Here is a 144,179-nt window from a genome sequence, read left to right as displayed (position 1 = left end):
TCATTCCAAAGAGCACATTTCCTTGTGATGCTGCCACAGGGCCTTTCCTGGTATCCTTAAGGTCTGGATCCCTGTTTTAAATAAGGCCTTCAGACCCCAGAGTTGTACCTTCCACCTGCCCACACCATGCTGACTTCCAGCCCTTAATCTCTCATTATTGCTGACAGATGGGGCTACAAAGGAGCAAGCTGAGGCAGTGGATGACCACCAAGTACCAGAAGAAAACACACTGAGATAATATGTGTTGGAATGAAGGAATTGCTGGGATTTATGGTTAGCATGTTGGGGACTGAGCCCTTCTAAACCAAGGAAAGAAAAACAGCTCCAAGGCCAAGTAGTCAATGCTGGATACAGTGTGATATGGGGCCTGCCAATGGTTCAGCTTATCCTCTAGCATGTGATGGTGTGTTTTCACAAAAATGTCCAGAATTACCTCCTCCACGGCCACCTCCTTGATGCATCTGAGAGACAAGCCTATGCATTAACAAGTAACAACTTTACCAAGTGGGTCAAACAAAACCAGGAGTTTGGAAATTTTCTTTAGGAATAAATTGCCCTCCATCTAGAGTCAGATTGGGCCAAAATAGAAGTAAAATCTGAGTTAGAAGTCAGTGGGCCCATTAGTTGCCCATTTTGTCTGTCAGACAACTCATCTCTAAGTTTTAAGTCTTTACTTCATGCCTTAGTTTCATCTATAGATGGAAATGTGTAAATTGCTGCAGAACATGCAAAACCATGGAAGTATTTTTTTTTAAGTCTGATCATTAGACAAATGAAATAGAAAAGTTGGTGGAATGGGACCTAATTACTAATGTCTATCATACATGGGAGAATTTAAATGAAAAAATAAATTGCTGAAATAAAAAATAAAGCAAACCTTTGTTCAGTATTAGAAATAGGCAGCTGGGACCCAATTATACGATGTGACTTCTGAGTAAGCGAATCCTGCAGGAATAAATGTTGTGCAAAAATAAATCTGCTGCATGGAAAGTAATATATGAGTTAGAACATAAAGGAGCTGGACTTCTAACAAAAAAGGTATTTAGAGACTAATACCAATGTTGGCTGTCATTCAAAGCCTACTCATTGAAAAGAAAATAATAGATTAACAACATGAAGCATTACTGAGCAGATGATGCCAGTAGGATTGGGAACAAGGAAATGTCACAGGTCTCGTCTCCTGCAGGAGGCCTCTGATGCCCTTATGAGCTGCCAGAGTTCAGATTCCACATGAGGCTGGGGTCTGAAATGCCCTCCTTATCCCATCTGTGTTGGGAGCTGAGGTGAGACAGTGCCAGGCTGTGCAATGGAGGAGCAGCTGGTACCTCCAGTACAGTACCTGGCTTCAGGGAGCTGAGGCTGGAGCTGCCCAGACCTGGCTGTGCTTTCCAGCACTCACCCCAGGTCCAGTACAGGGCACAGCAGTTCCTGCCCAGCTGGAACTTCCTTCTTCCTCTCCTGGAAACCAAAGTCTGGGAGTGGGAGACACTGGCAGACACTGGAATCTTAGACAGCATTGAGTCTCTGACATGCTTTCTGCATGGGGAAAATGCATGGAGGACTCCCTAGTGGTCTTTCATAGGCTTAAATCTAGTCTTGTATTATTTCCATGCCTGGAAAAAGAAAAAGAGAGAAAGAGAGAGAGAAAGAGAGAGAGAAAGAGAGAGAGAAAGAGAGAGAAAGAGAGAGAGACAGGAAAGAAAGAGAAAGAAAGAAAGAAAGAAAGAAAGAAAGAAAGAAAGAAAGAAAGAAAGAAAGAAAGAAAGAAAGAAAGAAAGAAAGAAAGAAAGAAAGAAAGAAAGAAAGAAAGAAAGAAAGAAAGAAAGAAAGAAAGAAAGAAAGAAAGAAAGAAAGAAAGAAAGAAAGAAAGAAAGAAAGAAAGAAAGAAAGAAAGAAAGAAAGAAAGAAAGAAAGAAAGAAAGAAAAGAGGGGTATCTTTTGTTAGTTTGTTCCCAGGCTCTTAAGTCATGGGGTTAGGGCTGCAGTACTAGGCAGCCGACATTTCTGCAGCAGCAAAGATGAAAGTCAGACAAAATAATCCAAAGTGCTTAACTGTGACTATTAAGTCCCAAAGGATTTATCAGAGTTTACTTTCCTCTGACTTCTAGGAGAGACTTCAACTGAAGTCCATTAAGCAAATTAAAAAGCAGAAGGAAAATAAACACAGATTAATGGAGGTAGGAATTTTATGAAGAAAAGGAAAGAGACAGACCTTGTGACAAAGCTCCTGGCCTGCTATTCAGGTTTTAAGGCCCCCAGACCTTATAAATGGAGGAGATTATTCCCTTCACGTTGCCCTGCTGGTAGTCATAAAAGAGAGTTAATAGAATTTTTTTTCCCCCACTGAGAAGTCCTGTAGAAACTCAAGTAATAATATAATCCATAATGTTTCAGTTCAGTGCGTGACATGCAGCTATTTGTTCCTTTGTTTCCAGGCAGGGAATCAGGCTGTAAATCTTGTAGTGACACAGATACTGTACTGGCTCTGTGTCATTTTATCTCCTGCTGAAACTAAAGCCCATCTGAGCAGCTTCCCACACAATTAGGGATTTGCCTGTCTGAATAACTAGGCAAGATTTCTGTATTTATTACTTCGATATAATGATTAATATTTAATCCGCAGGAGATATCACCAATATGTTTGAAACCTCATTTTGCTTGCTAAAAAGTACTTTGAGAATAAGAAGATGGGCAAATAATATCATCATGGAGCCTTGTTATTGTCTTTAGATAGTTTACATTAAAGCAAATGGTCCCATAAAGGGGAAGTTCCTTTTGCTGCTCCTCTTCTAAGTGATTTTCTAATTCTCATTAAATTTGTTAGTATTCATGGCTGAAAACAAAGAGATAGAGGAATGGTAAAACAAGAGTAAATTAACTTCCACCATGGCGTGTGGACAGGCCCTCATTTGGCTGTGTGGTGGTACCAGCCCTTGGGGAAAGTGTGGCTTTCATTGGCTCAGCTGGAGACATGACACATCAGGAGTAAGCCCTGACCACTCTGGGATGTACAGGGAACCTCTCTGGAGTCTCACCACAAACCTGAGAAAAATGGGCATGTTCCTACTTCTTTTTATTCCCCATACCTTCTTGCTAATTGTCTTTGCAACATCTAACCCAGTACCAATGAGTAATTAATCTCTTGTCTCTGCTCATCAGCTTGTCTGTGTGATAGTTCTTGGTTTGGCACTTATTCACAGGCAACTCCTTGTAGAAAATAAAACATTTTGCACACAAATTTACTTGAGTTTTGTTCATGGGAGGCATCGGAAACTGTTCTGATATTATTCTAAGTGAGAAAGGGATTTTTGCTTCTGTAAATTCTAGAATATGACCATAAAATATAAAATATACCCCTATTTTAGCTGTTTGTTAAGGTGCTGATTTGAAGCCTTCTCTCAGACAAACCTCCTGGACACGTGGGATGTGACTCACAGTGTGTGCAGGTGATTGTGTAAAAGGCAAAGGCTGCACGCACACCAGGGCCAAGGGTTAGTGAGTTTAGGTGTGGCTTCCCAACAGCAGTGGGCTCAGTGCACGTCACAGCTTCTGCTCAAAGGCTGCCTGGCACCAGGGGAAGAGGTTGAGATGTCTGAGCAGCTAAAGCATGTAGCCCTTCCCTTAGTGGGTCACATTTGTCAGCTCTCCAGTTCCCATGGAACCCCTGACCTCTCACTAGTGATATCAGAAAGCTGCCAAATGGCAGTGCCTGAAGCTCTGTGCTTTCCATGTCTGCACTGATAAAACCTGTTTGTGTCCAGCACAGCCCCTGTGTGCGTGCGTGCCTCTGTGCACGCCCTGACAGACAGCAGGAGCATCCTGGGGTCACCTGAGCCAGCCCTGCCACTCCCTGCTGGGAGCTGGCCCTGGATGTCTGACTCTGCTTTGCTGCCTTCTTACACCTCGTTGTACCTTTTGCCCTGGGATCCCAGGGTGTTGGGAGCAGGAGCCCTGCAGGAATAGAGTGTCCCCTGCTGCTGCTGGCCAAAGGAGTTCAGTCAGTGTGAGCTGGCTCAGGTGTTCCAGGAGGAGAGGCTGGAAGGTACAGGGACCTGTCTGCCCACAGCCTCTCCTTATGGGCCAAAGCTGTCCCCATGGATGGCAGCTGTGGCACAGCCTGAGTGCCTTCTGCTCCCACCCAGCCTTTTAAGAGAGCACTGTCAGGGAGACAGCTCAGGGCATTGTGCAGTGCTGAGTATGGCATCTTCCAGCTCAGCAGCCATTTGTGCTGTGCTTGCCTGTGTGAGCACAGCCCTCAGGTAACTGCTGCAGGATGGCTTCAGGGCTACCACAGCACCTGACCCCCCCTTCCATGGGCCCCAGCAGCAGAGGGAGCAGCCAAGCCCTTCTGCTGTGCCTAACTTCACCTCCTGGCTGTGGGGGCATTCAGGGTCCAACTTGGGCAGCTCAGTGTCTGTGCCCACAAAAAGGTGGGGGTGATGGACGGCTGGGTTCACTTCCTCTTTCAGTCTGTGCAGGGTGAGGGTAGCCCCACTGACTCCTGAGGCTGGGGAGTGAGGCATCATGGCAGTGCCAGAGACACTTCTCCCAGGCACCATCACTGCCCACAAAGGTTCTCTAGAGTTTCACCTTGAACCTCTAGGCCAGCTGCTTTCCCTTGCCCCATATCCATCATTTCCTCTCCTGGGATACTAGTGAAACCAGGGCTTTCTGGGGGTTTCAAATGTGGGTGGAAGACAAGCACTCCTGATTTGGGTGGGTCGTGATGTGGGGCTGGATGAGATGAATGCATCCTGCTGGTTGTGGAATTAGTAGTTGGGAAAGCGATCACTAAAGGCTGTACTACTGCCAGGCACATCCAACTCTTGGCTTGGGGTCTGCCATCAGTGTGGAGCTCCCAGAAAGGCTTGGGAAGGGTTTTGTTGTGTCTGACCAGCAGACATCCTGCTGTAAAAGAAAACAGAATGTCTGGGGGGTGCTGCCAGTGGACCTCCCATTCATGTTCCGATTCTGTCTATCCTCCTTCTGGATAGACAAAAAAATCTCTTTATTTATGCCTTTTTTGTTTGGTTTTTTTTTTCCCCCCCACAACAGCAGGATGGGATTGAAATATCAAAAGCAGAAGTGGGTCTGCCTCCCATTTTCTCCCCTCCTTCTGTCTCTCATGTGTAATTACAGAGGCCAGGGCACCACCATTTACAGGAAAACATTCATCTATGGCTGTTGCTGGCCATGCAGAAGCAGATGAGGGTGCCTGCCTGGTAGCATTTAAGTCCAGGCAGCTGGAGTCTGCCTTGCAGTGGGGACAAAGAGCAGCATCCAGCCCCACAACAACGCCTGAGGCTGCTTGAGTGAATTCTGCTCCAGGCTGGTGTCATGCTCACGGGCTGTGCTTCTCTCCATGCACATCTGCTGCTGATAACACAGCTGAAGACATTCCCTGTGTCAAAAGAGTTGTGAGAAACCCACAAGGACTGAATGCCTGGTGAGAGGCATCAGGGATGGCTCCTTTGGCAGGGCTCACCTGTGTTCCTGAGGGGACATGGCTGCTCTTTGCTGCACGGTCCCACAAAGGCAGCACAGCCACTCTGGAGAGGAGGAACCACAACTGCAAGGCTGTGCAAATGTGGGGGAATGAGCAGAACGACTTTCACTGCTTCAATCTTTGCAAAACATCTCACAGGAGAGACTAGAGAGGAAGGTAGAGAGAAAAACTCTTACAGAAAGATATCTCAGGTGAAAAATAAATGTCCAGTAAACAGCACATTAGCTAGTAGGCTAGCTCTTGAAGATTTCTGTCTGTCTTAGGCTTTCAAAGTCCTTCAAAGAGTTCCTTTCCAAACTTTTTGCAATCTCTTATGTTACAAACACCTTGCATGGAAGCAATTCCTCCCAGAACCTCTGCAGCATTAACCAATGAAATACCCTGATGAATCTGCACAACAGAACGTGTTTGTTTCAGACCTGAGCCATGCCTGGGACTCTGGGCTGTGTAACCTAGGAAGACAGTGAAGGCACAGTGACCAACAAGCTGAGAAAATGGAAATGGGGTGAGAAGACAATTCCAATGATCATACAAACGTGGTTGTGTGAAGCCTCAATGCATTTTGTGCAAGAACAGTGGTGTTAGCCACTGAAACCTGAACACGGTCCAAGTTGAGGAACAAGATTCTGCCTTCAGATTCTCCCTCCCCACCATTGCAGTTGACTCATAACCAGGTTTGTGTCCTGTGGCAGGACTGCTGGGAGCCTGGCTCACGGTAAGAGCAGCCTTGTTGCTGTGCTGAGGTGAGGTAATTTGTCAGCTCAGGGCCCCATGGTGAGTCCTGCACAGACTCTGCACACTCAGCACACTGCTCAGTGCTGCTGTCCCAGCACCCCTGCAGTGGCAGGACCTGCCATTTCCATTCATTGCTCCTGGCCAGAGCTTAGAGACAGCCCAGGTGGTGTCAAGGGACACAACTGCTGCCACTGATGTCCAGGGAGTGTTGGAGGGTCTGCAAGTCCTTCTCCAGGACTAGGGACAGGAGATGCCTCATTGGGAGTGGGCCCCTATAAAAAACAGCCTGCTTGTAATGGGTATGAATGACATCAATCTAATACCTGAACAGTGTCTCTTTGCTTCTCCTGTCCCCAGGAAAGGCTGGACAGTGCACTGCAAGGGAGAAGGATTGACCTGGGAGAAATCCTGGCTCTGCTGTGCTGCCAGGAGCTGCCTCTGCTGCAAGGGGAGAGCTTCCCCCTCCCTGCACTGTGCTCCTCAGTCCATGTTTGCAAACCCAAAGCATTCCACAAGGTCTAAAATAACTTTAACAATATAGTTTGGGGTTTTTTTAATGAACTTGATTTTCCATTTTCACATGTGATTTAGGGTTCAGCTTCAAAAGATTTTCCCCAGGGTCTCTTTTGTGTGTGTTGGAATGGGGCAGGCGGGTGAGGGTCAGGAGCTGGGTAGACAGCAATGCCCTTGGACACAGACAATTTATCTGGAATTTTCAAAGACACTGGAAAAAGGAAAACCTCAAAAACTGATTAAAATCTGCAAGCTTTCCAATACCTCATATTTATGTATTTGTAATGAAAACACAACAAAACACAGCCCAGAATCTTGCCAGGTAAAACTTATATCTGCTCAGTAGTGTAAGCTGTCCCTGTGGGAGTTTAAGGTGCTGCACAAACACAAAGTTTTTTCTCCTCCATGGAAATGCCACAGTGCCATGGAAGAAGATGTCTGGTGTGGAAATGTCTGCAAGTCACAGCTGGGAGAATTCAAGGCAGGGACAGAGAGGGTTAAAGAGAGAAAGGGTGGTGGAAGTGGCTGTCACCACAGATGAGCATTAGCTCTGTCTGTTGTTTTCTTTGAATGCTTGGGAAAGTACAAAATTACAAAGGAGTATTTTTTGATTATGCTGTGGTGGCTGTTCTTATGTTTAAAAGGAGAAGAGATTAAAAAAAAAATCAGAGCAACATATTTGTTGCCAGTAGATGGGGGTTGAATCAAAATCTTACCTTCTAACACTGCTGACCTTTGAAATCCAAGACTGGGTGTAGAGATGTATGCCAAGAACAGACATTTTAAATCTTCACCAAAAACATTTCATTCAGATTAAAATGCCAGTTCCTAACATAAAATATACTTTAATCATTGGGACATTCTATTTGTTCCTGTTCTAAGGAAAGTCTGGGACAACTTCTGTACAATACCAGGAGTTAAGTCCAAAATTTTGATCTGTGACTTCATTGCAGATTTTGTGTGCATTATGGAGATGGTGGATATCTCAAGCAGTTGAATGGTAGCTGGAGTCCTGCAGCAGGCATGGAAACACAGGGGAACTGTGCTCACTTCTAGATGTGATTAGCCATGTCCCCTAAAATCTCTGGTAACTTCTTCAGCAAAATATGCAGCTGACTCACAGCAGAGCTCTGACTGCACAGGGCAGCTGCCTTGGGTCAGGTGTGACAGAGAGCCTGTCTCTCCCCTTTCACTTAGGGCAAAATCCTTGGTGTCCTGTTTAACTTTTATTTGGAAACAGAGTGAGGAACTTCCTTTCAACCGCATCCATCTGAAATCCCAAGGAAGGCATAAAGTAAGTTTCCTTTGTTTTCTTGACGAAAGCAGTTTTTCCATTTATTTCTATGTGGCAGTATTGCAGAGGAAATGTGATAATCCTTATGAAAAAGCACTCTATCCCAGCCTGCAGCCCCTCTGGCTACAGGACACTGCAGGTGATCTGTCACACTGTCACGTCTGAGTGCTGTGAGTGTCCAGGACCTTGCCAGCACTCAGGGGCAGCAGGGATCATGAGATCATCTATAGGCACATTCTAGAGGAACAAGAAATCTCCTCCCAAGATAGGTACAAATTAAATAGAGGGCCTGATCCTGTTTCCCCATGAATTTAAAGGAAGTGTTACCACTGATTTTAACAGCAAACAGGACTGACCTTGTAGTGTATGTCATCAAACAGCTCTGGACTGCTTGAGAAAATTTCAACACTTCCAGTATATGCCCAATCTTTCAAACTGGACATAAACATACACTTGGCAGAGATCTCAAGCTATAAGTAAATTAGGAGATTTGTTTTTAACATTTTTTCCAGTCACAAAGAAAAGAGAGAGAGAAAGAAAGGATTCTTCTAGGATGTTTTTAAGTTACTGCTGCTATGCAACAGCATTGATCATCTTTGCACTACTCCACCTTAAAAAATTAATTCATTCATTCTCAGAGGTAAAAACCCCACTAAAATAATTTAACTAATTAATGCTGCAATTACTATTTTTAGGTGCAAGGAAGGTAAGTGACACCAGGGTTTCAGCCAATGTGAAGAAACTGCTGCTAGAACAGGAATGGTCGCTTGGCTGATGTGTGGCTTGTGGTTCATGAGAGCTTGGGAGCAGGGGCTGTTTGTGCCCAGAGCTGCCAGCTGGTGCCAGGGCTGGGAGCAAGGTAGCTGGAGCTGCTGAGATCAGTGTTATGTACCACCCCAAAACCCAGCTGTGTGTCCAGCCAGCCATCCCTACAGTGTAGCTGTAATTTTCTGAAAAGCTGTTTGAGACCAAATTATCTGTATTTCTGCTACAGGGATTTAAGAGTGTTGGCATGACATCCATGAGGTGAGAGAGGAGAGCTGGTCCTCTGCTCCATGATTTCCAGCCCCACACTCCCAACTCCAGTGAACAAAGCTGGGATACCAGATCCATCTGCACAGTGAAAGCAGGAGATACCCTGGAGCACCGATACCTCCTTGCCAAAGGTACCACTGCAAAATCAGTTTCTCAGTTTATTTTGCTACTTGCAAAATGCCATTACCTTTTACCAACAAGAGTATGTTGCCAGATTTTTGGAATCTGCAGGTTATCTTTATTAGAAGAGGAAGCTGAAAAGGAATATAGTTATTTCCTTAGTGCAATCCCCTTTCTTTACAGCCTGACAGAGAGTGCACTGGGCACAGGATGGCTCATGCTACCAGGGACAATTATTATTTGCTCCCACTTCAAAATGAAATTTCTTATGGTGCCCTCCCAAATTGTTCCTTGTGTTGAAGTCACTCTGTGTGGTCTGGCATGCCAGCTGCCAGCCTGTTCCTTCTCTGCATCTGCTCCTGGGCTCCCTGCACCCCTCCTTTGCACACCCAGACACACACCCACCATCCCTGCTCCCCTGTGGCTGCAGGCCAGGGTCAGATACTTGCCATCAGCTGCAGAGCAGCTCCTCTCCAGGCTGTGCTCCCTGCCCACTGCAGTCCTGCTGTTACAGCTACTGATCCTGGAGCTTACATAAAGAAACACAATTGTTTATACACAGATCCCGAGGGAGAGACTGGCAGTTTCATTGTAATTTAATCTAAACCAGGATAAGACAGTAAATATTGTTGTGTTTTCATAAGGATGAAAAAGGGTGAATAAAGCAGAAGATGCTGAGGGAAGAAACACCTGTGTAATTCACAAGGAGAGGAAATACTGAAAAAGAACAAAGTTTTACAGTTTTACCATCTTCACTGGAAAAAAAATATTGTTACAGAGAGTGGGGCATCTGTTTAATTCTTTCAAAGAGTTTGATCTCCAAACCATCACCCATATTCATGACCTGTGCTCCTGTAACAGCAATGTTAAACCTGGTGCCATGCACTCAGCTGTGTTTGGAGCCAGTCTAGCACAAAATTAGCATTTCTGCTTAGCACTGCTATCTGTGAGACTGGGATATCTCTCTGGGACTGGGAGTTCAGCCTGGTGGCCTGATCAAAAAGAGCAAGAAATTATGTGATTACAAAGCATAAATACCATCATGTGCAGAAATTCTAGGCCCAGCAGAGCTCTTTATTGCAGGGGAGGAAAGCATAACAAGAACCAAAAGCTGAGGCTTAACTCCAGGCAAATTCAACTGAGAAACTTGTTATAAACTTCTAATCAGTGTCAGGAGATTAACAACCAGAATAAAAAATGGACACCTAACAGCTGAGTGATGAGGGAAGTCTCAAGGGCCCCATGGTTCAGTTTTTTAATCTGACTTGCATGGCAGTGGGAAGTATTCTTCATGTTTTAGATCCCAGACATTGTAATTGGATTTCCAAGGTTATTGGATAGTGGGTGGTGTGGGTTTACTGCAAAATCCATTGAACCTGCCCTTCTTTTCCTGGGTGTCAGTGCCTTGCTGAAAATGTAGGCTTTCTAATAGTAAAGGGTGTGCCACCATGTGGATCTTAAAAGGTATTTGAAAGCCACGTTTGGCCTTCAGTGAGGAAAAGATGATCTAATGGACTCTTCTTGGCCTGATGTCTATGAATCCTTTCACAGTTTCCCAGGACACTCTGTGTTTGCTCATGAGCTCCTGCAGCAGCAGTGGGGCAGGGGCTGTGGCTCCTGCAGGGATCTTCATCCCTTCTTGCAGCCCATGCCTCTCTCCTGCCCCAGGGGCTGATTCCCACTGGCTGGACCATGTCCTGGCTGCCTCCAGCTGAGACACCCCTGGGCTGCTGCAACTGGGCTTGCTGCAAGCCACATCATGATTTGTGCCAAATTCATTTCTCCCTCAAGGCCAGGGGACACATTTTATCCTGAACTCCTTCTTTCCACACACTGCTCTTTTTTAAGCTTTCCACACACTGCTCTTTTTTAAGCTGATGTCATCCATGCTGGTCTCAGCTAGAGGAGTAATCTTCATGGAAACTTTGAACAAAATCCCCTCAGCATATTTCAAATGGGGGAGTGGTAAAATAGGCTTTTATAATTGTTAAAATATAATCAGTTCTTTTGGCAATGCCACAAGAAAATACATGATGAAAAATTAGCAGTAACACAGCTTTTTTTTTTGGGGGGGGTGTGGGGGAGTTGTACTGTGCTTGGTTGAAGGAATTAAGAAAAATAACCACACGAGAACTATCATGTCCTGGGATCTGCTCTAACCCTTAAGACAAATAAATTCCACTCATAAGGAGCATTGCTGTATAGTTTTACTGGATTTCATACAAGACAGCAGCTCTGTGATGGCTGTTTTGATCATTTTCATGAAGGAGTTTGTAAATGAAATAATAATCAAACACACTTCTACAAGAATGTCCAAACCACAAAAAAATATTCAAAATCCTGAGCATCAACCTCATTGTCTGAATCAATTAATGTTAGGCCACAAGAAAACCAACATGGACAAGAGTAAACAGAATTTATGGGTGAGCTTGTGAGAAAACCTGGATGATTTTTTGCTCTCCTCTGTACAGTCTATGCTGGTACCACGTGCCAACCAGATCCCTTTATAAACATACTGACCTTGCAGTGCACACTGGTACTAGTTAAGTAACAGTCCCATGGAAGAAAAAACTAGCCTCATTCACAAAAATCACAGACAATTTTGTTCTTTAAAACAGCACAATATAATGTGGACAAAGAAGAAAAAAAAAGAATGCTTGTGCCATAATTGAAGTCCACAATTAAAATAACAAAGCAAAGGGCAAAATGTGGTGCAGTTGCAGCACATGTCCTAGCAGCAGTGGACATGGCACTTTCAGTTTTATTGTTGAATCCATAACAGCCAATTGTTTGTTGGAAGCACTACTGTATAGAGTTTAAAATGTTCTGATAATGCCTTCATATTAGTGTTTCCTGACTATTAGAAATTACATTGTGCTGCTCCATGTTGGCAATATTTTATATTTAAGTTCCACTACTATGAGTTTTGCTTGTGTTTTACTAAAGAACAGTATAACACAGACCCTCGGGGGGGAATTCCATTCCCCTTATTAAAAAATTGTGGCTATTTTATTTTCCTTATCTCTGCCACCCATTTCCTTTTGATTCTCAATGCATTGCTGCAAATCACTAAGACATTTCCTTGTCTGCTTTACTTTGGACCCTTTTAATGAAAGCTCCTACATAATCAAAGTCACGGGATTCATTTGATGAAGTGAACTGGTTTTGCTGAAGGGTCAGAGTTAGAGACTTAGCATTTCATAAAAGCAAAAGATCTAAAGGCAAGAGAAATGGACAACAGTTTTTACAAGATATCAGATAAACATCCAGTAAGAGAGAATGAAATTCAGCTCCTACAAAGCAGAACAGCTCAGTGTGATCCGTTTTAACTACAACCAGGTGATTGGAGCCAGCCTGCCTGCAGAAAAGTGAACCTCGCTTCCTTTGCCTCATTAGTCTGTTTTCTGTGGCGTGATGTCATGGCCAGGAGGTACTTTGTACTCACCAATGCAGGGCTGACAAGGAGTGATATAACATAAGAGAGAGAAAAACATGAGAGCAAAAGCATTCCCTTGTTCCCTTGCTTGTAGATACTCCTCAGGCTGCTGCTCAGCAGGCAGCAGTAGCTCAGACTCTGACCCTGAGAAATAATCATTGACTGTGTGCTTTCCTTCAGCTTGGATAGCCAAAGTTTCTCAATAAATAAAAAGTTCTGCTAAATATCTGTGTAAAGTACATTTTTCTGACATTGCCAATGCAAATTATTTCAATATTGTCAAAACAAAAGCCTGTGTTTGGTTTGTCCCCTTGTAATGTTGCTGTTGCTTTTTGGACCTACCATTCAGGTTCCTCATGTCCTCTGCCCTCATCTGAGGGCCAGACTCCTCACCAGGGTGCACATCAGCATGTGAGCCATGCCCAAACAGCCCCCAGAGAGCCCCCCCTTGGAGGGGCTACAACAGCATGGGAAGAGATCTTCAGGAAGTGGCTTCACCCACCTCAGCATCAAGCAGGCTCAAGGCACACATCCCACTACAGGTTCAACATGCTGAAAAGTCTTCTTATTGAGAAGAATGAAATGAAATGGTTTGGGTTATATCCCTCCCAAACTCAAAGTGCTCACAGAACCACCTTTTTGGCCCTAAGATCTCGGATGCTGTAAAGGGGCACAGTGCCTGCCTCTCAAAAAGAGGTAGCTCAGGGAGCAGGAGGCAAACAGTAATTTTAAAAAAAACAGTTAAGTGTAATTAACACTTTTTCATGTTAATTACAGTGTACTTTTAGGCAGAGTTAAACATTCACAGTGGGGTTCAGCTCACCTTAAGCAGATACCTCTTGTCTGTCAGCTGTAGGATGCACAGAGCTCCTTGTAATTAACTTAGTGCATAAACACAGGCACCAAGAGACAGTGGAGACCAGGAAGTTTCCTGATGTGGCTTCCCAGTGTGGTGTCCAGCTGCAGGTCTGTTTGCATGGCCTCCATAGATCCTGCATGGCGCCACCCAGGCAGTGCAGATACCTCAATACCCTCCATCATCTCTGATGGCACTAGCTGGTCACATTTAGGCAACTGACCCAAACCCTCTTGGCCACAGTGGCTGATTCTCCACTGCCTGTAATAAGAGTTTAGATATCTGATGTGCAGGCATCTACATTTAACTGCCTCCACGTTGGTGGCTAAATCCTGCACTGAATTCTAGGGTCACTCTAACAGGAAAAATACTGTCAGTAGCACAAATTTGCAAGAAGAATACTTGCAAATTCAAGAGTGAATGTCCTTACCCCCAGGCAAAGAGCTGCTCCTGGGTATTGCTTGGTTTTTTTGTCCCCCAAATGACCTCTTTGATTCTGCTGTGGGTTTTTCCTACAAGATATAGAGAAGAGGGTTTTAGTAAGGGTTTAAACCTCATGGTGCTCTGACGGGCTTAATCAGTTCCCTGTTCAGCATGCCATGTCCTTCAAAACAACCACGCAGGGTTGTGAGAGGCGTACATCTGGCATGAAATTAATTGAGTCTGAGGCCAAGTTCTCCAAAAGTAGGTAGTTCCCTTCAAGCATACCTTTGAGTCTTCATCATTCTTACCATAATTTCTGAAGCTTGGACTTCTCAAAATTTGCCATGATTAAATTACATTTACGCTAATAAGTGCATAAGTCAAGAAATTGCAATTTTCTCCTCCACGACAGAGGGAGGATGTAAAGCAGTGAATGAGCTGCTAACATCTCATTACATGCAATGATGTCATTATGTGGAAAAAAAGCACAACAGGAATGCCTGAAGCAAGATTTTTAGTCACTGAGATCCAAGGTCTCAACTATGGACTCGAAGTGAAATATTTAGGATGAAATTCAGTGCCTTAATACCAGCAACTCTGACACTACTATGCTGTATGGGCTTGTCATTCTCCTTGTTTCTTTAGTATACTTAAACCCTGTTGAGGTAATGGGAAGGGCATGGTTGGGAACTTCAGAGCTGTTTTAATCCAGTTGTAGCCTTGGCAAACTTTTACATTTTGACAGATCCTCCAGTAACATGCTCCAAAACCCCATAGGAGACTGCTCAACTTTGTAGTGCCTGCCTTAGATGAAACTATACTCAGAGAGGTTAATGGAATGGTTTGTTCTTGTTTGGAATCACACACACACTTTGGCACACACTGAAGTTCTTCCCTGATAAAGCTTCAATACTGTAAATTCTGCAAATCCTGGACAACCAGGAAGAAATCTGAGCTCACTTAGACACCATATAATCTCAGCTAGTGTGTGCTTGCTTCAACTGCATTGGGGGGAAGGAACAGGAGAGCAAGGATGTTAGATGGAGCCAAGGCTGTCTGCATTCTGAGTGACAGTGCAAGGATGAGCCCAGCTCCACACAGCAAACTGCCCTGGCTGCTGGAACATTTGTCTTCCTTCTTCTATTTTATCTGTGCTCTCTTGAGGCTTTATGTGAGGCAGAAGATGTGGATGTCTGGGTCTGTCGAGGGAGCTGCTGGGGCAGCTCAGGTGAATAAAGTCCCTAAACCAGTTAATATCCCACAGGGTGAAACAGGAGGGTGAAACAATCCTCTCGTGCTCTAAGCTACTCTATCCTTAGCCTGTCCCACTTTCTCCCAGGAGGAAGAGCTACTGTAGTCCTTGGGACTGAGGCCAGCACTCTCAAGTCCTTCCAGCAGAGAGAGAGAGAAAAACGGAGCCACTGCCTAAGCACAATAAAACACAGCACCAAGGGAACAGGAACAGATTTGCTGCAATATAATCCCTTTGCTGGGAAAGCTTTGGATGCTGCCTCCATGGTAGCAGGGGTCTTCATAGCTGCAGGGATGGACTTCTGCTTTTTCTCAGGGAAGCTTTTTCTCAGGGTGTGTGTTCCTGGTCCTGAAGGGTGGCAGCCCCTGTGCGGACAGCAAGGACTGCCACCACGTCCAGCACATCCTGGCTCCTTTGCAATTGGGCAGAAGAGAAATATTTACTGCTCCTTGTCACAAAGGATTCAGGCACAGGGTGACATGGAGAATGTACAGGCCCTCTGTGCTTGTCCCCGACTCCTGTTTGGGCAGGAGAGGACCTATGGATGGGATATGAGTGCTGTTTATGGAGAGACTTGCAGACACAAGGCACTCTGATTTTGGGAGGGACTGCCTTTCCCTTGCAGTCATGCATGGCCAGGAGTTCTGGGCACTTTGCTTACACAGGAGTCAAAATCTGGGAAGGGATATGGAGGTGTGTGTCCCAGGCCACCAAGCCTTGTCCTGCAAGAGAGCCCTGCGGCTGGGGTGGTACTGCCACAGCAGTGACAGCTGCTTCCCTCATCTCACTACACACTATTCACACAACTACAAAAGCCCAGAAATGGCTAAAATAGAGAAACATTTCTCTCCAGTACAACATATTTTTGAGAACAGGAAACAGGCAAATAACAGGCAGATCTTCAGCTCTTTCCCCCTTTACCTTTCCTTCACACATATGCAAGATTTATTGTTATGGAGGGAGAAATCACAGAGATCTCTCTCTGCCACAGAAAGACCATATATGAATTCAAGTCTAAATTCACAGAGTCATCAGAATTACTTTTCAGAGCAGTATCTTGTTACTGGCTAAAACAAACAGTAGTTGCCACCAGGGGAACTGACAGATCCTAGGAGAGCAGATCATAAAAAATTAAATAGTTCTCTGTGGGGACAAAAAAAAAAAAAAAAAAAAAAAAAAAAATTGCCTCAGATGGAAATTAAAAGGAGTGAAGTGAGAGAACGTGGATTATGCTCCCAATTCAGCAAATAATGCCAGGAGAAGGGGAAGAAGATGTGAAGATGTGCTGAGCTGTCCATGGGCGCATTGATGGTGGCCGTGGGACGGGGGCTGTCCCTGTCCCTGTCCCTGTCCCTGTCCCAGGCAGCCTGCACTTTTGAACCGAGCGATTGAGCCAGGCCCTGCGGACCCACGGGGAGATGGGAACAGGATGACTGGAGCTTTGATGTTGCCAGGGTGTAATAGCAAGAGGAGACGAGAGAGCCTGCGCTCACAGTAACCCACTGTCTCTCATCAGCAGCAGCACATTAATTTGCCAAGTGAGGATCATGCGGCAGAAGCAGCGGAGCGGGCTGTCAGGAAAAAAGCAACAGGGAGGGAGCCCGGGGAGAGGAGGGGGCCGGGGGCCGGGGGAAAGGAGGGGTTGAAGGGGAGTTCGGAGAAAATTGCTGAAAATTACAGTATTCAGCTTTTGGTGACAGTATATCAAAGCCCAGCTTCTGCCTTTATGATATTTAAATCCCTGCCGCTTCCCCAGAAAAACAGCATCGGCACAATAGAAACATTATGTGCTGTGTGGGGAGGGGGAGCGCCGCTGAAACGGGAATCGCTTCGCGTTGGGATGCGGAGCGGGACCTGGAGGGCCCGATAGCTCCACAGCACGGATGAACAAAGTGTCCGTCTGCAGCGACAATGTCCCGAGGAGGCGCTTTGAATGCATCTCCTGTTACACGGTTCGGAGCACACACAAACACACCGGGCCACACTCACACACACTCACACAGACACACACACACTCACACAGACACACACACACACTCAGACACACACACACTCACACACGCGCGCACACACACTCACACTCACACTCACACTGAGCCCGCCCCCACACTCACACACACACTCACACGCACTCACTCACACACACACACCGAGCCCCCCCACACACTCACACACACACTCACACACACACTCACTCACACTCACACACACACTCTCACACACACTCACACACACACACTCACACACACTCACATGCACACACGCACTCACACACACACACTCACACATACTCACACACACACTCACACTCACACTCACACTCACACTCACACACACGCACGCCCCGAGCCACTCACACACTCACACACACACACTCACACACACACGCACACACACTCACACACACGCACACCCCGAGCTACTCACACACACTCACACACACTCACACACACTCACACACACTCACACTCACACTCACACACACACTCACACACTCACACACACACTCACACACACACACTCACACACTCACACTCACACACACTCACACACACTCACACTCACACACACACTCACACACTCACACACACACTCACACACTCACACTCACACACTCACACACACACGCACACACACTCACACACACGCACACCCCGAGCTACTCACACACACACTCACACACACACACTCACACACTCACACTCACACACACACTCACACACACTCTCACACACACACTCACACACACACACACACACCCACACACTCACACTCACACACACTCACACACACTCACACTCACACTCACACTCACACACACACTCACACACTCACACACACACTCACACACACACTCACACACTCACACTCACACACACTCACACACACACTCACACTCACACTCACACACACTCACACACTCACACACACACTCACACACACACACTCACACACACTCACACACACTCACACACACTCACACACACACACTCACACACTCACACTCACACACACACTCACACACACTCACACACACTCACACACTCACACTCACACACTCACACACACACACACACTCACACACTCACACTCACACACACACTCACACATACACACACACCGAGCCATACACACACACACTCACACGCTCCCCCCTTCCCTCCCGAGGGAAACAGCCCTGCCAGTGCACAGGGCAGGAGCACTGGAGATGCGGCCGCATGAAGCGACGCCTCAGGAAGAGGATTAAAGCTCCCCAAAGCCGGGGATTTATGTCTTCTCCTTGTTAGAAAAGGGAGGGCGGAGGTGGGGTGTGTGTAGAGATCCCCCCATGCCAGAAGGAGGTGAGCTGCGGGAGAGGGACAGGGAACTCCCTCCAGAGAGTGCCTGGGGGAGTGCAGAGCCCCGAGAAAGGCTTTGTGCCCCCGAAGGGAGCTGGCAGGGCAGCCCCGGGCAGGTCTCACACACAGCCCGTGTTCACAGCTGGGCACTGGCTGGCAGGGAAAAGCAGCGTCAGAGCTCCTGCTGGAATCAGGCCCCAGCCGAGTCCCACGGACAGCTGAGCCTGGTGGCTGGGCAGAGGGGAGCCCCTGAGCAGCAGAGCCGGGGGGAAGGCAGCTCCTCCTGGCACAGGTTTGACACCGGGCTGGAGCTGCCTGCGCTGCCCACACGTAATTCCACCCTCAGGGACGGAACAAGTTAGCAAATGTTCGCTGGTAAATAAGTTATCCTGAAAGAGCCACGCACACCTCTGCACAGCTCTGCAAGACCCTGGGAGGAGGCAGCTCCCTCCCCCTCTCTGGAAGGCTGGAAGAGGTTGGAGTGCTCTCATGGCTGCCCTCAGGAGAGCTTATCCACGCTGAGGAGATCTCTGCCAGGAGCACGGCTGGCTGGGCACTCAGCCCCCAGCCCAGGGCTCGGCCCATGCAGCCATCTATCATCTTAAAGGCACCATTTGCTGAGAAACAACATCAAAGGCCTTTGTGTTCATAAACCTAAACTGGCTCTTTATGAGAAGGACAACGACATTTGAGCCTTGTGCAGACAGACTTGCTGTGCCGCCTCCCTCCTGCCCCTGTGCTCCCAGGTTGGTGACACCTTTCTTTCCCAGGATATGTATGGGGGAGCAGGGGATATTAAGGAATTAGGCTGGAAGCCAAAAGCGCTGCCCACTCTGTGTGCAAATCCTGCAGCGGCCTCCTGGAGGAAATGAAAGTTTCTTTCATTAGGAAAGACACTGAGGTTACACCAGAGGTACATTTGGCACCAGGATCAAAGGCCAGGCATGTATTTTAACACTTCATTGTGTTTACAGGTACAGCTACAAGTCACAGAGACAGAGAAAGGTGTGCCTTGTCCCCTCTGAGATTCACGGCAGGTTAACCCCTCCTGTCACTTGAAAGGGGACAAGCACACCCGAGTTCTCCTGACACAAAAGTTGGAAGGAATCTCGACACCGAAAGTCCTGCTCAAGCATAACTTTGCAAAGCAGGCACAGCATAAATCCCTCAGTCCTTCAGCCAAAGAAATCCAAAAGGGGATAAAATGACAGAGAAGACTTCCAGTGGGAAGGGCAGTGCCCAAATGCTGGCTTGAGAAACTGTTAAGAAATACAAAAGTATCTTTTCCCCACTGCATTTCATCATCCCTGTATATTCAAGGGAAGCTGTATTTCTATGAATGTTTGCCTTGGAAAAATAACCTTTTTTTTTCTCTGGATTGTCTGTGAAAGCAGCAGAAGGCAATTTCTGGCTCCATTTCCAGTCACTTGAAGGGATGGTGAGTCCTCTTCAAGACTACCAAGAACGTATTTCCAGGAGAGGTTTGTGACAGCCCAGCTGATGATCCATGGCTGGCACACTGCCCTGTGAGGCTCACAGCCCAGGAAAGCTTCAGCCTGGGGGCCTTACTTGGATTATGTTTTGGAAAAAGCACTTCTCGAGCTGGAGATGCTCATTCAGGAGCAATAAGCTATCTGAAACATATAGAAGTTTTAGTTGGAGAAAGATTTGTGTCTAACAGCACTGCTTATTTTCTTAAAATCAATAAAACAACACAAGAAGAACAAATCTGATGCTTATGAGGAAAAGGTAGAGAAGGGGCATTTCTTCTGCACTGGCTCAGGGCAGCAGCCCATCTCCTGTGGTGAGATCTCTTCCCTGCTCTCCTGAAGAACCTGGTGCTCACAGAATGCCCAGGGATCAGGGTGAGCACAGAGCCAGCAAGGATGGATGGGCAGAGCCTCTGAACACTCCCCTGACATCCAGCAGTCCATAGCAAAGCTGCTTCTGACCATCACACACATTTTTTTACTGCCATGGCTATGTTTTTGTTCTCTTAATTTGCCTTTTGGAACCGATGCAATTTTAGCACCCAGAAGTCCTTTTGGCAAGGGATTTCAAAGTTTCACTGCACTTTATGATTTGCATGAGATGACACTGGTGCACAAATGTTAACATGACCTGATACTATCACCAGGACAAAGCCAAATCTATTTTGACTTTCCTAGAAGGTCCACCAAGGTTAGGATTCAAAAATCTAACACCACTTGCATTTAAAATTTGGCTTCCATATGGCAGGATTTCATTTTTTAAATTGTTATTGAGATTTTATAGATGAAATTTATGGGGAGAGAGCAGAAGGTAGAAGAGGTGTTAAGTTATGCAGCAATGGGGGGCATGGACAAGGCATTTGTGACAGCATTTGCCTTTGCACTTTTCATGTGCCAGAGGCTAGAGTAGTAAGCCTTGGCCTGCATATCTGCACATCCTGAATGCAGCTAGACAAGACATAGAAAACATTTTTCAAGCATTAATTCCTTTATTTTATCTTTACAGAGGAAGAGCTGATCTTCCACACAGCTGTCATGTCCAAGTGCATGTAAAAGCACACTGAGCACATGGGCTGGAATTGTTTTAGAAGCTCCAAGCTTCTGTTCTGTGGTTTCTTCTCTATCCAAGTACCTTTGTTTTACTGATTTCTGGCCAGAAACACAACTTGGAGTGACCAAGGACTGTGGCAAAGCTGGCTGTCATGACATTTCCAACCTATCCAGAAGTGCAGGAAATATCCCAAGAAAGCTTGTTTTTATAGGCTCCCAGAAGGCTTGCATATGTCAGATATGCTTATCCAGACCAAACCCAGCCTTTCTGAAATTCACCCCTCACTAACATTCATGCTTTTTTCCATGTCAACTTGAGTAGTGTGAGATTTTTGGCAATCAGGGAGTAGTAAAGATTTGTTTACTGCTGTTTTGGAATGGATGTTGGTTTGTTTATTGCAATTCATGCCAAAGGAATATTTCATAACAAGTAATATATTTCAGCCTATTTGTTCTTTTCATTATTTTCTCTTACTGTAGGGTTTTTGTTTTGAAAGCTTGTGTTGTTCAGCAGTGGCCAAATACATAAAGCAAAAGGAGGTGAGGAAAAAAACAAGGTGATTTTGTAAGATGCTAGCCCTTTCTTGATAATTTCAAAGGTAAAATCTCAGACCAGTGCACAGAAGTTCAAAAACAAGGGGGGGCTGTTGAACTGTCACATTTTCAAGTACCAAAGTTTTACAGAAATGGTGACTTAATCTAAAACATATTATTGATTCTATCACTTATCCTTATTTCTTGGCTCATCTACCTTGAGTGAATATTTTCAATCATGTTTCCAGTGCAAATATGCATGGCAAGAAAGCTGAAATGAGTTTTCCATTACCACTTAGCTCTCATCAAGCTGAAATTTTGCTTCTGTGAGCTTTGATTGTTCAAAACTGCACCAAAAATACCTTTAAAGCATTTTCAATGCCTGACATTAATTTCCTTAAATATGTAAATATTATACAAATATTTTTGTAGGGTTGTCTGTTTTTAGGCAGTAGGAGGTTGAATAAGTATTAAGCCCCCAGGTAAGATTCCTTGTCTAATGCAAAATAAATCCACATGGGCCCACTGTTAATACAGAAGGCATAATTTTTTAAAATAAGAGAAGTTTGTTATGCATTCCTTTTTACATGAAAACTTCTAAAGTCATCAAAGTTTGTGTCCTTGGTAAAATACCCAGAATTGGAAGATCTGCTGAGAGCTGCAGAACTCATCTCAGAAATGCAGCTCTCTGTGTCCCATTGTCATTATCTGATTTAGAATGTGAGATATATCCTGCATTGGAAGATACAATCTACATTTCCCAGTGTGTTAATAACTTGACCCCCTCCAAAGGTCCTGCTGTGTGTATTGAAGCTGTCTATTAATTCCCTTGTGGACTGCTGGTTTTGGTATTTAATCTCCAGGAAGAATTTAAGAAGGTCAAAGTCCCCTTCTTTGAGGAATGCCATACAAGTAATAAAACAAAGTACATTTGCCCCTCAAAGAGCTAGAAGTCTGGGAGCTGTGTTGACAAGAGACCTTTGGACTATTTATACTGCTATTAGAAAGAGGGGGAAGGGCAGGGAGATAGTTACTGTAGCTGAATAAGTATGGGAAGATGGTTAATACACATGGAGTTTCAGCCCCACTGTGACATTTGATTTATGTTAAATATAGTGAGGGGGTCAAGATCCCTTTTCACACCACTGCAATCCTATGGACCCCCTTGGTCTGTGCACGGTGGCTAGAATTTGGATGATGCTGGATTTCTTGGAGCAAAGAAGTTTAGGATGTAATAAAAATTCAGCAAATTTCCCACAGAGGGATCTGCTCACAGAGTTTCTGTGTAGGCAGGACATCAGCACAGAGTATCACTAAGCCCAAAGACCAAATAGAAAAAATTCTCTAAAAGTTATATTTGACAGCACTGGCTTGATCTTAAATCCCAGTTTCAAGCAGACTTGCAGAGGACTTCCAGGACAGCAGCATTAGGACATCCCCACTGCTGAGAGAAAAAAACCAAAACCCACACCAAAACATTCAAGGACTAGAATTTACCAGGTCATAATGCAGACACTCCTTGGTTGGAGACTCACTGGGCACTTCATGCCATTGTCTCAAAAGAGCCATGGAGATAGATCCAAATTTCCAAGGGTCATTTGAAAGCATGCTTCTGTTGCAGTGACTCTGGGCACATCTGAGGCTGCTGCAGTGTTCTGGGCTCATGCAATGCCCATGCACACTCACAGACTAGGGCCAAGAGGGTTCCTGATGTAATACATGGTATTACCCCAGATCTCTGAGTAGGTTGCTGGACTTTCTAGTTCTGCTTTCCAAGAAAAACAGTAAGTGCAATAGCACTTTTTGTTTGTGTGTTTATTGATCCATCTGTCCCTTCAAGCCTGGTGGTCAGTTCCTATTGGGTTTTGGCAGTGGAAGACACTTCAAGGCATCATATTCCTGCAAGCTGATTTAAATGCATGGGGCACAGAGAGCCTAGAAATGCCTCCACAAAATAAAAGCTGCTACATAACCTCAACCTATTCAACTCCAGGAAATGCACAAGGAAAGGACACCAAAACTAAGACTTTGGTTGGTTCAGTGGCATGTGAAGCTACTTTCCGTGAAGAAACACTGGAGGCCAGAGAGAGCAGTAGTGAGCAGCCTTGTGAAAGCCTGCAAATTATCCTAAAGAAAGCTGTAATGAAGTTTCCCTAAGAATCTGGGAAGAAAACACCTTTTCAGCCCAACTGTCACAGGGAGATGAAAGTTAAGGCTGCCAATACAAATTCTTTGCAATAGCTCCCACAGCAGTGCGTGGTGAGGAGCTGATGGCAGGGCTGTGCTCCCTGGGGCTGCAGGACAATGTCCCCTGCAGCTCAGCAGAGCAGCATCCTCCATCCTTCCCTCCCTCCCTCCCTCCCTCCCTCGGTCCCCCCTGCGAGCCCCAGACCCGCGGGGCGGGCGCTGTCTCTGCGCGGCACCTTCCCTTCGCAGCCCAGGTGTGGGCAGATAATGGCTCAGGCTTCCCTTTTACTGCCGCTCTTATTTTATCTGCCCTGAGATACCATCAGTGACAAGGCAAGTGTGGGGAGATTTCTTTGACAGTCCTCTCATGACATCTGATTACAAATGGCCTGGGCTTATCCAACGCCTGCCCTGGCTGATAACTTCAAAGGGACTGGCTCTCCCTTCTCTTGCTTCAGCTGCCCAAATAGCTCCTCTTCCAGGGCTCTGATTTTGGCCAGGCTTTTCATAAAATGCATCAGTGTCACTGTGTTCACAGGGCTGGATCTGAGGAGGAATCTGGGCTTCTAGCCTGACAAGACTAAACTTGGATGGGCAAATCTGCTGAAAATTGAGGTTTTATGAACTTTTCAAATTATTTTTGTGTGTTCATGGGGTTCAAAAACTCGATTGAGGTCATGAACCTTTCCTCTCCTCCTCCTGTCATTTGAAACTAGTTTTTTTTCCAAGAGTGATTAGTTCTATTAAAAGAGTATTTTCCAAACTGAATGGGAGTTCTGTGCTACTGCATGTCCAGACAGGAGATGTGATGAATCACGAGATGGAAGAAAACTTTGGAACGAAAAGCCCATCACCATGATTAGAAAATGTGGATAAAATCCTGGCCCAGCGAAGTTAGCAGCAAAATATTATTGCCCTCTGTAAGACCAGGTTTTCATCAGCTACTTTTTTGTTTCGTTGGAGTTTTTCTTCTCTCCTCCTCCTCTTGGGATCTGTGTTTGTTTTCCTTCAGCCCACTCAAAGGCTTTTTTTCCCCCCTTATTTTTGAATAGCTTTCATATTTCTTTTATCCACAACTGTTTCTTAGACTGCTTCCCTTTGATAGAATTCATTCTCAGTCTGCTTTGAGTTCAACTAAGATGTTTCAGGAGCCTAAGACAAAATAAATTTGCCTCTGGAAACTTCATTCTTTACACAATTTTCTGTGGCTTTCACCACCATGCCAGCAAAACCTAGATGCTTTACATGTATTTTAAAAGGAGCTTGGTTTGCAGGGTGAGTTTCCCACTGCCAGAAAGGGTAACTACAAAGCACAAGGCACATGGATGGCAGGAGGCAGTGTCAGGGATATTTTTTTCCCATTAGGCTGGCTTTGCATGGCAGTGAAAAGTGATGGCCACTGGAACCACCCAGAGCCAGTGTGGTCCCAAAGGCTGGCACCACTGTAACTGTCCCCAGGACCTAAAATTCTGTCAGGGCCAGAGTTGTGACACTCATGTAAACCAAGCATGGGATTTCTGCCTCCTTCCTATGATTCAGGAGCTGAATCTCTTATTTTTTGCCTGTTTATCTCAGTGGAACTGATACCCCCTTGTGATAGTGCATAGCTGCACTACCAAGGCCCACGAAAGCACAACCCATACCCCTGATAGTTTAACAACTTAGTTTAGCTGTTAATGTCTCCGTTTAACAGCTGAAAATTAACTTTGCCATGCTACCAGTTACATTTCCTACTGCCCACAGACAGAATTTATTGTTTGAAGCCACAGTTACACCTTTTGAGATGAAGACCAGCCTTCAAAAGAGTTCACTGTAAAAAAAATTGTAAAAAGAATAATTTTGCACACCAACTTTGTTTCCAAAATTATTTTATGTTAATGGCTGCTGCCCATAATTCCTTTTGAGTATTTAAACTTCAGAATGACAATGTTTTTTAGCTGATAGCCTGAGAAGTTCCTGGGGTGGCAAAGAGCCTGAAATCCTCTGTGCATCATGGATTAAGAAAACAATTCCAGCACCCCTCCAAATCCAAAGGACACCTCTAACTGTGTTCACCCCTCCATGTCCCCCTGAAGGTGGGGAGGCCCTCCAGGTCCTGCATGCTGGCTTCTGCAGTAGAGAGGGATGTTCTGAGAGCACAGCTCCACCAACCACTCTTGTCAGGTGATGGATGTGGTGTGCTCCAAGCTCCTCTCTGCTTGGGCCTGTTTCAAGTACCCAGGTTATCAGGGCTCTGCCATTATAAATGTAAACTGCAAATGGAACATCAAACAACAGCCCTGTCCTGCACAGCGTCACCGCCACGGCTTGGACAAGGAGGAGCTGCCTGATCATTTCCAGCTCTCACACTGCTGGGGAAGGGCTGGGGAGTGACCAGGATAAAGAGCAGCATTCACAACAGCCTCAAACTCCTTCTGCAGGAGGGCTAAGGTCACGCTTTACTCCTACTCCCAGCTTTGTTACATTAAGTATAATTCTCTTTACTTTATGAAAACAGGTTAAAAAGAAGAACTGGAGATATTTGGATTAATGTACAAGAACAGGGGGATTAAGAGGCCCTGTCAATTAAGGTGATCCCTTTAAGGCTCTGCCCTTTCACCCCTGGAACTTGGCTTTAATTCCTACTCAGACTGATGTGACTAAACCCCTTCTAATCTGACAGCTGATAGAGGTCAGAAGTTAAATGTGTCCAGGCAGCAAAAGACACCATTCTCAGGGTCTCTGTCCTCAGGAGTCACTCTGACACAGCAGTCCCAGGCAGCCCTCACAGCAATGAGTGGCTCTGTAACTTCTTTGGCACCTTGTGGTGCTCACTCTCCAAGTTTGGATTCTTGCAAATCTTATCCTTTGTGGTTTTGTCCCCCATGCCCTTCATAATGCTCCCCTTGAGGATACTTGCAGGGCAAGTAGCATCCTCACCACAGGGCTTACCTGGCCCCCAGAGTGATGTTTTGGTATTTTCCACATATGGCTATGGTGTGTTATGGCAGGCACCATTTGTAAGCAGTGACCCTGGTCCAACTGCAGCACTTGTTGTGGATGGAAAGGAACCAGGCTGTGCCAGGCAAGCAGGCTTGGGCATCATCCCAGCCTGGCCTGCAGTCAGAGGTGTAGCTGCCATGGGTCCTGCTACAGAGAAGATGAGCAGATTGCTTCAGAGATTGTCCACACACCTCATTTAGACACCTCTGTTGGAAGGGGTTGTGTGTAAGTGTCTGTCTCTCATGCTGGTGGTGGATGGGGCTGACACAGGGTTGCCTCACTCCCCTCTCCCTGCTGCTGACTAGCCCTGAGGCCAGTGAGATAGATCTGCTTCTTGTTACACAGGCTTGCAAAACCTAAACCAAACCAGAGCCTGTTGTTATCTAGAAGTGAATGCCATGTCCTAAGGAGGATGCTGAAGATGGTTTATGAGCTGTGAGATCTTCCAGCTTGCACAGTAAACCACCATCAAAATCCATGCCTCAGCAGTACTGAGATTAGTGATAGCCAGGGCTGTGTGCTGAGCAGACTAACTTGAATAAATGTCTTATTTCTCAGCTGCATGAACAAAGGAATTGTGACTCTCTGAGGCTGTGTTTTACCCTGCAAACAATCCCTCTGGGCTAGGCTTGGGACCTTTCTGGGATCTGTTTTCTCTCTAACATCTTGCACTTGTTCTGGTTCAGAAGAGGACTTTGAAACTCAGCAAGACTGAGCAAGCAGCTCTTTCAGGCCAAGCATCACTGATAAAATTCACAATGCTTATGCTGAAAAAGCAGAAGAGCCTTGTTCCATCTCAAGTAGTTAAAAGATATTTCTGGGTCAGAGCCATGCACTGGTTTCTTTCTGCTTCTTCTGTGGCCAGGCATAGCAGCAGCAGGGATGGGGAGAGTGGGGAGCTACAGGAACAAAAGCAGGAAGGAGCAGAAGCCCAGGCCCCACATTCCTCAGAAATCTTCTTCTACTGGTCTGTTCCTACTTTTCTGCTTGTGACTGCTTTTCCCTTTTTTCCTCCTCTTTTCTGCTTCCTGGGTTCTCACAGCCTTTGCAGTTAACAGCCAGACATTTGTCCCTTCCCTTCAGAGCCATGGAACTGGTGTGTGCCTACAACAAGCCCACCACAGGCTCCTTTTGCTGCAGCTGCAGGGGCCAAAGCCCTGCTTGCAGCCCTGCCTGGCAGGATTAATTTCAGCAATGCATCAAGTTACTTTTCCTGAGCACTGTCCACAGAAGCTGGATGATCCTGCATGACTGGCCTGGCTCAGGGGAAGTGCAGGGTTTGCCTTCCCCACCTTTTACCATAAATGCTGCAGCCCCAGAGAGAATTCCTTGTTGCCCTGGGGTACAGAGCTCAGTACATTGTGGGAGTGTCTGACCACGAAAAGAAAGCTTGGATCAGTGCTTCAATATTTAAAGAACAGGGAAAATAGGAAGACAGATGCCATTTCTCAGCCACCCAGATGTGGAGAGAGAAGTCACTGTAGTCAGGGTGGGTTTGCCTTACTCTACCTCCATGCTCAGCAGCTCCTCTCAGCACATGGTCTAGATTAAGCCCCATTCTCTTTTAAGCCATTAAATCATCATGAGCTCTCCAGTCCCCCAGTGGGCTCATCTTGGAAAATCTTGCAATAGCTCCAATTTCTGCCAAATCATTCAGATCTTAGCTTTCAACTTGTCTTTCACCCCAGGGCCTTGGCTTCCCCATTGGTAGAAGGATAAAGGTCTTGCACAAAAGCCTCGGGAGAGATGTGCGTGGGCTCACTGCTGCTGATCTGAAGCAAAGACAGAGCTTGTGTGGGGGTGTAAAACCTTATGTAAAACTCAGAGCTCCAGTTCACCTCAGGGCCACCCACAGACTCCAAGATTAATTATTTGCTTGCACATTTTCCCCACAATAGGATTCATTTGTGGGGAAGGGAACACTGACTTTGGGGGCAGTGAACTTTGCTGTTCAGACAGATGTTTAGTTGGTACTCAAACCTGGTCCAAACCCACTTTTGAATGGTTTCACAGAGGTGAGCTGATGATCTGGACATGACCTGATCTCTTAGCTCATCTGTGCTGTACAGAGAAAGTGGTCTTCTCAGGGATGTGATATGTATTCCCGACCCTGCCATCAGTTTTATGTTCTTAGATTAAGGAACTCTTGATGGCATTTTAGTCCTCCAGCAGGCCAGGTGCCAGGATTGCACGGTGTGGCTGTGACCAGCTCACTGAGGTACAAGTGATGAGTGTAGTGTCTGCCAGCCACCTTGGCAAGCAGCCCATGGGAGCCAATTAGCCCTGGGCTTGGTTGTGAGTGCTCACACCACAGGCTGACAGTTTTGTCACACTAGAGGAGCTCAGGGACCTACGACATGCAAGTGGAAGACTTAAAGCTCATGCACAGCCATTCCTGCCTTGTCCAGGGGAAGCACTGGGATCACACCATGGCTGGGACCTCTAGGCCCAGGTAGCTGTGCTAGGGGTACTCCCTATTATGCCTTTTCTCATGGTGATCCATCAGTCCTACATATTCCCTGCAAGGCTTGTTTTAGCGTCACAAAAGTGTTCTTAAATTCATTAGCAGATGTACCATATTTTTCAAACAGATCCCCTAAGACTAACTTAATTGTCCAGTAAGCTGTAGGTCCAGCTTTTCAAGTCCACATTAAACAAAGAGCTGCTGATCCTGACAGAAGCGAGTCAGAAATTAATAAAACCTTCCTGAGACTAAATGGTGAAATGCTGCATAGTGTGTATGTCATCTCATAAATACACCTGTTGAGTGAAGGGGTGGGCAAAGAGGAGAAGGGAAATGTTTCCTGAAACCTCCCTGGGGCTGGCTGCCAGCTGCTGTTTGAGCAGCACATGCAGCTGTGAGAGCTGTGCTTGTGGGGAAGGGAAGGGAAGGGAAGGGAAGGGAAGGGAAGGGAAGGGAAGGGAAGGGAAGGGAAGGGAAGGGAAGGGAAGGGAAGGGAAGGGAAGGGAAGGGAAGGGAAGGGAAGGGAAGGGAAGGGGGAGAGAGGCTTTTGCCACTCCAGCACACCCTGTGCTAGCCTAGGTCCTGCTCCAAGAGCCCAGGCTCTTAAACTCACCCAAACAGTCTGAGCACAGACTTTGCAGCCCCAGTTCCCTGGAGGCTGGCCAGGGATTAAGTCAGTAAATAAAAGCATTGCATTTTTTTAAGTTTTGGCAAAGAAGATGAAAACAAAGGCCCAGCATTTTGCATGCAAGGATGAGATTACTTTTTTTAAACTTCTGCTGTCACCATACCTTCACTGTGTCTGTAGAAATGAAGTCAGTGGATGAGGAGCTCTGCCACCCCAGTTTCATGGGGCTGAATGCCTCCAGAGCAAACAGCATTCTCACAAGCTACAGAGCAGCACTGCAGCCTGATGCCACAAAAGAGATAAGAATGCATAGACCATGTTGTGAAAAGAGGGGAAAAGTATTCTTGAATACTTTGAATCCCTGATGTTGATTAGGACACATTGTCAGGGTCTGTGAAAAGTTGAGGTGCCTCTCTAGAGAAACTTGCCATCACATACATGTCTCACTGGTCCTTTAACCTCATGCTAGATCCCTTCTTCCCAGCCCTTCTGCCATTGCAATGTCCCTAAATCTGAGTCCCTCACACAGCACATGCTAAGGAGAGGGTGTCCAGACCTGGCTGTTTGTACAATACTGCATAAGGAAGATTAAACTGTATTCCTTACACATGCACATTTTCCTGTAAAAGAATATTCCTAAAGTGCTTTGAGATCCATGGATGAAAAGATCTGCTAATAATAATAATTTATTACTGCAAAGTTATTGCTAAAGGTCTGTCAGCTTTTCCTTTGTGATTACATACATAGGAGCTTCCTGCAATGTTACAGAACATCTCCCCAGGCTGATACTTGGCAAACTGTGTCCCAATTCTGAGCCATTTAATTTTTTATTAGTTTTCTGAAAGCTTGTGTTAACCAGTTTTAACCTGAAAAGTGAAGAAACAGAACCAAAACAATAATACCTGGACTGTAAATCTGCACCCTGGTGATTTACAATGAAATGACTGTCTGGATTAGACCAACTATTGTTCTAGCTACACTCCACATCACCACTGAATGGGGCAGAAAAAAATAAATAGAAGGTTAGAAACGATATTTTCTTTTTTATGAGGGCATGGAAAATCATGGTAGCTTAGCACCCCTTCTCAACTACAACTTTTCCCCTGGAGCAAGTATGAGTCATGTGGACAGAAGCACAGATAAATCTTCCTGCAGACAAACTTGTGTCTGCAAGGTTTTCATTTAGTTTGCCTTTGCCAACCGGTCAGAGTGTGAAAATACAGTAGCTGTTCAGTGAGGTGAGGAATGATCACTTTTTTAACTACAAAAAATTAATTTGTAAAAATTGGTTTTAAAGAAAGAAATAGGGCTTTCTCTTTCCAGCAATACGACATGCTCTGCACAGGCAGTGTGATGGAGATGCTTCCTGTGTGCTGCTCTTCAGTGCACTCAGTGCATTACTCACATGTTCTTTTCCTGAGCAACTTGGCTTGGATGTGCAGTTTCTGCAAGGATGAGGACCAGGACTCTTAAATGCCTGTGACCCATCAGTGACCACAGCAGTTCATTGTTGCACTTTGCCTGTCCTGTAGGAAGCACATCAGACTGATCCAGCCACCCAGCCACCTTCCAGCAGCCCTGGCCTGACTTTGGAGCAGCACTTGGTAGGACATGGAAGATACTACTCCAGGCCCTAAGGCAACTAGAAGCAATTAAGTAGGATTAAACAGGGACAAAACAGGAATGGGAGAACTGTTTCTGTTGCTTTTACTAGCAGTGGAGTGGAATCTGATTGTAATTGTGTCCTGTTTACTGTCCTGATCAGATCAGAGATGAATGTCCAGATAAAATAAAGACACTTTTAATAAACTCTTTCTGATTAAAAATAGCAGTGGGGGATGAGGAGCAAGGCCTGAGTGCAGCACTGTGTGTAACTTGCTGATGAGTGCCTGGGCTTGCTCTGCAGAGTGTCCAACCTTAGCTCAGTGGCAGTGCCCTCATCCTCAGCCATGCAGGTACAGAGCAGCTGAGAACGGGTCCTCTGTGCCACCTCAACAGCTCACACAGAGTAGTAAAGAACATAATCACCCCTCCCTAAATTTCTCCTTAAATTTGTTTTCCACACTTGGAGTGCCCCTGCTCATGGCAGGAGGATAAAAACTAGATGATCTTTAAGGTCTCTTCCAACCCAAACCATTCTGTGATTCTGTGATCCTATGATTCCATGATTTTGCAAAACCTCCCCAATACTTAAATAATTTCTGAGAACACTCACCAGGGCCATATGACTGGACTCTTTCTGAAATTACATTTTCTCTGCAGTACATTTAAACAACTGGACCTTGGTGGTGGAGAAAAATCAGGAGACTTTCATGAGAGAGTTTTCAAAAAGCAACATAAAAATGGCATCTCCTTGTTAACCAGGAGATTCAGCGGGAGCATCAGTCAGACTGCAAGGTACAGGTAAAGAAATAACCCTCAGAGGTATTTTCTTCAATATGAAGAAAATCCAGGATAAGGACAATAAATATGAAATACAGTAACAAATGCATAGCATTACTGAAGCCTCAGTGCAGAATTTTAATAAAGAAAACCATTCTGCATTCATATTCAAACATAAGTCAGTTATTGTAACACACTATGATACTACCCTATGGGATGTTTGCCCAGATTTCATATCTGAAAGAGGAAAATGATTTAAACTTACTGTAGGGTTCAAAATGCTGCAAAATTCTCGACACCATTCTGGAAAGCCAGAGGTCAAAATTACACTGAACCAGAAAGTGGTTGCCACTTCAGCAGCCATCATTCAGAATAGTATCAGTACAGAGATGAAGAGAAGTCTAATTTCATTGCAATGTATTGTAGGACACAATATTTCTCCATACTGAGCATTCACAATATTCTTACAAGATAAGCTGCTCTGGGACTGTAATACTGGAGGAGTTAAAGGAATGACCTCATTATTTCTGTTTAAAATCAATAATTATTTAAGTTGTTGGTATGCTTGGAATAGTCCAACAAAAAATGGAGTAAATATATCAACAACAGCAAAGCTAATGACTGCAGGAGTCAGCAAAAGCAGAGAAGCCAAATGAGAGGGAAAACTGAAAATCCAGTATTTGAGAAAAGTGACCAAGAAGGTGACATGGTCAACATCAAGGCTCTGGGCTGACAAAGTCTGCTGAAACCAGGAGTCTGTAATTGCTCTGCCAACAAACTGCAGCCTCAGCAGTGATGGTGCCAGAAGGAAAACCTCTGGCACAATGGGTACAGCGTTTCTGTAAATGATGGAAATAACCCAAACAAACTGAGACTGGTTCTAGCTATAAAATTACAGTTAAATTTAAGGAAACACACTCATTCTACTAGACTCTGGGCAGCTGGCATGTTACAGTGACTCTTGGAGCACTCTGATTTCTACTAGAATAAGGACCAAAAATCCTAGTGTTTCAACTGAAGCAAGAGTGCTTTCAAAGACATTGACCTGACACTGAAGCTGCTAAAATGGCAATAAAAGTTCAACAGTATAAACAAACTAAGTATGTACAGAGCTTGATTAGGAACATCACCTTGAAACATCAAATATCTTTTCTCCTTTTCCTGAATCCTTCCTAGGAATGAAGAAAAATCTGGCAAAAACAACTGAGAAAAAGGGTGATGCACATTCTGTTTTACATGTATACCCAGACTACATTCTTCAGTAAAAAGGGAAGTTTTCTTCTAATCAAACCAAGTATGTCATTGGAAATGCCTCAGTCATAAAGTGAAAATAATCATGTTTTATACATATGTAAAATCAAAGCTGCTCACATTTTGCTATGAAATATCCGAAGATAATCTAGAACTTCCGAAGACTCATGAAATCTCACCAAAAAAATAAGACTGATCTGGACTTAGAAGCACTCCAGAAAAGATTAAACTAAGTCTTTGTTCATTTAGCAGATGAGCCGCATTTCAGTTAGAAACAAAACATAATTAAGCAACTGAGAATGTCCTAATATTATGCTTCAGCTGTATTAACTGGCAGAAATTGTACCTCCATTTCCAGTAAGCTATGTGAGTGCTGAAAGAATATTTTCAGGACTCAGATTTATCCCTTCACCACAGAGGTTCAATATTACAGAGCAAATATCAGAAAATGTTACTTCAGTTTCTAAAATAAATTTTAGGAGAAGCATATTTGTTTGACATTTGAGCATTAGCATACATTCTGCAAAATTACCATGCACAAATGAATGATCAAAAAGAGATTAAAATATCAAGCTCTTATTTATATTTCTATTAGGATTAAATCCAACCTGTTAGTACAAATTAATCCTAAATTTTTATTTTATTTTTCATACCAAAGCAAGAAAAGAAAACCAAAGGAAAGGCAGAATTAAATAAAACCTTGATGATTTCTGGATATATGTCCTCCCCAGACTTCCCAAATCCTGCAGTCCTGCACAGGGAGACCACAGACCTTTGCTGCATCTGTGATCATGATTCCCCACACTGGGAGGTTCCTGCAGACCAGCAGGGCTGAAGTTCAACTTTGCATGGATGAACCTGCTCACAAGCCAGGCACAGCAGCTAGAAAGGCCCTCTCTTACACTCCATCTGGAAAAATAAGGTCTACAGTTCATCTCAGTAATTCTTTTAGTACTCAACACAATTACATTACACTAGAAAGCATCCAGAGAAGGAATGATAAACTAATAAGGATATTCTTTAGCTGGGAACCACTTCACAGTAATGAATTCCTGGTCTGTGTTTGACCAGTGCTACTTTGTGCATAGACTGAAAGTTAAAAGAGTATTTGCATCAAAGCACACAGGTCCCTTAGCACGCAGACCCCACTAAGCTCATTTCCTATCCAAGTGCAGTGCTCAGTTTAAAGTTAATTCCTCCCCTACAGAGCTTATGGGCTACAGCAATATTCCCTCCTTTAACGAGGGGGAATACTGCTGTGCTGGGAGTATTTCCATGGCCAAATTAAGTTCTGGAAGTACTTACTCCCAGCCCAGAGCCCAGTTCTGCGACCTTTCCTTACCCCTCTTTATGGCCTGACCTCACCACAGCAGAGTGGAGCCCATGGCTGAGAACAAAGCCTGGGGCCCAGTGCTGCCCTCAGAGGTGCTTAAACAAATCTGCCTTCTTGAGCAGCCTGCTCAGGTACTGCTGAAGGTGTAGTTGGACCTCATTCTTTGCAGTCTACCAAAGGAGACTAAAAATTATGTATGTTAAGGGAGTCTTTTACCTCAGAGTCTCTCTTCTTCTTTTTTTAACCTTCCAAGCCCTCAAGGAAGCCTTTTCAGAGTAACATAAAAAAAATTAAAGGGAGAAGACAGAAAACCTTAGACATTTTTATTTGGATTGAATAAGTTTGACTATCCCTTCATGCTCACGATAAAATACTAAAAACTGATGATAAAAGAAAGTAAGGCTTTCTTAGCTGAGAGAAAGAATGCCAGTATATTTAGGAGAAGCAAGGGGTTCTATAAACAGATTAAATGATGTGCACTTTGTTTGAGAGCTTTCAACACAGTACACAAATTAAATATTTCCAGAAATTCTGTTGGGCCTACGTAACAGAGAAGTATTGTGGGCTCTTAAAATGACCTTTCAAATTTAGAAAAACAAAAAGGTCTGTATACATAATGGAAAATGTGCCTTGATAAACATAAGGTACTTTGTTGACTGTGGTTGAAAATTGACTATTGAAGGAATCTCACAGGGACACAAAATGCAGCCTTGTTTTACTTTTTTTTTTCCTTATTTTTTACTTCTCTTGCAAGGTCATGGGTTTACAGACATCTGATGTGGAAAATGGAAACTTGTACCTCATCACACGGGCAGCGGATGCAGCACAGCTCTCTGGCACACTCACTCATGGATGCATCTGCAGAGCAATGAGCATTCTCTTCCAAAGGCTTCATTCACAGCATTACAGGGTTTTGGACCCACCTCATGGAGACCCTGCAAAGAAGATGCAGCCCAGTCCACCTTCAGTTCTTGCAGCTCTTGGGCAGCCCAGTCCATCAGCCTACCTTGTCCAAGCCCCGGCATTCATCCCAGATAGGCTAAAGAAATGCTCAGATTTTTCAGTGTTCCAGCTTCTCCTCTAGAGGCAGAGACAGATTTCTGTATGCACAAAATATCCACTTCAGGGGACAGGTCTGGCCCTTAGCCACTTGAAAAGAGAGTAAGTCAGGAGTCACATAGATAGAGAAGGACACCTTGCATGACACCCCCAGTGCTGATCCATCCCCATTCTTTGAAACCCTTTTCATTTAGTCCTTGGCCTGGAAGGTAAATGTTTATCTTTCTCCACACAGTTCAGGGATGCTTCCTGATGGTTTCTCTGCTCAACCTTATGTTTTCCAAAATGCACAACATTTTGACTCATATTTCTTTCCTTGACTACAGCAGCCTTCCCCCTGCTCCTCTATGGCCCCAGTGTGCTGATGCCACTTTGACAAAAGAAGTGTAAGCACAGCTCCACCACCTTGTTCTGCTGTAACCCCACAATCCTGGCTCTGACTCACTGTCACACTCAGGTAATGTCTTCTCCCAAAGCACAGGAGAAACCCTCTTGGTCCACAGTACCTTGTAGTGCAGGGCCTTGTATAAGTTGGAAACACAATGAGTGCTTTATGAGTAGCTTGCCTTGTTGTGTCTCCATGTCACTGTCTTTGAATGACCACTTTCATAAAACATATTGTCTGCCCACGAAAAGGATTCCAGGTAAGGGAGGAAGAACCACTGTCAACTTTCCTGCAGTTCTGGGAGGAACAAGGACCTATCTGAAGTGGGTTTATATTCCAAGGTGGGGGTTGGTTTCCCTCTGTGGCAGCAAAAATGCATATTCAACAAGATCAACCGTCCAACTCATGGTTTTATTATTAAATTACAGACCCTGAAGTACTCAATATAAAAACTGATTAGATCAAAAACTACTTGCTTCATACATCACCATGGCAATTCCACTTTCTCCATCTAGTTATTTATGACGATGATGGCCTCTGCAATAAACCTTGAAATAGATACAAAGATACAACTGAGTCAAAATAAATTACAGAAAATGGACTTGCTGTCTTAACTGGCAGCAAGTCCATCATCCTCTGCCCCAGAATCTAGGTTCCAAGAAGATAAAAGATATGGCCTTGAGAACTAGCACATCGGCAGAATTCAAATGCATTCATAAATGCAATCTGCCAAATCCCCAGCCACTTGCTGTGTGGATACATAAGGATATTTTTGCTTTAAAGTTCTCCAGATACCCGAAGTCCACCCTAAACCATCAATGTTGGGAGCCAAAAAATCCCCACGATCTGATCCCAGAGGTGTTGCAAAGCAGTGCTACTCTAGGTAGTCTCTCTCCGTGAGCAGCTGTTACACGTACACCTTCCTTTGCAGAATTGTCCCTGGGTGACCACACCAGAGCTCCAGTCCACATTGAGTGGCAAGGTTTCCTGACCCAGTTCTCTTCTCTCTCTGATTCTCAGCCCCTGGCCAAGAGCAGCAGCCAGCCAAACATGGATGCTGACCTGCCTGACAAAGCACAAGCATCCTGGAAGGCAGCCTCCTCCTCTTTCAACTCAGTAGGGAGCAGGACAGCTATCCTTGTTTCAGATGAACTCCAATGGTAAATGTCTCTCTATGTCTCCCTTTTTTCAATGACTTTTAATGTTGGCATCTCAGCTTTACCCAGGGATGTAGGTACTAGGAAAGATCCATCCAAACAGACATCCCCGTGTGTGCAAAAAGGAAGCAGGTAGAACAAAGCCTTGAATTTTAGAACAAGCAATGTTATTTGGCACTGTAAACATGAGATCTGCTAGATCCCATCCAGAATATATATATATGGCAGGTTCTATGCCCTGAAACACCTCTTCCCCATGCTGTGCTCCATCACATTCCCAGAGCTTTCCCCAAAGCCCAGATTTCTGTGTGTTTGTACAGATGTACCCAGTTCCAGGCAGGGCTGCTCTCGGGACACATGCCCACATAGGCAGGCAAACAAGGATCTTCACTCTCAAAGAAAAGCATTCACAGTTTGTATGCCTTTATTTCACTGTTTATAAATACCCAGTTAGGAATTAGGGGAAGACCACTGTGTGGTTTAAGTAGCCAGTCTGCTACCACAAAAGATGAATAGTGAATAGCTGAAGCAAATGATTCCCAGAAAACTCATAGTCTGAAAATGGTTTGACTGTGTAATTCAGCAAATGCTTACAAATAAGGAACAAGAAGTAAGGACATGACCAGAGGCTAGATTAAACTAAACAGGATTTTTTCACATTTAAATATTCATCGTGTACTATATATAAAAAATACATATGCATATTGAGGGGAATTTACACACCTCACACTCTTGTACAAGCATGCAGAAGCCAGAGCACTGACAGCAGTGTATCATCCATCAGATGGTCATGAGCAAAGCTGATGGAGGTGCAGGAAATGACTGTCCATGGCTGCTGGAGTGCAACGCTCCTATGTCAACATTTTACTTTCTTGTTTCATCTTTCCCATATGCTACAAGCAGGTTATGAGCCTGACCAGTACTCATGCTGGAAACCTGATGGGTATGCATCAGCAAGGCACACAGGTGTGAAAATGGGCAAACCCTGACAAACTTCTTCACAGTGCTCCTTGTGATACTGATGATACCAGAATGGTATCAGGTGAGAGCTGAGACAGAGTCATTTTATGAGCACTGCCACTGAAATTTCCTGGTCAGAGACTGTCAGAGATGTTATCTACAAGGAATTCTGCCTCTCATCTTACAGATATTCTCCTCCTGATGCTGTGATTTATCAGCCCTCAAAGGTAATCTGGCAGGCATGGTCACCTTCGTAACATATGACAACAAATTATCATAACAATTTCTTCAGAGGTACCATGCAAATTACAGGACCCCTGTTTGCAAAACCCTTTTTAACAGCCCTTGGTGAGAAGCCATCACAGGGCCAAACACAAATAATACAAAAATATTTCTTTTATTAAGAAATAATAAAAGAATTAAGACATGTTTAATAGGTCACCAAACTCTGGCATAACTGGGTGAAAAGTAGCTTTTTTCTAACTGCTAACCAGAAAGAAGAATGTGGGGCTGATTTTTTTTTTATTTTTAAATATAGATTGGTTTCAAACCAAAAATATATCAATATGCATTCTAGACAGTCCCACCATTTTTAATCAAAATATCTTAGCAAGTTTGACATTATTTGATTAAATCATTCTAAAACTGCTGTGAATTTACATATTAACTAAATATATTTTCTGCTCAGCTCCATCCAAAACATGTATGACACTTGTAAGAACTGGTGGGGGAAACTGTGACTAGGATACAGAAATATTTGAACATCAAATAAAGTGTAAATGTAATGGACTCACTATTACAGAAATATCTTGGCATGCTTCCACCTGGAGCCAGCAAGATGATTAACTGGCCATATGCACTAATTATCTGAGGCTGATGTTTGCATCAGTGCTGTGTAAATTGGATGCTGTTCTGCTCACAAAAAAACCCCAAACCAACCCACACAGCTGAGGCCAGGAGGCTGGATCTTCTGTGCCTGATGAAGCTTGAGATAGGTACAACAACAAGAGCCTCTGGGATTTCCAAGCACAGGTTTGGGCAAGCCTAAGTAGCCAACAGCTCAGTAAGGGAAAGCCCTCGCTCTGCTGGCTTCAACAGCACCCAGGGAGCTTCTCTGGAGCAGGAATCACTTGCACACAGACTCCCACCATTCCTGTTCCCCTGAAAATGCCTCTAACAATCTCCTCACCAAATTCTGCTCCAGAACTAAGTGCCTAAAACGTCTACTAAAGCAACTTCAGCTTCAAGACCTCCAGTTCCTGGCCCTGCGACATAACCTAACCTTTGGTTAGAGCCCTGTACCATGAGGAGTACTGCTAAGCAAACAAGGACAGTTTTCTCCTACATATTCTTTTCTATGTATGCCTTCAGACAGAATCTGAATTTGAATCCCCCCTCAGATGATAAAAAAACCATGTTTGTTCTTTGCCCATATTTGGAGTAGTCTGAGCAGGATCAGGGCTGAGGTTTTGCTGAAAGGTGCTTGTTGGCCTGGTTCTTCCATGTATACTGAGCAAAAATGGTGTTAAAGCTTAGTTGAAAGTTCATTTGTCTTCAGTGCAACCTATGAACCCAGTTCCAGCTACAGGAGCACTCGGAGGCCCTAGGTACTCTCGCTGCTCACAGCATCTTTTCATATATTCCTGTCAGCTGTGGCCAAGCTTTGTCTGCTCTCTGTTTAGGATTTGTGCATTTTAAAACAAAGGGGGAAACAACCACCAAGAAAATCCTGACACATTTTTGGAGTGTGACAGCCATGTTATAAATAATAGAAAATCAATGGGGTATTTTTTATTATTTTAGTTTGGGTTTGGAGGTTTGGAGGATTGTGGGGTGGTTTGGGGTGGAGGGGGCTTGTTTATTTTTAATATCTATTTAGAGCTGGCTTTCCCACGTTTTTCAGGCAGCAAAATTAGACCAGGAGCAGCTTTATCAAACTTTTCTTTTTCCTTACAACATATTCACTTTCTTTCAGAGTCTGTCAAGTTCCTGTGAAGAGCTGAGATCTGGTGGTCCTCAGCAGCACTGTGCCTGCAAGGAGGTTCGTGTAATCTGCGCATCACTTTGCGAAACGATGCTGGTAACGATGAATGGGAAAAAAGCACAGAGATCAAATGCAGATTTTCATCGCTGTTTGTTTAAAAAAGGGGGAGAGCATTCTGCTGAGCTGGGCTGGGGCCTGGCTGCCCACGAGATGGTGCTAGAAAGCTGCGGATGTGGGATGTGCCCGGAGCGCCCCTCTGCGCTCTGGGGACAGCAGGACCCGTCGGGGAAGGCACCCTGCAGGTTGAGGACATCAAGCACTTCAATGATCTCTCTCGTATTTTAATAAAAACACTTCAGGTTCATTTTCACTTGAAAAGTTTGATCATTGTGAAGGCATGCGCTTAATACACAACAATTCTCACTTACATGTAGTTAAAACCCAGGGCACTGCTTTCTCATGGGTACACAAGGAGATGAGCTCCCATTTCTAAATGTTACTTACTTATTTCCAGCTTTCTTTTAAAATTGTTTTTTCCCTTGCACTGTTTTCAGTTGTTTGCAGAAATTAGTCACTCTTGCTATTGGACATAACATGCTGGATTCAGATCTAGATAATCCAGAATCTAGATTCAGATAATCCAGAATTACTTTTTCTAGTGAAAGACAGCTTCCCTGACAGTACATGATTGACAGTGAGATCAACTTTTGTCTCTGTTTTTTTCACAGTCACAGGAAAATGACAAGACAAACAGACAAGACATGCTATAAAGTGAGGAATCCAGCCCCTAAAGCTGCAATCTTGTCTAGCCTGGAGAAGCTTTCTGGGTAGAAAGCACCACCACAGGTCAGATAAATTTCTGTAGCAATCACACAAAGGCCAGCTGAGGTCAGGTCATCCATAATAAGCAGATATTTCCATGCTGGAGCACTGGGCCCTGACACAGTTCTGTTCCAAACACAGCCAATATTTGCTATTACAGATAATTTATTAAATCTTGGCCAATCATAATAGGAAATTTTATGCATGTGAAGAACTCTATATTTTGCCAAATGTAGTTCATGCATGAAAAATATTACATAAACTTTCTGAACATATATCAAAACAAATATTACAAACTACAGGAAATATGCTAATATGACTCCCATTGAAATTTCAGGATTTGTTTAGGATTACTCTGATGGTTATAAAAGTGTCTCCTCTCATATCCTTCAGCTGAAGGAACAGCTTTGCCTTGGTCATTTTCTCCTCTTAAAATCATGCCAGATTATTCTTACATCCAGCAGAACTCCTAAAGGCACAGCACAAAGTCTAGACACCTGCACATGTCCAGACCAAGTACACTGCTGAGCTGGATCCCCCCAGGTCAGAAAAACCTTCTGAGCCAATTTTCCAGTGCTGATTGATGCTGCTCCTGCATAACTATGCATAGCTGAGCCTTCCAGCCACCATCTGCAGCGGTCACCACGTGTCTGCAAGTCGTGCCAGCCCTTTAGAGGCAGGTGTCAACACTCTTCACTGAGCACGATGACAGCAGGGCTTGAACTTCCACTGTATGTGGCAAAGAGGGATGAAGTCACATATTTGCTTCCCTTGATGTCTGTCAAGCTGGCCTTGCTGTGTTTCTGACTGTACTCATTTCACAGCATGATAGTGACTCCAGTGTCATGGCATGCTCACAGGGTTTATGATCCTTCAAGGGTTGGAACCTGACAGAATGTTCTTTGACTTCAAGGGGTTTGGGATTTTGCCCCAAGATGGATGAAAATGTCATGATATCACAGATAGAAACATCATCTACTACAAATAGTCATGGTTCACTCAAAATCAACAAGAAAGTGTTTGAAAATGTTCTGAGTCTTAAGTTTACCCTGGCAAGAAAATTTGCACAGCTCCATCAATCTTTCACAAAAAGTGATACAGAGATAGTGAGAGCTGAAAGATGGGAAATGAAAATTATGACAGAGGTAAAAAAAAGAGCAATGGGCACCTCTGGAACTGCATAACTCAATGAAACAGAAAAGTTACACATTTAAGAATTTTGTTAAAATGAACAAAAGAGTTTTTGTAACACCTTATCTCTGGCATTTAATGCCTCATTATTGCATTGAAGTCCAGTATACATCAGCTTTCCAAGAGGGCTTAGATATGGATAAACAAGATCCATATTAAGGCACAAATCATTAGAATGAGGGAAGAATATTTTTTTTTTAATAATAAATTCTTACATGATTCAAAGTATTCTATAACTGTGTGTTGTTGGACTTCCTGTACTTCCTATAAACTACTAATTATTTGGCATGGAAACACTTTCCTGTTGCCCCCATGGCCATTCCATTTTCTTGGAAAGAGGGCAGGAGAAGTAAGAAGTGAAGAAGCCTGCCTCCAAGTGATGCGGAACTGGGTCAAGCTGACTTTGTGGGATCCATCCCAGCGAGACCCTGTGGAAAACAGCCTTGAGGAATCCCAGCTCAACACAGGCAAAAGCTCAGCTAGAACTGGCTGCTGCTGTGAAAGATAATAGAAGTGCTTTTATGTTTACATTAACACCAAAAGAAGGGCCAAGGAAAATCTCCATCCTTTATTGGAGTGATGAGGAACATTGTCACCAAGACTGCTTCCTTTCTCTCAGTCTTTAACAGAAAGATTCTTTATTCTCAGAGCAACAAGCCCCCTGAGCTGGTGGACAGAGACCAGGAGCAGAATAGATCCCCTGCAACCCAGGAGGAAACAATTTGTGTCCTGCTGAGCTGCTTAGACCCTCACAAGTCTATGAGGCTGGGTGGGACTCCCTTGAAGGGGCTGAAGGGGTTGGTCAAAGAGCAGAAGAGCTTGCCAAGCCACTCTCCATCATTTATCATGGGTCCTGGTTAACTGTGAAGGTTCCAAACAACTGGAGGTCACCCAGCATGATGTTCATGTACTAGAAGAGTTGGAAGGAGGATATGGGGAATTACAGGCCTGTCAGCCTGACCTCAGTGCCAGGCAAGGTTATGGAACAGGTTATCTTGAGTGCCATCACATGGCACATACAGGACAACCGGGTTTAGGAAAGGCAGATCCTGCTTGACTGTCCTGATCTCCTTTTATGACCAAGAGACCTGGTCATAAAAGGGCTAGTGGGCAGTGTCCGGTTTGGCTGTCTGTCTCTGCCCGGACACGGGTAGGGTGGTTCTTGGGTGGCACGCGTTTCAAAGGACGAGTCTGGACTCTTCAGCTTTTCGATCTTCAGATTGTTTATTATTTCTTATCTACAGAATTTTCTGTCTGCCCAACAGAGGTCTGACCTGCAAGGCAGCCAAAGGCACTCTGACCACCCACAGGGCGGTCGTGTCTTTTTATACTAAAATCTACGTATATCATATTTACCTTTATTTCCCAATACCTTTCACCTATATTAGCAAGTGCACCTTTACCCTGAACCAGTCCCCAAGTGCCAACATCACCACAGAAAATGGATGACAAGAAGAAAGAAGAAGGATGAGTCACGCCCTGATCTCTCCATCTTGTCTCCATAACCCCCCTGTACGAAAAACCCCAAAATCTATATTTCACCCTATAAATGTGTCTTTCTTGCACCCTTCACTCCCAAGTGATTCTCACGTCCTCAAACAGTTGTCACTTCCGTAGAAGGATCAAAATCAAGCCACCAAACACTCCTGGCAACATTCCAGCCTTTCCGAGCCCCCCAAGGGTTCTCTCAGTAACTCTGGACATCCGGAATGATGTGCTGAGTTCCCACAGGGCAGGGAAAAGGCTGTGGATCTACCTGGACTTCAGTAAAGCTTTCTATACTGTCTCCTACAGCATTCTCCTAGAGAAGCTGGCAGCCCTTGGCCTGGACAGTGCCCTTTGTGCTGGATTAGTGCCTTGCCTGGGTGGCAAGGCCCTGGGAGTGTTGGTGAATAGTGCCACATCCAGCTGGGCAGCTGATCACCAGTGATGTTCCCCAGGTCTTGGTGTTGGGGCAAGGGCAAGGAGGTCAAGGGCACCCTCAGCCAGTTTGTGAAGGATGATTAGTTGGGTGGGAGTGTTGATCTGCTGGAAGGCAGGAAGGCTCTGCAGAGGGATCTGGACAGGCTGGATCCATGGAGTGAGGCCAGTGCTATGAGGTTCAACAAGGCCAAGTGCTGGACCCTACACTTGGGTCACAACAACCCCTGCAGTGCTACAGGCTGGGGGAAGAGTGGCTGAAAATTGGCCAGTGGAAAAAGACCTGGGGGTGCTGGTTGACAGATGGCTGAATATGAGCTGCCAGTGTGTCCAGGTGGCCAGATGGCACCCTGGTTTGTGTTAGAAATACAGCATGGCCAGCAGGACTAGGAAAGTGATTGTCCTTCTGTGCTTGGCGCTGGTGAGATGCCCAAGTGCTGTGATCACTTCTGGGCCTCCCAGCTCCTCTGTCCCTGGAGGTGTTCAGAAAACAACTGGATGTGACACTCAATGCCATGGTCTGTTTGACAAGGTGGTGATCAAAGATTGGACCCAAGGATATTGGAGACCTTTTCCAACATTAGTGATTGTATGATTCTGGGATCCCATTGTCTGCAGTCTTTCATGGATGGGAGGTTACCACAGAAAATTCTAATGTGCACAAAGGACATAGCACAGAAAGCTTAAATATCTCCTCTAAGGTCACATATCAAATCAAGGAGAACCCCCTGGGCCCCAGGTGTATATTTTTGCCAGTGCTGCCTGTCTCCTGACATGGAAACACAGCTAAAAAAAACAAGGGTAGTGCCCTGTGGGGCTTTTTCTCCATCCATGCAATCAGATATGCCTTTTATCCCTCTCAGCCCGCTTCAGACAGCACGTTAAGCACCCTTCTGTCTGGTGTCTGTCCTGCCTCACCCCCAGGCCCAGCCTGGGAACCAGCAGAGAAAGGCTCCCCTGCCCTCAAAGCGCTGCTTGGAAAAGCGACGGGCAGAGGGAGGGAGGCAGTGCTGGGGCAGAACAGAGACACAGCAATGCTCAGAAATCCCCAGGCAGAATGCAAAGGGGAGGATGATCCCTGGTGGGTGTGGGGACAGCATGGTGACACTCACAAAACAGAGGAAGAGCAGAGCTGGGCCTGCAGAGCTGGGCCTGCAGAGCTGGGCCTGCAGAGCTGGGCCTGGTCAGGGCTGAGGTGCGGCCGTCCAGGAGCCAGGCCTGCCTCCCTGCAGTCCAGAGAACACCACGATTCCCAAGGCAGGCAGGGCACAGTGGGGCAGCTTTGCAGCCTTTGACAGCTCAAGGCACGCAAACTTCACAGCAGTGGTTGCATCTCACAGCCATCCGGACGAGACTGTTTTTAAATAAAAGCAAAATTTTCATAAGTATTTGCTGACTCCAGCAGTCATGAAGTGTAAAAACCCAAGCTATTGAAGAATTTGGGATAATTTGCAAGCTTTAGTGTTGCAAGAACATAAATAGAGAAGTGCTGTTATTTAAGGAGAAAGGAAAGTTGTATAAAATGTTTTAGAGGATGGTTTAAATGTCTTTAAATATGATAACTAATTTCACTGTCTGAGGATTTTCACTTTAGAGTCACACCAGACAGAAATTTTTTTTGCAGGTATGCATTGGATTATCAGATACTAAGGTTTCTTTTAGCACCAAAATAAATTATCTCATGTTAAAGATTTCTAAGCTTTCTAAGATTTTAATTTTTTAATGAAAACATTATCACACTTTAGTCTTGTAAATGCTTGTATATAGAAGAGGCACACAAGCATCCTTGCAAAACCATTTCCCAAACCCAGATTCCCTGGCTGGTGAGCTTGCCTATGCAGAAAATGTCAATAGGTATTCCCACAAGATCCAGCATGAAATCCACCAGAGAATCTCCCAATGCCCCAATGGCAGCTCTTCCCCACTTTAATCCCAAACAAAAATCTTAATGATAAATGTATTATTTTCACTTAGTCTTCAATAGAAATAGCAATTTGTGCTCAAACGATGGAAAAAAACTGACCACCTTCCCCCAGATCACAGGAAATACAGTGAAAAAGATTAATCAAGGTGAAGTTTGTGACAACTTTAATGGATTTAAGACCTGCCTCTAAAATCAGCTGCTAATAACAGACTTAGAGACGCCTAAAGCAAGTTACAAAAAATATTAATAGTGAAAAAAAAAATCAGAAAACTGCAAGTGACTGAGGACTCTTTGGTGGAAACCACTGAATGCTGAAGCTTTGCTAAGATGGCAGTGATAAGTGGTTTGTGCACAAGTTTTATCAAGATACATGGTCCAGGCTCGTAGAAGACAGGACCAATGCTTGGACCCCAAGGAAATGACGTTGTACATTGATGATTATTTTTATATGTCTTGTTGTTGCTATTGGAGCATGAAAGCACTTATCTTTATGTAGTTTCCTCTATCTGTATCGACTAGTTGTAAACTCTGTTTGATTTTCCAGATACTTTTAGAGTCAAATGTTATTTTAAAAGGACTGTGGAGTATAGACAGCAGAGCAGCCAAAGGGCAATTTTAAATTTGCAGGCTGAAAGAAGCTGCATCCTAGTCAGGCAGGGAGGAACTCACTGGCCAGTTTTTTATAAACTAATAAAAATTTTGAGAGAAGGCAGCTGATCTTCTAGTTGCTGTATGATTTCTCTTCACCTGAACAGGCATCCTTTGCCAAGAACAAAGCAAAGCTGTTTGCAGAAAACAGCTCTGCTTGGCCTTCCTGCTCCTGTCTGCAGAGGAAGGAGGGAGGCAGCAGGATATGTTGCATGTGTTCAAGTCCTTGCATTGTTGTCAAGGAAGTGATATGAACTTCTGGGAAATCCGTAGTTCCTCTTTAATATGTCAACAGGTTAACAGTGTTGTGCAGGCTGTATCTGGCTGTGCAAGCAAGATGACGTTTATATGGTTGGATAGTGATAACAACACCTGGATAAGTTCTGATGCCTTCTAGAAATATCATCTTTCCATGTGAGCATAGCACAGGTGTTGACTTAATTTATCCTTACTAGCATGCTTTTGTTACAGGGCACCAATTCATTCAGCAAATTCAAACTGTAAGAGTGGAATGTCTTCATCTTTGCCCAAAACCCAGTCCAGTACTTTTCCTGCTTAACACATTTTGAGCTTGAGAACAAGTGCTCTTTTTAAAATCCTGTCCTCAAAAAATGCTAGAGAAATCTTTGAAAGCTTAGAAGTCCTAAATGATGAAATATTTTTTCTCTCTTTCTCTACCTAGGAAGGGCCACTTGCCTGCAGCAGGATTTTGAGGTGGGCCTCCAGGGAGTGTCCCTGGGTGCTGCCCTCCCTCCCAGCACCCACACGTGGAGTGGGTGGCCCACGGTGAATGTCAAGGACCTGCTGCAGGGCAGGTGCAGGTCAGGGACTGTGTGGGCCACTAGTGAGAGAGGTCAGAATAACTTCTTGTGCTGATTTTTGTCCTTTCAGTCCTCTCCTAGGACATATGCTCTAAAAAGCCATTATATCACAGCACAAGAAAGTGCTGCCACCCTGTGAGATGCCAGCACAGCTCAGGCCTTCTTCAAGCAGAAGAATAATTAAATTATTTTTCATTGCCATGTGACAAGAGCCAGGGGCAGCCCAGTGGTCTTACCAACAAGAATTGAATCAATACTCAAGAAAGACTTGAAAAAATATTTTTTTCTAATTACAAAGTCTTCAGAAACAGCTGGAATTGACAAGGGAAAGGTATTTTCTCATATCTTGAGGTTATTTGCCAAATGTTGAAGGAGGCATCCTGTATAATATTCAGGCTGTAGGTTTTCTTCTGTGCCTTTCAGAATGAATACACCACACCGAAGGTTTCAATCCCTTTGGCCAAAACAGCAATAATCAACTTTGTGTTTGGAGACATTTCAGTGATAAATGAGTTGGGGTTGAGGGTTGAAGCTACATTTTACATTGCTCCTGCACTGCTGGCGTGGAATGCACAGGAAAACCTCTGCACCTGTTGGGCTTTTTTCTGGCCATGAACACATTTCCTAAGTACTATCTTGATGTGATGACACAAGCTAAGAATAATCCCAAAGTCCTTGTTTCATAGTTTAAACTAAGATTAAAGCATAAATCAATTAAACCCATCACTGTGAACTAGGAATGAACTTTTTTTACAATTCTGTAGCTCTCTGTAGCTCTCTGTAACTCTCCTTGTTTTCAAAAGTCACTTCCTTCAGTTTATTTATTTTTATGCCAGCTTTTGTGGCTTTGGCCCTTGCACTCCACTCTGAGTGATCTCACTAGAAATTCCAGGTATGTCTCAACATAAAATTTGCAAATTCTCCCAAGTCTCCAAAAAACCTTCTCCCTGCCCTACTTCCCCAATTTCCATTTGGTGATAAAATGTGGTTCTGTCAGTGTTCTTTCCAGTGCTGTCCCCAGGCAGCAGAAACATGCTGTGGCCAGTCTGATGTCAGCCTACAAGAGCAAATATCTGCTTCCTCCTGTGCTGTGCAGAGAGAACCAACTGGGGCTGAGTCACATCTGGTGAAACTCTGGGCGGTGTTATTATAGGGGAAAAGTCATTTGGAGGAAAGTGAGACCAAAAACTCAAAGGAGAAGTAAAATGCTGTGTATCAGCAGAGGTGCAGAGAGCAGAAAGTGCTGGTTGGATTTGCACAGCAGTGCAGTGAATCAGCATCAGGGCTGTGCCTGGAAACCTCTCAGTGCCACCCAGCCAGCAGCACCAGTGAGAGTTCAGAGATACACTTGGGTACCCCATGGGGAAGTAGATGAAGGAAGAGACTGGAATGCAAGAAGAGAGGTTTCAAAAGAAAATGGAATTGGGCTCTAGAATGGGATGGAAAGCAAGCCGCAGTTTTCAGGGTGTCCATCCACAGCCCATTGAGCCTGCAGGGCTGGGGTTGGAAGCTCAGCAGCAGTGCAGCAGAAAGCTCTGCAGTTCCCTATCCTTGCTGTTCACTCTCATATTCATTCAATTTTATTGTGATGGCATTTTAAAATCAGATCTAGTCCCAGGAAAGAGGGAGACACAGTCTGCATGAGGATGGGAAAAAGTGCCAGGAGCAGGGCCAAGAGTTCCTTGTTTGAGCTTTGCAGCAGGGATGTGCTCACACTCATTGTGTGAACTGCTCCAGGTGAGGTGGCATGGAAGGACATAGCAATGATGCTTTTATTGAAGGTTTTGTGTATTTTTTTCATCTTGTGAATCTAGATCCTCTTGCTCCTACTGCACAAATATCTTGGGTCATCTCTTAAGAGTTTTCTGTTTAATGAAGTTCAGTTGTAGTGGATTAAATTTACATCACTGGTAAGTTGAGAAGTGTTTACCATTTTCTAATTAACAGCTTAAAGAGTTCTTTTTTGCACAGAGGATATTTATATGCTTTGCAGCTCATCTTTCCTCTTTGAGTCACATTAATTCCTGCATCTGAAGTTTGTTCTCTATTTTGTGGCAGTAATGCACATAAAATGCTTGTAACACCAAATTGCCAGGATATTCATAGTCCTAATTTAATCCATGAAACACAAAGGAGACCATGCAGCGCTTGGGGTTTAAACCGAGCACTCGGTAGCCCTCGGCAGGGGAGCTGTGATTCGTGTCCCCGGGCTGCCGCAGCCGCAGCTCAGCCAGCAGAGCAAAGCACGACGGTGTCAGCTGCAGCTACGCCCTGGCAGCACCTGTGCTGTCCCTGTCACCTGTGCAGGCTCGGGCACAGTCTGGAGGCACAGTCTGCAGCATTCCCGGGGGGAAGCAGGCAGCTGGGCAGGGAGAAGCCTCCAAGCCCGCTTCCAGCTGCTCCCGGGGAAATCCCGGGCTCCGGGGCGGCGCTCCGGTCCCGACCGAGCGGCTCCCGCAAGGACATCACTAGATGGCGACAGAAGCTGGAAAACCGAGCCGGAGCCTCCTGAGGGCTCGCACAGGGCTGCGGGTCAGGCTTTAGCAGGACCCTAAAGGGGCTGGAGCTGCAGCCTGGGCTGCCGAGGGGTCTCCTCGGCTCTGGCCATCTCCCCTTTCCTTCCTAGGGAGCCAAAACGCCGCGTTATGCTGTGCCTTTGTTCCCAGGTGTAATATATGTTATGAAATGGTTCGTGCCTAAAGAGAGAATGTATTTTATAAGATTGTAAAATCCAAACGAGTCTCTGAGCACAAGCAGCCTAGAGGCAGATGTCTACTTCAGAATCTCGAGATTCCTGAAGGCGGCAGGAGAACAATACCCAGTTTACTCATGAATAGACGCCCAAGAACGATCATTGCCCATCTGATACCATCGATCGAGATAGCAGAAGTCGCCAGAAAGATACATCTGAATATGCGACTTCCCCTGATACGATCAACACCGGCCACCGCTCAGGAAACAGCGATTGTCCAGCTCTGCACAGTGAAAGAAACTTTCGTGCATATGCAAAGTTACAAAAGAAATCGGGACTCCTCTGCCAGATATAAAAAACTGTATAAAACAGCCTCGCTGGAAGCGGCACTCGTCAACAGAGGGAGGCCTGATGGGATCGAGGATTCAGGTTCACCCAGCGCTGATCCCGGGCTCGACGCTGTCTCTTTGGCTGTGGGTTTTTCAGGACCGTATTTTGGTCATAGAAAAAAATAAAATCTTTTCGCATTTTGATAATTTGGCTTTTCGATTGATCATTTATAACACAGGCAAGGATCCAGTACGCTGGGCTGGAGGTACAGAGGTACTGGAGGGCCTCTCATGAGCCAGCAAGGCAATGCAAGGTAATCACATCCCATTACAGCTGCTGCTGCTCCTGAACTTGGCTGAGTAACCTGGGCTTGGTCAGCGGACCAGAATAAAAATGCTGAGGTGCCCAGAGTGGCATCTGTTGTGTCATTGGGGAATATCAGTCGTGGGGCTCACCAATCAGCCTTCTCCACTCTGTGCTCAGGCTTAGGCTTAGTTTAATTCCATGCAAAAAGGGTGAGGAGAAAAATAAAATAGGTCAAAACAGGAGAAGATAAGAAAAATTAAATTTAACTTTATACAAAATAAAAACCATCTTCTGGGAAGTCTCTTGCCATTCTGGGTGTTAAACTACTCTCTGAGGAAGCTGTGGGAAGCATATCTCCTTATTATATGCTGTAAACAGGATTAATTTGCTTTTCTGTGTAAATGAACCCCATGATTCATTGCTGTCAGACAACCTGCTGAGAGTTTCAGTTCCAACTGAATTTTAAAATAATGGGCTGAGCAAATTGTTGGTGTTTTCTGGCCCATGAGGCAAAACTGTAAAGTCACAAAAAGGTTAATTTTTGAAACAGCTTTGGAATATTACAGAGATTGTTACATTACTGCTGCTTGCTGTGCTCTGCTGTGGGAGCAGAAGTGACATCTGCAAGTGATAATCAGGTCACCACCTCACAGCAGGGACAGCAGGACCTGTTGAGGCGCTGGAACTTGACCCCTGCTGCTCCAGTCTCCATGGCACATCAGCTTCAACATGATATTCACAGACCTGCAGGGACATATTTTGTCAGCCTGTATGTGTGCCCTTGCTCCAGATTTCTCCAGGAACCTCAGGAAATAACTGCCCCCCTCAAGAGCAGCTTGTCTCTTCCTGGGAGTCCAGGTGCAATGTAGGCACAGGGAGGCTCTGGTGGCCTCTGCTGCATGGAAATCTGTCATTTCAGTGCCAGGGTGAAACCAAGGACAAAAGCAATTTCCCAGGGGCTTCATATTCTTGTACCACCTTCTAAGTGCCCTGTCTCTTTTATATACCCTGAATCCCCACATCACACAGGTGGGTCTGGATGAAATTGGTCCCAGTGAGCCAGACAGAAAGAAGAAACAATGGTCTAGATGTCAGTCTTTTGGTTTATAAGTGCCAGGTCTCATCCAGAGAGTGTCTGCTTAGACTTCCAAGTTTTTATCTTCTCAACAGTTTTATGAGCAGGAAAGTGCAGATGGATACCAAGGTATTGGGAGAAGTGACCCATCAGAGTCCTGAGAACCTGCTGCAGAGGAGGGAGTTGCACCAGCTGCTGAACCACCCTTTCAGCCATGGCTGGGACATTTTCAGGAGAAAGAGGCTTTGGTGGCACTGAGAACAGAGAAGATAATTGCCCCTGCCAAAGTGGCTCAGCCACTGCAAGGCCCGGTAGGCAGGGCACTGGCCTGCAGGAATGCATCAGTGAGCATCTGCTGTGCTGGGGCAGACAGCCTGGCATTGCCCCATCACCAGGCTGGTATCAGCATGGCTTTTTCTCATCAGGATGGTGCTCACAGGTGACAGCCCAAATAGTTGCTCTGTTTTTCCCCAGAAGTGGAAACCCAAACCACATACTCCTCCACCCTCAGTCACTCTTCATAAGCCAGGTGTTTCTTTAGAAAACATGTTGTTGGACTGTTTGAGAGAATTTTATGGGTTTTTCTGGTACTGTTTCTCAGCTCTTGTGGTAATCCATGTTTGTTAGTACCCACCAAACATCTAACTGTGACATAGTTAAATGCTGGAAATCTTGGAACATCCCAGAAGCCATTAAAAACACATTTCTGTGTTTCTATGGTGGTTTATGAAAAGAGAATGCAATCATGTTGTGTTATTCCTGACCTGTTCCTCAAACTGGTAATGGGAGCTGAAACAACCTGAGAACAGGAGCAGGAACAACCTGAGAGGGGAGTGAGGAGAGGCACAGCCCAGTGGTGGGAGGACTGGGTGCAGCAGAGGAGCCCTTGGTGGGGAGCACTGAGGAGACAGAGGGCAGAACCCTCAGGGCCCATCTGGTGTGGGTGAAAGGGCAGAATGTTACCTCAAAAGGCAGGGACTGGTGCACCAAAACCTCACCCACTGTTTGGGGTTGGTCCCTGCCTGGGTCAAGGGTGTGCTTCCCATGGTTCTAGAGGGTTCTCTGAGGGAAGGTTGGAATTGCACCACCTGCTTTTCATACCAGTGGAAACCTCTCAGAAACCCCTGCTTGCCCTGGCAGGACTCAGGCTGACCTAGCAAGCAGTGTTCTGCCAAAACCAGGGCCTTGGGACCAAGGCAGGATCCTGAGAATTCCTCTCTGAAGGACATGTGTACCTGGGAAAAAGGGAAAAGGAAACTCCCTCAAGCTCCAAAGCTGTGTTTTTGCCATTCACAGTCAATGTCAGTCACTCAGATCATCCCTGCATCTAGGTGGGCAGTCCCCAGCCAGAGTGGAGGCAAATAACCTGTCTCTGACCCCATACAGAGGCAGAAATAACTGCAGTGACACCAGCCTCCTCCCTTCAGGCTCCACCGAAAGCTCAGGCCAATGCAGGAAGTTTCAGGGTATTTTTTTCCATTGGTAGTTCAAAGGAAGGAACGTAATTCTCTTTCTCCCGTCACTGCCATTTTCGTGTGTGCCGGAGCTTCTGGTTTCCAGTTACCACTGAAAGCAGAAGTGAAAAACAGAAAGAAAAGCTCTTCTCAGGGTATTTTAGGTTCAAGCAAAGTCAGGAGGTTTTAGAAACAAAACAGGGGCACTATGAGATAATTTGGTTTGTGCTTAGCTAAAGGCAAATCAAACTTTGACGCTCGCCTATCCTGTGAACTAGCCACAAATTCTCCTCCCTCTCAAATACCTGCTCTGTATCAGCATCCACAGCTCAGTCCCAGTTTTGCCTAGCAGGTGTTTATGAATAATAATATTCTGCTCTTCAGCCAGAATTTCTATCTGAAGGTCTCAAAATTTACATTTTTGCAAATTTTACATTTTCCCAAAATAAGAGCTGAGTAACAACAGAGTCACTCTTGTACAGATTTATGTTCGCCACCCAGAGCTGCAGTGGCAGAGGTGAAAACAATGCTGAAGTGCCTCAGCTAGAGGCACAGCTGTGCTTCAGCAGTTCCCCAGCTGTCCTCCCTGTTGTCCTCCTATTACAGACCAAAGATGCACAGGGGGACCAAGTCTTGATACAGCCTCTGGTAACTTCAGTCACTCAAATATCGTGGGAAGCATGGGAATAGATCAGACAGAAAAACTCTGATTTTTGCTGTTACTCTAGATCAGTCCTGTGTAAAATGCTGCCATGCAGTGATGATGGTCTGGACCCAGAAATCAAAGATGAACAAAGAGGTTTCAGGAAAAAAAAGTCCAAAAGAACAACTGGTCAGGATGGAGACATGGTACCCAGGCCCATTTATCTGCCTGTACACTTCTTATGAGGGAGGATGACAAGTTTCTGTACAGAGCAAACATATTTGGCAAGAGGAATGACGCCAAGAGAAGATTTGAAAGTGCAAAGATCATCAGAGAGCAGTGAAAGCCTGAGGGTTTTCTTTGTTAGACCAAATGACTGTTCATACTGGAGTAGGTCAGCACAACTACAGCAGACTCCCAGCAAAGAAGTCTAGGTGATGTCCAGTGGAGTTTTCTGGCCACAGAAAGGAGTGTGAAGCCCTGACTGCAAAGTGAAAACAAAGAGATATTTCAAAACTTCATGCTGTAATGACATTTTGGCCATGTGAGAACTTAAAAGACATTCACAACATGAAATCTGTGTAGCTGAAAGACTAAATGTTAGGGGCTGGATCTGTCCAAGCTGATCCTAGTTGATACTTCAAGTTAAAAAAAAAAAAAAAAAAAGAAAGAAAGAAAACTTTGAAACTTAGATCTGGACAGGAAATTATTCTTTCAGCCTCTGACATATCAGCAGAGGAACTTTCCATTCAGTTCCAAATTTCAATTGCTGGAAAACTTAATTTGCTATGCCCACTCTTTTTAGACAGGAAGAGATAGTAAGATAGAGGGGTTGGATATACAAGAAGTATAGAGGGTGAGAGAATGTGCATCAAGGAGAAAGGAAGTAGTCATGCTGATAAGGAGAACTATTAAGGAAATGTTACAGTAAATGAGATAATTGTGCCTGTTTCCATTAAGAAATGTGGTGATGAATGAAAGAAAAAAGAGAGCAAAAGAGAAAGAGAAAGAGAGAGAAATAAAGTGAGAAAGAGAAAAAGAAAGAGAGAAAGAGAAAAGGAAAGAGAGAAAGAAAGAGAGAAAGAGAGAAAGAGAGAAAGAAAGAAAGAAAGAAAGAAAGAAAGAAAGAAAGAAAGAAAGAAAGAAAGAAAGAAAGAGAAAGAAAAAGAAAGAAAGAAAGAAGAATCAATCATACAATCATACATACATGCAGTCAGCCCAGGTAATAAAACAGGAGTAGCTTGATCTTCCAGTGAAAGGCATGAAATCAGCTAGTACAGAGATAACAGCAGCAGAAATCTGACCTGAAGCTGTAGGGTCAGTGTTGAGCAGGGAAGAGAATAGTACAGGGGAGGGGATGGAAAGATTTCCTCACTTTGGGAATGGGAAAGAAAGTTATTTTGATGTGTATAAAAATCAGTTTGTTGCACTGATCATAAAGAGTTCTAGCAGGGCACTGTTAGGAATCTGTTATCAATTTCTAAAGGTTAAATTTGCTTTGTGATAGAACTCTCCTGAGAAGGGGCAGCGGTGACAATTTTGGAGACCAGCAGCTTTTTTTCCCTTGTGTGCTGGATGTGCCAAGGTGCAGGGCCAGTGTGTGACATCCATGCCTTCTGTGGAACCAGACATGTCACTACCACAGTTCACCCCTTCTTCAAGGGGGAAGCTGTTCCATGCCCAAGAGGTGTCTCTTTGGTTTCATGACAGATGCTCACAGATCATGTAGGAGAGAAAAAACACAGAGCCCTTGGTAGCCAGAGCAGCAGAGAATGGGCTGTGGGCTGGCAGGGCAATTCCCTGTGCAGGTGAAGTGTTGATGCAGGCTATATGCTATCCAAACCTCCAGCAGGCAGAACATGCAGAAGCTGTTTGGAAAAGCACCTCTTCAGAGAAATAAGAAGGTGTGGAAAGATTCCAACACTAATGGGATGAGTTGGTAGCTGAGTGAGAGTTTCAGGTGTAAGCAGGAGCCTACAGAGGCAAGGAAAAGGCTCTGAGCAGACGAGTTCAGGCCTTGGGCGCCTCACAGTGCAAAGGGAAAGTGAGAGAGGTTGTGAGGCATGCAAGATCAGTCAAAGGATATCAAAACAAACAGCAAAGTATGGGTTAAATGAAGTGGAGAAAGAACTCCCTGGTGGGAACTCTTCCTCTTTTGGGCAAGGGCTGCTGTGTGGTGCAGCAGTGCTGGGGGTGTTGCACAAAACCAGCACTGCTGCACAGACATTTTCTCTGGCAGTATTTTCACTACATCCTCTTAGTTTCTCTGTAGTTCTAGATTTCCTCCAGTTTCTAGGGAAGTCTGGGCATAAAGAAAAAATAGACATCATTAAGACATGATCAAGGGCTGGCATCAGCTGATCAGGTGCTGGACATCAGTTCCTATGTCCAGGATCTGGCTTCAGACACCTTCCTCCTTTGAGCTGTCAGGAAATCCCCAGGCTGTAAGGGTTGAAAATAAAACTAGCCTAGATTTACCAGAGTACAGAAGGACACTTGAAAATATAACACCAAAAAAACCAAACTTTTCTCTGCATTCAGCTAAGTCTGAAAGTGGTTTTTAAAGCAAATTTTCCTCATTGCCACCTCATTTCTGCAGTCATCTCACGCATAAGAAAACATCAGCCTGAAAGAGACTTTTCCAAGAAAATTGTCAAGAAGGTGCAAGATGAAAGGAACCCCTTGCTGAGGGGTCACCTCCCTTTCTTCCTTCATGTGGGCTCACACTGTCCAAGAAAGGTTGGTGGTCAGGGTGGGCAAGTCACAGGGTGGGAAGGTGGGCAGGGGAGTACTTCCACTTTGGAGCCCATGGGTGCTCACTCCAGCTGCTGCAAGTACACCAAAACCATTGGGGCATCAAGCAGCAGCCTGGGAGAGAAGGCAAAGCCTGGATCTCACTGCTCCATACAGGGCAAGGATGAGAGCAGATGGGATCTGGGACTCCAAAGCCATGGAGACACAAGGCAGATGCAGCCATAGACAGGGATGTGGTTCCTAGAGTGGCCAGCACCATGCTGGGGGGAGCATGGAGTGAACCTGACACAGGCAGCTCCTGAGTCCTTCCCAACACAGCACTTCCCACTGCCCATCAGCAGAGGCAGGAGAGGACCTTCTGCTGCTCCTGCCCCAGCCAGGGGTGCTCACAGTGCCCACACTGCCCAGCCCTGCTCAGGGCAGTCCTCCTGCCTTCCTGTGCCTCAGCAGAAATCCATATAGCTCATGTCCATGAGGTCAGTTATTACAGCTGGGATCCATCAGCTGTGGCATTTGGGTCTTCTTGTGTTCCTGAAGTATTTCAGCCACTGCTCTCCATCCCTCTGCTCTGGGGGCAGGGAGCTGAAGGAGTTTCTGCAAGGAGTCTTTTATCTTGTCTTATGCAACAGGTTAGGCAAAATGATAATTATTCATTTCATCTTTTAGGGTTCTGGACCATTTCTTGTCTATCTCACACATCTGTTCCATTCATTTTGCCCCATGCTAGAGCTTTCTCTTCTGTCCAAGCTGCAGCAAGGCCTGATCCCCAGGACATCTCCACCAATCCTCAGGGACTCCCCAAAACCTCACTGTGGAAAGCCCCTCAGGGGCTGGGGATCCACACTGGGCAGCTGCAAGGAAAGGGACATGAAAGGATCACCCTAGCAAAGGTACAAGTGTCAGGGTACCTGAGGGCAGGGTGGCACAAACTGCACTGTTCCTTTCCTTAGAGAAGATGAGGGCTTTGAGGTGAGGAACACCAGCCTGCTCAGCATGGCACAGAGACCTGCTTAGCTGGTGTCCTGAAAAGTGGGCACTGCTAACTAAAGGCCTGAAAAGGTCTTATTTCAAATAAAAAAGAAACGTATATGGATATTATTAGTAAATGCACCAGGCAAATAAACAGACTCAGACTGCATCCTGTCTCTGGTCAGCCTCTGCATCCCCATTTCCTTTTGGTGCATGCATCACCCGATGGCTCTGACTCACATGCTGGCACTGGAACAGCTTTGGATGTACTGTCTCGTGTCCTGAGAGGAAATGAGACACTGCCATGGCTTGGAAAGTGGAAATAATCTTTAATCATTCTACTCTGTATTGCAGCCAAGTGCTGGTGCCCCCACAGGAGACACGCTGGGAGCCACACTCAGCACCAGCTGGAGGGTAGCACAGGACTGATCCCAAACCACTGAATTCCCAAAGTATCTGGCACCCCAGCCAGCTCAGCACTGTCAGGGCAGCTGCCTCAGGGCAAGCACAGGGCACAGGTCACTTCTGCTCTTCTGTTTTGGTACACAGTGCACCTATGCCAAGGACTGTACCTCTACCAAAGGCTTGTATCCTTCCAGGCTTTCTGCCTGCCTCCTCTCCCAGGAAAACCCTACAGAGAGAGGAGAGTGGCTTTCATACCACAGAGCTATGATGTGGTCTTTACTACTCAGAAAGGCACTGAGGTCCTGGCTGTGCCTCTCCCAGTGACTTTAGGGGAGAGGGGACAGAAGGTGACAGAGGAAAGCACGGGGAGCAATGCCCCACAGCATGTCAAAACTTTCCTGAGTGGGGGAAACAAGTCTCCTTCTGAAGCTTCATCCAGGCACAAGGAAAATCCTGGGAGAATTGCAGGGACAGGGAATAAAAAACACCCTGTCTTGAGAAGGTGAAATTTATAAAATCCATTCCTGAGATCTTGCAAGATGGGTAGGAAGCTGAGGTAATCAAGCACAGAAGAGGAAAGGACATTAAACAGAGGCAAGTTTGCAGGCAAATACTGAAGGGAGACAAGGTTTGTCTTTTTGTGCTTGCTTTTTTTGTGTGCCAGCCTCTACTCTGTCTCCAAAACATGGGTCAGTAGGCAACAGTGTGTGGGGTGGCCCAGCTTTCTTGTTCTTCCCCTCAGGGTTCAGGTCCACATGGATCAGGAAGTGTCTCTAGTCCAAGCTCTGCTCCACATGGGGCAGACTGCAAGGTCACACTCAGTTATTTGGGCTATTCCATTCAAGCTTTGAAAATATATCCCCATGTCTGTAAAAATAAAGATTTCCAAACTTAAAGTGACCTTATAAATTAGGCTTAAATTTGTTTCTGCAATCTTATGCACCCACTTGTTTGTTTGTATTTTCAAAACTCTGGTCTGAAACTGTTATGTCACTGTCAGTGCATGACTTCAGCTGAATAATCCCTCAAGGGACTTGGGAAAGGAGCACCTGGGAATGTTCAGGAGAGGAGTCATCCTCAGCAGGCCCATATTTAAGAGCTGGCCATGTTTCCCTGGTGTCTAACCTCTGCCTCATTGCTTCATCTTTCAGGGCCAGAGGTGTTTGTGCTGGGACAACATTTACAAACACAACACCAAGAGTACCATTTCAGAGAAGGTGGTCTACCTTCAGGGCTTCTGGTACTAATTACTCCTGTGAGAAGCTTGACTCTGACATGATGACTTTTCTTATAGCAGCCCTATCCAGTCCAGTAAAATGTTTCCTAAATATGAATAAGAGCCTTTCTGTTAAAAAAAAAGGCACAATGAAGTCCTGTAACCAGAACTATTGCAAAATCTGGAATAGTATCTACTGACATCCAAAGGCTGGGCATGCAAAACATTAGAGTCTAAAGGAAGGCCAAATTCCAGCACACAACAGCTGGAGTTAGCTGAAGTTTGCAAGGAGCTGAAGTTTAGAAGGAGCATTGCATTTCCTTGCATAAATACAAAATTTTCCTCCTTTCCCCAGGGAGCTAAATGATTAAAGGTCTCTGTTGCTGCCCATCTCCTGAAGCCTTCCTAACATGCTGGTTTGGCTCCCCATGTGTCCTAACAAGTGATCTAGAGGAAAAAAAATAAAAGTGGCTCTGGCCCAAGACCTGCCTATGGAGGGGTTTGCTGGGTGTCCCTCCTGTCCTCTGGTATGGCAGAACAAGGAGTGTGCAGGGACAGGCACGTGCACTAATTCTGGCTTCAGGGCTCTGAATGTGCAGTGCTGCCCCAGCAACCACCTGAGGAATTGGCTTTGGAAGTCATTCCCCATCCACCATGGAAGAGGGAATGCTTCTTGCCCCATTTACAAATTTCATGGGTGCAGAAAGAAATACCACACCTCTTTTTGAGATATGTGTGCTCAGAGACACACCTTGAGGCCTCCTCCTTCCAGGTAATTACTGACTTCTTATCAAACTGCACTTACCCACACATACTACAGAGAAGGCCAAGAGAAGATGTCACAGTTAATACTAAAGTCTTGCTGCTGGAAAGTAAAACCTAACTGAGGTACTGCTTGCCTAAAATAGTGCAGAAAGGGAGACAGATCTTCCCGAACATTTTTGACATTATTTGGCTTATTTCCCTTCCTGGAAATGTTGCTCTTTTGGCAAAATGAGTTGCTGATATGTTGTAGCCAAATATGCTTTCATATTTCTAAGGAAGAACAAACTTAACCTCAAATGGTACTTGTTGCTTGCTTTAAAACAACCTTTCTTATGCAGAAAATGGTCTGATTTTCCCTGAGACAACCCAGTGTGTACTTGGAAATGCCATGGTGTTTGGCCAGCCCTGCCTGAGACAGTGATATCTGCTCTTCTGGTCTTTCAAAACCACCTACACTCAAACCCACAAGGATGCAGCATATGTGTCCCTCCTCAGAGGGTCTGCAGGGTGGGCAGGGAGCCAGTTAGACCAGGCATCCCATGGGATGGGAAAAGTGCTTTAGAGCACTTTTCAAGCACATCCCTCAGTGGAAGCCTTTGCTGGCTTCTCACCATCTCTGTATGCCAGCAAGTACAGCCATGGTCCTCACGGTGCCCAGCCCCAGGGTCCCAGTGCTCCCACGGGTCCAGACTGTCCTTGGGCCACCAGCATCTGGGGGATGGCAGCACAGTGTCACTGATCATCCCTGGGGCATGGCTGTGCTTCTGGCTCTGCTCAGGACACCAGCTGGAACCAGCCACCGCCAGGGTCTGTGGCAGGAGCTCAGTGGGAGAAGGAGCCAGAGGTCCCTAAACACCCTGACCTGTGCCACTTCTGGCAGATGCCATCTGAGGGGCTGGTGGCCCAGTGCAGAGGCAGATCCATGTGCCAGCCTCCCACAAGCCCCTCTGCATCTGTGCCAGAGGGCCACCAGGCTGGCTGGCAGTGCAGGATGTGCAGTGCACACAGTGACTTGTGGGGACCAGGCAGGCTGCAGACACTGTGAGACGGGAGGGAAGCTGCATGGCTGATGGGGACACCAGCTCAGGCTTGGAAATGATCATTATGCACAAAACTAAGGAGAAACAGTTAACTTGTTTGAGGGGATCTCTGTCCCACTTTGTGAATACAGGTTTGTGAAGGAACATCTGCAGGGATGGTGGGATACAGGCACAGGCTCTGCTCAGGGTCAGCACTGCCATCAGCTTAACTGTACCAGGGCCACATGAGGCAGCTCCTGCTCATTTGCCATTTGAACAGGCAAGAGAGGAGTTCACAAAGGGAAAAGACCCACACTGGAATTCACACAGGTTTTGTAGACTTCCTCTTTGGGCAAACTATGTTTGCTCTTTTCTTCTTCTTTTTTTTTTTTTTTTCTTTTTAATGGGGGAGGCGTTCTTGTTTCAGCTGGAATAGAATTATTTTTATTCTTAGCAGAAGAAAACTGGTACTGCTAAGTTCTTCTTAGTGCCATATTTTGGATTTAAAATGAAACTCATGTTGATAACACACTGATGTTTTGGCTGTTGCTAAGTAGTGCCTACACAGAGTCAAGGACTTTCCAGTGTCTCATGCTCTGCCAGTGAGGAGGAGCACAAAAAGCTGGGAGGGAGCACAGTCAGGAGAGCTGACCCAAAGTGGGCCAAGGGATGTGCCACATCACATAAAATCATGCTTAGTGTATAAACTGGGGGGAGCTGGTCAGAAGGTGTCAATTGCTGCTCAGGGATGGGCTGGGCATTGGCCACCATGTGATCAGCAATTGAATTGTACATCACTCATTTTTTCTTCATTTTATATTTTCTTTTTTTTTAATTACAATTGTTATTAATATCACATTTTGCTTTGCTTCAATTATTAAACTGTTCTTGTCTCAACCCACAAGTTTTGTTTTCTTTTCCTTTTTCTTTTCTGAGTCCCTTGTGTTTTTCCTTTCCCCCCAGGGATGGGGAGGGGTTGAGCAAGCAGCTGCACAATACTTGGGTGCCAGCTGTGGTTAAACAGTTAGGGAAGGGGGAGAAAAGTTGACCTTGGCTTGGCTTACTGTGAGAGGCAGAGAAGAAGGCAACCCTTTGCACTGCCAGCAGCCTTGATAAGGCCCTGGACTGAGCACTGACTCTGTGGCACTTCACCTCTGGAGGTTTAATGGATACCTTCCTGCCTCCCTGGGCTGCACATACACCTCGTGGAGTCCTCCCTGCCTTCCCTCATCTCCATCTTTCACCCTTCTTTGGCTGCATGACACTTCAGCATATGACTTGCTGTGAGCACCAGGAAGGATTTAAACTCTGCAAACATCACTAATTATTTGACTTTTTCATAGTGACAAAGCTATGCTTAATGCCACAGCCTGCAAGTAAGGCCTGGTCTCTGTGCATGCACACCATGGTAGCATCCCTCCTCTGACAATGGCTCCTACAGGAACAGGGTTCACACTCAAGACCAGATCTGAGGCTGCCATTGCATGTGGCTTTGATGAGGATCAGATACAGCCATGTTCTCTTGCACACCTCACTCTGGGAGCATCCTCCCCCTTACAGCCCCTCTCTGGACCAACCCACCTGCCCCTGGACAGGCTCAGGCTGCCCCTGTGGCCATGCTGCCTCCGTGCTCAGGTGCCACGTGCTGCTGCCTTGCCAGGAGCTGTGGGTGCAGGTGAGCAAAGCTGTCACAGCAGCTCACCTTCCTGGTGAGTCACCACGCCCCAGTATCTGTCAGTATGGCTGTGTCTGGTGACCAGCCTGAAGCAGCACGGGTGTACCCATGGCACTGGAACCAGCCACTCCCAAAGTCTGGCTGGAATTTTTTTTGGGCGTTGTTGATTTCGGTCAGCACACAATTTATAAGGACTTGTTTTCACCTTGCCTGAATTGTTAGTTTTGGATGGTAACAGTTTTAGAAATGGATGTTGCTGGGCCCTTCCTGTAAGAAAAGAAAAGGCTGCTTGGGCTCCAAACAGTGATTTGGTGCCCTTGTGTTGGGAATTTGCAAAGACCCTGGGCATGGGATGCAAAGCAAAGCATAGGAAGCAAAGAAAGCCTTCATGGTGTCTGAGCCTGTCTTGGAAGCTGCTAGTACAGCCCCAAGGGAAGCTGTTCCCAGCCATGCCAATATTCCCAGTTTTGGGCATGCACAGCACCAGGCATCTCCCTCCATCCCAGCCCTTTCCAGACAGCCAATCTGGCCTTCCCAGCTGTGGCAGGGTCACACCACCAGTGACTCTTCCCCAGCTGCTTCTTTGCTTCTGCCAATTAGCCAGAGCAATGCACTGTTTTCCCCAAGGTCCCAACAAAGGGACTAATCCTTGGCCAGGGGCCTCCTTCCCCATTCCCATCAGCTCTGCACACAGGGAGCGCTGGCAAACTGCTCTGTACTGCTCCTGCAGCTTCTGTCAAACTTCCAAACATCAGGAAGCCTTGCTGAGGAGCATCACAGTGATCTCAGTCCCAGGGTCACAGCTGAGATAAGAAACCTGCTAAGCCCAGGAGAATAAAAGGCACATTTGGCTCCCTAATTTCATCGCTGTTGTGATTTACCCTCAGCAGGCAACCAAATCCTGCACAGCCACTCACTCACTCCCTTATGGCAAGATGAGGAAGAGAACTGAAATGGTACAAGTGAGAAAACTCAGGGATTAGATAAACACAGTCCAAAGGGTAAAACAAATGCTGTGCACATGAGCAAAGAAAAACGAGGAATTAATTTACCACTTTCCATGGGCTGAAAGGTGTTCAGCCATCTCCAGGACAACAGAGCTTCCCTGTATACATTATGGTGACTTGGGAAGACAAACACCATCACACAGAATGTTTCCCCTCCTTCCCCCAGCTTTATCCACTGAGCATGACATTGTATGGCCTGGAATATCCCTTGGGGCAGGAGGGATGTCCCAGCTGTGTCCCCTCCCAGCTCCTGCTGCACCCCCAGCCTCCTCCCTGGCAAGACACTGAGAGAAGCAGAAAAGGCCTTGACACTGTGAGCCCCACTCAGCAACAACAGAAACATCCCTTGTTATCAACACAGTTCCCAGCACAATGCTGAAACAGCCCTGAGCTGGTTACTGTGAAGAAAATTATCTCTACCCCAGCCAAAACCAGCACAATCGGTTATTTTGAGCAGTGGGTTTCCCCTTGCACTTGTGTTTTCCTTTGCAGTTTAGCATGAGTCTCAGTATTCCCTCAAGAGAAAATGAAACTACACACCCAAAATCAACAAAAACAGAGGCAAACCCTTTGCAAAATCCCATGGCTCAGCACTGACCAGCCAAACCCTGGGACTTGTGCTACTAGCACAGGGTTTTCCCACCATCCCTTTTCATTCCCTCCCCCTCACCTCCAGCCTCCGTTGCTGGGAGTGCACAGCTGCTCAGGCAACCAGATTAGAGGAGTAATCTTCCCCCTCCCAGGATATTTCTAACCCAGTTCACTTCCCTGACCTCATTCCCCAGGTGCTGGTGTAAACAAGTGGACCTACACAATGCAGGGATCACTACTGTGGGATATGCTTGAGGGATGTGGGATGTTTGGGATGTGATGTATTGCCCCAGAGAGAAATTCCTGCTATGCTGCAGCCTAAGGCTCACCTGAGAAATAGTCTCCAGCTATTAGAAAGCTGACAGAGCTGGAAGCAATGCTTGGTGTTCAGCATACCTGAACAGCTGCTTGTTGGTTGTGTACCAGTCCTCTGAAGTGATAATTATCCTGAAGCCCTCGTACTGTTCAGCCATGTGGATGTATCTATAAAGAGCTATTGGTTCACCCAGCCAAACCTTATTACTTATGTCTGGCAGTCCATACACTGTAATTATTTTGGGTAACCTGGTCACTTACTACTTTCTTAGTAAGAAGATATATAACAGCCATAACTAAACCCAAATATGAAATAGTGAGCCTACATTAAATAGTGGCTCCATATGCAGATTTCCATGCTGAAACATTTAACTGGGTGGGGGAAAGGAGAATGGCATTACAAAAAAAAAAGGAAGAAAAGTCAGTGTAACTTTTTTTAAAGCAAAGGTAAAAGACCCCTAGCAGGCTGCAATTTTGACATGATCTCATTGTTGAAGTATACAGGCATTTGATAAGCACTTGCATAACCCCTAGCCATTGTCTGGTGTGAATAAAAACCTTAATTTTATCGAAGGGAAACTGGGGGAGAGATTATAAACCCACCTCTAGTTATGTGAAAAGCTGCTTCCTACTAATTCTATAAATCTCCTTAAAGATCAAAAGCTATCAGTAAAAGAGCATAAAATTGAACACAGGTCTCTAAAACCAAAGGTGACCATCCAAACCATTAGGTCATGTTTTCTTTAAGTCAGCCACACTGGAAGTCTGATCCCTGAATATCCTGATCACTACAGTCAGTATAAATACTAAGAGGGCTCCCTCACACAGCTCTCCTCCAAGCAACTTGCACCAAGCATTAGAGCAAGTGGGTTATTCCCAACGGTATTTTTGGCAGCAATTAACATCAGGACTGAAGTGCTCCATGCTGTACACAACTACTGTGTATCATCCAGGCAGTCCATAAGCAATGCTGGGGTGTGAGAAGGAGATTCTGCCAGAAATACTTACCATCTATTACCAGAGTCCAAAATCCATCAGCAATCACCTTCACCCTACTTCCCAACAAGTGGGGTGATGCCTGAAGTGTACCTGGGCCATAGTAGGGGTCTTGGCCCAAATGCAGCTGCAGCCCCACGCTGTGCTTGAGGATGAAGGAAGAATGGACACGTCTTAAGGCACTGAGCTGGATTTATTCACTTGACCATATCAGTATCAAACTAGAAATCATGTGTTTAAGACCACGTGTTAGAGAGGAGCAGCATTAAATAACAGACATGAAAAAGAGACTGTGCTTCAGAAAAGATTCAGTGTACAACATACACAGTATGCCATTTAACACAAATGCTTATAAAGAGTCATCCTAAGCATCAGAAAGAGTTTTATAAAAGTTTACGTTCTCATCCCATGGGATGTACAGAACTATGCAGTTTACATAGTTTTACTATCATCCAAAACATCATGTTTCAAATGTATGAGGCACAGCAAGAACAATATAATTCCATTTCCATAGGAACATAAACACTGCTTGTCACTAATGACACGCTTTCCAAACCATAGCACTCAGAGCAATTATACATGTGTACAATTTTAAAGTATTAAAAAGCAAGAGTTTGGAGCCTGCCCACTGTTACCAATAGAGCATTAACATTTGATCTACCCTTGAAAACTATCATAGATACCCTTGCAGTAGTTGTAACATAGTAAGGAAGTCACTGTCATACTTTGCCAGGGCCAACTTGTTGTGCAAATCCCAAAGGTGACTGATACTGCCATTGAAAGATTCCCTTGACCCACAGAGAAGGGGACAGCCTCCTTCTTAGCTCCCACTGCCCCAGGAAGATGCAAAGTTAAAACACATCTGCAAACAAGTGATAATCTGACTCCACAGACATTCTTAATTTTCATTAAGAATGGCTAGAGGCTGACCAAATCTTAAAGACAGAAAAAGACTGAACCAGTATTTAACTGGTCAAAACAAGGACTTCTTTTTTCTTTTTTTTTTGGCAGGGGGGTGGGGAGTGGCAGGAATGTTTTTTCTAAAGACAGCTCAGAGAGACTGAATCTTACAACCCACATGCTAAATTATATTATATTTTTTCCTGACATTATTTGCAAGCATATAATACAAGTTTTACAAAAGTGCAAGGCCCAGCACAGGAAGATATCCTGGATTAAGACATTCCCAGTAGCAGTGTTCTTTTTGACATCTTCTTGTTGGTCAACCAGCAGACACACAAACATCACTGCTTGGGATCAGCTTATCAGACCCCCTAAGGGTTTAGCTTTATCATCTGTGCAATTAAACACTATTCACATTTGACAGCCTATAATGGCAATAGTTTTATGTACAAATTGGAAAATCAAGTCTTAAAATCAAGTTTTAAGAGGTAGAGGTCCATTACTGACTCATCAACATAAAACGTTACTGAGTCAGTCATATTCCAAGGCTGGTGGTCCCCTAACAATATTGAAGTAACCAGCTAGAGCTCCAAGGTCTATGTAGAGAGATCTTTGTCTCTTTAGCAGGTCTGACTCTTCCATGCTCCCATTACACAATGAGGAATCTAAAAAGAAAATAAAGAAACCATTTACTGCACAAATAGCTGTGTCAGTTCATTTTCATATTTGTCAGTATTAATGGAATATTTTGCCTATTATTTGATCTTATCAATCTGTGGTTTAGAAAATTTTTCAGTACAACATAAGTGAAACCTCAAAGAATATAAAATCTAACAAACCAACCCACAGCTCTAGGACAAAGAAAGGGAAGCAGTTTGCAACTGCAAACAGCAAGTGTGTTCGACTACTTAAAAAAAAGTCTCCATCAGCTGGGACAGTTAGGCAGAGCTTTTTCATCCTCTGAGCTATAGTGCTAAAGGAGAGTTTGGTGCAATAAAAAACCTGATAAAGTTCTGCCATCTGAGAATTCTGCTTCCTCAGAATTTTCAGCTAAACACGGGACATCATCTTTGTCTGGGTTTGACCATAGAGAACAAATACATCTGTTTCAGATTTTTTATTCCTTTTAAATCAAGGTCTGAAAAGACAGATTGGGTTTGCAATGGCAGAATTCCCCTGAATACTTGTATAATGAGTGTCTTGGAAACTTAAGCACCTATAATAAAGTCCAAGTTTAATGGTCCAGCATTCTCTTCATTTTCAAAAGAATTGATTCAGATGGTCTGAGCTGGTCAAAGGATTATGCAAGCCCAAGGCAAAATCCAGAAGGTACAATGCCATTCTAAATTCAGAAACTGTGACTGATTTTTTCAGTGAATTTCTTGCAACAATTATGCATTACAGTACCCAAAACTTTGTACAGATATCTTTTGAAATATTTATTCTAATTATATGAACCACTTGTCTGGGAGGAGTCTTTCAATGCCTTTTGTCAGAACCCTCCTAATGTATTAAGTAAGTAGAAGAAAAGCATTTTGAAGCCTGTTGGCAGGTTGTTGGCACTAAATCTTGCTTGGGCTTGAAAGGGCTGTTTCCTACCTAGTTTGTGTATTATCCTTCATTAAGCACTGGCTAATGCACAAGGGCAACAGCATTCTATCCCACAGTCATTTTTAGCTTTAAAACAAAGGGCTTGTACTGCTGACACTCAGTAACATTAGTTATGGTTTTGTGTGTGTGTTTTTCTTTAAAAAGGCAAAAAGTGTTGGATTTGCTGGTGGTTGTTGGACTTTGTCGTTATTTACAAATCAAGAGTGTCTATAAAACCTCTCTAGTACAGTGGCAAATTGAGTCCATTTGGGACAGCAATCTATACTTCATGAAATGCCCTGAGTGATTGCCATGGCTTTTCCAAGAACCAATCCTTCAGGAGCTCACAGAAGTCAGGCTAGGTTCCTCCCCACTGGTCAATGGGCATTTTACAGATCACTTCATGACCTCGGGGTCTGATCTCATCTGATTGGGATTTTCACTGGTCACTCTCCAGATGTGCTGCGAGTTTCGTTGGTTCCTTACCACTCACTCAAATCAAGATTTGACACAAAGTAAAGTCTACAAAGTCCAAGGCAGGTGATCCCATTACCTGTGATATTTTCTGGCAGCTGCAGATCCTTCCTGGCGAGCAGCCTTTTCCTTTCAAACAGCGCCGAGTCCAGGCTCTGGCACCGCGGCTGCTCCTCCGGGGGTGGGTGCAGGGCCTCGTGCTTCAGCAGGTCTGCTGCAGACAGCCTGTGATTGGGGTTCCTGTCCAGAGCTGCTTCTAGCAACTCTCTCATGGAAGTACTGCAGTCCTCAGCAATATCCTCTAAGGGGGGAGCTTGCTTGTGTATCTGTTGGAATGAAAAAAGACCATGGAAACAGTTATTCCAAAAACAGTGAAAGAGGAAGTCATGGATAACCACATGAGTGGTCTGGGAATTCCCCAGTTAGGACTCATCACCTCCCTAAGTAGGGCTGATCAACTAGAACAGAACATGCAACTACACAACATGCACTTGTTAAAAATCAGATTTTATAATAAATTTAAAAACTCAAAGAAACTTCAAGTAAGCCTAAAATCCAGTGCAAGGCAAATTCACCAGATTTCTATACCATACTGGAAGAGTCAGAGAATCAAATCTGCCAGGCTCCAGTTTTTATCTGCAACTTCTAAGGAAAACAGACAAGTAGAAGTCAGATGGGCTTGTTTCAATCAGGTCTCACACTGATCTAACCCTGTCCTTCCAGTAAACCCAAGGCCTGTAAATTGAAACACAAATCACAGAGACAGCTCCAGCTCAGTCTCTGTCTTCCCCTAAGAGATCAAAACCCACTTCTCTCCCTCCCTCCCACCCCCGAAGCAAAAAGGATGATATCATCTCTCTGACAAATATTTTGATAGTTCTTATACAACTGGAGCTTTCTCAACAAGAGTACAGGAAACCCTGCAGCTGATACTGAGCTGGCTCTGCTAAGGACACTCACAATGTAGAGATAGGAGGGGTATGCAGAACGAGGGTATCTGTTCACCCAGGGTGGGATGCCCGTTTGCATATGAATAATAGTAGCTCCCATGCTGTAGATGTCTGCTTTTGTTGTGTGGCCTCTGCAAAGGATAACTTCAGGGCTCATGTAAATCTGTGAAAAATAGTTAAAAAAAAAAGATTACTCAACAGGGGAAAACAACAGTCAAAGATGACTCAATGGCATTTTGTGATCCTGGAAACCCCACTCTGAAGGGATGCATAGTAGTGAACCTGCAAGCACCATTTAGGAAATAAGATTGTTCTGCTCTGCATATGAGTACAGCCAAAGAGACAGCACCTGGACAAACTCATATTCCAGGTCTGCCCTCCTCAGAGAGGCCATAGGTCAGTGGCAATGGGCCTTAGCTGAGCTGTGAGAGGCTGAGCCATGGCTCTGCTTTGTTCAGATGAGTAGCAGAAGCCTCATCCCTCCACAGCAAAAGGAGGTTCCTGAATTGCCAGTTTGTTTTGTGAGGCATTGCTGGGACTGCTCCATCCTGCTCAAACAATGGCTGGGCATGTGCTAAAGAGAGAGGGTGAACTGTACTGAGAGCCACCCAGATGGGGGTAGGAGTCCTCCCCTCAGATCCCTGTTACACAGAATACTACACAACCCTTCTGAGCAGAACTGACAGATATATACCTTCCTGTCTTCTTTACTCCTCCTTCTTATCCACTAACCTGCATGATGGAGCATTATCCTGAGACATGGGATGATGAGGAACAAGCCAGGTCTAGGCAATGCATAAATTAAAAGTTAGGTGCTCTTTGCACCAGATTACCCCCAGAGCAGCTATGAAGACAAGAATCCCTCTTCGAACCTTTTCCCAACCAAAAAATTCTAATCTTTCTTGATGGAAAGTGAAATAGTTTCCATCCAAACATTTCACTGAACATTTGAATTTCCCAAGAGTCTAAAGAAGGATCTTGGAAGCTCCTGCCAGCGACAGGCAGCTCAGAGTGCAGCTGGAGGAGAACCAGACAGGCAGGATGCAGGAGGCACACCCTGCACAGCTCTGCCACTGGCCAGGGGAGCAGGTTTCAACACCACATGGGCACAGCCCACAGCACACTGGGTTAGCAAGCTACCACATTTGCTTCTGGTTCCTACTTTTCCCTCACCCAATTTCCCTCTAAAGGATTCAAACAAACTTTAATTAGTTCAAGTCATCCTGACACAAAGAATCACATTAAAAGCCATTAACTGACACAAGGGCAGGAAATTAAGTCATCACCACATGGTTTGACTGCTTATTACCACAGATTGAGAACGGCTGTAGGGCTCACCAAATTCCAAGGAAAAATTCCCAGTAAATTACATTCCCTATCTGCAAATAGAACTTGTGATTGGAAGTGTGTGCAAAGCCTCAGCAGGTGTCTGCAGCTGCTACTGACTTATCCATTGCTTTTCTCAGGGCTACGAGACAATCAGTGCATCTGCACCCTTCACCTTTAAGTCTCATAAGGAGAAAAGAATAGAAGTTCTTATTTTGTAAAAAGAAGCCTTTGGCAAATACAGTGAAACTTGAGTGAAATCTACATAAGCAAGAAGCAGCTGCCTTCAAAAAAGAATGCTGGTACAAGATCCTGTCTGCAGTTAAGGTGAGAAAATGGTCAAGATGCACCTTGACTGCACAATGACAAAAATCAAAAATGAGCTCCAAAGCTCTGATTTCAGACTGGTCTAAAGTCTGCTGTCACCAAAGCAGACAGCTCAAGCCATTAATAATTTCCCATTCTCATTCCTTCTGACTGGTGGGCTGGCACTTGCCTGCCAGTCAGACCAGTCACAGTCTAGCTAAAAACCAGTCCTTTCTTCATGCTGCACTAGTTTTAGTTTAGCATTCCTGAAAATGAATCATACCTTCCACACTCAATAAACTTTAGCAGACAACTTTTTACCCTCAAATGGTTATAACTGAAGCTTACATATTTTAACAAAGTGACAGAAGCATAACAGAAAGTATAGCAACTGCCTAGGAAAAGTATTTCCTGCAGAGCAGTTTCATAACAACCACAGTTTAATGTTCTGCATGACTTGTACACAAAAGCAGGAACACCATTTTTTTTCACACTACACCATCTAAACAAAATTTAACTATCTTTCAATCCCATTGCCCAGAATTGTAACTACTCATTTTTTAATAAACCCAAAGAAGATTCTCTACATTCAGACTTCCTGTGCTATAGAAGTGAATAGAAATCCTAACTCCCAGAGAACATGCACAGGACAAAGGTTACTCCACCTGCCACTTCCCTCAAGGACACAAGTCCCTGCCAATAGCAGATGTAAGAGAAACCAGCCAGTCCACTGGCACAATGCTGCTTGGCAGTGACAGAGCCCCAGCCAGGGGTTGCACAATTACCTGCAGGAACAGCAGGACAACTGCACCACTTCTTAAGGCTGCATAATACAGGGTGCAAAACTCAAGAGGACTTTGCAGAGTTAGATCTCTGAAAAAAAAAAATCATCAAGAAAGCCAGACTACAGAGGGCATTTGTGGGTGACAGGATTAGGCACTGTGGAGAGGAAGATGCCTAGAATGAAGACTATGAACAGAAAAACCTATAGAAGCACTAGAAACATTAGCTGTCAGTCTTTCACTGGTATCTGAAAATCTCCTTTCCCAGTGCTGTCTTTCCAACCTCATTTCTGGCTGCAATGCTGCAGCAGGACTGCTGCTCCCCTGAGACAGCAAACCCCAAACATGGCTGTATTTCAGGGCTGGGGGGATTATCAGCTCTCTGAGAACAGACTGCAGGTGTTAAAGTGCATGGAATTCTCCTCCTATTAAATGAAAAATTAAGTAGTTTTTCACTTGGCAAACACTGAAATGTTTTCACTTGTTCTTACTAACACAACCTTGACCTGTCCTTCAAGACCCAGAAGTGGATCCTCACTAGTCTGCTCCACAATCATGGAAATGTCCTGTTTACACACACCTCCATCACTGGGAAATACCCTACCAACTCATACCCACCACTGTTCCTATTAACAGCACACAAAACCCCCTTGAACAAACAAAAAGCCCCAAACCAAAGTAAAAACCCCACAAAGCTCATGCATGAAGTGCCAGAAAGCACACTGCTTCCAGTTCAGCAAGCATTTTAAGCTCTTAACTGCCCTGACAAGAAAGACAGTGAAAACAAATATTCAAGTGCTTTCTCAAGCATCTTGAAAAAAATAAACAAACAAACCTGACCTTCTGTGAAATCTTGATTTATCTTCCCCTTCTAAAAAGTGAAATGCTTTTTGTCAGTTACACAGGGATTTCCTCTTTACACATGTGGAAGACTATTAAAAGGGTAAGTGCAAACATCTCAGCTAAAGCATTTCCTGTAAACAATCTCCTCCAGCAACAGAGAGCACAAATGCCACATCTGCAGCAGCTATCCAAGCTAATTGTTGCTGCTTGGTTGTTTGCTAAAACTCCAGCCCTGGAAACACCTCTGCAGGAATGCAGCCTAAGTGGTGTGCAGAATCTCAAAGTCACTGAGACCATTTAAAAGGACCCCACCTCCATCACTGTAATGTCTAAGCAATTTTACCAGATAATCATGAACCTTGCATGCACAACCTCTGCAGAACCAAAGCTTACATGTAGATGGGGAACAGAGCTTAGAAGGGCTAAGAGATGAAACCCAGACATCTGTAAGTTCTGTGGTTTTGAAGGAGGAGGAATCCAAGTACGGTGCAGAACAGGTCACCCCAGTCCATAGTGAGTATCTCAGAAGAAATCTTTGCTAGAGCAAAGAACAAATTCCTGTTTGAAGTGTCTCTGATCAGCAGCTGAACCACTGCAAACAACCCTCCTCAGAGTACTGTTTGACTTCAGTGAACAATTGCTAACAATTGAAACTGCAGAGAAAATGACATGGCTTTCAAAGCATTTCATTCAGCAAGTTGAAAATAAAAATATAATTGAGACTCTATTAATATTTGTAAGTTTTTTATAGGTTTTAGAGTAACTATTTTACTAATAGTATATCCTCCAGCTTCAAATTTGAGCCTAAACACCACAACCATAGGACTAATGCAATGTAAGGGCTTTTGTCCCTTCAGCTTCTTACCTCTGTTCCTCTAAGATCTTTGGGATAGTAAATATCTTCAGTCATTTGAACACTTAGGCCAAAATCCACCAAAACAGCCTTAGTTGACATAAAGACAATGTTGCTTGCTAAAAGAAAACCAAAAATTACATCATTTAAGCATCTGGCATGCTTGGTATTTATTTTACAACACCCCTGTTTCATTCAGATGCCTGCCTGAAAAGGGAGAGAAATTCGTACAACCACTCTCTACAGCCAATATCCCTCTAGCCAAAATAGGTCTGGTAATGATTTGGTTCAATTTTAAATCATATCTTAAAAAACAAACTGATCTACTTTATGTAAAAGAGCCAATGTTTTGTCATTTTTTTAGCTTAAAATTTAAAAAAAGACAAAGAGAGAAAACAGCTGAGGGTAGAGGAGGAAGGCAGAAGACTGGTAGGCACCACAGCACAGTGCTCTGAAGATGTTTAAGGGTCTCCAAGAGAGAGATCATGCTGTGTAGCTCTGGCTAGAAACAGCACAACTGTTGCTCACCAAGAGGTTTTTCTAGAGTAGCAATTTAAGTGAAGACAGAAACAGAATAACCAGAGCCCCTCCACAGCAGCCACACCAGTCACCTGCACTAGTCCGTGAGAGCAGCTCAGCATGACAACAGAGGACAGACAATGGCTGTAAAATTATTAGAAGACTGAGCATTTCAAACTCCCTCAGAACTGCAGCAGTATCTAGGAGCTTAATTTACTTTCCTTCATAAAATTCTGCCTAAGGCACAACTTTGTACTCAGAGGCTTTGTTTGCAGCTGTATTTCTGATCAAATATTTAAGAATGTAGTGCTCAGTGTGAGCCTTGAGAAATTCTTGTTTGCTGTTTCAGAAGATGTGGTAAAATGAAGTCTCCAAGTTACACAACAGAAACACATTTCCCTTACAGGAAACTGTGGGCCATTTTCTGTCTTGATAGTGCCTACCATGACCACCCAGAGGGAGGGCAGACTTGATTTTAGCAGTACTGATTCCTGGAGCAATGCTTCACACAGCTGCCTCCTTACCAGCACTACAGACTATGTAAATCTGTCATTTTAGGGATAACTTTGAAGATATGGATTCGAAACACCCCATAATAGATCATCCAAAGGGCCATACTGCCACAGTGCAGCAGGATCTGCTTACTGCCTGGGACCATACCCAGCCCCAGCTGCAGCTGATTTTGGACTGAAGCGCCCCCAGCCAAACAGCCTGATGGTTTAACTGCTCTCCAACCAAGGGTTAAAAGGAGAGGCAGCACTGAACACCTCCCAAGAACCAGAATGTCTTCCTCCCCTTCCTTGTTCAGGGCATTTTTTACTCTCAATAAAATCCTCATCTTCTGTATCAGCAGAACAGACTCAATTGCAGCTCAAAAGCAGCAGATGGAGTGAGGAAAAAATCTGAGGTTTTGGGAAAGAGTCTTTTCTATTCATTCCACCTGGGGAGGGAAAACACACACTGCTCCCTGCATGGATGCTGCCTTGCCAGGCAGTGGGCATGGCTCCACCTCAGGCTTGGTGTACCCAGCTCACCCTGGCACCAAACAGGCAGGACCATGGCCAGGGCTCACCCCAGGCACCCCTGGGCAACCACATCTGCCCCAGGCAACCTCTGCCTCATCATCTGCCCTGCATCCACCAACACGGGAAAAGGCTGGAAAAAGTGAAGCACACTCATATCCACCACATTCACAATGGGCTGGTTCTCCTATTCACTACCTAGATGTAGTAGGCTTTGGGCTGGTTTGGTTTTAGATTGTTTAATTAATGTCTTTGTTACTGCCAATTAAAATAAACCCATAGGAAAGACTCTTACTACAAATGAGAAAGAAAAATAAAGGGAAAAAATAAGCAATTTTGTAGCTGTCAGAATCTCAAAGGCTTACATCTAAAGTACTGACCCATACTAAATTAAAAAAAACCCAAAACCAAAAATGCAAAACTGAGATAAAAATTTAGCAATTCCTAATAGTTCACTTCTGTGAACTATTGTAATGCTTCAGCCTGAATATTTCTACTTTAAACCCTCAAGTTTAGCTAAATAAACTCACAGAGATGCATCTATCTGCAGGCCAAGATGGTACTGGGAGAAACAGCATTTAATACTAATTTAAATGCAACACATTAAAATTGAATTTTAAAGCATTTTAATACCAGTGTTTTTAATTTGGACTTGATATTAATATGTTTGATTATTTATAGATGTAATATCCAGAGATTTTTAAAAGCAAACATATATTAAAATTTGCTGTACTTGTTGAAAGAAAAAGAACAGCACAAATTATGTATTTACTTCTAAAGTGTCTCAAACTGAGGAACAGCAGTGTAGAAATGCAAAACCTAAAAGAAGGTGCAAGATGAAGGTGAGCATGGAAACATTCAGGATGAATTTATATTAAGAGCAGGAAACTTCCAGCTGAACACAGACTGAAAACTTCACTCTTTAGGTTTTTATTTAAATTGAGTTCCTCATCAATGGCATAGGATCTATGACTTTCTAATTACCCTCTCTGCTGGAGTGAATTAATAAATAGTGTCAGTAACTATTACCTCCAGAACCTGACCTTGCCATTTGTTAGGCATTATCCATCCCTCCCACTCAGAGATGTAAGGCTGTGTGCCCCAGCTCAGTCCCAGGGACTCTACCAGGACCTCAGCCCAGCCAGGACCAGAAAGCACCCAAGGAACCCCACAGACGTACGTTTGATATCATGGTGGATAATCCTCTTAGAGTGGAGAAAGTCAAGTCCTTTCAGAATATGCTTTGTCACCCAAATTATTTCAAACTCTCTCATAGGCCCACAGCTCTCCAGCTTTTCCATGACAGATCCTCCCTCTCCAGCTTCCATGAAGAGATGGATTGTCTCATCCCACAAAATAGCGCCGTATAATTCAGCAATGTTTTCATGACGGAAACATGCCTGTATTTCAACATCTGATGGTTTGAACTGCTCCACTGGGACCTAGGACATTGGAACAAAACCACAGTTATCCATAACAAAAACAAGCTATCCATGTGGGCCCTAAATATCCTATAGATTAACAGAAAAGAAGGAAGTATAGCACTTGTATCCACTTGTTAAAATACTGAGCTTTACTTTGCTCCTGTGACTTTTCTTCCTTTGCAGCTGAGAGAAATCCTGGTAAAAGCTGAGAGACATTTTGGAGTCATGCCCAAATAAAAAGTGCAATCTTCCAGAAAAAGCAGTGTAGCAAGAGTTATTCCCGTCAAAATCCAGTGATTACGCAAAAGCTTTATGCAAACTTCCTGGTGAAGGAGATAAAATTCCCACTGCTTTTTCCATTAGCTTTGTGCACTCATCTGCACTACCAGAGCTACACACCCACCTGACAGGTGGATCAGTGCTTGCAGCGCTCAGGCCCATTACTGACCTCCTTATCAGCACTGGTTTATGGCTTACAAGAAATGAAAGCTGCTTTGAAGGGAGTGCCAGCAGCACGATATTTCTTTAAAAAGTACTGGCAGCAGATTGCTGAGACAATAAAAGCAGTGTTTGCTTACACACAGAAAAGCTACTACTGCTCTGTTTAGTTTTCTTCCCTTGGACTTGTGTCTGTGAACCAAATAAGAGGCTCATTTATTTCAAGGAGAAATACTGTTTGTATTTTCAGAAATATTAGGATACTTTAATTCTGCTGTGGGCTATGCAGGAGCAGCTAACAATCTGTCCCCACATGGACACACAGGCTGCAGGGGAAGGACACACAGCTGCCTGCCCAACTCTTAGACACACAGAATTAATCCAGGTACTTATTCATGAGTGGGGGGATATAGAGCAGTGTCCCAGCTGAGCTTTTACTGGCCCTGAATATTTACTGCTCAATTCCAAATAGTATGTTAAAAGACACAGCTGAAAGAAAATGTTGGCTTGCATAAAAGTAGGACAGTGCTCAGCAGTTCTTTTGAGGCATCTCACAACCTTAACCCTGTCAGTGCCCAAAACACAGTAAGAGTTGCACATAATGAGTTCTCAGGGACTTTAATGGCACTGGAGTAAAGAAAACTAAAGTCTAAGCACCTCAGTTCAAGGACAAGAGCCTAAAACTTCTGCAGCAGCAGGGTTTTGCTACCCCCTTCAGCAGGGACAGGATCTCACTCTGATATTTCACACCAGCAGGACAAGTAGAAAATCCACTCTACACAACAGGCCATGTGCCAGTTCCCCACACTTCTAGATATTTCCAAAATGCTGAAACATTTGCAGCTTTTTAAACAAGCGAACAGAAGTGTACATTTTCCCCACCTTGTTTAGGCCAACAAAACCAAGATGATCATCAGCCAACAGTGGAATTTGATGCAGACATATTTAAAAATAGACCATAAGTAGTATGTTATACAATATTTGCTCAGAGATAAAACCACTGAGCTAACATACCAATTTGCATGCCATTCGTTTCTTGGTTTCTCTGTCTTGGGCTAAGTACACTTTCCCAAAAGCTCCCCGAGGAATAAAGTCAGAACCAATATTCCTGTAAGTCAACTTCCATGGAAACAGGAGCACATCTGAGTCAATTTGATAGCGCCCGTTCTTGGGTGTGATCTGGGAAGTTAAATAAATAACAAAAAACCACAGTGAAGTTAAAACCACTACAAATCGAATTAATTTTATATATATAGTGGGAAAAACCCCATATCACTTATGTGTATGATGCACATGATCTGCTTAGCAGTCTTTATTTAGTAACACTAAATGGGAACAGCATGTGAGGCGTGGCATTCATTCACAGCCCAGGCATCCACATTTCTCTCCAGTGACTAACTTATGAAGTGTAAGTTGCAATTAATTGTCTTGAAACAACAACAACAGCAGCTGGGTTAATGAAATTACCCACCTCTTGTTATTAGATTTACCTGAACATGTTTGTCCTTCCTGTAATCTGTTAACTTGTTATGCCACATACCTGTTACTCATAGGTTATCTTATACAATGTGAGCCAGAGTTTCAGCATTTCCTAATATCACATGTACTGCTAGGAGTTTAATTTCCCATCTTATGCTGGAGTTTCTGCTGCTTAGTAAAAGGTCAAAGAAGTCTGCCTTGATTTTACCAGCCACTTTCCTCTAGTTTTATACCATAGTTTAAAAAAGAAGAGTAGGAGTAACATTGCCTCCTTTAGGTGGGTAATGTTGGGAGCTTTGCATCTTGTGTATCACCAGCTAGGCAAGGAGGGGATTCAGGGCACCTAGGTCAGTATCTTGCTCTAAATCTTTTTTCCAAACAGTTCCCTCCCTCTGCACGTGACAGAGAGAGTCCAAACGCCCAACTACAGCCATGTGAGTACTGCTTGATCCCTCATGCTGCTTCTTCAGTCTCTCAGCTACAAAATTAATATTATTTCCTATGAATATGCTTGTAATTATTTCAGCCAGTATCTGGAATACCATTAATCTCCTTAATGCTACTTTATTAAGATTCTTGAAGAGATGTAAAATCACATCAAGGATATTTATCATTTCATGTCTGTCACATGGCCTCCAATACTCAGCTCTTCAGCTGCTCTTTTTAAGATAACAGCATATCAGGAAGATTATTTGTTTTAGATTTCTATTTAAGGTATAACATATTATCTTTCACTCTTAATCTACCTGCATGCTTTTCAATAAGGAAAGTACCTTATTGACTGCTAAAATTGTCATTTGTGATTTGTGCTACATGAAATAAATTAATTCTTCTAAGTTCCTAAATCTGGGGAGGATAAGTTCTTAACCTTTGACCAAGGGGGCATGGGGGCTGTCCTTCAATAAAAAGTATTCTGCTTAGGATAGAGAGAACAAGCCTTCCCTCTAATTATTAGAGCCAGGGTAAGGCAATCTGTACATGTCTAGCATCTTGCTTGCCTACTTCTGCACTTCAAAGGGTTGAGACTAATCCATATGGGTTACACCTTATCCTGGAAAGGAAGAGACGCCGAGCAGAGCTGATCTGGAGAGCAAGACAGTGAGAACCACCACACTACTCATGTTTTCAGGAGGCTTTTAGGACTAGTTCCTAGCCTGACCCTGTGAACATTTGTCTGTGGCTGCAACGCATCTTTCAGCTCAGTTCTAACTAGAAGAAATCCAGCTTGTGCACTTCAAGACAGCCATGGTGCAGCCAGTGAGGATCACCAGGCAATCAGAAACACTCCTGACCCCAACCAAAATGCTGTAGGAATTTCCAGAGCAGTGCCCCTGCTGAAATGCATGTACAGGTAATACCCTGCCTCCAATCCTCAGTTGCATAATGGGATCACGTGCACCTAATAGTACTGGGTTCATACCAATTGTATGCATCTGTAGAAACAATGCAAGCAAAACAACCACAGTATGTAGAACAGTGTCTACCCTAAGCATAGGAAGCATTTAATATTACCAAGTGTCATTTCAATGTTACAGAGTTGAAAAGTGATTGTTTTGCAATACTGCAACGCTCCCTCCAAATCAGAATAAAGCAATACCCTGTGGTATTTTGCACCTAAGTAACCAGTAAGCCTCAAGCAACCAGTGTTAACATATAAAATATATGATATGCAGGATATTTAAGAAGATAGATGTAGAGTATCTTAGGAAAATACAGCAGCAACACTAACATGCATGAACAGAATTCCATTGCTACATTGATTGTTTCCAGAGCAACTGATCTTAAACAAAAGTTTAATGACACGAATATCCAGAAATGCTTGTAGAACACAAACAATTTTAGGGAAAAAAATAACATCTCAAAACAACACATCTATGTACTTGAATTTAGCAGTGTGAGATATTACATAATATTTTGACTCTTAAAATCACACTTGATAGTACGTGCTTTTTCTCCTTACATTACTACTATTGACATTTTGTGCAGATAGAGTAAATTTAGGAACTATATTGTCAGATCCTTGATCTTTATTTTTGGGAGTTTGCATAATGAACATTTTACTGCATGAATATAAGGCATTAGAAGACTCTTACTGTCTCCCAGACCTGTTAACCATCAGAGTCCATAGAATCATAGGTAGGCTTTGGTTGGAAGGGATCTTAAAGATCATCTAGCTGTAACTCCCCTACTATGGGAAGAGATGTCACCCATGAGGTCAGGTTGCTCAGGGCCCCATCCAGCCTTGCCTTGAACACTTCCAGGGATGGGGTATCCACAATTTCTCTGAACAGTCTGTTCCAGAGCCTTACCACCCTCAGAGTAAAGAAATCTCTACACTTTTAGTTTAAAATCATTCCTCCTTATCTAATCACTACACACACTTTTTAAAAGTCACTCTCCCTCTTTTTTGCACAAGTTATGGATTTTATAAGCCCCATTTAAGGACTGAAAGAACAAAATAAGCTGTAGATTTTGCTTTTTTACTGCTTGTTTCAAGTTTGTATTCAACACTGGGAAATGTTTTCTGACCTCCAGGGATACTAGAAGATAACAGAGTGGATCCTTTTGAACAACAGACTCCATAGCTGCCCGAGACTTCAGGGGCTAGATTTGATACGCTCAGAGACCCCTTCCAGTCCCAGGGTTGCACCTGGAGCTGAGCTTTATTTAGAATCATTAAAAACTTCTAATTCCTACAGTCTATGAAATGCCAAGTAAAAGGAAAACAGATGTACATACCATATTCAAGAGGATTCCAGATTCCTGTTGTCTGCATCCTTTAAATTGCTTTGCAGTGTTAGACACCTGATTGGCAAAAGCAAGCAGGTCTTCCACAGTCCCGTATTTGACAGAGGACATCAAAGAGACCTCCCCTTCACAAAACAGTAATGATTCTGCACGTTCATCATTTTGATTTGCCTCTTCACACATGGTAATTAAGCTGTCTTCATAGACTGCAATGTCTTCACCTGGATAATGGTTTTCCATGATGGCTATCACCTCAGACATATTTAGATCAGCTAGCAACAAGTCAATCTCCTCTTTGCTATCACTACCCGTGCTCATATACTCCATTACTGTCCACTTTGCAAAATCACTCCTGGAAAAAAAAGAAACAAACTTGAAAACACTTTTCACCTAAATTTATTTTAGCAAAGTAAGAATGAAAAGGAGTTATCAGAAGTGACCAGCAGCTCATCATTATACAGATTTAATATTAATAACTTGTATTATGAAGAAAATCATAATTAGGATCCTGGGTGAAGACAAAACAGAGACCTATTTGCTAGTCAAATTTATTTAGAAGTTACTAGTTAACCTCCCCTGTCACTCACTCCCAGAATTTTTTATGATAAAGCTTTCCCTAAGAGGAACAGGTTCAGTAAGAATACACCACTGTGATAGATATGCAAAAATGAAGGAGCACCCTCAATACAAACAAAGGAATTCATTGTTTAGAAAAGAATGACAAAGAGACATATTAACATTCTCATTTAGTTATGTCTAAGTTTGTATTGACAATTTATGTGATGTATCCAGAAAGAAGGAAAGGTCACAAAGAAGGTCGTTCCACTAGTAATAGGCATCTGTTAGTATCATTGTACAGTGCACAACTGTCATCACCTGAGATACAAGATCCATATTTTTTTTGCAATTAACTTGTCAGAACTAGACTTGAACTGAAATTTTCACCCTGACTTTCAGAAGAAAGTCAGAAACTGAGCTATCATAAAAGCAATGAGCTTTAGAAGTGGTTTCCAACACTTTGTTCTGTTCCCACTAATCCTAACAATAACTTTTTAGGTTACTATTGCAACTATTTTGCTGGAATGGATTTACAGCAAGCTGGGTTCAACTTCCCAAAAAGTCCCTTTCTATTCCAGAGAGTTACATATTCAAGTTTAAAACGTATGCATGGTCAGTCATTAAAATACTGACACAAATAGTTTCCAACTCATAAATATCAAGAGCACTTACCTTGTATTTAACCTGATTACATCACTCAAAACCATTTAAAAACGTCTCAATAGAATCCCTGAAGTCATCACGTTTTTCTGAACCCGTATTTACCACTGATGATAATTTCACAGTGTTCTGTGGCAGTCTATTAAAAAAAGCAAAACAAATAAAGCCATTGCATACCAGCTCAAGCAGAAGGACTGGTTTGTACTCATATAGATCATTTGCTTCACGGAAAGAAGAGCTAGTAATCACAAGGCTGAGATAACAGGGGATTTTTCTGCAGAAAACAATGACAACTCAAGAAAGAATCAAGCTACTGTATCATCCAGATTTCCAAGTAGTAGTGAAAAATAGTTTTTCCATGGTTAGGTCCTGAGTTTTAGCCTCTCTGTCTCATGCTTGCTTAAGCAAAGAGTAGGACCTGCTTTTCCTTTAGCAGAACTGACTACAGCATGCCTTCTTTAGAGAGCTCTCACTTCCCTTTTTCGTAATCCACTGCACCATCTATTTTGGGCAAAAGATAACAACTAGGCAAAAAGACACTTTGAAAAAAAAAGGAAAAAATGAAAAACATCAAACAAAACCTTATCTCAAGGACAAGCAGCAGACTCGGTCCCCTGAGGCCATGGAGCAATGTGTTTACCCAGGTACAGTTTCTGATTATGATCACTATCTTTCTTACCCCCACCACAAGGACGCAGAAGCTTTGTGGCACATATTTCTCATGGGTTAGAGTATTTACGTCAGCTCTAATGTGAAGAAAACCAAGTAAAATGACGTGTCTGAGTTGGCAAAGAAGTCAGACCACGTGAATTTGAGAATTCAAAAGGCAGGACAGGACAGCAGATGCAGCATCAGAAAAGGGAAACGGACTGCCTGTTCCTTTACAAACACAGACCCAAACCCTGAGAGTGATGGTGGCAGAGCAGTGCTCTGCCAGCCCCCATTGCCCAAGATGGGCACAGTGACTTTCACCAGCCCTCTGCACCAGTTCACCCAGCCCTGATCAACCCACACCCCCACCACTAGGGCAGCCAGGTTGGAAACTTTGTGGTCACTAGCACTACTTGATTGGGGAGGCCCCAGGCTTCGTATCCTGGGTGCTCAGAGAGATCACAAAAAGGAAAAGATGCTGAGGGTGTTTTCTAGCCCCTATCACCTCAATTTGCTCCATGACCAAGCTATCGGCTGTTAACAAAGCCTGAATGTGGTTATTTTTCAATAGAAATGAGATTTCTATTTTTCCCCAGAGCAAGACTTCTATTCACTGATTTGTTGCTTTTTAGGGTTCTTTTTTTTGCCTGGTTTGTTTTTTTGGTTTTTTTTTTGTTTGTTTGTTTTTTGGGGTTTTTTTTAATGCTGAATTAGTGGGGTTCAAATGAAAAGAAACAGTGCTGTCATAAAAGGAACCAAGAGACCTCATGTGTAAAGTGAGGTAAAGTTACAAACTAGTCCTGAGGGACTTTCTGAAGAAAAACATGAGCCTCTAGATGCTGTGGTCTTTTGTGGATAAAGACAAATATGTGCCACAGTTAAACTAATTTACCCTCTGACAGCATTTTCATGCACAAAGCATCTATACAGATTAGACCAAATGTAGCTTTCTGGAAGTGCCAGCTCTGCTTCATTCCTCAAAATGTTCCCAAACTGGAACACAATACTAATAATACTCTTGGCAGTTTCATGATTACTCAAAAAGTTCTGAATAACATGAAGAAGTGACTATAACCTGCATTTTCTCAGTTCTTTTACTGCTTGAGAAAAGCTTCAAACCCTTCACCTTTACAACTACCTGAAAGGAAGAGGTAGTGAGGTGGGAGCTGGTCTGTTATCTCAAATAACAAATGAAGGAACAAGAGGAAATGGCTTCAAGTTGTGCTAGGAGAGGTTGGATACTAGGAAAAATTTCTTCACTGAAAGAGTTGTCAAACCCTGGAACAGGCTGCCCGGGGAAGTGGTGGAGTCAGCATCCCAGGGGAGATTTAAAAGACATCTATGTAGACATGACTCTGTTTAGTGGTGGGCTTGACAGTGCTGGGTTGGACTTGATAATTTTACAGATCTTTCCAACCTAAATGATTTTATTTTTCCCTATATCTAGCAAATTCTAATCACTAACTGTTTACACAATAAAAGCAGTGTTTAGACTATAAAAGCTGATTCTATAAATTATGCAGCAATTTAGTACTATATTTTCCCTACAGACAAAAAAAAAGGTCCATTTTCCAATGGGGAATTCACTCCACCTATTTATCTCTAAAATCCTGTACTAGTATCAGTGGTGGGCACTCATGTAGTATTCTAAATCATCCTATATAATCTAGATTAATGAAGAAATGACATCACTATGTATGCTTTACTTAGCTTCTCAGCTAAAAAAATGGGTTTACCTGCAGTGGAAAAATAAAACTGCATGCAAGCACTTAAGTCAGTTGCTAAAGCACAAGACTCTTTCTCCAGTTTTGCCAATATTTCAACATCATCACATGAGTAATTTGTAAGTCAAAGGTTTATTTCTCTATCCTCTGCGTAGCTTTTCAACCCCTTTTGCCTAGGAAGTGTGCTGCCAGAGACCACTCTCATATCCATCATATTAAATAAGAGTAACTGGATAGCAGACTTCTGAGCCCCTGTGAGACTATTTGTGTGTCAAAGGTCAATGATGGAAAAAATGGAACAAAATCTACAATAAAAATAAAATTTAAAAACCAAGACCACACAGACAAAAAAACCTCAACACCCCTTGCCTCCCCCAAAAAGTTAATCACTAACTGCATAGACTGGCTCAACACAATCATACACTCATAATAAAGATCTCTTGTGCTGCTTTTAGAGAATAATTTTCTGGTCTAAGTGACAAGTGACTGCCCACTAGAAATGAAAAAAGTCCTTATTTACTTTTAAGAAAACTTATCGACAGAACTTGAAAAACACAATCCCTCTGAAAAGAAACTTCTGCTGTTAAGGAACAAGAAATATCAACAATTTCAATTTCAACAACATTTCACATATTCATTTGGAATAAGAAAACCCGCGACTCTCCCAGCGCTGGCAGCAGCAGCAGCAGCAGAGCCCAGCCCCAGCCCCTTCCTGCCCTGCAGCCCCCGGGGACAGCGCAGGTGCCGCAGCCCCGCCGGCTCCCCCGGCACACGACGCGGCTCGGGAGGCCGAGGGCAGCCGGGAGGGAGCCCGAACCCGGCAGCGCAGCCCCGTCCCGTCCCGTCCCGTCCCGTCCCGTTCTGCTCCACTCCATCCCGCCAGGGCTCCCCTTGCCCTGCCGGCCTCGTCCCCGCTCACCCCGGCGCTCCGGGAGGGCCGCGCCGCCCGTCTGCCCGCAGCCCGCGCCGCTCCGCCGGTGCCGCGGCAGCTCCGGGGGCGGGCAGGAGCGCAGGTAGCACCGCCCGCCCCTCCGAGGGCGGGGGACCGGGCCGGCCCGGAGCCGCTTTCTATTTCGGTTTCCCGGCAGGAGCAAGCGCTGCGCTGTCCCAGTCCGGCCTCAAGCCCGGCCAGCGACCGCCTCCTGCTCCAGCCCCGGCATCGGCAATGGCCTGTCCCCGGCGGTGGCATCGGGAAAACCCTTCCGTACCGCCTCATGTTTCCGTGCGCACCTAGAGGGCGTCACCAGCGTCCCACGAGTTTAAACATTATCTGAATTAAACTTCAGCTGACACGCGGGTGGAATTTAGGACAACAACGTGAAAAATTTGTTAGTAGCAGTAGTATTAAAATATTCCGGGACACACTAGTGTGAGTTGGGTAATTACTAAAATTGGGTACAACTACTTTTTATTTCTTATCCATAAGGAAGAAATTCTTGCAAAACTGCGCTGCCCAATAGCTCCTCTTCAGCCAGTTCGTTTTCAAGGAGACAAGTAGCACCTTTAACAAAACCAGCTACCACAGCACTAGGAACTGATGAGTTGAATCTGTCTTATGGTGTCAGAAGACCCAAGATGGATTTTTGGTTCATTATCTGCAGTGTAATGACTATTTGCTTACTGAAGTCAAGGGCAAAACCATCATTATAGAGCTTCAGGACAAACATTCACCTTAGGCTTCAGTGTTTCTTAGTAGTTCATACAACTCCTTTTCCCTTATATTATCAAGATACCCTGACTCCCTTGTTAAAATGGTTTATGTTTGCAACCTCTCCTGGGACATTCACAATTGTCCAAAGTATGTCACAAATGACATTCTGGAATGTGCAAGGGTTTAGACTCACTATAGGATTTTCTTTTCCTTAGCATCATAACTATGTATATGGAACCCTGCTAGCAGGGTTAACCTTTGCTCATACACGGTTTCTTTTCCAGACTATACAGATGTTAAATACATTGGCAAGCCTCCATAAGGAAAGAGGTCTCTTCTTTATTGAGTTTAACTTTGTTCAATTGCACCACCCAGTGCATTTACTAAAAAAAACCAAAAACCCAAAACAAAACAAAACTGTGGGGGAAAAAAGGCAAGAAAGCTGAAGATGATTATAGAAAGACAAAAGAGAGGAAGGACTGAGGAATAAATGAGGCAATAGGAGAGGCCAGACCAAGGAGAGGGCGGAACTGGCAGCACCTTGAAAGTGGGAGGTTAAGGAGGCTGAGTAATACATCCTTAATGTGCAGCAGCTCTCACGCTAGGGTACTTTGGGTATCCTCTTTCAGGAACTTGCTTGTGGTATTGGTTTTTCCAAACCCACAATTAATTTTAATGAAACCCTTTTCTATTTTTAGACCAACTTCAAAGAGGGAAAGAGGAGGAGGTCCTCTCTCCACATGTCCAATTTAAGCAGGACAAGTCTTAGGATTCCAGAGGAAACTCGCCATGGAGAGATGGAGGAAACACATGTACTCCATGGCATGCATAAATAGGATACAAATTGAAATGCTCTATTTTAAAAGCAATATACTCTCTGTCTTAATGATCATCCTAGAATACAAAACCAAAATAATTAGGTCATAGCAATTACTTACAGACCCTGACATACTGGGAGGCTGCCACAAATATATACAGCACTGCACTGAAGACCTACTAACACACAAAGTGCCCTAACATACACTACAGATGTGCCCACAAGTTTTACATAGATGTTTTTAAAAACCAAAGAAAATGACATTTTCTTCAGTACATGCCTGGGGAACCATGCTGCAGATCAATGACTGCTTGCTGGGTGCCCTGCAGCTCTCTGCCCCAGCCACCACATTTCTGATCCCACAGGCTGCCTTCACTGCAGTATCTCTGCCTTCACAGCCCTGGCCCAGGACCAGACAAACAGAATCACGAATTCAGTTAGGTTGGAAAAGACCTCTGAGATCATCAAGTCCAACCTATAACCAAGCACTACCACGTTGACTAGACCACGGCACTGACTGCCATGTCCAGATTTTCCTTAAATACCTCCAGGGACAGTGACTCCACCATCTCCCTGGGCAGCCTATCACAATGTCTAATCCCTCCTTCTATGAAGAACTTCTTCCTAGTGTCCAATCTAAAACTATCCTGGCCCATCTTAAGACTATGTCCTCTTATCCTGTCACTGGTTACCTGAGAGAAGAGGCTGGCCCCCACCTGCCTACAACCTCCTTTTCTTCAAGCTAAACAACCCAGCTCCCTCACCCAATCCTCAAATGGCTCATTCTCCAGACCCTTCCTCAGCTCTGTTGCCCTTCTCTGGACTCACTCCAGCACCTCAATGTCCTTCCTGAATTGAGGGGCCCAGAACTGGACACACTGAAGCACACTCAAGGTGTGGCCTCACCAGTGCCAAGTACACTTCCCTAGCCCCACTGGACAACATCGCTGATACAGGCCAAAGGTTTTACTTCCCTTTTTTAAGTCAGTCTGCCAAAACCTACATTAGACCCTCACCACCTTGGCCATCTGACCCTTCATGTTCACCCCCATGCCCACCCTCACCCTCCTGCCCTTGGCTGGCAGGGCTCATGCAGGTGTTGACAGCCAGCCCTGGCCTGGGCTGCTGGTGCTTCTTCACACAGGGCAGCTGCTCACACCCACGCCTCAAGCCTGACCTGGGAACCTCACAAAATCACAGAATCTGCTGAGTTTAAAGGGACCCACAAGGATCACTGAAGTCCAGCTCCTGGCCCTCTGCACAGGACAACACCAAGAATCACACCATGAGCCTGAAAGCATAGTCCAAAAGTTTTTTGAACTCTCAGGTTTCCTGCTGTGACCACTGCCCTGAAGAGCTTGCTCCAGTGCCCAACCACCCTCTGGGTGAAGAATCTTTTCCTAATATTCAACCCAAACCTCCCCTGACACAACTTCAGGCCATTCCCTCGGGTTCTGTCACTGGACACCACAGACATCAGTGCCCACCTCTCCTTCTCATGAGGAAGCTCTTGACTTCCATGAGGTCTCCCCTCCATCTCCTCTAGGCTGAGACAACCAGGCAAAGTGACCTCCAATGCTCCTTTTAAGCTGTCCCCTCAAGGCCCTTCATCCTCTTCGTTGCCCTCCTTTGGATGCTCACTAAAAGCCTTATATCCTTCTTACACTGTGATACCCAAAGCTGCAGAGGCCTCAAGGTGAGGCGGCCCCAGGGCATAGCAGAGCAGGACAATCCCCTCCCTCGCCCGGCTGGCCATGCTGTGCCTGATGCCCCCCAGGACGGGGTTGGCCCTCCTGGCCGCCAGGGCACACTGCTGGAAGCTGTTTGTCCCGTCTGCCCGGAGCAGGCACTGCCTGCACCCTGGGCTGCCCGCTCAGCTTTGCTCCCTCCCAGCAGAGCGCCCAAACGCGCCGGGCACTCTCAGCCCTTCCCGGCGCGCACGGAGCGGGCTGAGCCCCGCCGGCCGCCGTGGAACGCGGCGCCTGCGCAGAGCGGGGGCGGCCGTGCCGGCCATGGCGCTCCGCGCGGGAGGCCCGGCGCTGGCGCTGCTGCGGGGCCGCCTGCGCCTCCCCGTGCCCGGCTCCCGCGGGCACGCCCGGCTCGGCCGCTCCGGTGCCGCCGCGCAGCCGGCTGCCGAGGAGCCGGGGGAAGGTAGGGACGGCTCGCCGGGCCTCGCTGCGTTCGCCGCGGGCCTCGGTGCCGCGCAGCCGGCTGTGCCGGAGGGCGTGGGGAGGGGAGCGGCCGCCTGACCCGTTCGGCCCCACTGGAGGCGCCGGGGCAGCGCCCGCGTCCTGGGTGTGAGGAGCCCCGCAGGGCCCGGGCAGCCCAGCCGGGCGGTGAGGTCGGCCTGTGCCGTGTGGGGCTGCAGCCCAGGAGGCCGGAGTCCGCTGTCAGTGCCCGGGACGGGGATTGTTGATTGTAGATACCAGCCAGAGGTGAATCAAGTGACGGGGCTCACCCCGAGAGACCCCTCAAAAGGGCATAGGAAATGTGTGACTGGCACTTTAGTGTCTTTAGGACAAGCAAAGAACTAGTGAGCATCAGTGCCGTGCTCAAGACTCTGCAAAGGACGGCAGAGCCAGAAGTTGTGAGATCATATAATCTCCGGAGCGTGTAAGCATGTACAGGTAGTAAATCAGGCAAAAATCACAGCCGTTCCGGCCTAATGCAGGTCCCTGTCACCCATCCATGGGACTTGTCTTTTTTGCATCTTGGTCACTTCATCCTTCTCAGTTTCCATGGAAACTGTGATATTTATCATCTTCATAAAGTGTTTCCTTAGTTTTCTGATAAAAAATGCTAGTATAAAACTTGGCTGTTGAAAGAGCTACTGTGATTATTATTTACAACAGTAAATAATACTGTGAGAGCTTAGTAAAGTTATAAAATGAAAGATTTTTTTTTAAATAAATAGTATCAAGTAATACTAACAACTATCATGTAATGAGACTTAAAGGTTTTCTTGAGGCCACGATATCCCATGGGCTCTTCAAAACCAAAAGCAGAATAAAGTGCTCTCTGCTGAATATCCCTGTGGCACATGGTAGCTGCTGGGAAATGCTCCCCAGCTTCCCAATCCAAATGACAAAAGGGAAGCAACAGCTTCACAGGCACTGCTGATATGATGTGGTCAGTGGATTAGTTTGAAAGCTATGCAGGGAAGTGATCATGACTTCAGATTTGGGAGATGGCCCCTTTGTATGCAAAAAGGAAAAAGTTCCATGTTTCTGGATGTTCAGCATGTGTTGATTCCGTGTGAATTCTGGAGGCTGTCAGCAGCAGTACAGATTGCCAGTGGTGTGATGAGATATGACTGCTCTATGGGTTTATTGTACTGGAGTAGATGAAAGTGTATTATTAAGTGAAAATTTTGAGTGGGTGTTTACTGTAAAGGAAGGTGCTGAGTTGTAAAAATAGCAAGTGTTGAATTGTTCCAAAGTGCTGGTTTTGTGGTATTTAAGAGAGACTGCCATTTCAGTGAAGCTTGCCAAAGGTCTAGACCTGCCTCACTGCCTAGCTGGCATTTCCTATCTCTTAGGGGTGTGCTAAGTTTTTGATGGTGAGCAGCAAATTAAAGAACAAAAGATTCCTTGTATTATGAAGCTTCCTGTGCACCAAAGGAAGTCAGTTTTGTTTTCTTCCTACCTTTCCTACTCCTTGTTATTACAATTGTATGCATTATATTTCTTTCATTCATTCTTCATTGTCCTTCATTCATTCTTCATTCTTTTCATTTTTGCTGTCATGATCTTGTAGAGTCAAACAAACCTTTGTTTAGTTGTTCAATCCATAGGAAAGAATTAAGTGTGCTAAAACCAGCCACGCATCTTTCTGTTTACTTGGAAAAGCCTTGATGCTTGTTTCTTCTCACAGATGCTGAAGTCAGTACCAGAAAGAAGACATTTGCTGAAGTCCAGACAGAACGACTGGATCAAGCTGAACGGACTGTTTTAATTAAGTGCCCATCAAAACTTAATGAAAAAAAATTATTGCAGTACTTAGCCAGTCATGGGAATGTTAAGAGTCATTTCTTTTTTGAAAATCGTGTAAGTAATTAATGATGTAGAATAAAATCTAGACTTAAATGAAAAGAAATACCAGAAAGAAAATTTGGTTAAGGCTTCATACATAAGTTAAGCAAATTATATACATTTAGCATATTAAATCTGTATTTATCTGTGCTAATGTTCACAAGTTGCTGAGCAGTTGATTTTTATTCATAAGTCAGTTAAGCAACACCTCTAAGGAATAGCCAGCAACCTGTTTTGCACTAAATCTTTGAAACTTTCACATAGCACCATTCATTGTTCTGACAATAGAGGTAGCTCTTTTTTATGTGTTTCTTGAATATTTCAGTTGTGAAGATGGATATACTTCTGAACTTTTATGTTTAGTGCTTGCTTCCAAAAATAGTGCATCTTAAATACTTTTAATCTCTTGTGGAAAAGCATCTAAAGTGTTTTAAGATATGGAACCTGGCATTTGGCTTCAAGGCTGTCATAGTAATCTGTCTCAGGAGCCCCAGTAACATCTGAGTAATATCAGTACAATGAGTTCAAGCATTGTATGCATTTATCTCACCCTGTATTTCCATTCTTAATGTTTTAGGGCATCAGTGCTTTAATAGAGTTTTCAGAAAAGAGCAGTATAGCCTCGTTGCAGGATGCTGTTGGGATCCCAAGTGCTTCAGAGCATCATGTTGTCCCATTTAAATCAAGACTTTTTACTTTCACACTGAAGAACCCAGTGAGTCAACACGTAGAAGAGACACCACTTCACCTCTCTCCTCAGAGTCACATTCCAGTGAAAGACCTTATTGAAAAGATTTGTCTTGCAGACAGCGTAAGTACAGGTTTCTAGATCTCTCTTAATTAAAAATAAGGCACGTTCATTTCAGATTTGCAAGTGGTCATGTGAAACTTATAAAGCTATTTATTTTTATTTAAATGGTAACATATTAATGTTTTTATTAAAATGGTAACATATTAACATTTATTTCTCCTACATTGAAGTAAATAAATGAAATTATTCATTTTAATTATGAAAATATTTTTTCTGTATGAAAGAAACCTTTTTGAAGTTTTGAAAAATAACCTTCTAATTGCATTGATATTAAATAGATGAAAATATATGTTAATAGAAGATGGGTCATTGTATATTTATGGTGTTTATTTTCTGAACTAGATAAGCAGTCAGATGTACCTTCTACTGAATGAGTATCAGCTGACAGAAGAAAACATCAGGCTGCGATTTCTGGCCTGTTCTTTGGTTCGGGATTTTGCACGTGCCTATTTCCCTGACAGCACAGTAAAGCCATTTGGCTCTTCAGTCAACACATTTGGCAAACTGGGATCTGATGTGGACATGTTTTTGGACTTCCGTGACACAGGAAAGCATGCTACAAAAATGGTGAGATTGTGCTGTGCATCTTCAGTTTGTTGGATTTCTTCAACAGAGCAGCTCATTTGCTGTTTCACACACAGGAATGAGATTATTTTTATTTAGATTTTTATATGGGTTCATACTATAGAGTCTGAACAAGTTTATTTGAATGGATCTGAAGACTTTCAGAAACTGATTGTGACATGGATGCGATGTTCTTTGCAATAGGAAGAAAATGATTTGGTGTTTATGTAAACTTTGCACTATTACAGTGAATTTCACTATGAGAAAAACCCTCCAAACTTGTTTCAGCAGAATCAGACCTTCCCATTCTATTGTTGTGTTTTCGTCTCTGTAGCTTCTGTGCTTCAGCCATGCTCTCTTAAAGCTTGGCTTTGTTTTTTAGGGTCCTCTATGTCCTAAAGCAAAGTAAGTTTGTGCATGTGCACATCTGTGTTTTGGGAGGATTGTCACGTTCTTTTCCTTACCTTAAAGAGATGACTTTATGCTCCAGGAAAGTTACTGGATTATGTCCTGGGCTGTATATATATCTATAGGCACATATTGAGTGTGTGCAGGTGTGAGAGCTCAGGATGTGGGATAGTCACGGTGAATACTTACAGTTCACAGATTCTGAATGAATAATCAAGTAAGTGGTTCTCGTGAAAACTTTTCTTTTTACTTGTGTGGTGACAGATAGTTTGGAAAAAACTGTTGGGAAAAGCTGTTGGGAAAAACTGTTGAAGTTTTGGAAAAAAGTTTAAGCCTATTGTCTTTTAAGTTTTTCATTAGAAGACAATGGACTTAAACTTTTGAAGATTGAAAATTCTCTCAGCTTTTCTGTACAATTTGTATATTGCTATATAAGTTACTTTTAAATAAATAATCCTTTAAATGTATATAGTTTTTAGTATTACTGCAGTGATAAATCACAATGAAAACAAATATGTCAGCTGAAGAGAAGGGTTGTCATGTGTGTGTGAAGTGCTAAAATCTTTATGTTTAATCAGTGAAGTTGCCTCTTAAATTTTGAAGGAATAACTTTTAAGTATAAAATGTCTATTTTCACAGTATCTTTAATAACTAACTATTTTCTTTTTTGTGTATCCTCTGTGGAGATAGAAGTTCTGTTGTGAAATGTAGAGTATTTGATGATGAGTGAGCAGCTGTGATTACCTGTGAATAGCTGAGAGACTTATTACTCTGGGGAGACAAAGGGGACATAGCTTTAGTTACAAGGTGATTTATTTTGCAGCAGTGGAAAAGTTATGTTCTGATTTCTCCACTTCTGTAGCCTTTCAGGAGGTGCCAACAATGGGGAGGATCAGGCATTTCAGCACTTATTTACATGAAATAATTGGTTTTGAGCCTTATGGCAAGCTGATTGCTACTTGTAATTTAAGAAAAGGGCAGAAGTGGGAACATTCTTTACCAAGAGTGAATGCTAGACCACAGACGGCGTTTTTAACCCCTGGGCAGTTTGGGAGATTAGTGAATGACTTTAAACAGTGCTCTGTGATATTTTAGGATAGCAGTTTTTGTTAAACTGTTGTGCTTCTTGCTTAGGTTACTGTATCAGTTTACCAAAAAGTAACTGTTTACTCTTAATAGTAATAGTTTCATATTTGCTGTTTCCATCTACATGACAAGAATTAGGAAAGAACCACAGGGTTGAGGCAAGTGTATCAGTACTTCATAGCCCCTAGGCAGCACCAAAGCTGTATGTGAAGGTTCATTTAATTGCTAAGAATATCTACTTTATTATTATAAAACAGTCTTCATTCAGTTTTTGAGAAATAGTGAGGGGCTGTCTGGAAAGGCCCATTGTGGTTTTTGTCACAAATATAAATATCAACACCTGCCCACGTACAGGTCAGCTGAGTACCCATCTTTATCTTTCCTGTTAACTGCCTCGATGTTGATAGTTACAGGCTTCTTTCACTAAGAGCCAGCCCTACTGTAGCATGCAGCCTCACAGCCAGATGGGATTAGGGATTGCTGTCCTGGCATGTTCCACCACACGTGGTGCTGACTGGAGAGCCACTCCTCTCGGGAACAGTCACCTCGGTGATTGCCGGAGACGCTCAGAAATTCAGCCTCTGAACTGACCTTATGGGAAAGGTGGCAAGGTCCATAACTTCTGAATTGTTTCACCTGTTTGAGGTCACTAATTTGTGGACAACAAAAGTAATGCACTTGGTATCTCAGTTACTGTTACATCACTGTAATTTTATTTGTACAGTATGCATTCACCCATGACATGTTCCAAGGGGGTGGATAAGTCAGTGTAAAATATAAGATTAGCAAATAAAACTAGCTGATGTGTTAAAAACACAAGACTATAAAAAAACCAGAGATTTCACGGGTGTTTTATTGAGGCAAAAACTACAAATATGGCAAATCAAAATACAAAGACCTACAGAGAAGTTAATTTCTGATGTTAGAATATATCTTCACAATATTTTTCTCTTTCATGGAAACTATATATGACATGAAGTAATTTTTTAAGTCTTCCAGAATTGTATCTTAATTTTGAACAATTTAAGTAATTTGCATGCTAAGTTTTAAAGTTTTTTAAATGAAAAAGACGTTTTTCCTTACATTGCTACTTGATTTACTAATAATGCATTGTTCTTTGAGGATTTGACATGGAATTACCAATAGTTTGAAATTATTGGTAGTTTGGTTGTGTTGCCCCTCTGTAATTGTGTGCTCCTCGTTGCAGTCAGAGCATTTATGCTCTCTGGGTAATTCCACAATAACCTTTTTTAGCCAGTAATGAGATGTAGTACTATTACACTTCTGTTTGAACATGTAGATTTATAGTAAGTTGATCATTAATTAGCCTGGAAAAATTGAATCACCAGAAAAGAATGTAAAAGAGAGAGCAATATGTTTTTACCTATTTTAAGTTCTGTGGACTGCTTTGAATAATTCTTGTCTTTCAGTTCTAGTTGTACAAACTCCTTTGCAAATTGCGGTGATCTTTCAGAAGTATTTTTAAATGTCTCTTTTGTTTGAGAGCTAACAGCTTGCTTTTAAAATTCTGTGATAGAAAAAAGGTCCCTTTGAAATGGAGTATCAGATGAAAAGATTACCATCAGAAAGATTAGCAACTCAGAGGATTCTTTCTGTGATTGGTGACTGCCTTGATAATTTTGGTCCTGGGTGTGGGAATGTACAGAAGATCCTCAATGCCCGCTGCCCTCTGGTGAAGTTTTCCCATCAGCCAACAGGATTCCAGTGTGATCTGTCAGTGAGCAACAGGTGAGACCTGGTTTTGAAAAGTTTGCAGAGAATTCTGATGTACTTATTGTGTTCAGAAAACCTGTAATATCAACTGTTTTCTCTTTTCTGGGTTCTTAACAAATGTGAATGTTGGCTCTGAAAGTAAAAAGGATATTTTTTGACTTCTGGAGTTTAGAGTTTGATGGCCTTAAGTTGTCTTTCTCCAGCATAGGAAATTCTTGCTAGTTGAAGCCTCAAAAACCAGTCTATGGAAGAAGGTTGGCTTATAAAACAGGGAAGAAGGCAGTCAGTGTTCATTAGTCATTACTTCCCCATGGCATATGTGCAGCCTTTCTTGATTACTTTTCAGATTAAGCAGCTCCAGAATGTTAATTTTTAGGGATTTCGCTTCTAGTTATTTTGGTGTCCTTCCCTTTTTCTTAAGGCCTGCATACAGCTGTTTGCTGGGAAGATGCCCTGAGCCAAGGGAATTCCCGCGGGGAGAGGGGGCCCGCGGCGTTCCCGGGCCGCTCGCAGCACTGCCCGCTAGGGGGCGCCGGCTGCCCAGGAATCCCCCCAGGGCCCCTGGTGACACAGGAATGGCCGCGCCGCCCCTTTGTGCTTCTGCTGTCCTGGCTTTCTGTCAGAAACACCCCCTCACGGCAGTAAACAGCTCTGGCATAAGTGTACATAGCCCAAAATGAGTTACTGACCCTTTTCATTGTTGTTGGGGAATAGAAAAATATGAGCGATTATTCTTCAGGATAAAAGTGACAGAACCCAAGGGAATGGCCTGAAGTTCAGTCTGGGAGATGCAGGTTGGATATTAGGAAAAGGTTTTTCAGAGGGCGGTTGAGCCCTGGAACAGGTGCTCCAGGGAAGTGGTCACAGCACCAAGCCTGACAGAGTGGAAGAAGCTTTTTGACAATGCTCTCAGCACAGGGTGTGACTCTTAGGGCCAGGAGTTGGACTTTGATGATCCTTGTGGGTCCCTTCCAGCTCAGATTATTTTGTGTTTCTGTGATACGTGCTTTAGTGTGGTTTTGTGACTTCTCTGCATCAGATGCAATCAGATCAGATACACTACTGAATTACCCAAAGCTCTGTTTCAGGATATGCAGGAGCTGTTAAGGCAATATTGAATAAGTTTCTTACAATGAAATCACTTCTCTATATGCAGCCACAGTGAAAGTTAGCATGTAGTTCTGTACAAGCTTCCTTGTAACTCACTGCTGATAGTTTGGCTGGTTGGGACTGTATGTCTTGTCTTGTTATAATTTTAACTAGAAACACATCTCTCTGGACACCCTACAGCATCTCACAGCTGAAATTTAAGAAGTCCAGGTGGTACAAAATTTTGACCTAGTAAATGTCCTCAAAAGGCTATGCTGAATTTTTAGGACATCTTTTAGCACTTCAGGCTAAAACTGAATCAAAGTAAGTTTTGCTCTCATACTGCCATTTTTTTTCTACTTTTTCTTGCCCTCCCATTTGTACGATACATGAATGGTTGTGTAACAGCATGATAAAGGAGATCAAAAACTGATCCATCTGAAAACCTTTATCCTTCCAGATTAGTTGTTTTTTTCAGCTTGACTAAGCACTAATCATTTGAAAATTACCAAACTGACTTGTTTTGTGGATTTCTTTGTGTCTCTGCACTTAGATTATTTTTCAGTGCAGCATTTTACTACCTTTTAGATAATAGCAGTAATAGAAGTTCTAGTTGAATTTTATTATATGTTAGGATAGAGATATCTAACGTACCAAAGGTAATTGTGGCTGAATATTGTTTTTTCACCTCAGTTCTGCATAGTTTGACTCCACAGCACTTGATGGTGTTTTCTTTATTTTGGGTTTATTTTCCTCCCACTGTGATGTGGATTGAGGAAACAGGAAACAGTGCAAATGCATATTATTTATCCAGAACTGTATTATGCTTGCCATGAAAAACTACCAGGTATTTAATCCTGGATAATTCCAGGCATTCCTACCCAAACCATGGTACTATTCTGTGATTCTCTTCTATTATTTAAAATGTATAAAAGTTAATTTCTTTTTCCATGAAAGCCCCCTTAATGAGCAATGAATACTGCACCTGATACTTTATAATTTCCTCATCATTTACATTTCCTCTTCAGCATTGCAATAAGAAGTTCAGAGCTCCTGTACATCTATGGCTGCCTCGATTCCCGTGTACGGGCGTTGGTGTTCACTATCCGGTGCTGGGCCCGTGTCCACGGGCTCACTAACAGTGCTCCTGGTGCCTGGATCACAAACTTCTCCCTGACCATGATGGTCATGTTTTTTCTGCAGAGGAGATCGCCACCTATCATTCCAACACTAGACCAGCTGAAGGAACTGGCAGGTAAGCACAGCTGTTTGTGTTTATTGCAGCTGATTGTTTGTTTTATCTAAAGTGATAAACCCAAGCAATTTCTTTATGCTCTCGAATACTAATGAATATTATTTGTGTTTTAAGTTTGAGGGAATACACAAGTTTTACATGGGTTTTTTTAGTGGAAATAATGCATCTTTAAAAGCAAAATAAATCCCTTTTCAATACAATACTAATTCGATTTAGAGGGGTTAGACTTATTCTGTCTCTTAGATAATTAAATGTAATTTACTTGTTCAATGCTCCTGAATTTTTTAAAATTTTGTTAGTTAGAATTCTTGTAGGGTCTTGAACATTTCTGGAGTTAAGGATTTTGTGCAGACTTAACTGCACAAAATACGATGATATGATATATATTGTTTTATAGCTACCAAATGCTTAAAAGAAAGGCTATGTTTTCTCCTCCTAATTTTTAATATCCTTGAGACTGTTCAGGCCCTTTGCAAATAGTTCTTGTATCTCCACAAACAAGCTGTTCTAGAGGTTTCTTACACAGCATTCAGGGTGTATTATCTTCAGTGAATTGTATGAAAGCATTGAGAATGACACCCCAAGTTCTTGATTCCTTACTCATGTGTTCTGCTTATTGACATGATTCCTTGGAAGCTTTGAGTGCTTGAAGTGGAGGAAAAGATCTGTGTTCAGTTACTTTAAAATAATTTTAAACATTTCCATCAGAATTCTGTGGAAATGTTTATACATAAAACATGTGTTCTGATATTTACAAGAGTGTTCCTAATTCTGTGAAGTTTTTCAGAGGAAGACAGTGAACACTCTGGGGCTGATCTTTTTTTAAACCCTCATGTAGGCAGTAACCTCAGAGAATTGTGCTCTTAAGTGTGTAATACAGCCCTCTATGCAGAGAGACCCTGCTTGTTACTTACAAGAAATTTTAAGAGATACGATGTCATTTATCTTAGTCCTGTAGGATTTTAAAAATGTGCCATTTGCTCATTATGCTTTTCCTTTGCCCATCTGTGGACTTTTTTCTTTTAAATCTTTTACCACTTAATTTGAATCTTAACCTTAAAGTTCACTTGTGAATTCCTAATTTGATTTGTGTAGTATGGTAGCATTGCTTTCAGCTTGTTATCTGAATTTTATAAATACAATAGCATTTTAGTGTTTATTACTTCAAAATATGCCCACAATTTTTCTTTCAGGTGAAAAAGACAAGCATATAATTGGAGGATATGATTGCTCATTTGTTAGTGATTTAAGGAAGATTAAACCTACAAAAAACACAGAAACACTTGGTAGGTAGATCTTCATAACTTTTGTTTATTTTATGACCATATTGAAAACAAACTTTTCCTTAATGTTACTGATGGCTCTTGTTTTTCTTTCCCCTTAGATGTATTGTTGGGTGAGTTTTTTGAATATTTTGGAAACTTTGACTTCAGAAAGAATTCCATAAATCTTCGAAAGGTAAATGGATTTTAATTGCTCATCATTAGCAATTGAGTCTCTCTGTCTGCCATTTGACAAACTGCATATGCTAAGCAACAATTTCTATCATCTTTAATTATATATAAAGAAACATTTATATGGAAACAGAGTTCTTTCTGTGAAGGAGGAGTGTTTTCCTCTTGGAGCCCAGTAATTTACAATACCATTAAGAACGTTTACAGTGTCATTGCTTGGATATGCTGGAAAGCAAAAACTGATGCAAAGCTGATGTGATTTTTGTGAAAAGCCCTGTAATAAAAGTGGCAGTTGTAAAAAAGTCAAAGCTCTTTTGCTTCTGTGGGAGGAAAACTTTTAAAATGTCAGGATGTCTGTCATAGCAAAAGTCTGTGACAAACCCTGTGAGCTGACAAGATTCGCATTTAAAGTTGGGAGTCCAGACCCGACCAGAGCCTACATTAAAACTTACAGCTGAGTTTTGGGTATGCTTTTGACACTGCAATTTTCTCCTGCAGTTTGTATCAGCCTGCAGTAACTGTGCTGCAGCTCAGTAGGCATGCCATAGCATGGTAACTCTGTGCTAGCACTTCAGTTTGCTTTATATGTTTTAGTCGTCCTATTGATCTGTGTGTGCATGCAGGTGTAGTAGGAATACATGAAAATGTAACCTCCATAACTCACTCCTGCTCCTGCTGGGCTGCTTCCAGAGTGGGGTTTCAGTGCCACATTGCTGTGTGGATGCTCATTTGTTCTCTTTCCTATTCGGGCATTGTGGATCACTGGCTAAAGAGCCTTTTTTGCAGATCGATCCTAGAAACTGATTTATTTAGGTTGAGAACTTCAGTTTGCTGTTGAACCTGAAAAAGGCAAGCAAAAGCACATTTGGAGCCTGAGCTAGTCAGGGGAGGTATCTGGGCTGCTGCTCTTCCTCTGACAGTGCTCTTGGCCCTGGGGCAAGTGTATGTAAGGTGTACACAGACACTTCCTGGACCAGCAGGAGCTGGTAGATTCCTGCTAGAGCTTGGGCAGAGGTTCTGCTATACAGAACCAGTCAGCTAAGAAACACTGATAAGCACTGAGATGGAAGTGCATTTAAATAACAAACTACATAGTTGTCAGCTATTTGTGTTGTACTATACCAGGTGCCTAACAGGGGACCATGACTTGAATAGCTCTGTGCTTAAAAGCAAACCAAACTGGGAGGAATTTCAGCCAACAAAGCAATCTTGTCCACTTAGACCAGCACTGTGATGTCTCTGAACAGTGTAGGAGGAATGGTTTGAACAGTTTAAGTGCATGCAGTATTTTATCAAACTGAGCTGTGCAGGTTAATACGACACCCTGATGCTGCCCATACACAATTGGAATTAAGAGTAGGAGGTTGCAGTAGTGAGGTCTGAGGTTTGTTGGACAGCAAATGGGAGAATGGCCAGAAAGATAAGTTAATCTGTAGTTGTGTGTTCTTTACCTTGAAGGATATCTAAGTTTCATGTGGCAAAGAAAACCACCACTGAGAGGATTCAGAGAACAGGAATAATACAGTCAAGTTGACAAGAAAATTAACTTGATTAATAATGACTGGGTGTTTTGCAAAATGTTCTCTAATAGGTCAAAACACTTTTAATTCTAAGGTAATAACTCAAGTGATTCGTTATTTGCTCAGCCTGTAATGTACATATGCAACTTTGGCTTTTTCTTTATGCTGTCTGCAGGGAAAGGAAGTAAATAAGCCTGAGTCGTCTCCTCTTTATATCTGGAATCCCTTTGAACAAGACCTTAATATCAGCAAGAATGTTAATCAGCCACAGCTGGAGAAATTTATAGCTATGGCCAGAGAAAGTGCCTGGATTTTACAGAAGGAAGATAAAACTCCGCAAATGATCAATAAAGAACCTTGGGGACTGGCAGCTCTACTGATACCATTTGGAAAAAATAATTCCAGCAAGATGAAGAATAGGATGAAAGGAATAGGAAGTGAAACAATCAGAAGCCTCTTGGACTCTTTAAAGTTAAATAATGCAAGCAGTCAACAAAAAGCAGTGGGAAAATGACTTTAAGCACAGAAACACAATAGCTAATATTCTGTTTTAGGAATTGAATGTGACATGCAGCCCAAAGAACATTAATTTTAATATTTCTATTATGGGGAATGGAGAATCAAGCAATCTCTGGTTTGCATTGTAATGATTTTTGTACAGGTCTGCATTCTTTCTGTACATTTTTCTTCTCCTTACTCCTCGCTTTTCCATCTGTTTTATGAATGAAGAGTATTCAAATGTAAGTTTTACAGATGCATTTTGGAAGTAGCCTTTGCTTGGGCACTCTTCTGTAAAAAAGGCTGACAGGAGCAGTATGGGAAAAAGCCTTTGGGAATTCTCTTGGCTAGCATACAAATGATATGCTAATTAAAAGCTCAAGAAACAACCACCTTTCCATGAAACCACAGTCTGAAAGAAGATGAATGTGTTGGAACCATTGTTTCCAATCCAGTCGTGTTTTGGAAGCCAGTAAAACCCAAGTACATGTATCTATATTTGCAGTTGTTTTCCATTCGTGTAGATAGTGCCAAGACAAAATAAAGAGAATGGAATCAGATAGTTGGGTGTGCAGTTTCATAAAGCATTGCACCACCACAGCTCTCCAAGGATAGTGCCACTGTTTTGTGTTGGAAAAGTGGGTTTGCTCTTGTGTTTACCACCTGATTTAAAATGTCTTTAGTTAACTCTCCTTTGTTTTCTCTACCCAGGACTGGTCTCCACCCACACTTGTTTCTTATTTTGCCTTCAGCTTCACTTTAAACCTGTATTTCAGGTTCAGGCAGGGGTTCTTGAATGCCCTTCTTGCTTCATCACTCTCCCCAATGCTGCTGCCTACCAGGTGACATGAAAGCATTCCTGCAAAGGGATCTGTCCTGTGCAGAGATCCAGAAATCACCCCAGTCTTGTCTTGGTTTTCACATATTCAGGAGAACAGTGAGGGTTGCCCATTTGTGAATACTTCACCTGTCCAGTTTGAGAGCCCCTCATGCATTAGACTAAATGGTAGCACTGTCAGCAATTCCACAGAGCGTTTTCTTTATTCTTAACAGAAATTCCATGAAGGAAATTACTGTATTCATAGATAATCATATAAATGCAACATCAATTTTATGATTACTTTTTCATTTTCAGTACTTTTAGACACTTTAATGTTGCACTGGGATATGGTCTTGTGTAGACTTTTTTCTAATGGTGTGATCTGAACAATTTATAATATATATATATAAAAATATATATCTCTTTTCTCTGATACATTATTAATTGGAAATACTGTAGGCAAAAATAATGCATACTTCCAAATACTTGTAAAAACTGGGCAAGGAAAACTATCTTCTAGCAGTTGACAAACTGAAAGGTTAGACCTTCAAGTCAATTCCATAATAGTTTATCCAGAGTTTAAAATAATACATATATGTGTCCATTTCTGATTCATAAACGTTTTCTTAAATAATTACTCACATAGTCATTACTTTGGTTGCTGAAATTAATTCTCATATTAACTTCTTCAAGACTGAGCCTTGATTTTGAAAGTTAGTTTTCTACCTAAATCCTGGTATTAGAACTTAGTTTTGGAGGCTAGTATGAAGTTTATTGTAACTTGCTATTGATGCAAACACAAAAGCTTTGATAGCAAGCTTGACACAGATTCTGTAAGGAGCCTGTTGCTCCCTTAATCTTTACAGAACCTAGAGGTGCATTGTCTGCAGTTTACCCAGGAACAGACTGTAGCTTTTTGAAGATTAGGGCAGTACTTGAGTACTTTGGAATTTTCTTTTGTTCTACATTAACCAAATGGGTAGTAGTGTAATAATAAGAATATGGGTTACCAGGGACAGAAGCATGCAGCAGAACTGTGGCAGTGTGTACCTGATTGCATTATTATCATAGGGATCCACTGACGCAGGTAGGAAAGATTTTATAGGAATTTTGACACATAGATACAGGACACTTGTAGACAAGTAAGAGTGAATTTTGTATTTTGGTTATGTGGTTGAGCCATGCTGAAACACAGGCTTCATTTGTAAATGGTTATAGATGTTCAAGCCGCTCAGTATTCCTTAAAAGGCAGGGCAGACCGTGGTTACTGTGCATGCAGCGCCTTTCAGCATCACTTTTCTGTTTAGACTGCCTGTCCCTTTTGGGAATAGTTCTGAACCCTTGTCATGGCTGCAGGCCAATTTCTGAAAAGACGAGAAAGAAGCCAAAAGCAGAGTTGTAGCAGTGGAATGCACAGGTTATTTTTTCAGATATCTGCTAGTTGAGGGAGCTGGTGAGCAGGGAGCTGAAGCCTAGAGGCTGCGAGGATCAGCCTCATTGGTGAGGTAAATAAGCTCAGCAGGCAGCTTTCCTAGAAGAGGCTGTAGCTGGAGGAGGTGGAGGGCTGACCATGAGCTTCCCTAAAGTAGGAGTTAAATCTGGGGAAGGGCTGAGTGAAACGGAAGCCACCTGTGGGAAGAGAACCAAGACTTGAGGGGGTGTATTTATGAGATCAAGAGAGATGGTATGATTATCATTTCCTGAGGGCAGCAGTCTTGTGTTGAAGATATTTAGAAACCATCAATATGGTTCTGTCACTGAAAACAGGAGCTGGATGTATGTCAAGAAAGCACTATGATTATGATCTAGATTTGAGAGCTCATTCATATGCTCCAGAAACATCTGAACAATGTCTCTGCAAGAGCAAGGCAGTAAGTTTTAGTTACTCCTCAAGCTTGGTGCTGATCTGCTGTATTGTATGGTGGGGCTGTTTGGGAGGTCACAGGTAAGGAATACTAGTTAATTACAGACAGTTTTGCCCCTCTGCCCCTTTCATTCACTGGAAATACTTTTTAGTGCAAGTCTAAATGGTAAGGGAAACTGAAAATATTTGGAAGTTCCTTGTCCTGAGAAAATATGCTTTGGGATATTAACTTCAAAGTTAACATTTGTTGCCCATTTTTATTTTTATTTCCCTAGATGCTTGATGCTCACAAGTGTTACAGGAATAGATTCTGCTGCAACTGCCACTGTTCCTCATTCCTCTATAACTTCCAGGGAATCTGCAGCCTTGGCCCACAGTTGACTCCTGGTTGAGCATCCTAGTGCCATGCTTGTGAAGATGCAGTCATAAAACAGACTTATTGCTATATTTCCTGTCTTGGGCTCTGTTCTTTAGACTTGGAATCATGGTATACTTTAGGCTGGGAGAGAACTCTGAACCTAGTCCAGTTGCCTTCTTAAGTGGTATCAGCTGTGATATCAGACCAGGACTTTTTATCTAGTCAGACCTTTGAAATCTCCGAGGATGAAGACTGCACAGCCTGTTCTAGTGCTTGACTGTCTCCATTGCTGTGGTGGGCTGGGCTGAAATATGCTGCCCCAACATTGTCACTCTTAGTGGCTTTTTTTCTGATCCTGGAATATGCTCTAAATCAAAATACTGTCTACTACAAATGTTCAAGCTGCTCCTTCACATGGAAAGTTCCAAGTATTCCCTTCTTTCTTTGTCCTTCCAGAGGAACTTGTATCCATCCATCACATGCAAGCCCTCCTACCATGGCTGTTATTCCCACAGCACAAGTAGTAGTAGTAACACCACAAGGAGCTCTAGCTCCTCCTGCTTGTTCCTCAGGCTGCCACACATTTGTGCATTTTAGGTGGGTACCTGTTCATAATATTTTATTATTCCTGAGGTCCCTTTTGTTCCTGTCATCCTGTATCCTTTTCTCTCAATCCATGTTGTCCACAAGCACGGCATAACTGGGGGTTATGGTTGTGTCTTCATTGTTCTAACTGATTGCTTTGATATGCCACTGTGCATATCCAGCTTACAAAGTCCTCATGACACTAAATCCTGATGAAAACTTGTTTCTTGAAAAGCTCTGCAGGAAAATTAGAGGCCTTGAGTAGCAGACTGGTGTACTGCACTGGCAGAAAAGCCCCAGAAAATACAGTGCCATGCAGAAATGATGATGCAGCTACAGAACCACCTTAGGGCACAGTGCTGTGTCCCTGGGAGCTTGTTGCTTCCACAGGTGCAGTAGTGTGGTACAGGATGCTGCTGCCCAGCACAGCTTGTCCCATGTGGATCTGACACATCTGTGGTGCTGTGTCAGTTCTAGAGCAGTCAGGCTCAGCCACAACCTCACTCTGCTCCATGCTTGTGCTGGTCATTGAGGAATTGTGTTCTTAGAACAGAAAGTCTTCCCTCATAGAAACAAATCTGCAAGTTCAATTTTTTTACACTCTCCAGAGGTACAGGCTATAATTTTGCTTAACAAAATTTTGTACCTTTGGAGAAAGAAAAGGTAGACAAAGAACCTCCATTTAAATAATTTTGCAAACAAACTAGTGAAAGATCCATGCCACATTCAGTTGAAGAAAGCTTAAGATTTCCAGCCTGGGCTGCTTTGGAGATATGATGAATCAACAATGAGGAAGCTTTTCAAAATAAAGTCATGTTGTTCACTGGAAAGTTCTCTTCCAAATGCTTTCCCTTGCTTATCACAAAATTACCACCAAGGTTCTCTTCTAGTACAAAATTCTTCTAAACATCATGGGTAACTTGGGGTCAGTTTGTTTAAAACAAGGGTTAGGATTTATTTGAGGCTAACCTGTGCCTGGAGATAAAATCTCCTTCTCCATAAATCCTCTTAGTTGAAAGTCTTGATCCACTGCTTTTACAGACCTGTTTCTCATACTTTCTTTAAGCAGAGGATTGGTTTGCTTTCTTTTGCAGGACCTCCCTGCTTCTTTTCACTCTTCCTATTGACTTTTCACTGTATCTGACCTGTAAAAAATAGTATTCTGCTTCTCCTAGTATTTTGTGAAGCAATGGTGAATACAGCTGTATGAAGAAACAGGTAGTTTTCAAAAGATGGCTCTCATATTGCAATGTAATTTTTTTGACTGCTTCATTTCTTGTGTAGACTGAATCTCCATACTGCATTTTCCGTGGCATGTAGAGGGATCAATTAGCTGGACTTGATGGGTCTCACCTTTATAGAACATGTATTTTTGGGAAGTCTCCTCAGTAAAGAGACTTGTTTAACACAGTCTGTTATATTAGAAAGCAGAAGTTCCCTGCAAATTTTTGCAGGAAGGCGCTTTACCCTTCAGGATTCATTCTGTTTTCCCTTGTTGTTACAGGGAAAACCATGTTCAATTTGTTTCACAGAATGACTTCAGGATAGGTTTTTGTTCCCAGGCTGAGCTTTCTTGTGCATACAGATTTGTAGTCAATGTAAACAGTGCAGCCCTGTACAGGAATTTTGTATGGAACAACTCCCAGAATATGTCTTGTAGGTATTATGCTCACAGCCCAACAGGGGAGGTAAAAGCTCCAGAAATTACCAAGAGATAGCCTCTCATTTGTGGTGCTGACTCCATGAGATAGAATAATTTCCATAATTCTGTATTTCCTTTTCTCATATTGGACAGAGGAGAGACATTGCTTTCCTGCAGAGGAAAATTAAACATGCTAGAAGTTGGATTGTTGGGGTAAAGGGCTGTGGTACTTACATTCTTTCTGAATATTTCTATCTGAAGTTTGGGTTTCTGAAGTCCTTCTCTAGGAGCGATTTCTAGAGATTTTCAGGACAAGAGAACCGGGAGAATACATAGAGGCTTTGTAGTCCAGGCAATCAGATAAATGTTGTTACTATTAGATGAACTATCAAAAGTAATGGCATAGGGGACAATAATACATGTAACAGTCTGACAATAACAAATATCACTGCCTTGTCTCTTTGAACCAGTTTTCCTGCCTTAATTTTCTGTAGTCCAGTGGTGCACTACTTTTATAGAGGGATGGGATTTCAGAGAGCATGCTGAATGGAAACTACAGTATCCAATACATGGGAGGCTGAGTACTTAGCCATTGCAGTCGATAAAAAGAAGCATTACCAACTCCAAACTGAAAGAAGATTCAGAGATTTTTTTATTCGAAAATTAAAATATATAGAATTCTTCTGTGAATCTTTAGGGGACCCATAGTTCTTCCTTTTGAAAATTATCTTTGGACACCAATCAAAAGAGGGTTTGCTGAAGTTGCTTGATGTCTGAGCTTGCAAAGTAAGGTCTCATTTGAAATGACCATGGTGTGTTTTGTTGAGACATTAGAGACCTTGGTGATTACAGCTCTGCTCGAAACCCCATGTTTAAGAGGGTTTGCATTGAAGTTGGCTTATGAATCTGGAATATTATCATTTTCAGTTATCCTAAGAATGCAAATGCCTACAATTAGCAACAGACTTTAACACTTCTGCCTGTTACAATTAGGCTGTTATGATTTTAGTCCTTCTTTTTAATGAAGACAGTATTTTTAATCTTTGAACGGTGTTGCAGCAATTAATTTTATATTTCTTCTATGAGATAACTGATAAAGAAAAACATGTCCTCTGTATTTGTTCAGTAAGTTACTGTTCCGTTGTGCTGTTGAAATCTTTGATAAGATAAAGGATAACATATCTGGTGCTTTCCTTTCTCAGATGCAGGCAGAGATTACTGAAATGAGGATGCATTTCAAAGAGCAATGGGTTTGAAGGGTTGGTCTCTAAATACCCCAGTCTACAGAGCTCACCAAAGAAGTAAGAAAACAAACCCCTGAAAAAGCCAATCTCAGCATCAGCCAGCTTCAACTCACCCAACAAACATTTTTAACTTTGGAGATTTTCCAAACAGAACAATTGTCAAACCAAATGCTGTCCAGTCATGGTTGGAGATGGAGCACTTCTTGCCTTCCCGAATCACTTTATGATTAATAATTTGTTTAAGTAAATGGTGGTGTGTGAATAGTATGTCTCTATCACTTACAAAACACAGTTTCTAATGAAGAGAGCAGAAATAACACTTTGGATATCTGACAAACTCTGTGAGATATCTCCTAATGGGAAGAGAATTTTTTTTCTAGCTAGATATCCAAAGTTCCTGAACCCTGTCCTGGCAAAAAAACTTGCTTTTTATCCTTATAATTTATAAAGGGGGAATACAGGCATCTCTGTTTGTCTTGATTTAATTTTATCCCACATGTATAGGTTTACAAGTATGTGGCAGTTAGGCATAAGTGATAGAATTTTATGCTCCAAATGCTGGTAAGAGAGAAGCTTCAGATCACATAGATTAATGCAGGCTTGATTCAAAGACACCTAGCCCAAATCTCCTACACTTTTTTAGATCCTACCCACCATTGTAGCAGAAGATCATAAATATTAACAACTGCCAGCTGCTCACTCCTGGTAGGGACAGCTTCCCCTGGGGTTAATCTTTCTAAGCCAACAGCAACCTTTAATTGCCAAGCTGACCTAGGGACTTCTGAAACCTGAGAATGCAAAGAATGGTTTGCCATCTTCATAGCCCATTCCTAGCAAGACTGTTTTCCTCCTGAGTCTAGTAACAGCTGGACATACCCCTAAATTTTTTCTCAGATGCAGAAATAGTGAAGAATAATGCTATAGCATGGCCATTTCTACTCCTTAGATTTGTGCAATGTATGATTTGTTTTTATCTAACATCTTTATTCTGTTTTTCAAAAAAGATTGATGAAATTTTTTTGTTGTTTTTGTTGTCCTTGGAGTTTATTAAGCTAGAGCTTTCAGAGCCGTGCTTCACTTGTTCCCATGTTTTTCCTGGCAAAGAGTAAAATTCAAAGCTGAGCCTTTTTCTGCTGGATGTTTTTCTTTTCTGTGATAAACACAAAGTATGCAGTTGGTGTCATGAGAGCAGTAGGTGCAGGGTTCAGCTGACACTCCCCAGCAGAAAAGTCTCCATCTTGCCAGGCCTTTGAGGAGACATGACAATGATTCATTTTGTGATAACACAGCAGGAACACAAGTCCAATTGTTTGCTATGTAGGTCAGAATGGGATATGTTGGCACCTCTGTTTGCAGTCTTTACAAAGATGTCTGGGAATGGGAAGCATGATAGCAAAAATCCTATTCTGATATAACTTAAATTGTTCTGCTGATGGAAGTAATCTATGAACAGTTTGCTGTCAAATACTTGCTGTCTAGCTAGCAGAGCTGGACATTGTCTGTGTATGAGGAGGTTTAATTTTTCCCATTAAACAGCTCATTTACTCTTTACCCAAGCTCTGCAATTAAAGTCTGTCTCTGTGCCAAGGAGAAAGCCTTTAGAAATACTCAGTCTTGCTGTTCCAGTATGAGTTCCTTGCAGTAGCTGATGTACATGTACACAATGTACTTAAAAATCAGAGGAAATTGACAGTTAACTTGGTTAGCTCAGGACTTTTCTTTCAGTCTTGTGCCTTTTAATGTCTGTGCTTCAGAAACTTGTTCAGCAGTCAGTTTGGGTTTTGCTTGTTCAGTCAAAAATGGCTTTGGGAACGTAATTTTTTGTAACACATTAAAACATTTTGCTGCACACCCCATTGCACATCTTGCAGGAAAATGACATGCCTTTTTATGGGAGTCTACCAGCTCTACCCTGATGTCTCCTCCTTCCAGAAAAGCCTCTGGTTATTGAAGATGAAGAACAAAGCTTTTCCCTCTTTCCCCAGGTGAGTGCTCCAATGGAGGGCCCTGGGACTGCTTTTGTTTGGGATGTTTGGATGGTGTCATGCACTCTTTGGACCAGCTTGTGCCTCTGCAAACACCTCATGTTCTCACTTCCAGGTCTGTCCCTCTGATCCTCTGTGTTCATCACCTACATAAACAGCAGCATTATTGCTAATTCTGCTCTACAGCTAGGAGAAGCTGGGGCACCTTCCAATTTTGGGGAGAACAACTCTTTCCCAAATGATTCTCTCCTTTAAATTAACTGTCAGTTTCTTCTCATACCAGTGGGAGAAATGTGAAATACCTTACAACATTGCTCAAATAGATGTTGTGACAAACATTACAGCCAAAACCATACCTTTTTGTTTTTAGGTTCTTCACCACACACATTCAAGGAAAAATATTCTTTGTTACACGTCTTGAGAGCTGCATAGATTTTTTAAGCAGTTGGAGGTAGTGTTGCAAGATCAGAGATCAGACCATGTCCTATTTTTTTTCTTTTTGAAAGAAGGAAATAAATCCTAATGGCTGGACACAATATTGTCTGTGATCATACTTTGTCTTGGCATGTTTATTAGCACAATGCAGATTTTTATGAAACTGTTCTCCTCCCTCTATCAGTCCTAAGCATTTATAACTATTACTTTCTTTGGGGTTCTATTGGTTATCTTATGAAAATCTGTCTCATACAGGAAGGACACCCAGTCAGGTGATAAGTTTGAAATAACAATATGAGCAACAATTTGAGCTTGCAACACAGTTCGGAAGGGAAGTGGGTGGTAACTGATATTTTTATTTCTGCCTCATCACAAGAATTCAATTGAATCTAAATTTTATTGCTGGTGAGGCTTATTTCAAAATAAAAAAACAACCCAAAAAACAACCTAACAGGGAAGTTCTGTATACCTGCCCAAAGGTGAGATTTCTCTTCTAGGAGGGCTAAAGCCCTAGACAGGGTTTGTGGAAGTATCTGTAGCTTAATGCCTTTCCACAGCAGTCCCTAGCTGAGGATCTTGATTGTTCTTGATCATAAAGAAAAACGTAAAGAATAATTATGGGAGGGGATCTTGATTTCTGTTGCTGCACTCTTATGTGAAATGCATGCCAACACAGACCAGAGCACCACATTCTGACACAGAGAGGCATCTGTATGTAAATGAACTTGAGTTTTCAAAGGGCTCCAGTGCTGAGTCCTAAATCTTTTCAGCAACTTCGAAAATTCCCTAAAAAAAAAACAATTACAGACTAGTTTATGCAGGGAAGAGGAAAGGGAGCATGTCCTCTGCTGAAGCATCATGCTGTGATGAATGGCCAGCAGGTCTGGTGAGCCAGTTGTCTGTTCCAGTTTTGTCTTTGTTCCTGTAAATGAGCCAGTGTATATCTGGAAGAACAGGAAGTTGTCTGGAAACTTGATCCAACTGATCCAACAAATAGCTCCGTTGTTGCTGTGATAAAAGCAGAGGATGGCTATTTCAAATGTTTAAATAATGGTGATATTTTTAATTAAATAAGTTATTATAGCCTTCTTTAACACTGCCATTACTGTTTATTGCTGAAATAAGTAAAAAAAAAAAAGGAGTATAGATCATGTGCTACACTCTAATCTTTCCATATAAACATCTCTAAAACCAGAGTAAGAAGTAGCACAATAGGATAAAAAAACATTTTGCTAAATCTTTATCACATACATTTTGACTGCCAGGCATAAATATTGTATTTAGTTTTGAATGGTGTAACAATTGCTGTTATATTAGGTTATTTTTATATGCATTTATTTAACGCACTAATCTAAATAAAGCTGTTTTTAACAAGTGCTAGGTTTGGTCTGATTCCTATAAAAATAAGAGAAATGGAGTCCCCCTTGATCTTCTCCTTTGGCGGGAAAGGTGCTGCTGAGAGGACGCTCAAAATCCCTTCGTTGTTTGAAGCTGGATTTCTCAGCTGCTCATGAAAGTTTTCTTGTTCCTCCCTCACATTTATGAGGCATTTTATACACATCTACATACAAGATTTAAATTTTTTTTCATAGATAATCAGTGGAGGTAGAGTAATCCCATAATCAGTAAAAAATAAATCTGCTGTGTTCTAATGCCCTGCAATTTTAGCACTGTCGGGGTGTGATTGGGGCTATAGCACTTCACCCTCGAGTGGAACAGCAAAATGCACATGTTCTCTGGAGGCTCAGGCTAAGACAAAACAAACAGGAGGCTTTTCCCCGTGCCTCTGGAGAGAAACTCGTGCTGCACCTTCATGAGCCACTTCTGGCAGTAGCTGCTGGGAAGCAGCAGCTTTGCACACCCCTTCAGCTGAGTTTCACACACCTTTCTGCTGAGTTTCACACCTTTCTGCTGAGGTTTGCCCACCTTTCTGCTGAGATTCGTACACCTTTCAGCTGAATGTTGCACGCCTTTTAGCTGAATTTCACACACCTTCCACCTGAGTTTTGCACACCTTTCAGCTGAATTTTGCACATCTTTTAGCTGAATTTCGCCGACCCTCCAGCCGCGGCTGCCGCCGAGGGAGGACCCTCCCGCTGTCCCTCTGTCCCTCTGTCCTTCTGTCCCGCTGTCTTTCCGTCCCTCTGTCCCGCTGTCCTTCTGTCCCTCTGTCCCGCTGTCTTTCCGTCCCTCTGTCCCTCTGTCCCGCTGTCCCGCCCACACGGCCCCGCAGCGCTGGCCCCGCAAGGGCGGCCCCGAGAGTGTCCGGACACAGCCGCATCCCTGCTCCTCCGCATCCCTAATGAGCACAGCAAGCTACAACCTTGGTTTTTCTTCTGCTTTTGTGAGCTCCGGCAGGCTGCCGGCAGTGAATACCAGGCCAGTTTCTAATAGCTCATGTTCTCTGTGTGTTTGATCAGAAAAAGGCTGGCGTGGGCTGTGTTCCTGCGGCAGCCGCCCCAGCAGGGCTGTGCCTCATGCCCACACAGGCTCCGTGACGCACAGAGCGGCTCCAGGCTGCGCTCCGGAGCTGCGAGCCCCGGGAAATCCCCCTGTGCTCCAGAGCCCCTGGGCAACAGCACGGACCGTGCAGCTTCCGCTTCTCCAGCGGCAGGAGCGGGGAGAGGAGAAGCTCCCTGCCCGTCCAACATGGTTTTGGAGCTGGGAATAATGATGCTTCGATGCTTGAACAAGCTGCAGCTCTAATCAGGGAAGTTTTGGGGTAGAGGTGTGGCTCACAGAGACCTTCTCAGCATCCTCCACCACTGCCCGTTCTCAGGGATTCCCTATGAAGCTGCACTCCCCAGATCATTTCACGTCCCTAGGGATGGGAGTGATGACTCCTCTGCTTGCTGTTGGCAGTGAAAATCACCTCCAACCCTTCACACCTGCATTTTGCTCCAATCCTGAAACCTTGGGCAAAGTGCTCTATTTCTTCCTGGAAATGGAAATTCCAGCTGAGAGAAGTTAATAAATCTGTTAACATGGAAAGGGCCCAATTCTCTCCTTTGCCTATCTCACCTGCAAAGTCCATGGGAGTGTTTGCATGATGCTCAACCCTGTCAGAGATAAAATGCACAGCGTCTTTTCTCTTGATGTAACACTGGAGGGAGAAGATGTTTTCTACATTGCAGGAAAACGGTGTTCATTCTGCTTTCTCCCTTTCAAGGCATTTACACAGCTTGAAGAACTTCCACTTGTATTTTACAACCAGAGAGCAAAGGCAGGCAGATGGCTGCTGTCAGCACTGAGTGGCTCTGTGCTGCACCAAGCCTGAGAGCAGGCACTGCTGATGGACTTTGGGTGAGAACCAGCTTGCTGCAGGCACCTGGATAACTAAACTGGTGCCAGTAAGTTAACTTTCTCATCATCCACTCCAATTCAAAACAGGAGAACTTTTTCTGTCATGGAAAATGGTTGCTTCTTGAATGGTAAAGTCCACAAGAAAAAAACCCTACCTTTCAGAGAGATGCTTTTTGATATGTGAATCTTGAGATTGCTTGTGTGTAAATATGAAGCTTAATATTTGTAAGCAATTATCTTCACGTTGGATAAACACAACCTTTTGCCCATCACCCATCTGAAAAACCAGTGCACTACAAGCTGGAGCCCCATTTTCCCCTGGGTGAGATCTCTGGGATCCTCGGGCATTTGCTCTCCCCCTGTGCTGCAGCTGCTCTGCCCCATGTGCACACACAGATGCTGGGCCCTTGCAAGCAGCTGCTGCACAGGTGCCCTGTGTGGTGTGTGCCCCAGTGAGTGCCCATGGCAGCAGCTGGCTGCCCCCGTCACCCTTTGTCACTCAGCCTCAGCTGGCAGTGCCACTGCAAGCACCCAGCAAACTCCCCTCTCATCTTCTGGGAGCCTGGCAGGGAGGTAGGGGCACACCAAAGGGTGATGTGCATCCATGGCTTCCTCTAGTGGGGACAGAGCATCCCACTGTGAGCCCTCTGCAGTTCCCCTGCAGTGCTGCCTTGTGACCTCTTGTGCTTCTCTGCCCTTTGATTCACACTTTCATCATGTTAAAATTGCACAAGGCAGGGCCTGGGCCATGTGCCATCCCCCCTCTTCTGGCCTGCTCTCACCTATCTCTGAAATTTACTTTCCTCTCTCCCTTGTGCTGGGAAAAGCCCTGGGTAGGCTCCTTATTGAGATAAATAATTCCTGCTCTCTGTATACTTTGTCACCTGCCAGCTCAGTCAGTGCTGGACAGCTGCACCATTTTTACCTTTCTGGTGCTAAGTCCATGCATAAATGTTGTCTCTCTTCTGTACATTCAACAACTGGGAAAAGGGCAGGTCCTGACAGTCAGAAGGCAGCAAAACACCCACTCCTGTTTAGATTTTGAGTTTATCCCCAGCATTAATAGAAAAAAAACTTTTTATCTGCATGGAGTTTAAACATAACCAGTCCTGGGTGATGGCAAATGGTCTGTTGGAAAGCTCTCCATCTCCCAGTGTGGGGACAGCGTGGACATGGCCTTGCAGGAGCCTGTAAAGCTCTGAGAGAGTTTGGGTGGTCTGCTCCCAGGAGCAGCAACTCAGTGGGTGGGGTGGTGCTGTAGATCATAATTTTGGATGACTTCAGTGCAGCACAGAAGACTAAACTTCACACTGCTGTTCCTTGTCAGAAAACATTTACTGCTCAGCTGCAGCACAGCCAAGCCTCCCCATTGCTGCTCTTGGAGCTCCACGTGGCACCACAGGCTGCAGCTTGTCCTGCTCTTGGGGCACATGGCCCTGCACCAGCAGAGCTGCAAGGGGCTCACAAGGCTGAGCAGCAGGGATCTGCTCCCAGCCACACAATCACTGGGCTGATGGGCTCCACCTGAGGCTGTTTAGAAATGTTCCACCACAAGTGCTTGGGAAACTATGAAAAGCAAAGAAGAGCTCTGGCTCTGCCAGCAAAAACATCTCCTAAAAGGAGAAGATAAACTACTTTTTCTATGTGGTAGGCTCACTTTCTAGAAAGAAAAATGCCACCAAGAGTGGTGGGAGGGATAAAGGAGGCAGCTTGTATAAGGAGGTGATTTCTTTCAGCATGAAATTATGCATCTGTTCTGCCTGCCACAGGCCTTGCAGCATCAGCCCTCCCTCCCTTGGCTCAGCTTCTTTCTCTCAGCATGAGGCTGCAAGCTGCTGTGCTAAAAATACATATTTTTAGCATGAAATAGCTGCTTCTGCAGGATCACACCTCAGAGACACCAAAGCACTCCTTGCAAGCTCTGACCCAACCTGCTTGGACTTCTTTCCTGAGGGTGGAGCATGAGGCCATTGACTTGAAAGGGCTTTGCTGACACCCCAGGTGAACTGGGAAATCTTTCCCATCCCTCCATGGATTTCTCCATGTCCTGGGTTTGGCTCAATTGAATCTTTTTGTAAGGAAACTGAATTTGAAAAAGAGTCTCCCCAGAAGGTTTGTTCACAGACCTGTAAGCATGAACCTGTCAGAATGAACATGTAAGAATAATGTTTCTATTTGTTCTGTGACATTTTCCTACAAATGTCTCATTATTCCAGGGTAATTCATTCAAGACTTGTTGTTTACATGTAGTAGTTGCAGTGTTTAATCCCTGTGAAGAGCTGTAGACTTTTCTGTTTGGGCTGAGAGCTGACAAAGTCTGGTTTATCACGTGCTTCTTACCAACAAAAAACTGTAATTCATCAAAAACATTGTCTATCAATCACTGAATGAAGAGATAAAAATCATGACAAACTGAAGCCAGGTAACATTGGAATCACAGACTGATAAGGCTGGATAAGACTGCTGGGGACCTCTGGAGATCATCTTGTCCAGCTCCTGCTCAAAGCAGGTCAGCTAGAGCAGATTGCCCAGGGTCATGTCCAGTTGATGTTGAATGTCTCCAAGGATGGAGGCAGTGTTTCCCATTCCCCTCTCTGGGCAGCCTGCTGCAGTGCTTGACCATCCTCACAGTAGAGCATGTTTTTCTTGTGTTTAAATCCATTTCTTGCATTTCAGCTTCTGCTCATTGCCTCTTGTCCTAGCACTGGGCATCACTGAAAATAACTTGCCTCCCTCTCCTGTAAATCCCTTCTTCAGGTGTTTATACATAAGGGTGAGATCCTCCCTGAGCCTTCTCAGCCTGACCAGTCCCAGCTTTCTCAACTTCCCCCTCTATAAGAGATGGCTCCAGTCCTATAATCAGCTTCATGATCCTTCATTGGACTCTCTCCAATGTGTCCATGTCCCTGTGGCACTGGTGAACCCTGAACTGGGCAAAGCACTCCAGGCATGGGAGGGGACCTGCTGGCCAAGCTTTGTCTCATGCAGCCCATGACACCATTAGTCTTCTTTGCCAGTTTCCCAGACCTTATTTTTGGCTCTCCTGAAAGAGGAGGACTATTTTCTTTCTTCTTTTTCTTCATCTTCAGGTATCTCTCGTGACTGCCAAGGTTACAGAGTGACCTTGCAGTGACATTGGCTAGCTCCTCAGCACTCATGGTTACATCCCATGGAGTCTCGTGGGCCTGCCTATGTCCAGTTTGTTTAAATGTTCCCTAACATGACCAAAGCAAGTCCTTCTTGCTCTGATCTCAGGGTAATTATAGCATTGTACAGTAAGGATGCAATTTTCTCTTAATTCTCTGCAGTGCTCACAGCATGTTGTGGTTTTTTCCCTGTTGAGTTCTGCAGTATTTTCCAGAAAAAAAAAATACTTCAACAGCAGGTCTTCATGTAATTATAACCTCTATATCTACCTTCCTTTCCTCCCTTTTCCTCCCACTCACCTCCAGCACCTTATTTCTAAATCCTCCTCCTCCCTCAGTACCTATGAGAGAACACCAGCAGTGTAGCATGTCCATGGACTCACATTGACTGCTCTGAAGGGCACAAGAATTGCATGCTTAAACCCTTGTGGTGTTTGCTTGAAAATTTCAGCTTCATTTTGCAGAGGAGGCGAGCTCTGGTGAAGATTTTCCATTTGCCTCGTCCTGTCCCCAACGCTGACATCACCAAATCCCCAGCAAGCAGTGCTCTTGCTGCATCTTCACAGTGGAAAGGTGAAAAGACTCTGTTTAAACATACAAATTTAACTTGCTACCCAGGGTGTGCTTTAGAATACTGAATTTCCTGAAAGATTAATGATGCTAAACTGTGCTGATGGCAGGCGAGAGCAGCCCTGCACATCCATCAGAGGTGGTGCAGGCTGGGGAGCTGCTCCCTGGGCACCCTCTCCCACGCATAGGATGGCACAGCATGGCATGGCAGCCCACCTGCCCCACCACTGTGAGCCTGGCCTGAGCTGGCTGTGCTCTGACAAGCCTTGGACAGGCTTGGGGAAGAGTTCCTGGTGGTGGCTGTCAGGCGTGCTGGTCCTCACGCTTCCAGAGAGCAGGCGTACTCTGAAATGACAGGTTTTTTTCCAAAGTGCTTGTCTGTCTTTTATGTTTGCCTCCTCAAGCAGAAGAGCACTCTCTGCATTAATACACCACTGCAGCCTTTTCAGAAATATTGGCCTGGCCTTTGCCTGTCCATCTGCAGAGCCCCTGAGCTGACTTGTGGAAAGGATGAGCCCTGCTCCATTTCTTTGAGTATGTGCCCACATCACCCCAGCAACCCGCCTTGGCCCCAGCCTGCTCCGGATGCCAAAACCTGCCTCTTGCTCCACACAGATACTTTTTCCTTCTCAGTTCTTTCAGTGAGACAGGATCCTTCTGTAGTTTCCACCATGGTGTGACAGTTGGATTTTGGATGCTGCTAGCTGAGAGGATCTTCTGTCCAAGAAAACATTACCCATGCTACAGGACAAAATAAAAGGAGAAAAAATGTAGCAGCTTACACTCCCACCCTGGGAGATCTGTTTACAGCGAGTGTGGAGAGCCAGGCTTCATCTCCAGCTTATTCCTGCACAAACAGATCCTGTTTGGAAGCCCAGAGCAGGTTGCATTTGGCATAAACCAGATGTCTAAAGTCAAGTATGGGCCCACTGAACCCCTAAAAAGGCAGAAATTATGGTCTCTGACTTCAAGCCCATGCCCCTGCCAGTTTGGGATTCTTCTGAAAAGATTTCAATTCCACGTTCTAGTGCATGAACTTGGAGGGAGAAAAATTCTACCCACAGGCTTGGTTAGAAAATGAGATGCACCCCATAAAGCACCTTCATTTTGTGCATGTAACAAAAACTTAATTAGCTGGTGTCCTTCTCTATTAATCTGCATATGACCAGTGAGTGATTTCTACAGAGCCAGTGGGATAATCCCATTGCCAAGGCACACCCCGCACAGCACCTGTTAAATGAGTCACCAGAAACTGCTGTGGAGGACACTGATAGGGCAGAAACCAAATGAAATGTTTAGCTGCCTGCTGCTGGAGGAGGCTCACCATGCTGAGGCAGGCTGCTCTGTGGCACTGCTTCCAGAGGAACAGACTGGAGCCACACAGCCTCTGGTTTGCCTCTGACGTGACAAAGGAGAAGCACTGCAGCAATGGCTTGTGCTCTGAGGTTGATCACATCTGACTTTCTGCAACCACACTCAATGGACAGAGATGATTAGAGTGAATTCTGGTGCTCTTTGTGTCTCTCCAGTGCTGGGATGTTGATGAGCAGTGACACTTGCACGACTGCTGTCCTTTTCCATGGTGGATATTGGAGATGGAAGGGTAAATGGTGGGACATGCTGCTTCTTACAGCCCTGTTCTGGGAGGCTTTTGCCCCTGAAGATCCTCACTGGACCAGCAGAATATTTATGTGGATCTGTTGTTGTTCTATTATTTCTAGAGTCTTATATTGTTAGATTTCTAAAGTCCATACCTCTTCAGTGTATTCTCTGGCTGCAGAGCTTCGCTGACTCCTTCTGCTGCATGCTGTTCTCTCTCAGGTCAGAGCTCCTCCAAGGCTCTCCCTGACTGGCTAACCCGCCCCCTTTTATCCCAGTCATCTTCATTGGTCACAGCTGCAGCCCAATTAAGGACATCACAGCTGCAGCCCATCAAGGGCAACCAGGACCTCCAGGGCAAAGCCTCTATACAGATATTCAAATACAAAACATTTCCTCTACTATATGGATCCATATATATATATGTATGTATATATATATATATATATGTGTGTGTGTGTATATTTATATATATATCAGTATATTTATCTGTACTTCTCCAAGTAGATGTAAAGATTGGTCATTGGCTTTGGGGAGGGGAGGGAAGGTCAGAGTGGACACCTTACCTAACTGCACCAGGAACTAGGTCATACTGTGTTTACTCCATGAAACAATCTCTCTTGAGATCTGTGTCACACTCTAAATGCCACCAGAGCCAAACTGCCCCCTGGTAACTCACATCAACCTGGTTCTGCCCTCCCTGTGCAATCCCTTCACCTCCCTAATGAAACAGCACAAACCATGATCACACCCATAACCCTACAACATTCTTCTGGAGCTCAGTGGGAAATCATCAACATTCAGAAATGCCACAAAAACACAGCAGCCCACAAAGAGCTTCAAAATCAGAGTCTGTGTGTGTTTGAGCAGTTTGTGAAGGATGCTCTGGACAGCCCATGTGCCTGTGCCAGCTTCTGCTGGCAGAGATTTGCCTGGAGAGCAGCACGTGCTCTGCAAGGTGAGCAGAGGCACTGTCAGCACGCTGGTGTCCTGGCTGAGGTAACCACTGCAGGGGACATCAGTGCTGGCAGCACAAAGCAGCCTCCCCACCTCTCTGAGCTCTGTTTACAGAGCCTTAGCCTCAGCTGGCAGCAGCCACATTGACATGGCCAGTGGGAAGGTGGTTGTACCCCAGGCTTCAGAAAAAAAGATGGCATTTCCCTGTCTTCAAAGCCACTGAGCTGTGTAACCACTGTGTTTGCAGATGCTCCCTCTTTAGGGAAGAGAGCTTTTAGAGCAATAACCTCTCATCTAGCATCAGTGTCCTGTGGGACACTGAGCACCAAAAGGACAGTGGGACACCAACGTGAAGAACAGAACATTTTGCTTTGAAGTCTCTGTAGCTGGTTACGGAGAGAAAATAGTTTTAACATAAAGTCCAGCCTGTCCAGATTTTTCAGTAGAAAATGTCCTGTGGAGTTTTAGCTGTTTTACATATTTAACAACATGTGAAGGTGAAGTTCTGTTATTCCTGCACATTTCTCAGCTATTCTTTGCCATGAGACATTTCATATGTTTTATACTCCAATGCACTTCCCATCCCATTTCTGTAGTCCTGAAGTATTTAAATCATAACTTTGTAACTTCACTTCACTTCACTGGAAAAAGAAAATACATTACTGCCTCTCACACATGAAGTCATTATCCCAAAGGCTGTTCTGGTGTCTCTCTTGGTCTTTGTCATGCATGAGGTGGAGTCTCGGTGCTGAAATTTTTTGTTCCAGCAGAAATCATGGTCATTCCCATTGTCCACTTCAGTTCAGTCAATGCAACTCTTTTAGAGAGCTGTAGCATAAACTAAATCACTGATATGATTTGGGTTAAGAAGCAACAAGGCAAAGGGGGAAAGCTGCATCTTTTTAATGTATATTCAAGCAGAGCAAATAGTTTACTTTTCTTACCCATTTTCAGAAGTATGGTACCTTTCTGCTGGCAAGTGAGGTGAGATGCTGGGCTAGCTGTGCCAGCAGCTGTGCAGCCCCAGGGCACGGGGTTCCATGCTGGAACTCCCATGCTGGAACTTCCACTGAGACTCCCAGGCAGGTGTTGGAACAGGGGCTGGCTCTGCTGATGTGGAAATGAGCCTATGTCCCTGTCCCAGGACATGCCAGGACCCACCTGCCAGCTAACAAGGGATGAGCTGGAAGTCACCAACTCCAAAAAATCCACCAGCAGCACGGTGTTGGGAAATGTGTCATCCCCAGTGAGGCAAATGCAGCATAAAGCCATGAAAATAAGTGCCCCAAAGGAACAGGGGCACCATGAGGCATTTTTTCTCCTTCCAGTGTGCTCCATTTACAGACCAGGACTCTCTGCTATATCCTCTCTACTCAGCTCCTTTCTTGTGCATCACCAAGGGGTTCTGTGCCTGGCCATGCTGTCAGGCACTGCCACAGCAGTGCCTTTGTAGTGCCTCTTTCTTCCCCTGATCTAAGACTCTCTTCAAGCATTGCCAGCTACATGATCCCACTGTCATGAAAAAAACAACAAAAACAAGTATTTTTCAGCAGCCAGGAAGTTGGCATATTTCTAGCTTCAACAAAGAAAGTGGCCATAGCCTGTTTTGTACAGATGACTTCCTTTAGTTAGGCCAAAAAATGTGACTATTTCAAAGCTGATTTATGTGGCTAACTGAAGTCCAGAATCTTAATCTCTCTTACTGTTCCCCCTGTCTGAACTCTGCTTGGCTGTGTGCAGAGCAAGGAATTAGGGTTAGAGGTGGAAGCCCGAAGGAAGAAGGATCAATTGTTCCTGTTGCAAAAGTAAACAGCAGCAAGTGCTTAATTGTTTCTGTATTTTCTCATCAAGTGGATTTTTCAGACAGCTGCAAAGAGCCCTCAGTGTGTGCAAGCAGCACAGACTGAAGTCAAATCAATCAATCCATGTCCTCCTCTCCTCTGAGGTGCTGCTTTTCTTGTCATCGGTCCAGGGCAAGGACAAGCTCCTCCAGTGCTCCAGGCCTCTGCACAGGACAGAACAGCAAAAATCCCAAAATGGGGGTATCCAGACCCAAACTGGGACAGGTTTAGAGAAATGTCTGCAAATCTTACTGGGTCACCTTCTGGGTGCAGCAGGGCAATGATCAGCCCTGAAAGCCGAGCCCTGCCCCTACAGCTGCCACCAACATCAAGGGACCACAGCACAGGGCTCTGATCCCCCAAAGTCCTTGGACACTGCAGGAGGAAAATACCTCATGTGAAAACCAGCCCTTTGGTGAGCACGTGAGCTCCTGACCTTGTTTCCAATGGGTTTGTGGTTTGTGTTTGCCCTGGGAAAGTGTGCTCTCCTATGCTGTAAATTCCAGAACAGCAGTGCTTCACCCAAAGCAAAGAAAAAGGGGGATTTCCAAAAATCACTTGATTTTCAGCATCAGCCATGCTCTGTGTGTGCTGGTCCTGATGCTAACCAGGCTTTATGAGGATGTTTGGATGGAGGAAACTCACAGAGCTTTGAACTACATATCATAGCATGGTACCCTCCTGTCTGCAGCAGCCAAGTACCATGGAAAGCATCAACCACTTTGGAACAAGTTCTTATCCCCAGTAAAGCCACAGTCTAAGCCCCTGGCTGCCCACATGTTTGCATGTCTTTCTGTCACCCCAGGCTACCCAGGAGCTTCTCTTTCAGCAGGATTTCTTACTCTCCCTCCTTGCCCTCCTGGAAGTGTGCTATTTATTTTAGCCCTAGCATGCATCCTTCAGAAACAAATCCTCAAGTACCCAAAGGCCAAACTGGGCTCTGCTTTAATCTGATTTTTACCAGGCTGGCTGCCTTCAGCAGCAGCCTGACCCTGCTACCCACACCAGCCCTCAGCTTTGTCGCCTCATGAGGATGCTGAAGGATGCGTTTCCCCACAAAGACAAGGATGTTTGATGCTCTGGCACTGAACTGGGCTGTCATGCTAATGAATGATACTCCTGTGCTTAACATGGCCTTGTGGATAGTGAGATGGAGAAGGACTGGATGAGTTTCCAGAGGCTCACTGTCCTGTATGTTGTGCAGATGATTTCTCCCCTCTTTCCTGTTTTTTTTCCCAGGATTTCATGTGTTTCAACAAACAAATGTAACCAGGATGCTGAAGGGATTAACCAGGATCAAAAAGACTTTCTTGACTTGGTGGTTTGGACTGTTAATCTTTGGTCTGCACTTCTCAGAGTCACTGGAAGGCTGCAGTGCTCCTGTGTGGGATGTAATGGGTGTCACATAAATCCAGGCTGCTACACTGCAGGTTAACTGTGAGCAGAGCAGAGATGAAGAAAGGAATTTAGCGTGGGCCAGAGGCACACCCTCTGTTTTGGCAAGAAGCCGTTCACATTCTTACTCTGATTTACACTAGTTTATAGAGAAGGCTGAACTGAGTTCTTGAAGCATGTGGTAGTATTTAACTGCATAAAACTTGGAATCAGCTTCAAGCACTGCATGTGGAGAGATCAAAGCTATTAAACTATATATTTTGTGTAGGAAATATCTATGATGAAGAAATAAATTCATCCCAGTAATAGCCAACAGGGAGAACTCTTTGAAAACAAAGGCTGGTGTGGTGTCATCCCTCTGTTTACTTGTTTTGCAGGGAGATTGATTATTTGAGCTCCCATTTTGACCTAAGCTCTGCAAAGGCTTGTGTGCTTTGCACAAAGCCCCTCGTGCTCCTGAGGCTGGGGCCAAGGCACGTGCAGTGACAGGGCTGGGCTCTCCGGGCTCCTGCCCAGGGGAGGGATGGGGGCTGCACCTTCCTTCTCAGTTTCATGGGAAATCCTTCCCTCCTGGTGCAGTCAGGCTGGAATAACTTGCCTCTGGCCATGTTTTTCCAATGGTGAAAGAGGGAGAAAAAAGTCTTTGCTTGGCTTTTTTTTTTTTTTTGGCACATCTAATTGTTACCTATTCCAGATCAAGAGGAACCAAGGATGAACTGCAATGCCTGTTCTAAAGAATCTGTGAAAGTCCATCTGCAACCCTTGGCACTGATGCTGACCTTCAGGCCATCACCATGGAGGGTCCTTTGCCACTGATGATGCCATTTCCTCCACCATGCTCTTCTGAGGCCTCTTCTCTCCCCTCCCTGCTTGCTTTCCCTCACCTAGCGCAGCTCATCTTTCGTGTTCTGGTTATTTATCTGAAGGCTGCTCTCCAGGGCTGCCTCACGTGGCTATTTTAGTCATTTCCTCCAGCAAGTTCCTGCAATTGTTGGGCTGGCATTGTGTGAGTCACCCACCACACTTCCTCCCATGCTCCCTCCCAGATGGGAAAAGCCTCCTCCTGCTAGTTTTCCTTTGTTAACCAAGGCATCCTGAACTAATTCCACCTTTAACAGCACAAAGGCTGTGCTTGACTGTGGCAGCCAGGTGCTTTGCAGGACCAGAGCAGAGACACCATCAGAGCAGGGGACACCACTCAGCTGCCAGGCAAGTGGTGCAGACAGGGGAAACCAGCTGGGCTGACCTGCCCCTTCCTTTTCTTCCTGCAGGTCCATGTGGTCACTCTGTCCCTGGGGCTTTTGGCTGGGAATGAAGCCAGATTTCAACCAGAGAGAGACCTGGACCTGGGCTTTGCTCCTGCACAGTGACCTTCCTGTGGCCTTTCCTGCCTGGAGGACACTTGTACCTTGCATCCAGCATCTGCTAGCCCTAGCACCAGCAAAAAACCCTGTACCAGACTGTCTGCTTTAGTACACAGGAGGCACAACCAGCTCTGCTGCCCAAAGCCCCAAGTCTCTGTAAGCAGAGCCCTTTTGGTGACAGCAGTGCTGGTGCTGACTGTCACCACTCTGAGATGGAGAGCAGGGCTGGCAGGAGCCATCCCAGCCCTCTGTGTGTGCATCTGGGCTCCACATGGCCCTGGGAAACCACAGCTCACACCTGGCCACACATCCTGGCTTCCCAGCTAATGAACTGCTAGCATGTGAGCACTGGAAATATCTCAGATACATGCAGGGCAGGTATCTAAATACACGTGATAGGCATGTGTTTAAAATCTGAAGGAAACAGCCCAGCAAGGTTTTCTTACATTCCATCATGTTTCTTTCTGCCTGTTTGTTTTGCTTTTGGCTTTTTGTGTGTTGTCATACGAAATAAAATTGCATTTTTTCACCCTTGAGTACCAGACTGGTATGGCATTAACATTTCTGTTCCTGTAAGAGTGGCAATCATTGGCAAGTTTGAGCCTAACAACTCTTTTTGTTTATTTGATGGAGATATAATGTTTTTCCTGCTTGTGCAGTGCTGGACAGACTGATCCTCAGGGATGCCTCTCACAAGGGCACACTCACTTCTCTGCTCTGCCTTGCACTGAGTGTGGGTGAGGTGCAGCAAAGAACCCTCTGGAGTGAGCCCATGGGTGCCCATGGGTGGGTGCTGAGCCTCACTACAGCCAGGCAGGAGAAGGCACAGAGAGCTTCCAGCTTTCCTGAAGCTGTCCCTGGAAGACCAGGGACCATGCATGGGTTTTACACAGCTTTACACAACTCCTCCTTTATCCAAGAGGAAATTTGGCATTCCTCCCCCGTTAGTACCTGAGGACATTGGCTCAGCTGATGTTTTTTGTACTGCTCTTCAGTGGCACATTTCCCACTGGGAAGGTACTAAAATCATCACCCAGTTGCAGGGCATAATTACAATTTCTGCAGGAGGGATCCTGATGTTTCTCATTAGCACCAGTGCTATGTGTGGAAACTGCACTTTGGAGGGAGCAGGTGGCAAACCTGTCCCTCAGGAGCACTGGGAGAGGAGGGAGGCTGGACTGCCACCACCAGAAGCATCTGCCAGCTCTGTGCATGGATAGCATAATCCTGGGACAGTCTGAAGCTTTGCTAACACATGGAGACGTATCAGAGGGTGGAAGAAAAGGAAAAGGCTGTAGAAGAAAAGTGTCCTGTGAAAAAAAAATCCTGTGACTTCTCTTCATGGCTTCAGGTAGTGATGCAGGGGGAAGGTCAGGAGGGAATTTGGGAGCCATGGGGTGGGCTTGGCCCATCCTTCAGCATCTCTCAGCACAGGGCCATGAAGAACAGCTGGTTTATGCCTCAGGGATGGTGCACAGGTTCTTTTCAGTGCCAGTGCAAGGAGAGAAATTTCCTCACCTGAACACAGTGTTCTTGCCCCACAAGGGACAGAGAGACACCCTGCTGCTGCAGTGTGATGCCATTTCCCGTTTCAGCTGTCCCAGTAGCTTCCCAGGCGTGGCAATACCTTCTCCCTTCCCCTCCCTTGCCTCCTTGCTAAGTGCTGTCAGTCCATCTTATCATTCCAGCAGGGACGTCCTGTGATTGGCAAAAGTTCAAAAGCTGCCCCTCAGCCCTGGGGTCATTGGCCTGTCCAAGTGTCACTGTCCCCTGAGCCTTCCCCCCCCGCTCCCACCTGGTTGGTGGCTCACCTGTCCCTTCCCTCCCCTTGCCTCTGGGCCTCAAAGACACGGAGGCCGTGCGGTCGGGATTGTGTGGAGCTGTTACGAGATTCAGACATATGTGACTGGAATAAACTCTGGATTAAACCCTCTGCAGAATCTGCCTCCTTTTCCTCTTCACCGTCACCTGGAGCCTTTCCACCAGAGGTAAACTGAGTTTTACCATGCCTGGATTTGTTCCGAGTGCCTGACTGCAACTCCCAGCCAGCCCAAGGTGTCTCTGAGGGGAAACACCACAGCTGCCGCCTCTGGCCCAGCAGCCAGGGTCAGACGAGCCCAGGCACGTCCCACCTGGGAATATTGGGATTTTATCCCAATGCCCTGTACACATGAAAAGAAAAGGCAGGCAGCACACCCCAATTACTCCACTCATTTGTGCAGGCATCAGTTCTCTCTCTGCCTCACAGCTGCAAGGAAGCTCTTGGCTCTGAGCCTGGTGCAACAGTGCAGCAACACCGGGGTAATACACCCAGACCTTTCCTTCCTTTGTCTTTTCTCAGAGCATCTGGGATCTTATTTCCTGAAAAAACAAACCAAAATCTGAAAATTACCTAAAACTTGTCAGAATCGGGAGATTGGGAGGGCTGAAAGTGCCTCCTCACACCTGTTTGGGGTTGTGCTACACCTGTGAGCTAGGCTGCTTTCTGAATTTGTTCCTCTAAAGCCTCTTGGGATGGTGACTGTAGGAGGCTGCAGTGGGGCCCAGAAACACTCTCCTGAATTTGGTACCACACAGGTCCAGCAGATCCCTGCTGAACTTCTCTCTGCTCTCCTTCAGCAGGGCTACTGGGATGTCAAGGAGCGAGCGCATTTAGGAATCTACTTCCTTCTGAATTTAATAGGCTTGGAAACTGTGAAGCCCTGGAGTTTGAGGTGAAGAGGTCGGCGAGCTGGAAAATGTTTCTTTTACTCCCAGTCCTGCTTCCAGCAACACTTGAAACAGCAGAGAGAAACAGTGAGGGATTAATTCCCTTTTTATTCCCTATGCCCACAGCCTCAAATCCCTGTCTTCTCCAGGGCCATGGAGAACAGAATCCCTGGAAGCATTTTTATCCCCAAAGATGAACTTCTCTAGTTCAGCCAACTGTTACCATGAGTTAAATATTAAATATCCAAGAATCTGAGAAGTCATGTCCCAAGCCTACCTCACACAAAGCCCTAGTTTTGCTGATCTGCACCCACTACCTTGGCCAGCAGAGCAGGTGTCTGAACTCCTCAGGCACTCACATTAAGACTGGAGTGTCTCACAGTGCTGAAATGATTCTCTCTTCCACAGACCTGAGTGAAAAAATCATAAATGCAAGTGGCTGGCCAAGGTCAGATGAATGTTTGCAGCGAACTGGTGTCTCCTGAGCTGATTGTCACCAAAGACCTCGGCAGGATGGCTAGGACCAGGATGCTCAGGTGTGACTTAGGCCCCTGGCATAGCCTCTATGCATTTTAAAATGTGTATGCCTGCTCTGCTTTAAATGTACCCCTTTAAGCTGTAAGGTTTTCTGGCACTGGCACAGGGATGCTCAACCTGACTTAATTTTATGGATCTTTCTCATCTATAATCTCTATGGTTCATTGACTATGAGGATTGCTGTGTTTCTCATTAGGGGTTAGAAAGTATTTTTATGCTTTTGTTCACTCAGCCCAGAACAAAATCATAGAGCAAAATCTTCCATGTTGTCTTTCTATGTTGGCCAGGGCTGCAGTCCATGGAGAAGCAGCATCCTGCTGCAAAATCACCTCTTTTCCCTAAGAAAGATGAAACCAAGAAAACTGGGATCAGACGTACAGTATTCCAGTAAAACATTCTCCCTGTGTTGATATCTTATTTTTTATCTAGACTGGTCAAACTCAGGACTTCTTTAATGGGGCCAGTTCTCTAAGCACATAGCCATGAACTACTATTTCATCTCTCATTGCACCTTTGGCTGGTGGAGCTGCCTCTCACAGGCTGGCAGTGGAGCTCCTACTTGTGTGTGTGACAGCACAGGGGCTCTGAGGTGTTTTTCCAACATCCCAGCCTTGCTGTTGATCATGGCAATGCCTTCCAGACCCCAGGCAGCAGCACAGTGTGCCCTGTGCAGGGAGCAGCAGCACAGCATCCAACCCTCACCCTGCAGAGCCCTGGTGTCCCAGCCAGGCCGTGGCCCTGCCCAGGCTCACCCCAGCAGGAGCAGCAGCCTGGGGATTCTGCTCTCTCTCTCCAAGGGAGGGAACACCCAAGCAGCAGCAAGATGAGCAATGAGGCTGAGCTTAGCACAAGCCTCCCTCTCCCAGCAGGCAGCAGAGGTTGTGTCCCATCCGTGGGACAGCGCTATTCCCATTGCTCGTGTGTGCTCTGCTGCCCAGCCTGGGGCTGAACCCTGCTGTGTTCTTTTAGTCCATTTTTCAGTCTCCTTGCTGACCTTTCTGATGTCCCATGGCCACCCCCATGACCCCCACAGGCAGGGGCTCTGCCCTCACCCACTGGTGCCAGTGCTGCTCCAGGCACCACATCACAGAGCTCACAAGAGGGTGATGGGCAACAGCACCTCTCCTGTGGCTGGGATGCCTGGGGGGTGTTCCATCCTTCATACACCAGGATGCTTCCCCTTATTTGTTTCCTCCTAAAAAGTGACTTGCTCTTTCTTACTGGAAAGAAAAGAAAAGAAAAGAAAAGAAAAGAAAAGAAAAGAAAAGGAAAGGAAAGGAAAGGAAAGGAAAGGAAAGGAAAGGAAAGGAAAGGAAAGGAAAGGAAAGGAAAGGAAAGGAAAGGAAAGGAAAGGAAAGGAAAGGAAAGGAAAGGAAAGGAAAGGAAAGGAAAGGAAAGATTTAAGAAGAGCAACTATTAATTAAGCCTAGGATTTCACAAATACCTTCTGAGAGGCTTCTGGTGAAGATCAAGTGTAATATAACATTAAATATTTAGTGTGGCCTCTCAAAAGGGATTTGATCTTTACATATGAAAAAGGGATGAGACTTAAAGATTAAACAGATCTTTTTAATATCCAGCTTCAGTTACTCAAAATAACAATGCAATCTGCAGTGACTGAAGAATTTGCATGTGGGGGATTAGGCAGTGATCAGACATTAGGGACAGCACTCAGGTCTGCAGGGGAAGCTGGGCCATTTTCAGGGTGTCACTAAGGGACACACAGAGAGACCTGGGAGGAGAAATGCTGACAGCCCGAAGGGATGAGGCAGCAAGAAGTGACCAAGTGCATGAGGAAGGGTTGTGTGACATTCAGGTGTGGTGGCCTCATGGTTTCCCAGTTGGCCATCAAGTGAACAACACATGCTATTACACTGCTGTGGTATCTCCCTGTATACAAGGAAGCTCAGGAGTGTTTCCAAAGGATCTGAGGAGTCCCTCCTGCCCCAGTATTCAAGCAGGAAATACCGTGCCACAGGTATGTATATTTATATACACAAATGTGTGCATATTAAAAAAAAAAGAATTTTTGAAATGCATTCCTCAGGCAGACAAAAAAATATTTCAAAAGGCAGAATCATAGTGTGGTGTGGGTAGGAAGGGACCTTTAAAGGTCATCTAGTCCAACCCCTCTGAACAGGGACATCTTCAAGTTTATCAGGTTACTCAGCAGCCAGTCCAACCTGGTCTTGAATGTTTCCAGGGTTAGGCCATCTGCCACCCCTCTGGACAGCTTGTTCCACTGTTTCCCCAACCTCCTAATAAAAAGTTTCCACATTTCCAATGTCATTTCCAATGACTGCCCCTTGTCCTATTGCAACAGGCCCTGCTTAAATGTGTGTCCCCATCTTTCTCATAGACTCCCTGCAAGGACTGAAGCACCACAATAAGATCTTCTTGGAGCCTTCTCCAGCTGAACAACCCCAGTTCTCAAAGCCTTTCCACATGGAAGAGGAATTCCATCCCTCTGTAAGAAGAAAGGGAAAATCACAACATACACAGTTTGGTAAAATGAAGGGTTAAAAGAGAGGGATGTCCATGCTGCCATAAACCCTTCTCTTTTTCTTCTTTAAAGCAAGAAAACGGTGAGGTGAAGACAGGTCACATCAGAGCCAGCAGTTTGTTTCTCTGGGTGCCTCTAGGAGAGTTTAGCTGTGTGATGTGGCACTGCCCATGGCAGGGACCAGCCAAACGTGGCCAGAGCTGGGGGGATCATGCACTTCCCTGCTGCCCTGGCTCCAGCCCCTTTCTCACTTCAGCCTTTCCTAAACAATGCATTTATAGTGTTTGGCCTGGGAAAATATGCTTGTCTGACTTTCTTTGAAGTTATTTTCAGCCCTTTTTCCCAAGCACAGCTCTGTGCCATTTTTGTGTCTGGGTGAGCAGTAAGTACCTACATGGGAAAAAGGTGGGGGTGGCTCAGTCAAGAAAATAAGCCTTCCCCAGTCCTTCCACAACATTCCAGTTTCAATTGTGTCCTTTTTTTGTTCTGTGGAGCAAAACCCTGAATGATTTCAGTCATTTCCCTTTCAAAATAATTGCTTTCCTGATGCAGCTTTGGACAGTCCAAGCAAAGAAGTGTTTTTTTCTTTCCAGCAGCCCTGGTGAAGGAGTGGCAGACGCAGCAAATGGAGCTCTGGTGAGCTCAGCATTATTAATGCCCATCAGATCCAGTTCTCATCACTGTATTGCAGCAATTTGCAAATTTTAAAATGTACTAAAGCTGGTGAAACCTGTCTTCAGTTTACCATTTAGATTTGCCAAATACAGAATCAGAAGACACTCTTACACCCATTTGCTCTGACTTCCCAGGCAGCTCAGGCCAGAGGTTCCCTGAATTAATTTGCCTTTGAACTAGAATATTTCTGTTTAAAAATGCATTGTAGGAAAATTTCTGAGGTTTGAAAATCCATCCCAGTCTAGGTTAAACCTCTCCCGTGTTTGGTTAATGCCATTCCTAAAACACATTCCCTTTGATCTACAACTCCCATCCTCTGACATTCAGCTCTAGATTTTGCTGCCCTTTGTGTTCCAGATTGATGAGCTCTCTCATTATATTTTATTCTCTTTAGATTCATTTACAGTGGAGTTCACCTTGCCTTCCTTTGGGTAGCTGCAGTGAGGATGTCTCCAGCAGGGCAAGTCAGCACAGGCTCTTTATACTCAGTTGAGGGAAAGAGGTACTTTGAGGATACATTTTTGTCACCTGTTTTAGACCTCTCCTTTAGAAGGAGAATTGCACCCCTAAAGTGCTTATTTTCTCTGCATTGCCTTCAAAGGGAGCCTAAAGGATAAGTTTAAATAATATCTGTGCTTAGTCAGATGAGAACCACCCAAGCAGGCAGAGATCCCAACCTTCTGAATTCATCTCTGACAAACTCCCAAACCACTCTGAGAACCTCAAATGCTGTTTTAACAAACAGCTTTCACTCCTTGCAGTTATGCCCATCATACTTCCTCAGTGCCTCACAGCTTCCCTACCCCTTCCTGCAGTGGCTGCTACTGTGATTCACAAGATCCCACCACATCCCACCAGCCCAGCAGGCTCAGCTGGGGAGTGAGCTCCCTGCCCATGGCATTGCTGTGTTTTCAGGGGTTGTTTTCATTGTGTGCAGAGCTCCAGGGTCTGTTTAGCAGCTCCATGCTTGCAATGATGCTGACAGCTAAATAAGCATGACCTGCTCCCAGGGGATGGCACATCTCCTCATCCCTTGCAAGACAGCTCTGCTGTTCTACCCCCCTGCCTCACCCAAACACTGGGATGCACTGAAGGCAGGGAATAAAAAGGGAGATGCTGTTGAGTCAAGGCCAGAAGGGAGTTTACTGCTCTCTCAGAGAGAACAGTCTCACTAAAGGGAAAGTTTCTTGGATGGCTGGGTGAGCCCTGAGCAGAGATTAGTGCCTGGGAAAGATGGCTTGTGCAGGGAAACACCATCTGCCTGCTGGCACAGCAGGTGCATATCTGGCTTCCTCTGTGTGCCATGGCAGAGGCAGGTGGCTCTGCAGCTGCAGTGACACCACTGGTGGCTCTGCCCCTGCCCCCTGGGACAGGCACTGCAGCTGCTGGGCACTGGGTGTATCACTCCCACCCTGCTCTCCCTGGACTGTTATTTCCCCTCATCACTCTGTTCCAGGTGCTCTTTCTGGAGAGCTTTCTTCCTGGACAGCCTTTGTCTGCACCATTTATGCATACCTCAACCTCCTGCAAAAATGCCTCCTCTCTCCTAGGCCTTTCTCCAGGACACTGAGAACAGGGAGCAATCAAGTAGACCAACAGAGACCAAAACAAGAGGGTCTCATTTTCCTTCCCCTCATCAGCTCTTGGGACCATTAATTATTTCTGAAAATTCAGAGAAATCCTTGCTTGCTGTGGGGCTGTGTCTAGTTCTTTGCTGGGTCCCCAGAATCCTTCCCATTCCCATGGCAGCTCAGGGAAGGAAGAGAAGTTCTCTTCTTTCCCAAGCAGGAGTACCTGCCTACACCTTAGCCCAGCCTCCAGGCAAACATCCAGTGCCTACATGCAGGATTGGAATTGCCACCTCTGCAAAGCAGCTGAGAAACATGCAGAGCAGAAGGGAGCACAAAAAAGACAAATTCTCTGTAAGTGGATTGTTCACATATTTGGAATGAACACCTGGAGAGATTGCTGACACCCCATCTATCCAGGCAGCTTTAGGCACTTCAGAGCAAACAGCACAGATCCAGCTGAGGGATATGTGCTTTCCCAGCCTACCCTGTCCCCTCCAGCCTTATTTCCCTACATCCTGCCTCCTCCAGCCCTATCCCTTGTTGACCTGTTCCCTCAGTCCTTAACTTCATCCTTGAAAACCTATCTCTGATGTCTATCAGGTTTTCCCATTTAAATGGATAAAATGTGATGTACAGACACACAGTGTCAGATGGGCTCAGCTACCTGGGGTGGAGGTGAGGGGGGCCTGGTGAGAGATGGAGGATGGCCGGGGGGGAACCAGAGGGTCCCCTTTACCTGCAGGATGGGGTGAGGGTGATTTGGCTTTACCAGCTTGTGGTCTGTTGGCTACTGGGGTTTAACATCCACCCCTGGGGGAAAGGGGCTTGGCTGAGGCTGACCCACAGCCAGCAGCAGAGGACAGAGCTGAGAGCCCTGCTGTAGCAGGGACCTGGGGTGGGCAGGCCCCCCAGCACTGCCAGGGACACAGCATGGACACAGCACTGCCATGGGACACGGCACTGCCATGGGACACGGCATGGACACAGCCCTGCTGTCCTGTGCCCTACCACTTGTGCTCATGTGGGCAAGGAGAAATTTCAACCTGTTTGTTTATTCATTTTGCTTCCAAAGTAATAATGGATATATATCTTAATATAAGACAACATCACTGTCACAGAACTGCTGTTGTTTTTTTTTTCTTCTTCCTGGCCTGGCTTTGACAGAGATTCCTGTGTTTCTATTGAACTTTTTCCCCATTAGTTTTACGACCAGTTCATCCCATACTGACTTTCCATCAACTGTGTCTTAGCTTTTGCTTTTATACAGTTCTCCCATAGCACAGAATTTCTTTAAGAGGTAAACAAAATCATCATTTTCTGCAGTTATTGTTGCTATTTTTTCCATATGTTATTCATCACTGATCCATGGGATAGTGAGTTGTTTTGTTTTAAAAACATGTCTATTGAGGTAAAGTTAAAAGGAAAGTAAACAACCTACTGGAGAAGAGTCTTGAAGGCAATGAAGGTTCCCAACCAGTGATGCTTCTTTCTTTGCTAAGAAAATCTCCCCAATGAAACAGCTGTTGAGCACAAGTCTGGGGAAAGGCATTCCCACAGTCACCTCATAGTATGGATCTGGTAGGTCCGAGCCTTTGCTCTTCCAGCCATTTCCTTGCATGTGTAATTAGCATTGATCCTGAATATAAAGCAGCTCTTAAGAAGGATAATAACTGCTAAGAAAATGGCATTGTTATGCACAAGTCTGTTCTGTGTGTCTTTCTCAAAGACAAATCTTCAGGCTTAACGTATGTTTCTATAAAGACATCACACCTCCTGGAATAACTGGGATTATTGAGAGTGAAGCTGTTAGTACAAGTCAATCCATTTTAGAAGATCCTCCTTTGCTGCAACACCTGGTGCAGAGCATGAACATGCTCATTGCAGGCACTGAGACATGGAGAAGGGCAGATGGTTTGGGTGAGGGCTGTAGAAAACAGCACAGACAGGAAAGGGTGGGTCAAGTGAGTTAAGAGCCAGCCTCGAATATTGATATGCACAATGTTCCTGTGCCAGCAGCGTGGCTGCCTGTCTCTGAGGCAGAGTCCAGAGGTCAAGGACTCTCTCTCACATTTCCACTGAACTGCATCTATTGAAGGGCCTTTCAAGTCCATCCCAGCTGTCAAAGGCATTTTCTTTTCAGATGACCCAAGCTCATAGAGTGCAGCAGCCTCAGGCTGAATCCCAGCTGAGAGCAGAGCCAGGTCAGTTATGTTACTTCAGTTTGTGATTGTCCTCATGAGTCCTCCATAAAATAATACAGCTGTATCTAAGGTAGCTTGTCGGTGACAATGCATGCTGATTTGTGAGGAAGGATTTTAATGCTAAAGGGACGATACAGAAATCCTCTCAGCAGGGAGGGCACAAGAACACACTATTGCTCTGTCCCTGCAGTCAGTGGGCTGGGTACAGCTCCTTAGATGTTGGCCCTTCATTAGGGCTTGAGGCTGTTCCCTACACACCAGCTTTTCTGTTCCTCTGTCCAAAGTGACCAACAGTGGCACATTCCTTGAGACATCCCCTGTCTGATGGGACCAGCTTGGGGTGGTGGCTTCCAGCTCACAGGCACCAGGTCCATGAGCCCTGTGGTCATACTGACAGGGAGAGCAGGATTTCTTCAACAGCACAAGCATGTAGCACATGGGAAAGACAGTCAGTACCTTTGGTATAAGGCACTGAATGATCTGGCCTGCTGTCTAATTAATTTTCTATTTAATAGTAACAATGATAATTAATACTGGACTCATATTTATTATTTTTATTAGTAGAACAGAAAGCACAATACAGAAATGTTAATTTTTCTCATTTTATATATGGTGAAAGTGAAGCAGAGATGGGTGGAATGCCTTCTTCAATGTCACACTTCCATTTACTCTCAGATCTGGAAATAAAATATGTTTTCCAAGTCCTGGTCCAGCCTGGAGGTGCCAGGTTCCCTGATAGGGTTTTCTGAGTGCTTATGACTGCTTCAATGACTTTCCCATTGCAGCACTTCCAGAAACTGAAGGAAACCACTTCTGGGCCAGGGTTAACACATTTCAGTTGAAGGTCACACTGAAAATCACCTTCTTGATAAGGATTTTCTCCAGGGGAGCTGGTAGAGTGTCTCATGGCAGTGAACAGAGCAAGCCCTGCTCTCTGGAGGATTTACAGGCCCTCCAAGGACATGTTTCCTATTCTGAAATGAATGTCAGGTCTTTTGCTTTACTAATGTATGCCCTATGCCACTACCCAAACACAAACCACCACATACATTATTTTCTTTCATGATTCCTTATGCTGTGGTAGCCTTGATACCCCCTACTCCAACCACTCATTTTATTTCAGCTCTTTTGTTTGAATTTGCTGTGTATCCTCAGATGTGTGTTCTGTAACACCTCTCCAGTTAGCATTTATGTTCATCCTGAGGCCATGAGCAGAGGGGGCTTTTATGGAGCTGCTCTTCTCTGTCCACTGGTACAACCTGAGACACTTGTCCAAGGTTGTCTGACCCTTGAACACCACCTCTGCAGCACTCCACATCACTGTCCCTGGGTTTTGTTGAGTTTGTCTAATGATGGCAAGACCACAGGGAAGCCTACTGCCCTGGAAGGAATCAAGGATGATTAACTGTAAAGGTATATTTGTGTATTTTTTCAAACTGAGGTTTCCTGTATTTCTCAGATTTGATTAGCTGAATTGTTTTATAGAGGGAAAAAACACGCCAATTTCCATTTCAGTGACATAATACTTCCATCCTCTGTATCAATGAGTGAGTTGGTGCTTGTCTTTTTGCCAGAACCAAAATTTTTGCAATATCTCTTTCAGACAAGGCTGTAATCCTGAAATACTACAAGTTTAAGCAATCATTTTGTAGCTGGATATTCCTTGATTCCCCTTAAAGGAGAGCTGGAGAACAGGCTGGGAGAAAGTGGAGTAATTTCTGTATTAGCTATTAGCCAGCTAGAGATTTTTCCTAGGGAAACTTTCCCACTTAAAGAGAAAGCTGAAAACTCAGATTTTTTTCCTGCATCTTCCACTGAGAGTGAAGTGAAATGTAGGCAGTAGTGCTGAATTGTTTTCAGTTTTTGTAATGGCTTAACATAAACAGCTTTTCCTGCTCCAAGACAGAACACTTGACAGCTGTTAAATACCACCCCTGCCAAAACAGGCCCTTGTCACTTCAGTCTTTATCCTGATAACCTCCCAGTTCCCAGCTGAATCATGAGTCCCATGCTGCAAGGGAGCCACTGCATGGCTCTCTGTGGTTCCTGTGTGTGGGCAGGCAGAGCAGCCTCTGCAGGGTGACACACTGGTGAGGAGAGCAGGGAGGCAGGAGGGTGTGGGGCTGGCAGCACATCTCACATGGCTGAGCACCTGAGCCACCTTCAGCCCCTGCAGCCTTTGGCACCATCTGCTGTCCACCCAAACCAGGCCATGCACTGGGGGAAATGGCTCCTGGTCCTGCAGGATTGGCTTCCTGATGTGGACACCAGGTGCCTCCAGCTGTCCTTGGCACAGGATAACCATGGTGACACCCAGCTGTCCTTGACCCAGGTTAACCATGGTAACACCCAGCTGAACTGACCAGGTGCCTCCAGCTGTCCCTGGCACAGGTTAACCATGGTGACACCCAACTGAACTGACCAAGGACACCCAGCTGTCCCTGGCACAGGTTGACTTGGTGACACCCAGCTGAACTGACCAGGTGACACCCAGCTGTCCCTGGCACAGGTTAACCATGGTGACACCCAGCTGAACTGACCAGGTGACACCCAGCTGTCCCTGGCACAGGTTAACCATGGTGACACCCAGCTGAACTGACCAGGTGACACCCAGCTGTCCCTGGCGCAGGTTGACTGTGGTGACACCCAACTGAATTGACTCCTCACATCCCAACAAGCAGCCAGGGTACCACCATCAGCTGCTGCTTGTTCCCCCTGCTACCAGAAGGACTCAGACACCAGCAGCGTTGTGGCATCTCTGGAGAGAGGAGCTCTAAGGGCAGCTGCAGTCCTCTGCTGTCCTTCAGCTCGTGAGTAACCATGCATGAGCCCACATTATTTTAGGAGAGCGTCTGTCACCCCGCAGACAGAGTCTCCTCAGAGTGGGAAGGAGTCCTGTAAAGCACACTAGAAAGATCCTTTTAGCATGTCCTGCATTTCTGGGGCTGCTGCAGCCCCTTTCAAGTGTCACTGAGGAGTGGGTGACCCTGACTCTGTGGCACCAGGCCCCCTTCCAAAACCACCTCCCACAGGGCGAGATTACCAGCCTGGCTGCATGGAGCTATCTCCAGAAGCCCTGCCAACAGCACACATGTGTGTAATTTGCCCATTACACCAACAGCAAAAAGAAAATGTTGCTTGCTTTCTGCACCATTTTCCCCTGGTGTCCTCTCTCTGTTATTTTGTTCTTTTTCCTCAGAGTAGTCATTTAAGCAATTTCCCATCTCACATTGAAGTGAACTCATTTTAAGACGGCTTCCTCCTGTTTAAATTAGAAGGAGAAAGAAAGGGGAAAGAAAATATTTCTTGCTTTGTTTTGCTGTCAGTCCACCAATATGAACAAGTAGAAACTGTGTTTGTTGGAGATAAGTCCCTTCACCATTCTGACAGGAGCACCTTGCTTGTAAAGGTACTGTCACTCTGCAAATCTGAGATACAGAATTACAAGGCACTCCCATGAAAGCAACTGCCAAGCCAAAAATACCCAGCTGCTCTTCTTTCACCAAAGTTGTGGTGGTTGCAAGCTTTCAAACACAATATTTTCATTATATTGATATTTTCCAATACTGTCGTGAAATACATGAGTAGTTTAAAAAGCTGATCTTTATAAGAGGAATTGTATTTTTCAAAACTATGAATGTTATTCTGAAAGATCAATAAATAAAATATTGAAGGAAGCAGTTCTGTTCATCAATGCAGGATGAAAACCATAAAAACAAACAGCCGCCCTGCAGTACAGCTGCAGCAGCAGACACCAGCCAGGACACCCTCCCCAGGGGGCTGGGGATGCACAGGAAGGGATGCTCCTGCAGAGCCCAACACTTTTTTGGTCATCAGATGTGACCAGTGGGACCACTTGGCTTTTGGCCCTTTTTCTCTGGCCAATCAGCCTGGCCACACCTGCTTCTAAACTGGCTAAACTCCTTGGCTCCAGTTTCTGGGGCTTTTTGTTTTTTAATGTCACTGCTAATGGACTTCCCCAGGAGATGGGAGAGTGGAAGAACTTACATGGATAATGTTCCAGGAATACAGGATAGAGCAAGAACAGCATTACTGCTCTTGCTGGGGTAGCCCAGGCCAGGCAGGGCTGCAGGCACAGCCCTCACTGTGACCTTGAACCAGGCTCTGCTCTCATCAGCTCCTCCCTCACCTGCTGGATGCCCAGCACATGTCTGGGAAGTGCTCAGAGTTGGGGTAATGAGCACCACTAATGAGTGGAGGTTGAAAAAGAGCATCTCACTTCCCAGCTCTGGCTCTCAGGGCCTTTCCCCAGCCCTTCCTCCCTGCAGGGAGCTCTGAGAGCAGCGGGAGGTGCTCGGGGCCATGGGGCCATGGCTGGATTTCAGCTCTTTGGCCAGGAAGAGCCAAACGGTGAAGGTGCTGCATCCCAGGGCAGGAAACCAGCTGTCTCCACCCACAGCTTCAAGCACTACCACAGCAACTAATTAGAGTTGTTTATTAGTGCTGCATTGCCCTGGCTGGGCATGCTGCAGACTGCAGCTGCTTTGGCCCTCCCTAGAGCCCAGAAACAGCCCTGGAAGCAAATTGCCTTGCAGCATGCCCTGAGGGCCAGCCAGTGCTGCCCCTGCAGGACCAGAGCAGATGGCCGAGCTTGAGACTAGGAAACCTCATGCAAAAAAAGTCACCTGTTCAAGGCAATGAGTAAGGGTTTTCACCTTCTCTGCAGTGAGATGCTTCTTGCTGTCTGGTGAGACCAGCCTTGCTGGGGATGCTGAAGCTGTAGAAGCTGAGAGTGATGCAGCAAAGTCCCCTCTCCAGTGCAGCCTGAGTGGGAGCTGGTGGTGTGAGCCCTCCATGCACGTTCCTGAGCCCCTCCCTGCCTGCAGCACAGGCTCCCCAGCATGGCCAGCAGCTCATGGGGTGCCCTTGCCTCCACACCAGGAGGCTGGAGCCCAGCAGGCACCACTCAACCCAGACTCCCAGCAGTGAGCCTGATGAGAAACACCCCATGGCACCAGGGCACCATGAGCACCACACTGCTCCAAAGATGGGCAGCACATCAATGGCAAATCTGCTCACACCACCTCTACTGCCAGCTCTGCTCTGCAGAGACCACCAGCTGAGCGTGCAGAAGAAAATGCTCAGGAGAATTTAAAGATTTAAGCAAAAAATTTGGTTTTGTCTGACTGCAATGGGATAAAAGAGGATCCAGCATACATGTTCTTGATGAGAGGATGGCACTTTGGCTTTGTTTAAGGCAGGTCTGGCTTTCAGGAGACAGCTCCACGGGGTACTGGGGTGAGTGTAGCCTCTCTGCCCCTCCTGGGTAACTTGTGGTTTCTCACACACCTGCACTGTGTCCATCTCCCTCACCAAGGGGGCTCCTGCCAAGTGCAAGGCACTGCTCTCACTGCACACCTTCAGTCCTGGTGCAGCCCTGCCCTGGGCTCAGCCTGTGCCTGTCCCTCCCAGCAGAGCCAGCCCTGCAGCAGAGTGTGCCCTGTGCCACTCTGGCCTGAGGCTGGCTTGGGGTGGATACATGGTGTGAGCTGTGGTTCACAGATTGCACATGGCCTGTGCTTTAGAGAGCCTCCTAACAGGCAGACAAAGGTCTCTCAAGTGAGAGAGCACCTCACAAGCAATGGCAACCTGAGGGGGGAGCTGAGAATAATCATCCAACAGCTCTTTAATTTACCTCTGGGATTTTGATCCCCTTAGTTTCATATGTTTCAGCTTTTCTCCTCAAACAAGAGAGCTACTAATATTTTCCTTAAATAAACTTCACATAAGGCATTTTCACATAATCAGATTATCCCAAGAGCTGGAGAATTAGAGGAAAGCCAGAGCCTGTTCCATGAGGGACAAACACGGAATCCCCCGAGCATCAGGGTGCTGTCACTTGGATAGATGGGAAGCACATTTTTGCAGGGGGAGGATTATCCTTCATTTTTAAGATTCACATTTTGATCTAGTTAGCCTCCTGAACATTTAGCAGCCCCAGATTTTATCAGAGCCTCAAGGGACCGGTGGTGGGAGAGCAGTGAAGGAGGAGGACAACACATCATGGCAGCACAAGACTGTAGCAAATGGAGAAGAGAAGCTGTGAAAAGAGCAGGGTCACTGAAAGGACAGTGCTTGGATCCTGGCTGTGGCAGGGATTCTCTGTAGTTTGATGCTAAATTCTATAACTTGGATTTGCCAGTGGTTTTGAGCAGCTATTGGTAGGACCACCAGCACCAGCCATATCACCCTCATCACTCTGCTGGGGGCTTCTGAGGGAGCAGAGTCAGATGAAAAGGCACAGGTCAAGAGTTGCTCTTTGAGTCATCAATCTGACAATGACATACAGTGTGTTTTAAAGGCAGAAATTTAAAACCTCCCAGGTTTCTGTTCCTTTAACTGTAAAATGGAGGAAACAAAGTATTTCAGTTAAAAAACCTGAAACTCAACTTTGGGTGACATATTGTAAAGCAATGCTATGAATAATCTCATATCTGTGGATACTTAGGAAATAAAACTAAAAAGGAGCTGTGATCTTTGGTTTCCTAAGTTCAGAAATGACTTTATCTTCAGATTGACGCAGGCAACACTATGCTTCTTTTCCTTAAGAGGCATAAAGGGGCTGTAAAATGTAAACTGTGACTGTGACTATCTAATTAATGCAATTTCTTCTCTGTTATTTTGCTCATTAGTTGAGTCTAAATGGGAGGAGAAGGAGCAGGTTTGCTTTCAGGCAGCTTGGTTTCCATGGGACTTGGAGTGATCAATGAGTTCACATCATCACCACAGGAGCTGGTATGGCCTGGCTGTGGTCACATTTATGGCACTGCCTGGGTTGGCTAAAAAATGCACAGTTTTGTTGTCTTAATAGTCCAAAGCTGGTTCTGGTTCAGTGGAGGCTCCTCTTGGATTAATTTTCTTGTGAAGCTATGCCAGCCTGCAGTGCATAAACAGTGGGAAGGTGCAGCACAGGGTGGGGCCTAGATTCTGTTGGATATTTTCCAGCTGAATGTTTGCTTGCATGTGAAGATACCAGTTGGCCAAAATGGGAATGTTCTCTGGGAATATGTCAATTTTGACAGATTGCAGCAGCCAGGGGAGTTAAATTGCTGTCATGAGGATTCTTGCTACAAAGCCCCTCAGCACCAAAGGGCTCCAGAACGCCAGCCCACACACCTGCAGGGCTGACAACAGCACCTGGTTTTGTTTAAGGTCTCCTCCCCACCCAGTAACCTTCCTAGGGAAGCCAGACTTCTGGAAGCAAACCAGACAAGCATCTCTGCTTCCACACAACAGAGCTTTCCTAAGCTTCTTCAAATCTTACAAGTTTTCCCATAGTGGAAGTTTGTTTTTCTGGTCTACCTCAAATACAAATCTTTAAAAAAAACCCCATTTATAGCTAATTCTGGAATACCAGCACACAGAGATGCATGAGAATCATCAATGGTTAACTGCTTTGCTTCTGAGAATTCATAACAAATTCAAACATATCTCCTTCAAAGGAAGACAAACAAAATGGAAAAGAAAAAAAAAATAATGAGACCAAGGAGACAAATCTGAACAATAATGGAAAATGTTGTGTGGGCCTGAATTTTGGCAGCACACTACCTTGCCTTCCTCTTCTTGGACATCCTTGGACTGGGCTCCCTCACATCTGGGCAGGGGAGACACCAAGCAGCAGTGGGGAGCAGCAGCCTGGCTTTGTGCCCACAGAGCCAGGGGTGCTCTGAGCAGAAAGTGCCTGTGGTGTCTCACTCATCTCCTCCTGTGGCTGAGGACAGGCTGTGGTGGTTTTTCACCCCATCTGCAAACAGGGATCAGGATGCTGGCTAAGGCTGCTGCTGACCCTGCTGTGACAACGTCACATCTTCTGGAGCCTGGCCTAATTCATCTCATTTGAGCTGCCAAGTAGTTCTCAGAGGGTAAAAGCTTCAAACTGCTCCTGTCTTAAATTGGTTTGAAGAGATTTGCTAAAAGCAAAAGACTTTGTATCCAGGCTACTCCCTGCATACAGCCCAGAACAGCCTGACAGGGCTTTTTTTATAGAGAACTGAAATGCACTGCAAAGGGGATGGTAAGGAATGAAATCCACATGGATTGTTACTTTACAGTTTAAAAAATCCAGCTTCAAACTCAGGAGCATCCACACAAAGGGGTAACACACAAAACTAAGACATTTGCACCTTGGTGTTGCTCAGGTAAATGTTCACACTTCTGTCTTCAGAGACACTTCTGTGTGATGGGAAATGTCACTGCATCACTGTCCTTGTGCAGGGGTCCTCCCTGAGTATGTCTGGCATGGTAACTTGGCACTGAAAACTGGGATTGCAGTGGCAGCCAGGGGGCAAGCACAGGAGTGTGGCTCCATCATCCATGGAACATGGATGCAGATGTCAGTATTTTTGGGATGCCTTCTCCATACTGAACAGACCAGCATGAAGTATGAGTGCCCAGACTGAGACTGGTGGCTTTCTGTGAGTTTTCTGACTTGCTGCAGGGAGGTGAAAGCAGAGCAGGCCATGACACAGGGCTGACCCTGATTCCACCAGCTGCCTTGTGATGAGCTCTGTGGCAGGCAGTGCCAGCACATCCCAGCCTCAGAGCAGGGCTTGGCCCATCCAGTGCCAAATGCCCTGGCTTTAGAAGAAGCTACTGGCACTTACAACTTTCTACAATGCCCTCAAAAAATACTCTGTCAGGCCTGCAAGTTGTGTCTCTGAAGGATGGAGCTGGGAACTCATCTGACAAACAATGCATTATACTCCTTAATGTTACCTTGCTTTCTTGTAACTTCTGTTGGGAATGGTTACTATGAGCTTTTTGGTTGTAGTGCACATCTGAGTCTGATTATCAG

General features: G+C 44.6%; 2 protein-coding genes across 2 annotated transcripts; one reads left to right on the top strand and one right to left on the bottom strand.

The window, feature by feature from the left end:
• Window positions 1-66,066: 66,066 nt before the first annotated feature.
• On the bottom strand, window positions 66,067-86,292 carry MAP3K8 (mitogen-activated protein kinase kinase kinase 8). The gene is made up of 9 exons (XM_071428735.1): window positions 86,062-86,292; window positions 82,780-82,906; window positions 81,541-81,901; window positions 78,337-78,501; window positions 76,641-76,902; window positions 73,932-74,038; window positions 69,820-69,972; window positions 68,939-69,185; window positions 66,067-67,460 (listed from the first exon to the last, which is right to left on the bottom strand). Exons 2-9 carry the CDS (start codon window positions 82,812-82,814, stop codon window positions 67,327-67,329), a joined length of 1,464 nt encoding a protein of 487 aa, XP_071284836.1. The 5' UTR covers window positions 82,815-82,906; window positions 86,062-86,292; the 3' UTR covers window positions 66,067-67,326.
• A 3,287-nt stretch (window positions 86,293-89,579) lies between these two features.
• Window positions 89,580-102,620, top strand: MTPAP (mitochondrial poly(A) polymerase). The gene is given in 10 exon segments (XM_071428734.1): window positions 89,580-89,761; window positions 91,484-91,656; window positions 92,219-92,452; window positions 92,795-93,019; window positions 96,048-96,259; window positions 98,362-98,588; window positions 99,782-99,874; window positions 99,973-100,046; window positions 101,738-102,050; window positions 102,053-102,620. Coding segments are annotated over 10 exon segments (1,737 nt in total). The 5' UTR covers window positions 89,580-89,622; the 3' UTR covers window positions 102,100-102,620.
• The last annotated feature ends 41,559 nt before the right edge of the window (window positions 102,621-144,179 follow it).

This window comes from Agelaius tricolor, unplaced genomic scaffold, assembly GCF_023055355.1.
Source record: "Agelaius tricolor isolate 1412-34295 unplaced genomic scaffold, bAgeTri1.0.p SCAF_6, whole genome shotgun sequence".
Lineage (NCBI taxonomy): Eukaryota > Metazoa > Chordata > Aves > Passeriformes > Icteridae > Agelaius > Agelaius tricolor.
This window is presented reverse-complemented; position numbering and strand designations above follow the sequence as displayed.

Coding starts and splice junctions, on each gene's coding strand:
- MAP3K8 (XM_071428735.1), bottom strand. CDS start 82,814: ATGGTTTTGAGTGATGTAATCAGGTTAAATACAAG. Junction 81,902..82,779: donor GTAATCAGGTTAAATACAAG/GTAAGTGCTCTT, acceptor TTTTTTTTCCAG/GAGTGATTTTGCAAAGTGGA. Junction 76,903..78,336: donor AACGAATGGCATGCAAATTG/GTATGTTAGCTC, acceptor CCAATGTCCTAG/GTCCCAGTGGAGCAGTTCAA.